This window comes from Polyodon spathula, chromosome 1, assembly GCF_017654505.1.
Source record: "Polyodon spathula isolate WHYD16114869_AA chromosome 1, ASM1765450v1, whole genome shotgun sequence".
Taxonomy (NCBI): domain Eukaryota; kingdom Metazoa; phylum Chordata; class Actinopteri; order Acipenseriformes; family Polyodontidae; genus Polyodon; species Polyodon spathula.
The window spans coordinates 43,775,107-43,919,285 of record NC_054534.1 but is presented as its reverse complement, the minus strand read 5'-3'; the positions used below and the strand labels follow the sequence as shown (position 1 = coordinate 43,919,285).

The 144,179-nt window shown below is 38.1% G+C and overlaps 3 protein-coding genes across 3 annotated transcripts; 2 read left to right on the top strand and 1 right to left on the bottom strand.

The window, feature by feature from the left end:
* The first annotated feature begins 12,244 nt into the window (after positions 1–12,244).
* Positions 12,245–40,958, top strand: tmc1 (transmembrane channel-like 1). The gene is made up of 17 exons (XM_041258557.1): positions 12,245–12,285; positions 13,191–13,281; positions 13,562–13,643; positions 14,068–14,174; positions 14,547–14,645; positions 15,524–15,666; positions 16,094–16,238; positions 18,719–18,913; positions 29,684–29,863; positions 34,809–34,961; positions 35,925–36,053; positions 36,793–36,860; positions 37,870–38,109; positions 38,825–38,950; positions 39,739–39,817; positions 40,587–40,692; positions 40,807–40,958. Exons 1-17 carry the CDS (start codon positions 12,260–12,262, stop codon positions 40,956–40,958), a joined length of 2,121 nt encoding a protein of 706 aa, XP_041114491.1. The 5' UTR covers positions 12,245–12,259.
* A 5,878-nt stretch (positions 40,959–46,836) lies between these two features.
* On the top strand, positions 46,837–75,603 carry LOC121319060 (transmembrane channel-like protein 2-A). Its single transcript, XM_041256281.1, has 20 exons — positions 46,837–46,998; positions 47,536–47,574; positions 48,458–48,848; positions 49,694–49,840; positions 51,680–51,770; positions 55,006–55,087; positions 65,303–65,409; positions 65,498–65,596; positions 65,985–66,127; positions 66,685–66,832; positions 66,938–67,126; positions 68,779–68,958; positions 69,285–69,434; positions 70,322–70,450; positions 70,772–70,839; positions 71,639–71,878; positions 72,177–72,302; positions 72,770–72,848; positions 74,130–74,244; positions 74,799–75,603. The coding sequence occupies exons 1-20, from the start codon at positions 46,953–46,955 to the stop codon at positions 75,059–75,061; spliced, it is 2,832 nt and encodes a 943-aa protein (XP_041112215.1). The 5' UTR covers positions 46,837–46,952; the 3' UTR covers positions 75,062–75,603.
* Positions 75,604–77,388: 1,785 nt separating this feature from the next.
* Positions 77,389–126,133, bottom strand: LOC121319050 (retinal dehydrogenase 1-like). Its single transcript, XM_041256275.1, has 13 exons — positions 125,997–126,133; positions 112,038–112,142; positions 103,853–103,993; positions 103,043–103,172; positions 102,800–102,861; positions 102,002–102,130; positions 101,269–101,382; positions 100,618–100,720; positions 89,795–89,979; positions 88,961–89,125; positions 87,429–87,586; positions 79,975–80,049; positions 77,389–79,643 (listed from the first exon to the last, which is right to left on the bottom strand). The coding sequence occupies exons 1-13, from the start codon at positions 126,099–126,101 to the stop codon at positions 79,571–79,573; spliced, it is 1,545 nt and encodes a 514-aa protein (XP_041112209.1). The 5' UTR covers positions 126,102–126,133; the 3' UTR covers positions 77,389–79,570.
* Positions 126,134–144,179: the final 18,046 nt, after the last annotated feature.

Genomic DNA, 144,179 nt, shown 5'->3' with positions numbered 1-144,179 from the left:
ATTGACTTATTGGTAATGACAGCAGTCATCCTATGACTAATCCTCTCTAAGAATGTTCACCTACAATCCAACATTTTCTAGAATTTTCTAGAATTAGATTCTGCATTATCATATTGAAATTTCTAGCACCTAGTAGACAAGACTACCATAGCATCAAAGGGTATGATTACTTTTGAATGATCATTTTTGCCAAAAAAAAAAAAAAATTGCTGAAACAAATATGTAGACATCTATTTCTTGTAACTTCCTTTCTTCATCCACAAAAGCAAAACTTTTGCTACAAAAGATTTTTCCTAAATTCTTTGTTTCTGAGACATTTCTAGAAATTATACATTTCCATTGGGTATGTAAACTTTGGACTACAACTGTATATTTTCCTTCTGTAATGAATTATAAAGTGCAACGCCAATCACATTGAATACTTTTTTTTTTTTAATGCATTTTTCAAATCTGCAAAACATAAAAGTGCCTAATTTTGTTTTTGAAACTGGAAAATTATTGGTTGCCATGCACAGTGGCACAGGCATGGTGGAAAACACTGTAAAATGACTGCATCTGTATTTGTCACCTTTTTTAAATTGTCTCTGCAAACTCAATATCCAAACGTATATTTAAGAAAAATAAAACTGCTCAGTTTTTCTCAATGGTGTGAAAGCGTGGGCTGGAAATGTTCGCTCCACACTCCCCTGCGTCATATACAATTGTCTCACCCTGCTCACTCTTGTTCCCAAGGCAGAGCTGGATTAACCAATATGCCAATAACACCATTCCTCATAATATGCATACAACCCCCAAAATATGGGTTACCGTAGGGCCCACACATCCTTTAATCCTGTCCTGAATATCAGTTAGACACACTGCACTTGTAAATGCCGTTTTTTATTTGGAAAATAAATAAATAAATAATAATAATAACAAAAAGCCTAATTCAGGAATGGTGGGTGGAAGTCAAGAAAAAAAAAAACGTTTTTGTTTTATTTTGTAAAGCATTTAAATAAATATACTACAACCAGGCTTTACATGAGCAGAAAGCAAACAAAACACAGTTGTTTAAATTAGCGTACCTACCTATTTATTTGCAATGTAGAAGAAAGCAAGTAAATCAACCATTTACGCAGGTCTTGCGTTTTAAAAGAATATCTTGTATGACATAAACTCTGTTTTAGCATTTTATAAATACACCCACCCCTCTTTATATCACCCCTTGCTACACTGCGGTTTCGGATATATTGCGGTCCTGGAGTTGGCTCCCCATTTTTACTGTGTAACTGCGTATGCCTCAGCTGCAATATACATAGGCACTTAGAATTACTGTTTGTTTTATTTCGTACTGCACCTCACAAACAACAATATACAAAATAATTAAAAACAAAGCATTAATGTTGTCCTGTTATCATATACACACGTATTGCACAATAACACAAAGCAAATTAAATATCTACTTGCTGAAGTGGTTTTTATTTTAGCGAATGAGGTGTTCACGTGTGGCAGCAATACATTAGCAAAAGTCATAAGGTAGTGACGTCAGCTCCTAACAACAAGCCTCCTATTAGGAATGGATTTCAATGCAGCGGTTTTGTGCATTTGAGAAAGGAGAGGAAGACAATTAATGAAATTAATTGGAGACTCAAGTTGATGAGAAGCAATTACTCTTTGCTGTACGAATTAAAATGGTGTGCTGCTGTTTATCTGAAAATTCCTTGCCAGCTTGGGTTCCAGATGTCGTGGAGTTCCTGCTGCGAGACCGGAGGATACTAGTACACATGGGTGAAGAAGTGAGCAGCTGGCGGATTCAGCAGAACGGTCTCCCACAAGGATCTGTTCTCGCACCCACTCTCTTCAATATGTATGTCTCGGACCTTCCTCGTACAAGATCCAGCAAGTTCATGTACGCGGACGACGTCTACTGTGCCAATCAAGCCCAAGCTTTTGAAGAACTCGAAGATCGTCTCAACATTGATATGGCAAACTTATCCGACTACTGCAAAAAGTGGAGACTCCAACCGCGTCACAAAAAATGTCTCAGCAGTTTTTCACCTGCACAATGCAAGTGCTTCACGGGAACTGAATGCAGTCCTAGATGATAAACGGCTTAAGCGTGATCACAGCCCAATTTACCTCAGTGTTACCCTCGATCGTTCACTGACATTCCACGACCACCTGATAAAGACAGCTGTGAAAGTCCGCGCACAAAACAACTTGCTGAGTATGTTGGCAGGCATATCATGGGGAGCACGAACACTGGTCCTCCGGTCCACAGCCCTTGCTCTCTGCTACTCAATAGCTGAGTACTGTGCCCCAGTCTGGTGTCGCAGTTCACATGCAAAGAAAATTGACACTGAACTCTGCAATGCGGACCATCTCCGGTACTTTCCACTCAACTCCGGTCCAGCTACCGGTGCTGAGCAACATCACACCTCCACACATTCGGCGCAAGGAAGCAGTGGTCAAAATTGTCAACAAGATCCAGGATAACCCGGCACTACCATTGCATGACTTTATCCTCCATCCACCAAAGGTGCATCTGGAATCTAGACACCCAGTCTGGCTGTCACTTTCTGACCCTGATTGGTCTTCAACAACCCAGTGGCAAGAGGAGTGGTTCCAGAGCGACACTCACAACCAATTCCTCATTGCCGACCCAATAGACCGCCCGCCCGGCTTTGACCTGCCATGCCAAGATTGGACTTTACTCAATCGCTATTGTACTGGTCACGGTCGGTGTGCAGCGTGTCTTTATGACTGGGGCCTCGAAGACAGCCCACTCTGCTCATGTGGGCAGAAACAGACAATGCTTCACATAGTGGAGGACTGCGCGGTGGACTCCATGCTCTACACACAGCTGTTGATTCAGCAGTTGCTTGGCTGCGCAAGAACAGCACACGCTAAGATGAAAAATGATAAAAAGCAGGTTGTGTAGAGGATTTTTACTGGGCCCTGATGCACCAGATAAAGCAAGGGAGTGGTTTTACAGTATGTGTTATTAGCCTGTTTGTTATTCTATAGGTCTCTCATCATATTGGGGATCTTGATGTATAGCGGATTTATATTGGACCCTGACACCCACGACATATTGAGTGGGTGGTGTATTAAAACAAACATACTCTTTATAAATATAATTGCACTTACAAATGAATCTGTATATACTTAGAAAAATACATGTTTAGAGGTAGTAAGGGCTTAAGCACTCTCAGAGTTGTTACTGCACCAAATACAGAGTGTATGAACCCGCTGAATTACACAGTATAGCGGTAAATCATCTCCTCCACTTACAACGCACGGCACTTACGACTCTTTTGCATTATTACCCTGGTTTGACTTTACGACATCGATACGGCATTTATGACACGGCGAGACCTGAGCCATGCGTCATGTGCGCATGCTCGGTGTCCGAACTGCAGTACCTGCCGTGGTCGCCCCGACTTAGTCTAACGTGTTTTTTTTTCATTTATTTGCCGTTAACAATGTCTGATAAGAGCAATTCAGTCAAAACAAAACCTAAGCTGTGAACTCTGTCACATGATGAGGGGCTTAACTTCAGGCGATCGTATTTCCTGCTAGGAGTAACCCCCACCCCACCCCACCCCACCCCCCCACAGATAGAGAGAGAGAGAGAGAGAGAGAGAGAGAGAGAGAGAGAGAGAGAGAGAGAGAGAGAGAGAGAGAGAGAGAATACGTCATTGGAAAGCCCATAGTCTGTACTTTTAAACAAGCCAGGTAGGTGTCTGACTAATATGCGCGTAACCACCGGGCTGAGTGTAAAGAGTTAAATACATTTTTGCATGACTACTCTATAACGGGGCATTTTTGTAAAACTATATTATTTGGCTGCAGAGTCAAGAACGTAACTCAAATTTATAACATTGTTCCTATGAGAAATTGTGCTTCGCGCTTTGACTTACAACGCGACTTTCCGAAACCAATTGTGTCGTAAGTGCGAAGACTGCCTGTAACAGCAAATAATGATCATGCTATAATTAACTTGTTGTGAATAACATCTATTGGAATCACCAGTATTCTAGAGTAAAATGAAAATGTTAAGATTTCTGTTTTCATTTTCAGTGTCACTTTATCTTTTCCAACATTTAAGAATTGAGAAGCGAAACACATTCTAAACGTAACTAGTAATTTAGATTGATAGCTGGAATTTTTTTACTTATTTTGCCTCTATGCATATGTACCAGACAAATGACACAGGCAACGTAAACAACTAATGGCCTAGTGCCTTTCACAGCTCCTAATTCCACCTAGTCCACGCTCCTGGTTTACCCCTATCTTTTTTGCACTACTGACCATTAGATAGCTGTCATTGAAATCTGATGTCCAAAACCCCTTGAATCACTTTCCTTCATCACTGCAATTGAGAACATAATGTAACGACAGGGGAAACTTTATCTCGACACAAAGCAAGAAACTTGCAACTTGTCACCTACTATACCTTCTGGACTGTTGCCAAAGCAGAGTCTCGGGTAACTTTTGCAAGTCTTCCATTTCCCCATTTTCCCATCTTGATACGCCTGTCAAGCCAAAAGGAAAAGCTGTCCTAATTGACTTTCTCATCTTTTTTTTTTCTTTTTTTAAAAGAACATTTATAGAGTTAGTAGCGGGGTTCTGAAAAATATAATGTTACACATCCCCCATGCGTTGCTACAAATAACATACCTGTAATAGTTATTTTCATTGTTAACATTCTGACAATTGTTTTACACATAACTTTAAAGTCTGTTTCAAAGCTCTTTTCAAAATGGCCACTGTAGTGCACTAATAGTCTAAGGGATATTGCCTACATTGTCAAACAAATAACACAGTAATAACGATCCATGGTGTGGTATGGAACAGAAAAGCCAGAGCACTTTTTTTTTTTTTTTTAATCGATATTCTTGCAGTGATTTAGAGAATAGATCTCAAACCCCTGTGCACTAGAGCTGACATTTTGAAAAAAGCTTTAAAACAAACTTTAAAGTTATAAGTGTAAAAAGTTGTTAGATTGTTAACAATGAAAAGAAAAATTACAGATATGTAACAGTTGTAGGAACACATAGGGATGTATACCACCAGTTAACACTCTACAAGCAATGAATTGAACAATTACAAAACTAGGCCGCAGAGATGGAAGACAGGTGCCAAAGAAACAACCTACAGCTGAAGAGTTAGTGTCTTTTTTGAGAGGCCGACAGATAGAAATAGAAAGTGCACAGATTGTATAACAGTAATGACTCTAATAGGAAACTGATATTTACCTGCTAAGATATAGTAACAGGCAACTGATACTGCAAGGGGCAAAAGTGGATTCCCTCATATGCCATGGGACAGATAGATTTCTTGGTTTTCCCTGACTACAACAACGCAATTGCTCAAAAGACGAGAATTTACAGCAATTGGGAAGCAGATGTTGGCGATAGGACTGTGACAGGATAGACGTGTGGTTGACGTCAGGCCAGAATGCAGGAAGAAACATAAGCACTGCAGATACGGAGCAAATGGCGCTTAATAAAATTAAATATTTAAACAGAAAACACTGCTCATAGAGCGAAAATAAAGATTGTAAATAAAACAAATTGCGAACGCAAAACAACCCTTAAGGTCTGGCTGGGCAGTAGCCTTCACGGATCCTTTTAAGCTTTAAGCTTTAAGTTTTTAGTTTCATTTTCTTTTCACCTCACTCCCTCTTGTGCAATCCTCCGAACTCCCACCTGAGTGCAGAGAACTACAGGTTTATATACCGTGGGTGAGGGTTTTAAGTAGCTAGTAATTATTCAATTTATAATTAATCTATTTGTAATTAACTACAGGCAGAGGCGAGCTGCCAACCTTGCCTCTGCCAGAACACATTCAAATAAACAAAACATACGGCTCTCGCCATCATATATAAATACAATAAATCATAACCAATAAACACAAAATAACACGGGCGGTGGGGGAGACCATGTTCTAAAAATAAACAAACAAATAATGTACAGGGCTCCTCGTCCTATTACAGGGACTGAGATCATTTGTCATCTATCTCGCTTCTCTCAGAGATGTGCAAAGTGGCCAACATTATCTTTTTAAGGGCTTGTGACAAAGTGGCTGAGTGGAAACTGGTGCAGGAGTGATGCAGTGCTGTAATTAAACAGATAGCCTTGTGATCCAGTTTGGAAAAGTGAAACTTTATTTTATATTTCAGGGCTGGTGACCTAAACATTAATCCACCGGAAATACACAACAAAGTGTACTGCACAGGATAAACAATAATGGGATTGCAGTCCCAACCATCGGTGTATAAAATGAATCTCTTAGTGAAATCAGGTGTGCTAAGGGTGGGGGCATGGCAAAGTTTACACTTAATAGTATCAAACGGCCCCTGACACTCAGCTGACCAGTTAATTAAATTTGGGGCACTCTTTCTGGTGAGGTCTACTAAAGGGTTAACCACTGTGGCATATGCGGGGATAAAGCGGCAATAATAACCCGCTAACCCCAGCAGTGACGTCATCTGAGTCTTGGTTTTGGGGATCGCCACATCGACCACTGGTCGCACCCTTCCATTTCCTTTAAAAATTCCAAATATTAAGTTTCTCTCTTGGCAAATGCACATTTTCTCAAGTTTTCTGTCAGCCGGATGTCTGTATCCCTAGCCAAATGCTCTCACCAGGTGGAGCTGTAAATCACCACATCATCAATGTACTCTGCTGCATATTCATGATGTGGGCGTAAAACCTGGTCCATCAGACTCTGAAAGGCAGCATGTTTTACGCTATGCAGCCGGTGTGAAAGCCTACATGCACAGTATTCTGAAAAAAAACAATGTTATGCTTACATGACACACTTGGTGTGAAAGGACCTTAAGCCTGAGCAATCACTGAATGATGATTCCGACAGCTTGAACAACACAAAAACATCAGCCAGGATTTTCAGTATCTGGACAAGAGCAAAGAAACCCCACAAGTATTAATTCTGTTGATTAACCTAACTGTTCGAGTAAACAGCTATAGCTGGAATACAAAGATAAATATAAATAGCTGTTTTTGAAAGGTTCTGTCGTGATGCAAATAAATTAAATACTGTCTATTCAAGATGTTACATTCCCATTTGAAAGCACCCCAAAACTTCAATAGAAGTCACTAGAAAAATGATTATTATATAGACCTTTTATGATGTGTAATCTAAAAGCAAAATCCTTTAAAAAAAGCTTAATCATAACATATTGTAGATGGCATTTAAAAATGATACATAATCAGTAGCTCTCGGTGAAAGTGGTAAAATCATCCACATACAGACACCAAATATATTAATAGCACCTTAAAAGAATACTTCCATACATTAAAAAATGATTCAGTACCATCAGCTTCCAGCTCTAGCGGGCTCTAATAGAGCTGGAACGTCTCAGCACCAACTGTGAATCAATCTGTGTATGTCGAGTTTTTTTTTTTTAAATTACATTCCTGCTTACAGCTAAACTTAATGGCTACCATCAGTGAAAAAGCCAATCTCACCAAAAAGTACACAAATTACAAGTACACTGTGTGAGAGCAAAGGCTGTTCAACTTCTAGCTGACTGGTCTGGAGACAAGAGAAATCATGTCTGTAACAGGACTGTAATGAAAGCTCAATTCGCAGCTATTGAACAGCTAATGTTCTGCAAAAACATAACAATTGTACAACAATACTATATTCGGCTCGGCTGGTATACCGCTAAACAGGACTCAAAACCAACCAATCAAACAGTGTGTTCCTGTCACTACACTCACAGTGATAGTGAGGTCCCTTTAACTGGGGACAATGAGCTCCTAATAACAGCCCATTCACACTCAATCATACACGTGCTGTTCAGTAATTGATCTGTTCATTTCTCAGGCATGTCCAGATTATAAATAAATAAAACCCTAACACATTATTAAAAAAAAAAAAAAAAATCGATTTACTAAATATAAACTAATTGTTTTTCTCTTTATATTTATATAATTCTTGTTTTTTATTTAAAAAATATTCAGGACTATTTTCTTAAAACATCTTTACTCAGCGGAAAGGTACCTGACGAATCACTACAAGTTCAAGGTAAATCTAGGTTTTAAGGTGTTGTTTTTTTTTTTTTTTAAAGAAAACAATGATAAAAATAATTTTGTAATCATGATAGTGCCCCCTTGATGAGGCTCTACTGTGTGATAGTTGACCTTGAATTTCGTTAGCGCCCTCACCTTCGGCTCAGGACACATAACTCCAGTCGCAAACAACTATCACATGGTAGAGCCATCATCGATGGCACTATCGGTTAATTATATCAATCAGAATTACAAGCAGGAACTCTAGATTATAATAATTTATTTTCCCAGATTGAATTACCAAAACTTAATGTAGAACAAAGAGATATTTTTTTACAAAAAATAACAGAAGGGGAGATTACAAAGGCAATAAAATCAACAGGGACAGTGCCAGGGGAAGACGGTCTGCCTAGTGAATTTTACAAGTGGCTCCGTGACATTCTTACCCCAGTCCTGTGTGAGATTTACAATGAAGCATGGGATAGAGGGATATTACCCACTAGCATGCATAGTGCAATAACATAATTTATACCAAAACCCGGAAGAGACATTATCTAATGTGGAAGTTACAAGCCAATTTCTCTACTGAATGTAGATTATAAAATGTTAACCAAGGTTATCATCATAAGACTAAATCAAATTATACGTACGTTGGTGTGACACAAATACAATGAATGTTGAACTGTGAGGGTGCTAAGCAGTGAAAACAGAGTTCTTTGGATGGGCTTGCCTGACAGTTCTTTCCCAGGGTTTGGAAGTCGGTCAGTCTGGAAGAAGGCGAGACTCCGTTGCAAGAACATATTGACCCAGAAGGGAAACAACATAGCAGCCGCAGATTGCAGAGTGGTTGCACTCATTTATCAAGGGGTCGTGCGTGACAGCATAAAAGGGGAAGGAGAATCGTAATCTGTTCCTTCACTTTTGGTTTTGTATTCTGAACCTAGAAGGACTGTGAGAGACCCCAGTGAAACTTAAATTGAATCGTGAGTGTTTTGTTTATTTTAGTGTTGTTAGTAATTGTCTTTTTTGAGAACCACCAGACGGCTAACACGTATCTGGAGCTGTTGCGTTGGGTCAGCACAAAGCCAGAACAACACTACACCACAGTCACAAAATAAACTGTTATCACCCACCATGAGCACTACTGCACGCACCCAGGTCTGGTACCCTGTTAGTATTATTGTGGGACGTATAATTTGTGTTTATTTTTTGGACTGCAACCCGTTATTGTTTCCTCCGTGCACTACACATTGTTGTGTATTGCCAGGGTTTATTATTTGTTCACCAGACCTGGATAAAAATAAAAACATCTTTTCCAAACCGGATTGCAGTCTCTGTCTGTTTCATTCCTGCACTGCATCACATCTGCACCTGTATTCACTCAGCTGCCTTATCACAGTTGGTTAAACCAGACCAATTATTATCTGTTGGCTCAGGGGTTGACTGTGTGAAGTGCAAAGTCTGACCTTGGATATGTATTACTGTTATAAAGTCATGACTTTAAAAGAGTTTTGAGTTTTTCCAAACCATGTGGGATTTCAATGTTGAAATCCATCTGCACTTTGTGTTTTGTATTAGTTGTTTTTTAATGTTTTGTGTTGCAGAGCTTGCACCTTTTGTGATATTCAGAATGGAACCATTTTATGTCAGAACCAGGTGCCTTGCTATAGTTAGCTTTTTAGAGTATCTTCATGGGGGAAAGGTCTCTTGCTGTCTCATTTCAGCCATCATAATGACAGATATTAATACTGGGTCCTGGAACGTGCTGTTATTGAATTATCCTATCAAACTTACAAAATGTCTTCACTTTTTGCATTGCAAATGAGTATTTATAGCATTTTTCCACTGAACACAGCTTAACTTTTGTGATGTCCACTGTTTTCAAAGTGTTTTTTTTTTTTTTTTTTTTTTATGATTGCAACCCATTTAAATTATAGCCCATGCTCTGTAATTTTATCCCATTCATGAAGTCTTGTGTGCTATTAGGTGGTATTTCAATTCCTCTGCTGCAAAATGCATAGTTCATAGTTCAATTTAATTCAAAATTAGTGGAAATTTTGCAATTTAATTCTGATTCCTCTGAGAATCCGCAGACGTGGTGGGAAGCTACTACATGTTTTTTGAGAGGTAACTGTATTTCCTTCTCCATATTTAAACTCCACTCGGAATAAACATATTAATGATCTAAAAAGGGCAAATATTAGAGTTGGAAAGGGCACCGCACTAAACAAAAGTATTATTTTCAGGGGGAGAGACCAAGTAGACTATTAACATTGAAGTTAAAGCACAATGGCTCCTTGGCCTCTATTAATGCGATCGAACCAGAGGAAGGTGTTGTGGTTACAAAGTTGAACGTTTTCACCCATGCACACTAGAATCACATTAAACACATTGTTTATATAATATATAATTTTTAAACTGAAACCAGACACCCTATAAAAGCCAATAACATACCGGTAACCTTAATGTAATGTAACAGTTTTTAAAACCTTTTTATTTGTAAGGGAAATACATCCAAGATAAAATTGTAAAATACAATCAACAAAACATATAAATGAAAAGATCACACATAATAATTCAGAACACATCAGATGTCAAGCATTAGCTCTAAGCACGTCAGTTATGCAATCCATTTTACAATTTACTTCATACTCTAAACTGGTTTTCTGAATTAATTTTTTTTTTTGTATTTTTAATGTTTAAGATGCTAAGAATGATTCAGAAGAAGAGGAGAAAAAGCCAAGCAAACAGATTGGAGGAAACCCAAGGAAAAGGGGTGGGAAGCAAGATTCAGAAGAGGACCAGGGAAAAGGGAGAAGCAGGAAGAGAAATATGGGAATAGGTGGGAATAGAAAACCTCAGAAAGATGAGGACAATGAACCTGAGGTAGAAATGCACAAAAATAAAAAGAACAGGAGGAACGAAAAATCCAGAAAAAAACAAGAATCTGAGGAGGAGGAAGAAGAGGAGGAGAAAGATTCAACGAAAAAGAAGAAAGCCCAAAACGGAAAGAAACAAGATGACAGTGATGACAAAAAAAACAAGAAAGGTGGAAAGAACGACAAAAATGGAAATGGGAAGAATGACAAAAATGATAATAAAAATAAGAAGAAAGCAGATTCAAGGTAACAGTTTGATCATATTAATTACCTTCCTGTTTTCACTGCTTTTAAATTGTATATCATAGCCCTGGTGTTCTGTGTTTTAGCCTTTGTTGCAGGTTGAAAAAAGAAAAAGTGTTACGAAAATTCCTACTCAATTAAGGAAATAAGCTTCAATAAACTAGAAACTAGAAAGTGTGTTTTTTTTCACATTGGGTATAAAATATATTGTGATTACTTTGGGGTCCACCAAGCCACCGAGTGTGACCCCTTGAAATGAGATTCTAGTCACACTTGGACTTTAAAGATTCTTACAATCTTTCCTAACAAAAGTTGAAAAAAAAGACAAAGTTTTCTAGGTTATAAATTTATATTAGGATAATAAATATACCCATACACAATAGTTATATATATATATATATATATATATATATATATATATATATATATATATATATATATATATATATATATATATATATATATATTTTAAAAAAAAAAAATTTCCAGTTAGGTTCAAGTTACTATGAGTACTCTTTGTTAACACACAATCCGGTGAAATTAGTAAACCTTTATCATTTGGTTCTATTGTTGTCATATTCACAACAGATCTCAGTAAAACTAAGTCCAATGTTTTGAAAATATGCCTCACTTTAAGCCTGTAATTGTACAACTGTGGCCAAATGTTTTGCATCAAATAGAATTTTAGGATTGAGATCGCAAGTTTTTCATTAAGTATATGGAAAACTGCAAAGAGGTATGTAATTCACCGTGTAAGCGTAACATTTTTGGATTTTATGAAGCAAAATATGGTAATTCTATATGGTGATGCAAACTAACTTTATGGTAACTTTATACTATAAACACTTTTTTTTTACTATATGTACTGATTACATAACACCCTCATTAACATCCCTAAATATGGAGAAAATACAGTGGAGTGAGGTCTATATTAAGATCAATATTAAGATGTCCTGTTGTCATTAAAAAGACTCTTGTGTCTCTTGTTTCAGTTCTGACTCAGGTGATTCCTCTGAGGAAGAAGAAGTCCTTACTGAAGAGGAAGTGGCTAAGCTAAAGGAAGCTGTTGAGGAGAAAAAGAAATTGATTGCTACCTTGAGAAACCAACCATGGCAAATGAAGCGCAAGCTGACAACTCTCAAGTATGGGATTCAAGTCTGTTGTGCAATGAGAATCTATCTATCTGCCTGTCAACACTGTCAAACCAAATGTTTAAGAACTAACATACATTTCATAGAACATATTATAAACAAATGTTTTTATTTTATACTTTAGATGCACAAAAAACCCAAAGAATCATCAAAATATATATTACAGTGTAATGTATTTAATACTTAATGCGTTTATAATCTGTGTCACTCAAAACCACAGACCATATGAATGGACCATATGAAAAAGTTATCTGACACATTTTAAAAGTGTTTCCTCCATTCTTCAATTAACTTAAAAATCATCTTAGTTTTACAAAATAAGAAATAGATACCTTGAGAGTGCTTAAGAGAACTTGGATTATATTACCTGTTTGGTTGTAGTTTTGTAAAGTTAATAGGTGTCTCATTGCTCATTGTATAAGAATTTAAATAAAATGTCTTTTCTTTCAGTTGCAATCTTCTCCTTTTTTTATTTTGCTGTTAATTGAGTTTCCCATACTTTATTAGACTTTATTTTTACTTTGACTTGGATGAAGTGCATTTGTTCTGCTGCAACACATTCAGTTTGTTTGTAGTGCACAATGTATTGTATAAGGACCTCAATTGGAGGGAGTGGCAGCATGCTGCCTTACCTGAGGCAAAGTAAAAAAAAAAAAAGTCTGAAATATACAGCCAGATACTAATAAGAGGTAAGAAAATGTTTACCACCTTAGTTATTACCCCTTTAACTACCTCTGTACAAAGACCATCTGATTATGAAGACCACTTTTATGGAATTTTTATGGACCAATTTTTGGAATGTTCTAAACTAGTCCTGAGTTTTGACTGTTCCGAAAAACAGTACAGTTATTGCACTGAGAATCTCATATACTTTCTCATCCTGACATTTTCTTTAGGGAAGCTCATGAATTTGTGGATAAATTTGAAGGTTCCCTTGGGAAGGGAAAAGGCAAAAAATTTTATGCATACAAAGTGATGATGCAAAAGGTAAGCTTTCTCAGATCTGATGGGGAGATAGTGGAGGGTTTGTAGCAATTACTGTATAGTCTGTCCTTAGCTCGCCATCTGGTGGGCAAACTATGAAACACAACAGCAATGTTTACTTTTGGGACTTTATCAGTACAATATTTTGACTACATTGTTTCCTTTTAATATATAATGTTTTAGCTCACCGATTAAATCATATTTTTAAATAAACAAATCTAAAACTGATAACTTTCACTGAGTCACTTGGTATTAATGGAAGAATGTTTTTTCTTTGTTTTAGAAATGGATGAAGTTTCAGCGTGATTTTGAGAACTTCAGAACAGCCTGCATACCATGGGAAATGAAAATAAAGGAGATAGAAAGTAAGAGAACAAAAAATCTAAATATTAATAGCAAGTTATTATCTGCATGAGCTGCATGCACAGTGCACAAGATTTTCCAATATTCTAAACAATTAAGTGAAGTAAATGTTGAAGTTATTAATGGAAGTACACGTTACCAAAAGTTAATAGGTATAGAAATTAAGTATCATGAGCCAAATTATCACCCCTTCCAATACAGAGAAAGAACCTGTTAATTTCTACTACAATAACAATGTCAGGAACCTTAAACATATTGTTCTTGGTTTCAAACAAATCTGCACTGAAAAGCAAGAGGCAAAGGACTTGCTTTTTTTATACCACCATGGGCTGTAGAAGAAAGTCAGGTGTATTCAACCTTTAGTCAAGCATTACCTAAAATATGCAGGTCTCCTTGTTGATTAATAGTGAACCGTATTTCTCTTAGGTCATTTTGGTTCCTCAGTTGCCTCCTATTTCATTTTCTTGAGGTGGATGTATGGAATCAATATGGTTTTGTTTGGTTTAACATTTGGCCTTGTCATGGTGCCTGAGGTAGGGAGATGTTTTTTTTTTTGTATTACTATTTTTATTATATTTAAGGGTTTGTTCAAACAAATATATACTTGATGATTTAATTGATTTAAACTAAATCAAGAGATTTTGGTGCCCGCAGTACACTATGCAACTGTATTAATTGCATAGTTATTTTCTTTGGTAACAATAAACATGTAATCTCCCCCCAGCATGACAAGGTTTGAGTCTGTTTTGCAGTTGTTTATTTGTGGGCCAGGTGGATGATAGTTAAATATTTACTTGTAAAAGAACCCTGTTCAGGAAAACTGATTTTAACCCCCCTCCTGCCCATTAAAAATACACCTTGTATGAACTTCCACTGCTTGCATGTTTCATGTTCTTCTATTGAAGGCACTGATGGGTAAACCGTATGGCAGTATGCCAAGAAAAACTGTCCCTAAAAGTGAAGAAGCCACAGCTATGGACTTTTCCATTTTATGGGATTTTGGGGTGAGTAACTGCTTATCCTTATATGGTGTGCTACAGTAGATTCAGTTTTATTGTCTTTAAACTTAAGAATAAAGACATCTGGGTGTATTATATTATTATTATTATTATTATTATTATTATTATTATTATTATTATTATTATTATTAAATGTGGACAATATGAGAAAAACTGCATCATGCGATCTGAACTAAAGCAAAATCAAATCTATGATACAATAATTTTAATATTCCTGTTTGAAGACATCCAGTACTTCTATAGTGATCAGAGCCCCTTTCACACTTGCATGTGGGTTGGCTAAGCAATTTCACACTGCTTTTTGAAGAAGCAATTGACCTGGGTGACAGAAGTAAATACACAATGAGCGTAGCAATGCCCTGGAAGCAGTTTGTTACGGACGCTTTCATCCAAACTTCTCTGGATTAAATTGTCTGCCCTAATGTTGATTAGAGCAAATGTTTCATCATCTCTGCTGCAGTCAAAACAAATATGATTAAACAGAATAAGAAATGTGTAACCTTCACTCAGTTGTGGCCATTTGTTACTTTGTCCACTTCATGCATTTTGTCTTGCTCGACCATTGTGAAAGCATGTCGACCCACATCCTGAGCTGGGTCACTGCCGACCCGGGTCAACCTGGGTACGTGGTTTCATGCTAGGCAGGATTATTACCTGGGCAGCTAGGAGTAAACGGGGCTTGTTAGAACTGATCAGTACTGGGATAGGCTTCTACTTTTATGCCTATTGCTGTATTTGAGTCCACAAAAATTGGGCAGGAATTCCAATTACTCTTGCAGGAAAGTGCACCAAAGAACATTTTTTTACTTAAATCATTGTTAGCAGCTAAATGATACAGAATGTGTATTTTTTTTGTCTTTAAGGGTTTTTCACAGTACTCTGTCCTGTTCTATGGCTATTACAACAACCAACGTGCTATTGGATGGCTTAAGTTTCGTATGCCTTTGTCCTACTTTATGACAGGAGTTGGAACAATTGCCTATAGCTTCATGGTGGTTATAAGAACGTAAGTATTTCTTACTGGATCTCACAAAAATGACAGAATAACAGACTCACTATAACAGGTGTGAGATGATTGCAAAGGAAAATGAAAGACTGAAATATTTTATTGTTAACAAAATAAACAGAAATCAATGTAAACAAATGTAAACAAAAGTGATCTGTTATAGGCTTTAACAAAAACAGCTCTAGGTTTCAGAGCCATTAAGTTTCTCTTTTTATACAGGTGGCCAGGTTGAAAAGGCAATTAATTATCCAGCTTAACCTGACCACACTCACACTTGCAGGACAGCCCTGTTCCTGCCAAACAGTGCCTGTCACATGACAGGGGACCATTCACTCTCACGCCAGTTTTTAACCTCTGAAGTTTAAGCACATTCTTAATTTTCTATTAGATAGAACAGACCTGTATTGTTTTTGTTTTTTGTTCACAGAATGGCAAATAATGCAAATGAAGAGGGTGGTGGAGATGACACAAGCTTTACCTTCAGCTGGAAAATGTTCACCAGCTGGGATTACTTAATTGGGAATCCTGAAACAGCTGACAACAAATTTGCTTCTATTACCACAAGTTTTAAGGTATCTGTCGAGTTAATGCATCTCCTAAGTGTGTGTTTAAATAGGAGAATGTTTAGCCTCCAAGAATTTTGATTGGCTTAAATCTTTATGGAGAATCAGCAATGTGGATTATTTAAATTTCAATTGAACAGACAAATTAATGATGATAATGAATTTGGCCGGAGACCTTGTCCGTGGGTGCTGACAGCTATTCGTAATATTGGCAGACTAGTGAATACACGATGACATCATGTAGTCTAGTGTCGGGATAGGAAGTGGCTCCTCTGAAAAGACAAAGCAGCCAAACCATGACTGGAAAATGAAAATGATGAATGGTTAATGCAACAACTGCAGTGGCGCAATGCCACCTACCCACAAAAAATAGGAAAACGATGAATGAAAAGTAAGCAGCTGAAACACGGCCCCCCCCCCCCCCCCCCCCCTCCACCCCCCCCATCGCATGAAATGCACTGAGGGAGAACCCGACCTCTTCAGCCTGCCACACACGCTGCAGAAACTAAATACAAACCACTTGGCACTCAGGTAAGTAAAAAAAGCCTGACTCGCTGGTAGGAGGAAACATTAGGGAATCCATGGCTGAGGGTAGCCCTTCCCTCAGGCTCTAAAGACTTGAATGCAAGCCACGCAGAGTTTTTATGGCGCTTGGATATGATGTTTTGACTAGTGGCTGGTTCCAGAAATACAACCAATTTTTCCAGGAACTTCATCTTACCATTCCATCAGTTATGCACTTTTAGATTTCAAGCATGTACAGTACTGTCTGGTGGTGCGAATACATATTAAAATTAACTACTGTTTAAGAAGGAGTGAATACAGTACCTGTATTAATTTGATATATGCCAGACTCTAGCTTAATTTGATTTAATGTTTTTAAAAATACCTTAGATATTATTATCAGGTCTTTAACCCAGCATGACTAAATGTGTTCTACTGCTTAATAAAATGTGTGTATGTGTAACTGTGTTAATACAAATCATAGTATTTTTGTAGGATTGTATTTGTTAGTATAATTTTAAAAGCAGGTACAGTAGACACTACAAAATATGTAACTTAGGAAGTACTAAATCAAAGTTAAAACCTGTTCAGTAACTGTGTTTCAGTGTTTACTGCTGATGAAAAGTTCAAAGTTACTTATACCTCGTTTCCATGGACAGCCAACTCGAGTGTGCTTGAATTGGTCTGAATTCTCCTAGAATTTGAGTTGATGGACAACTCGAGTTGGTGAAAAATGAGGCATTACCATGGTTTTCAGAGTTACCCGAGTTATTCTACGTGAGTTGGGCAAGAAATACTTGCATTTGCTGCAGACAGCATTATAGCCAAATTACCAGTGATTTAAAAGATACATCCATCTAGATATTCATTCACATTTTTACAAGGGTTTAATCCAAAATTGTTTATACCAGACTTGTTAGAAAGTTTGTATCAGAGTGGTTGATTGCTATTGTCGATACATTGTAGATATTACTAAAGACACCCACCATACAAGTATTGCAAAGTCCATAAACAAAACAAAATGTTAAAATGAATTAGTTCTGCACTTTATAAAACTCAGTTGATTTTACCAGTGGTTGCTAGTCTAACCGATTAGAAAGCCTTCTTTGTTGTTCTACAAGTTGCTGCAGTGACACTGAACATGCTAGTATAACGAGTTACTGTAAATGATATACTGTTTTAGCAGACAGATTTCATTAAGCAAACATTGATTTGAATGCAAAACTGCGCTGCATTTTTCTTTGTGAACGTGCTAAGTGAAAAGGGCCAGCTCAAGCATGTTCGCCAGTTCTGTGGTTCATAGAAACATGGTATAAAATATATTTTTCTTAGTATTAATTTATCACAGAAAATGGTAATCTAAAACTTACAGTGCTGCTGATTTCTAGTATGACAAGGTTATTACACTTTAAACTAGGATGTGCATGTGCTCAAATTTTTTAACATGTTTTAAGTTATTAGGTACTAATTGAAACTGAACAAAACTTCTTAAAAGTGTGTTGGTTAAAAACATGAAACAAAGCTTTCCCTTGTTTTCTCACATCTACACAATTACTAAGTACCAATGAATGACAATGATTTTCAAATTTAGGAACTTAAAAAATGTTTAATCTTTACAAATATGAATTGTCATTAAAACAAATGTTTTTATCGTTATATTAAATTGTCATATTATTTTCATAGTTGTAACGTAATTTGTATGTTTACATAAAATGTAATATGGAACTGTTTGGTAGGTCCATCCATATTCTTTTGGTAAATGTTTCAACATATTTGTAGGTTTAAACAAATTGCTTTGCAAACCGTCTACCACTCCTGCGTTTCTTTACAAAACAATAATCTCTACTTGTTTTGATGACAACTGTTGTGTAATTAACACGTTTCATTGTGTTTAAGACCTGCTTACAAAAAAAAAATAAAAAAAAACATGCTAAAGAGGAAGTCTGTAACCCCTAACCTTAATGTTGCTCATGTTCACCCGACAGGAATCTATTGTGGAAGAGCAGGAAAATCGGAAGGAAGAGAACATTCATTTGACCCGGTTCCTGCGGGTGCTTGCTAACTTCCTAGTACTCTGCTGCCTTGGTGGGAGTGGGTACCTCATCTATTTTGTAGTGCGAAGGTCTCAGAAGTTTGCTCAGGAGGGGTTGGATGACTATGGTTGGTGGGAGAGAAATGAAGTGAGTCTAAATCACCGACGACCCAACAATTTATTTTACTCAAAGTAAATGGATGTTTTACAATAGATTAGAGGGAAGACAAAGGCTCGTTGTAATATTTGTGCTTCAGCTTTCTTCAACTTCAAAATACACAATAACCTGTGAACAAATTGTCATTTTGTTATGCCTGTACTCCATAAAACTTGACACTCCCTGGAATCCACAAAACCATATTGAATGAACATTAGTTTGGATTTGCATTTTAAAGGTAAAACCAGGGCTGCTGAGAGCCTTCTTGAGTCCTGGGAAAGGATTGGTATGTGGGTCCCCCTCTCTCAACCAATTCCCCTTTCCATCCAAAACAATGAAAAAGGAAAACCTTCATACACAATACTACATCAATCCGACTGTAGTATTCTCATCAGCCAATTCGGGAAGAGCATTATGATGTGTGTATTGGGATCACTATCACTTGATCAAACGAAATGATAGCTCCAGTGATAAAGAACAATAGAGGGAATCATACAGTAAAGTGCCAGATTGCATTTTTTTCTTTACAATTACATATTGTCTTACAGTGTGTTTATAATGCTGTAGCTCAGCCGTGGTATCAGACACTATACAAACGGTGATTAAGTAGCCAAACTATGCCAACCTATTAGTTAGAGAAGAGATAACTCTATTTGATTTGTTTTATGTCTATAACTAGATTAAAGAACAGGTTTGTTTTATTTCAGGGAAGCAGCAATATAATTGAACAGCCACACAAAGGGAGTTCCACAAGTTGCCATCAATTATAAAACATTTATTATTCCAACAATTAAAATCAAATTTTAAAATGAGATTGCTAATTGATTCATACCACATTACTTGGTAAAATATAGAAAAAAGACAGAGGGTATATATAAATGGGAGTCCAGATAATAGGCAGTCTCTTTCCAGGGTTCAACAGTCTATAAAGTCCATCCATTCAAATAGTCCAATCCAGTGGAGTATGAGAAACAACTACAAGAGATGTTCGGAAGGGGGAGGGGGCAGGGCGAAAGCAGGAGACAATCTACATTGAACAAAAATATAAACGCAACATGAAACAATTTCAAAGATTTTACTGAGTTACAGTTCATATAAGGAAAGCAGTCAGTTGAAATGTTCGTTGTCTATAGCTTATGCCTGCCTATACTATAACCCCACTGCCACCATCGGGCACTCTGTTCACAACATTGACATCAGTAAACCGTTCGCCCACACGATGCCATACACACTGTCTGCCATCTGCCCGGTACAGTTGAAACCGGGATTCATCCGTGAAGAGCACACTTCTCCAGCGTGCCAGTGGCTATCGAAGTTAAGCATTTGCTCACTGAAGTTGGTTACGACGCCGAACTGCAGTCAGTCAAGACCCTGGTGAGGATGACGAGTGCACAGATGAGCTTCCCTGAGACGGTTACTGATAGTTTGTGCAGAAATTCTTCGGTTGTGCAAACCCAGTTTCATCAGCTGTCTGTATGGCTGGTCTCAGACAATCCTGCAGGTGAAGAAGCCGGATGTGAAGATCCTGGGCTGGCGAGGTTACATGTGGTCTACGGTTGTGAAGCTGGTTGGACGTACTGCCAAATTCTCTAAAACGACGTTGAAGATGGCTTATGGTAGAGAAATGAACATTCAATTCTCTGGCAACAGCTCTGGTGGACATTCCTGCAGTCAGCATGCCAATTGCATGCTCCCTCAAAACTTGAGACATCTGTGGCATTGTGTTGTGTTGACAAAACTGCACATTTTAGAGTGGCCTTTTATTGTCCCCAGCGCAAGGTGCACCTGTGTAATGATCATGCTGTTTAATCAGCTTCTTGATATGCCACACCTGTTAGGTCAATGGATTATCTTGGCAAAGGAGAAATGCTCACTAACAGGGATGTAAACAAATTTGTGCACAAAATTTGAGAGAAAATTGTGCATAATGAAAATTTCTGGGATCTTTTATTTCAGCTCATGAAACATGGGACCAACACTTTACATGTTGCGTTTATATTTTTGTTCAATGTAGTAATAAAAAAAAAAAAAACACCAAAAAATGCAGAATTAACGTGTACTTTCAGTGATTAAATAAATAAACTATTAAAGAAAAGAAAAACAAAACAAAATCCAAACTGAACAAAAAAATAAAAAGGCAACACTTAACTTTGAAGATGGAAGTAAACAAAACCATCTGCCCTATAGATAGCAAAAACTCTGAATCAGTCTCCTAGCCGCCAGCTCACTCAACCTCGCTCTGTGGTCCAGTTGATCAAGCTGCTCCACGGATCCACAGCATACACATATATAAAAAGTCATTAAACTCAATAATCATGTAATTAAATTGCAATACTCCATTAATCGTAATAATCATAATAAGTGCTCAACATCAAAACAATTAATCACACCTGTGACAATCTCCCTTGCTTTTCACTGGGCATGTCCTTGTGACCATTTTCTAAAAAACAGAACTTTTATACTCTATACCTAGTAGGCAACACTCCTAAAATTTGAATGCTGAGAACTCCGCACTGGGGGAACTGGAAGCTCTTGAGGGTATTCCGAACAGTAAAACCACCCAGACATAGATTGTTCAAAATTCTGGGCAACTTGTGGACCAATTTCCTTTAACTCAAATGTTTCTATAGTATCTAATAAACAGGGACACAACATATTTCTATGTAGGGTTTGAATGGGGCCATCTCATCTCTCAGGACACAGACAATATATTGGAAGTGTGGATTCTGCTTGGGAAACTACTAGCCAGGGATCCTTTTCCCAACGATCAGCTAGCTTACCTCTGCCTCACGACCTCTTACTTCTCACCAGTACACACTCTCCGGCCAACAAAGGGGCATCTTTGGCACGTTTATCAAACTTCTGTTTGTACTGGCTAGCTGTTTTCTTTGCCTTTTCCCTAGCTTTGTCATAAGCAAAGCTCATCTTCTCATGATGTCGCCTCACCCATTCTTTAGGACTCCAGAACTCTGCTTCTTGTCTCATAGCTCCCAGCACCATGTCTGCAGGCATTCTAACCTGCCTGCCAAACATCAAGAAAAAAGGGGCAAATCCTGTGAAATGGTGTACAGAATTATTGTAAGCATGCAACATCTCAGGCAGATAGTCTGGCCATCTAGCTTGTTTCTCCTCCTCTAGGGTACCCAGCATACTTAGTCTGATTGAATCTCACAGGTTCTATTGTCCAGTGGATGATAAGGTGTGGTCCTGCTCTTCTCAATCCTATAATATCGGCAGAATTCCCCTACAAGATGAGATTCAAAATTTGGGCCTTTATCCAAGTGGAATTGTTCCGGGCACCCAAAAGGCTGGATTATATACTGCCACAATACCCTGGCAGTTGTAGCTGCTGTTTGGTCCCGTGTCGGTACTGCCCAAACAAAAAGATCAGTCATCACTAAAATATTTTGATACAAGTCATTTGGCCTTCCCAACGTCAAAAAATCTGTGGTGATTTTTTCCATAGGGGCTTGTGCCTGCACCAATATTAACAGGTGCCTTAGGTTCGGATCTGGTTTCGTACAGTACACGGCGGGAACATTTCTTGTGCCACCCTTTGAAATCCTTTTCCATGTTTGGCCAGTAAAAACGCTTCCTAACTACAGACAAAGTTCTCTCTAGGCCCAAATGTCCAGTTTTTTCATGGCAAGTTCTCCAAATGAACTCTCACTTTATAGAGGGAACAAAAACTTATAAGCGTACCTCACTGGTGGTGGGGTCAGAGATCTGGCGACACAACACTCCTTCCTGGTACTCTAAGCGGGCTCACTGGCAGAAAGCTTGTTTTGCATCAGTAGCCAGTTCACAGCGTTGAGCCTTAGAGAGATGTCCTAGGGTCATAAAATACTTGAGCACATACCACAACATTGTTTTCTTGCAAGTCTCTCCAAAACATGGGGTTCCACCCCCACATTGAAGGCTCCTCTTGCTGTTCTTCTGTAGCTACCCCACAACATGCTTGCACAATGCTAGCAGTCACAGTTTGAAAGCCGGGTACCTCTATTGCATCCCTGGAACCTTCATCAATACCAACATCTCGGGGGGGTGTCCAGCAGATAGAAAGTACATCAGCATTAGTGTATTCCTTACCCTTGCCGATACTGGATGGTAAACTGATAATTAGCCAACTGTGCTGCCCAGCGTTGTTCAACAGCTTCAAGCGTAGCAGTCTGTAGGTGAGCAAGGGGGTTGCTATCAGTAAAAATAGTAAAATTAACTCCAAGTAATCTTTTAATTTGTCTACCACTGCCCATTTTAATGCCAACAGCTCCAATTTAAACTTAATTCTCATCGTTCTGCTCAGTTGGGTGCAAGCTCCTACTAGTACAAGCGATCGCTTTCTCCACACCGCCCTGTTTTTGGGCTAATACAGCTCCCAATCCCTTCTTGCTGACATCTGTATAGACAATAAATGGCAGTGTATAATCAGCAAAAGCAAGAAGTGGTGCTTCAAGTAAAGACCTCTTTAATTGTTCAAATGCCTGACTGCACTCTTCTGTCCAACTAATAGCCTCCTTCTGTCCCTTCTTCCAGTGGGACTTCCCCACCAACGGCACATGTAAGGGTCCAGCTAATGCAGCAAATCTGGGGACAAACCACCTATAGTACCCAACAAACCCAAAGAAAGAACGTACCTGGGTCACTGTATGTGGGCGGGGCCAGTCTGACAACAACAGTCTTCTCTGGGTTGGGGGGCCACGCCACCCTTGTTAACCACATGGCCCAAGTAAGATACTTCAGGTTTAAAGATGTGGCATTTATCTGGCTGCAATTTTAATCCATAGTGACTCAATTTCTCAAACACAAAATCTAAATGTTCCAAAGGAGATGAGAAGTGAGGGGAATAGACAATCACATCATCTAAATAGATTAGTAAAGTTTCAGATACTTGACCTCCGAGACAGCGTTGCATCAAACGTTGGGAAGCGGTCGGAGCATTACACAATCCAAATGGCATCCTTTCGAATTCGTAAAGACCAAATGATGTGGTAAATGCTGTCTTCTCCCAGTCTTTTGGATCCATGCTCACCTGCTAGTAACCACTTGCTAAATCCAAAGTGGAGAACCAATCTGCTTTATTCAGACTGGTCAGGGTCTCTTCAATCCGAGGCAGAGGAAAGGCACCCTTATGTGTCAGCATTTAGTTTTCTGTAGTCAACACAAAAATGGCAGCTACCGTCTTCTTCACTAATACAATGGGGGCAGCCCACAGACTGTTGCTTTCTCAAATAACCTGTGTGTCTAGCATCCCCTTTAGTAGGGCTTTAACTTCGATACAAAGTAGGCGGTAGGGGGCAGTACCTTTCTCTAATTGGAGCTGCATCGCCAGTAGGGATCTGGTGTTGTATGATATCTGTTCTACCCACCTCTTCCTCACTGGTGGCAAAGACATGGCTTCACTTTAACAGAAGGACTTCCAATTGCTGTTGCTGGTCCTCGGCAAGAGCAGCTCGGCTCTGGACACATTAAATAGTGTTCGGAGAGGTTGAACCTTGAATGGGCTTCTGTTGACACAAATTCACTTCAATTATACCAGGTTCTTTCTCTAACAATTGTAGGCCTTCCCCATCCTCATCACCAACAAAATAAACTTCAGCCAATTTTTGATATCGATGCAATAGGAGGGGCCAGGTGCTCAGATTACGCATTCTAACTGGTATTCTCCCATGGCGAGCCACCGCAATGGTCCTTGCGACCTCTATGGTGGCATCTCCTGGAGCTGGCTCAACTAAACAGTAATAAGGCTTCCCTTCTACTCCATTAGGCACTCTTCCCCAGATTATCTTCTCACAATGGGCTGGAATCTTAATGGGGGCCCGATAGGCTGGGCGCACCACCCCTATGCGGCCATCTCTCACTTGGAACTGTTCAGCTTTCTGGCACACATGAAAAGCCTGGGCCCAGACTTTCCGAAACTGAGTTTTTCTGAAACAAATATATTGTTATCTGTATGAAACAGTTTCCCAGCAAGCGGAGAGTACATTCATTCCCAGAATTGCCTGTCCTGATCCCAAACATTGGTCTCGAACAATCACAACTCCCCTATTTAATTCCATAGCCCCCACTTTGAAATCCAACTTTGTGTATCCTACACAGGGTATTTGCAGGCCATTTGCAGCCCTCAATGAAAGCCATGAAGTATCATGTCCCATGTCACCCCCAGGGGTCAGAAAATGCTTTTTATAAAGGCTTTCGGTCATTAGAGAAACCTGCGAGCCTGTATCTAGACAAAATGTTATTTTAATGTCATTAACTAAAAGTTCAATTATAGGGCAGTAATTTACCACTAAGGGTATCATATCATATCAGGGTTTGGGCCGCCTTCTTTACCCGTAGCTGGCCCATCAACCATGAGTTCTTCTAGTTTAAATCCTGATGGACCTGCAGGGGACAGCGGCACTCCTTATGTCCGGGTTCTTGGCAACGGCGACAGATTGGCCTACCTTGCAAGTCCCATTGACCCCTCAGAGCTTGATGTGGCTCTTGTCCTCTAGGGGGCACCAATCGATTCCCTGCATCAGGTTTCAGTGGGGGTTGTTGCAGTGGCCCGGATCTAAAATAAGATGAGGACAGGTATGGTGGTACAGTCCTAGAATAAGACATGGCTGGCTGCAAACTATGGCCCCAATATGGTATCTGTTCTTGGGCAAACAACTCCTCCCTAATCAAGACTGCCTTCTGTGTCCTCATCTCCTGGGTCAGCTCCTCCCTCAAGGTTTGCTTCCAATCAGCGGACTCCTGCAATATAGAAGAAACATGAATAGGCTCACCTATAACATGACCACGGGGTTCTCTGAAGAATTCAGGGTGATTTCCTTCCTCAAAAAACAGAGCCTCTTGTCTAATGTCTGCAAAAGTCATTGCTTCAGTGTGTTGAATCTAGGTGCGCAAATCTCGCTTCAAAGGTCTCATCCCTCAGTCCCATGACAGACTGATCCCTCCGCAAGACATCTTGATCGTCCAGGCCCCATGGATCTCTCTGCTATAGTGTACAAAATTGTTCACTCAGCGTAGACTAAGTTTTGACATTTTCTTTAAAATCTTGTCTACAGTTAAAAAATAAAGGTTGCAAGACAAAGGCTGGGGTTCGATCCCCATGTAATTGATCTAAGTAGTCAATCTAAGATGCAAACGTTCGTGTTCTGCCAAAACTGAAATCTCTCTTTTATCATCTCCCTCCAAAGAACCCAAGACAAAATACATTTTTTGTTCATCAGAGAAAGTTTGCATTCGAAACATTGCCTGTAACTGGGACTTCCATTCTATAAGTTTAACATCAGACCCTGTACCTTTAAATTTTGGACCCCAAGGGCTCCCCATAAAAAAATGGCATCATCATCTTTGCCCTCTGTGGTTGTCCAACTGCCTCTCCTTGCATGGCTATTCAAAATGCTGCTGAACCCAAAATCCTTCCGACTGTACGCCAAAATCGTGTCAGCTGTGGTATCAGACACTATACAAACGGTGACTAAGTAGCCAAACTATGCCATCCTCTTAGTTAGAGAAGAGATAACTATTTGATTTGTTTTATAGCTATAACTAGATAAAGAACAGGTTTGTTTTATTTCAGGGAAGCAGCAATATAATTGAACTACCACACAAAGGGAGGTCCACAAGTTGCCTTCAATTATAAAACATTTATTATTCCAACAGTTCAAATCAAATTTTAAAATGAATCAATTAGCAATCTCATACTACATTAATTGGTTAAAATATAAAAAAAAAAAAAGAGGTGAGAGTATATTGAAAGTATACCTGGTTTCAAGCAGGTGTACTCAAAACTTTTGGTACTATATATTATATATATATATATATATATATATATATATATATATATATATATATATATATATATATACACACACACACACAGTGCTGTGCAAAAGTTTTAGGCAGGTGTGAAATGCTGTAAAGTAAGAATGCTTTCAAAAATAGATGTTAATAGATTATATCTATCAATTAATAAATGTTAATAGATTATATTTATCAATTATCTAAATGCAAAGTGAGTGAACAGAAGAAAAATCTAAATCAAATCCATATTTGGTGTGACCACCCTTTGCCTTCAAAACAGCATCAATTCTTCTAGGTACACTTGCACAAAGTCAGGGATTTTGTAGGCATATAGTCAGGTGTATGATTAAACAATTATACCAAACAGGTGCTAATGATCATCAATTCAATATGTAGGTTGAAACACAATCATTAACTGAAACAGAAACAGCTGTGTAGGTGGAATAAAACTGGGTGAGGAACAGCCAAACTCAGCTAACAAGGTAATATATATATATATATATATATATATATATATACACACACACACACACACACACACACACACACACACTACCAGTCAAAAGTTTGAGTACACCTGCTTGAAACCAGGTTTTTCATGATTATCTATGCTTTTAACTGTATAAGCTTGTCTATAAACACTTAATATTTCATTACACAATACGTGTACTTATATAAGCTGATAATCATAAGTGAATTGAGTCCCTTTTTCCAGGGTTCTACAGTCTATGAAGTCGATCCTTTCAATAGTCCAATTCAGTGGAGTATATGAGAAACAACTACAACAGATGTTCAGAATGGGGAGGGGGCAGGGCGAAAGCAAGAGATCTAATAATAAAAAAAAAAAAAAAAAACACAACACAAAAAAAAAATGAAGAATCAACGTGTACTTTCAGTGATGAAATAAATATAAACTATTAAAGAAAAAAACAAAATTCAAACTTAAAAAAATAAAAAGGCAACACTTAACTTTGAAGAGGGGAGTAAACGAATCCCTCTCCCCCCTTACATAGCAAAAACTGTGACTCAGTCTCCTGGCAGCCAGCACACTCAGCCTCGCTCTGCGGTCCCATTGATCAAGCTGCTCAACGGATCTAGCTGTCCGCTTGTCTCTGCTTCGGTCAGTCTTTATAGTTTGAACCCAGAAAAACTCTGCCTGGAAAAGTCTCAAGCAACCACACATCCCAGCGTATTGGATATCTACAAAGTCACAAAAATAAATACATCTCATTTCATTTCATGTAATTCCTGAGTTCCCTGTCCTTTCTCTCCCCCCCGCCTCTGCTTTTGTCAGTCCCGTATTAAACATAACAATGCGATTTTAACCTGAGGCAGGTCATCCAATTATTCAATTGTATCAAACAGGTGCAAATTTAAACGAATATCAAATAACTTTACACAAAGAAACCACACACAGCGTATACATATATAAAAAGACATTAAACTCAATAATCGTGTAATTAAATGACAATACGCAATCGTAATAATAATAATAATAATAATAATAATAATAATAATAATAATAATAATAATAATAATAATAATAATAATGTGCTCAACATCATATATACCGGTGTCACAGGAAATTACTATACGTGAAAAAAGTAGATATCGCCTATACTGCTCATGCTCAAATTTCTGAATTTAAAGGGGTTTGTTGGAAATTCCATTTAGATTACAGTTAGATTACAGGACCGAAGCATTCGTTATTTTTCACATATAAATACAAAGGTACAGACTAATAATTATATATGCCAAATATATATTGACATACAAACATGTTTTTCTAAATAATTTGAGAACCGGAATCAGACTCAAAATACATGGTACCAATGACAGATACCCGGTTCGGACCCAATTCCAAAAATCTCCTCAAATGCACATCATTACTTGACAGGGCAGGGGGACGGGGCTGTATCTCTGTGTGGTCTTACTCTGATTCTGATTTTATGTTTTAGTGTGTCAGTTGGTCCTCTCTTATTTGACAAACCACTGTTTCTTTATGTTAAAAAAACAGCAGTGTTTTGATAAAACCCGCCTGGCATCATTCTCTCCCACAAGACAGGAATGAAAAAAGTTGGCAGCACTGTTTGTATTTGTTTTAGAGGATGTCATATTCTTATTCATTATTCTGCATGCAACCTGGCTAAAACCAGAAGTATTTTTAAAATGTCTTCCTGTCACAAATTTCAACCCTGAAAGTGCTATTGACAAAAAAAAAAGACAACTGAATTGCTGTGGCTAAATGAGCCACACTGGGAAATTCACAATTATTTAAAGCAATTTAAGATGGCACCTGTTTGCAGTAAACATGCTTCAGCAGCTGCAATTGTAATCATTTTGAAAAAACACTAATGGAAAATCATCTGTTGAGCTCCCCGATTTCTTTTCAGATATATTCCTTCTCCCGGCAAAAGACTGAGTTTGGAGGTTCTTTTAACTCTGCTGGTGATTTCCCAAAAAGATTTGCTATTTCCTTATGTTATGTATTTGGGTCCAGAAATAAGTGAGCCAAGACAAAGAGAACCGTACAAAATAAAACGTTTAATCAGTAACACATGGAACACAGATCTCCAAGATCAAGAAGTGCACATGCGCCTCTTCTTTATTCCTCTTCTTTTTTATTGCAGTCTAACATAGAAAAAATTGGTAAATTACAAAGTATCCTCATGTGTCCACTTGTCTGTAGCAATGCTTCCTATTCAGCAAAATGGAGAGTAAAATCAGGTTATTAGAAAATTAGCTGAACACACACAGGCATGTAGAAAAATGATCAACTGAATTGTTGAAAATAAGAGCAGTGGTCTATTTAACAACTCGACTGCCAATCAAAAATGTGAAACACGGTCAATTGTTATTGTCAATTTGAGTTGTCAAGAAAAAAAAATTGCTCATGTATCTCCATCCTTACAATAAACTATTGTGTTTATTTTATAAAAACTACTACATCTATTTAATATTTCCTAGGTAAACATGGTGATGTCCTTGTTGGGAATGTTCTGTCCGATGTTGTTCGATGTCATCAGTGCGTTGGAGAACTATCACCCTCGAATCGCTCTTCAGTGGCAGCTGGGCCGCATCTTTGCTCTGTTTCTGGGCAATCTGTACACATTCATCATTGCTCTCCTTGATGAAATAAATCTGAAGGTAAGAGTTAGCATACTGTATCGAAACTACAGGAAAGCTTTGAGTCAGCCTGCTTTACTGGCTTTATGTACAGTAGAACTTGCACTTAATAAAATTATTTTATACCTAACTTTTTCATAATATTTTTTCTGTTTATTATCCATATATATATATATATATATATATATATATATATATATATATATATATATATATATATAGGATATATGCCATGTGAATGAACATTAGTTTACCTACCATAAACCTGGTTCCCTGAAAGAGAAGATGGTCACCAAACATCGTTTATGGGATATGCGGCTGCCTATTGGCAGCTGACACTGAGCTCTTACTATCAAAGCTGCCGATAGGCTCCGCTTCCCTCGATGACCTCCTCAATCCCGCCTACCAAGGGAATAAAACCGTCATGCAGGGAAGGATTGACCTCTTTACGCGACGAAACCGTGATGACGACTGATGCGACATTGCGGTTGGTGGCCATTTTCTCTTTCAGGGAACCAGGTTCCCTTTCAATTCGAAGATGGCCACCAGACATTGTTTATGGGAAAATGAATACCAGAGCCGACGCGAGGGATGGAAGAACAGCAGCACACGAGGAATGTTTCAGCCCTTCCTGATCAAAGGTCAGTGGTGTGAGCGTGCAACCTCAAGGACCCTTGTGCCCATTGAAGACAATGAGGGATCTATCACATTAAGGCCATAGAACCTGGAAAAAGTATGCGGCATAGCCCAGCTAGCCATATTACAAATCTCAGCTATGGAGACACCTCTAAAGAGGGACCATGATGTAGCCACCCCTTCGTGGAATGTACGGCTACCCGCCCAGGTGGGGGTAAGCCAGCACCATCATACGCAGTCGAGACTGTGGCCGCAATCCAATGCAACAGTCGCTGCTTCGAAAGGGGCTGTCCCAGGGTTCGTGTCCATTGGCAGATAAAGAGCTGGTCAAAATGAAGCAATGCCCTCATCCTATCCACGTAGCATCTCAATGCCCGAACGGGGCAGAGGAGATTCAACTTCCTATCCTCCTCCAAGGTAAACGGTGGTGGATGAAAGGACTTCATTTCCACAGACTGATCAATGTGGAAAGCACACAGTCACACTCTGCTACCATCATCCCAAATACGCATGCAGGAGATATGCACACTAGCCCACTTTGCGGAGGTGATAGCCAAGAGGAAGGCAATCTTCATAGACAGATACTTCAACTCAATGGAGTATATAGGCTGAAATGGGGCCTGCGTGAGATCCTCCAGTACAACCCCAAGGCTCCATTCGGGGAGAGTAGCCCTCCTAGGAGGGTGCAACCGCCGAGCACCTAGGAGAAACCGGGTAGCCAGAAAATATGCACCCAGGGACATTGAGTCAATGGGGGCATGGCAAGCAGAAATAGCCGCTAAGTATACCTTCAGTGTGAAAGGTGATCTACCAGCCTCAAGCAGATCTTGTAGAAACTGCAAGATGACAGGCATGGAACAAGAGATTGGGTCATGACCTTTAGTCTGGCACCAATCCTGGAAATAGGCGTATAGCAACCTAATGGAATGCACCCTAGCATTCTGCAAAGTACACACAACTGCATGCGACAGCCCTACGGCTGACCAGCAGCCCCTTTCAGGGGCTAGACCCACAGCTGGAGCCTGTCTGGCTCCGGGTACCAAAGCGTGCCTCTCGCCTGACTGAGGAGATCAAAGCGAAGCGGGATCTCCCAGGGTGGGCCGTTCAATAGCTGGCACAGGGTAGAGAACTAGATTCTCCTGGGCCACCTGGGGGCCACTAGGAGAACTGACGCCTTCTCTGACCAGACCTTTTCGAGAAAGGCCGGGAGTAATGGCAGAGGCGGGAATGTGTAAAGGAGTGCTCTGGGCCATACGTGGGCTAGGGCATCGACAGCTAGTGAACTGCCAAAACGGTGCAGTGAGTACCCCAATGAGTATGTGATGAAGAAATCGACCTGCGCCTTCCTGAACCATTCCGAAATGCGCTCCACCACCTGAGGGCCACTTCGACGGATGTGGACCCTTCCTCGAGAGGAGGTCTGCCTCCCAATTGTCCATGCCCGGAACATGCATCACCCGAAGGGACAGCAAATTCCTTTGGGCTCAAGTCAAAAGCATGAAGGCGAGGCGATGCAACCTCGGGGACCAAAGGCCACCCTGATGGTTGACATACGCCACCACTGATGTGTTGTCCACGCGGATCAACACGTGCTTGTTGCGCACCACAGATAGGAAGCGCTGGAGAGCAAGGAGAACCGCCTGCAGCTCCAGCATATTGATATTGAGGGATGTCCAGCGGTCCGACCAGGACCCGCTGATTCCTCTGCCTTCGCAGACTGCACCCCAACCTATGTTGGAGGCGTCTGTCATCACTACCCGGATGTTGGAAACCACTCCCATTCGGACCCCCTAGTACAGGTGAGAGGTCATCCTCCACCAGCGTAGGGCCACCGAGCACACAAGACACACTCAGCTGATGGTGCTGTTGCACTTGGGATGCAGATGAAATGCAATGAACCTCCTCTGTTTCAAAAACCGGTTGAGGAACCGCAGGTCCAGAAAGTATCTCGAGTATAACCCCTCCCCGTGAGAGGTGGGGTCTATGAGACAAATGGCACCCTTGCACAGCAAGGCTGCCACTTCAGTCTGGAGGCCAGGAGCAGATCAGTCATGAACGTAGTCATGACGACGTGAAAGGGAGGAGGTTCCAAGTGAAACTGAAGTGCGTAACCGTCTTGTACAGTCATGAGCACCCAAGCATCTGAGGTGCAAGCACGCCAGTAGTGCAGCTGTTGTGCCGTGAACCTGGTCCGAGGCAGCAAGCCTTCAGTGGCCCTGCTGGAGCTGCTGAGGCTGAGAAGGGCTGACTGAGGCGGCTGCCTAGGGCGATTGCCCTGGAACCGCCTTCTACGGTGCGGCTGCGTGCACTGGCCACAGCCTGCGTGCCCTCCACGTTGTGGGAAAACCCTGCCTCTTGCCTGTGGTGAGGCCTGTAGGCGATGCCTAAGGTCACCCAACGGGGCTGTGGGGACGGGCACCGTCTTGGTGACACAATATGCCATCCATATATGCGACCAGCATACTGGATGTATTCGTCAGACGGGTACTCTGAGCCCCCGCTAAGTACACCTTACGGACATGTGTCTCCATAATCCTGCATTGCAGGTTCGGGCACATAGGGTCCTTGGGCAGACCTTCCACCGGTGAAGCCTTCAATAACAACAACAAAAACACTCAATCAATACTGCACAGGCAGTCAACTCACAGATGACAGACAGTAAAGACAAAGCAGCCTGCAACGTAAATGAACAGGTGCTGAAGGCAGTATAAGAAAGAATAAAAAGGGCTATGATTTAGGAGCTACTGATTCTGAAGTGCAAGGGAACTAGCAGCAAGCTCAACACAGTGCTTTTTAAGTAATAAAAAGGGCTCAGTGCAACACAGATGGTCTTACCAACTTGAGAAGTGAAAAGAGGTCGATTCTTCCCTGCGTGAAGGTTTTATTCCCTCGGTAAGTGGGACTGAGGAGGTCATCGAGGGAAGGGGTCCTATCAGCAGCTTTGATAGTAAGAGCTCAGTAACACCTACCAATAGGCAGGCGTATATCCCATAAACGATCTTTGGTGGCCCTCTTTGAATTATAAGGGAACTGAACATATCATATTTATTTTACCAGTTAGTCTTGGCCTCTTCACCTAAGTAGATGTCAGGCTAAAAAGTACAAATAAATTCAATATTTTCAGTTGGGCCATGGCTTATTATATTTATACAACGCTTCTATCGAGTAGCTATATGCATTTATTTTTGTATTCTTATTTTTTTGTTATTTCTTCAGTATAAATTGGGACTATGATGTGTCTTTCCACAGTCTGCAGTGATCTATTGGTACCTCGATGTCTTACTATTGGTTGTATTTCCATTTCATTGCCTCTTTGTTTCCCAGGGACGGGGGTTGTGGGAATGGCATATTTTTCAAGATCAGTTGAGCTGCAGCGGTTGAATAAAAAGGCATAATGTCTTGTATGAAGTGATGGATTTGCAGGTCCAAATTATAAATAAATAGATATTTCCATCTTTGTCTAGTTGCTCCGCCTCACTGTGTGCTGTCTGCTTTCTCAGCTGTATTGTTTACTGGTTCCTATTCCTCGTTCATTTGGTGTTATTCTCAAATTGACTCAATTACTCCTATTTTAATTTTGATGATTTCTGTTTGTATTGTAAGGGTCTCGATCGGGCTTAAAATGTTAGTTTTTTTTTTTTTTTTTTTTTTTAGGGCACTGTGGCAGGCTGGCGAGTGGAGAGAGGCCCAGAGACAGTCTGTAGTTCAAAAAATATATACTTTTATTATAAATAAATACAAAAATAAAGTGCACAAGGGCAAAATAAAGAGATTTAAACACAAATAAAGCAACACAAAAAACAAAACTTACAAAATAACAATTTCCAGGCTGGGCAATGCCTTCACTGGGTCCACAAACACCACAAACACCACAAACACCACAAACACCACAAACACCACAAACACCACAAACACCACAAACACCACAAACACCACAAACACCACAAACACCACAAACACCAACCTGCTTCCTCAGCTCTCTTCTCCCAAATGAGAAGCAGAGGCCTCCTTTTATGTCAGGTGACTGGGCGCTGATTGATCATTAATTAATCTAATCAACTAATCAACCCCAGCCACCTGAACATAATAAACCCAGGCAGGTAGGGGAAATTAACCCTGTCCCTGCCAATTTAAAAAGGGCAGAGCTTTGCTCTGCCACAAGCACATAACACATTATTTTTTTGCTATGGTGCGCATAACATATGTTATTTTTTGCTGAGCACAAATAAGATGGTTTGACAATGAAAATGTATTCTCACACGCGTTGTTTAAATCTCACAAAATCTATTCTGTAATTCATTGTGGATCTACCCTGTCTTATTCGTTGCAGTTGGAAGAGGAGGCGATAGTCAGGATCAATATGACAATATGGGAGGCCAGCCTTTACAATGGAACTGTGGCAGAAAATGCTACGGCTCCCCCACTAGAAGTGGACCCTGCTGTTGTGCCTAGAGGACCATGCTGGGAGACTATGGTTGGACAGGTAATAGTATATTGTTGTACTACAGATATGGTTTTGTCTAGTGTAACCAACTAAATCCAATTCATTTCGGTTCTTCAGTTGTTTTTTTGTATGTTAGTTCAGGGTATGCAATTGTAGGTCACATGATCTGATTGCTTGAAAACCATTTGAGTGAGTTTGAACTGCAATAGGTGAAGTGATTACAGTAGGTACCAGGAAGTTGCAGGAACATCTCTAGCATTGTCTGTGAAATAATTTGCAGATACCAAACAGAATTATAAAGTATAAACCAACTGAAGAAAAGGGCAACCATGATAACATTTCTAGAGTGACAAATGAATTTTAAAATGTTGTCTTTCACTCCTTTGACTTATACGCGCAGGCAAACTATACCAAATGTTTGGTACAGTATTTATAGGACCCCACTTGATGTAAGGGTTAATCATGCAGGAAGGAAAAAGGAGGGAAAATAAAAACCTTCCATTAACCTTACTGTGCAGGATAACAAACAATTAAGTAGAAAACAAAAGGCTAAGCAGCAAAAAAAAAAAAAAACTTGTGGTGACTTGTTGCTTATATTTGCTTCTGTTAATGTTGTCTGGAATTGATTTACTTAATTTATTTATATTTTAATGGATGTAGCCTAATATCAGAATGTTAAATATTAGGCTACACATTAAACATATGTCTATTCAATTGATCAAAATGGTGGCAGATCTTAATGCTGCCGGTGTTTGAATCAGTTGGTGATAACCATCTCTAACAGCGTGTCTGTTTTACTCTCGAAGGAAAATGACAGCTATTCAGATTGATTTTAAATGTATCTAAAAGTTGGTGGTATTTCGATCCACCACTGTATAGTTCAATTGTGTTACACTACCAACCATTGTTATACTAATAAATTCCAACCTTAATAAAACCAAACCTTCTGCTTCTTCTATTTTATTTTGTTGTCAGAATTCACCAATTTAATCATGTTCGCAGGAATTTGTGCGGCTAACTGTTTCTGATACAGTGACAACATATATAACACTGTTGGTTGGAGACTTCCTGCGGGCTGTATTTGTTCGATTTCTCAACTACTGCTGGTGCTGGGACTTGGAATATGGATTTGTAAGTATCTACTATAGTACCTATACTGTAAGTCCAGCAGCAGTACATGCCCAGGCAATCAGTCCAGTATAAAGTGAGCACACTACCAAAATTATCTGCATAAAATATGGAACAAAAGTTTAATGTTTAGGACAGTGGACTAACAATAACCACATTCAATGATTACTACAAGACAGCGCATTTCCTCGATACTTATTTAAATTTATTCAAGTTTAGAATAGCCCAAATAGTTTAAATAATTTAAATATTTTAAATAGTTATTTAAATGCCAATTTTAATTAGCAAATCAATGGCAAATAAATACTTTACAGCAATATTAAATTAGTTATTCCCAAATTTAAAAATCAATGTATTTACCAATTAATGAGAAATAACGGGAAGTATTTTACAGCAATATACAATTAATTATATCCAGTGTTTCAGAATAATCCTATGTGGCAGAGCACAGCTCTGCTCTTTAGAAATTGGCAGGGATGGGGTTAAATTCCCCTACCTGCCTTGGTTCATTGTGTTCAGTTGGCTGGGGTTGATTAGATGATTAGTTTAATTAATGATCAATCAACCCAACAATGTGGGCTCAAGGGACATACGAGAAAGGAGAAACAATTATTAGAAAAAAATCCATTTTAAAACAAACTCCAACCATTAAATAAGAAAAATATTATTATTATTATTATTATTATTATTATTATTATTATTATTATTATTATTATTATTATTATTATATTTTTTGTTTTAGCCATCCTATGCAGAATTCGATATCAGTGGAAATGTGCTGGGACTGATCTTCAACCAAGGAATGATTTGGTAGGAAGCATGTTTCACACACAAAATAAAATGGCTGAATGAAAAAACTGCTGAATGCCGAGAAAGTAACAGAAATTAATTACAAAACATACTATAAAAGAAAGAAAACAACTTGCAGTGTTAACTTCAAAAACTTTTTCTGTTATTTATTTATGTTGTTCAGTTATTTATGCTGTATCAGCTGTATTTATACAAAATACTGTAAACCATAAATATTTGCAACCAAAATATTTGGCAAATCACACCCATAAAACCTGTTTTGCTCCAGAAATGTTGGTGACCTATTGCACTGGTAGTAGCATATTACTTCATTATATGTACAGCACTAAGATATTTGTGCCAAAAATGTTTACGCATTTTTGCATACACAAAAAATTCATAATAAAAGGCTTGCAAATATGTATGGCTTTACAGTATATTAAGTCAGATTTACTATCCAACCTTGCCTCTGATTATTTTGACTGACTCATATATTAAATATGTATTGCAGACTCAGCTCATAGTGGAAAATTAAATGCCCCTAGGGAAGATTATTGTTATCTTCTGTGGCTTCGGGCATTATAGCCTCCTGTTGGTAACATTAGTCTAAATTTTATTTTTAAAATTTTTATTTATTAAACTGTAAGCTTGTGGATTGTGCATTGGATTTTAAAATCTCCTCTTAGTTTATTTGAATTAGCTTCACAAAAGGTTGAACCTTATCTAACATTAATTCTATTGCTGTAACTTGGTTCAATTAGGGTAGAAAAAATAGATCCTTCCTCCTAAATCCTATAACCTCCCAACTTTGAACAGGCAGCATTTATACACATGTCTCGGCCTTCAGATGAGATGTAAACCGAGATCCTACTGGATCTGCATAGTTGCATAGTTCACCCCCTAGTCTCTGTAAGTTGCTTTGGATAGAAGTATCTGCTAAATGACCAATTAATAACAGTAGACAGACCTACTGTATACAAAATGAATGCTGATTTGTTTTTGACTACCCGTTTTTTTCTTTATTCTTTAGGATGGGTGCCTTTTATGCTCCGTGCCTTCCAGCCATCAATGTCATTCGTCTTCATGTATCCATGTATCTGCAGTGCTGGGCAGTAATGTGCTGTAATGTTCCTCATGCGAGGGTGTTCAAGGCCTCTGGATCCAATAACTTCTATATAGCCATGCTGCTTGTTATTCTCTTTCTTTCAACATTACCTGCAGTGTATACCATTGTCTCGATACCACCCTCTTTTGACTGTGGCCCCTTTAGGTAACCTATTTTAAAGTATTTAATCCCAAATGCATGACTGTTTAATTACACAGCACTCAACACTCCCTGACACAGACTGAATCGTGAAAAAAAATGTTGTCTCTCACAGAAATAACAGTACTTACTGATAATATAAGTATATTTTTAAATGCATTTCTTTAACTATAGATGTAGAGATTATTTAATTGGTGGAAGACAGGCAAAACTTCAGGGCTCCAAACTTTTTAAGACTGCACAATAATTATCTGATACAGTGGATACATATCCCATGCATGGGATGCATATACGGACTAGAGGCCCACCTCTGTGAATTAGCCCACTGAGGACACACTTGCAATATGATATGTGTCCACTAGAGTGCAGTGTGTGTGAGACATATTGTAGTGGCATGGAATTCAAAACTGGAGATTAGCAAAACAAGTGTCTTGAGAGTTCCTTTTTTTATTCATTGTTTTACTTGGTAATTTTGTAGCACTGTAGTTTTATAGTAAAATCTATTTGAAGTGGAAAAGTGCAAATAATTCACTCATAGCAACATTAAAAATAAAATTGAGACTAATTGTAATTTCTGCATACTATTTTTACTGTATTTTCCTATTTATATGGTATTATTAGTAATGTGTTTAAAGAGCAGGGTGTTCTAAAACAACATAAAAAGGAACAGCTTTCACTTCAAAAAAAGAAAACACTGTGAAGTTGTTTTGTTTATTTTCAGTGGAAAACACAGGATGTTTGATGTCATCCAAGAGACACTGGATAATGACTTCCCTGCCTGGTTTGGAAAAGTGTTTGGCTATGCCTCCAATCCCGGACTAATTCTTTCTTTTATATTGCTCATGGTGTAAGTGCTACAAAGGTTCTTTGTGTGCTGAAATACCAGTCAGATAACTTTTTATTGCCTGCAAGTATGATTTTGTTCCTATAAATAAAGTACTGGTGACATTCCTACTACTTCTGTGAGGCAGCACTAACCGAATGTCGGCTACTGGCCTCTGGAGGACAATCGCCAGCCCTGCAAGACTCCATTCATGTCCTGTTTTTGTTTGTTACAACCATTTATTTTCTGTCTGTCTGTTCATTCATTAAATGCAGAGCAAAACCATTTGCTCAGCTCCACCAAACTCCACCTCTCTCTTTGTTTATTTTTCTGTTTCTGGTCAGATGTCCCCCACTCCGATCATCTTTGTGTCAGTCCGGTATAATAATTGGGCACTCTAAATTATTTTTGTGAGAAATGAATAATGAAAATGTGGCTCAACATGCAATTTGCAATATAGGTCAGCACTGCAATCTTGCACAAAGGCAGCAAGGTTAATTCAAGTGTCTAGTCACGAGAATATGGTTATGCTTTTGTGTACACATTCCTTTTGCTGTAATTTTTGGGTTGATCCACATTTTATCAGTCATAACTCAGGGTCTAATTGACCTGCACTCTTGAAAATTGCTGTTTGAGGTTTGTTGTAAAAACATGTTAACCATTATATTTTTTCAGACTTTTTTTTGCAACAGCTTATTCACAAATTGGTTTATGTTCAATTTGCTGTGTTCTGGAAGTGCATGTTGTATTTTATGCCTTGAACTGTAGTTACAGTTCTATTTATAAACCATGTTTCTTATTATATCTTATAGTTTAGCAATCTATTATCTGAATGCTACCTCCAAGTCATACAAGACTGCCAATCTTGAATTAAAGAAGAAACTGCAAAATGTAAGTTATACAATGCATTCAGTTCCTTTCTATTAAATACATATTGAAACAAAAAGCTCAAATTTCAATCCAAGTTAATATGACAAACTCAATAATGTGGTTTTTTTATATATTCATATAATATTGTAAGCATAATGAGTATACTGTTCTATTTTGAAATTGAATTGCATTGTTCTTTAAGAACCCAATATTCTCATTGTTTAGTAGTTTGAGTTTGATGTTAGTAGCTTCTACAGCAGACCTTCCAGGAAAAAGTACCTCTCTGTGAAGGTGGATGTGGACGATGTGCCAAGATATGTTGGAACAAATTAACACAATGTAAAAAACTAAATTAGCCCTGATAAAAACACTATACCCCTACTATATGCATATGAACAGAGGCCTTAGGATTTTTGCCAATGTGTCATTTCATGTGGCATGCTGGCAGTGAGTTTGCTTCTGTGAGCTGAGGCCGCCTCTGTGTATGAGGAAGCACAGATGACCATCCCACAGCTACTGATGGTTGTCTTATTTCAGAAACTCCAAGAATGTTCTGGTACTCTACCTTCTGAACATAAGGCATTATCCTAAAGGCAATGGCTGCCCTACTCCACACTGTCACCCAAGATTTGTATTATTTGTAGTGATTATTGCATATTAATGTCATTGCATACTTGGCATTCAGATTCCACAACACAATGCAATGATGCAGTTTATTATGAATATTATTAGCAGATAGCTACTCTACCATCTTCCTCAAAATTATTGTAATATTTTACCTTTTTCCTAGCAAAAAGAGGAGAGTAAAAAGAAGAACAAAAAGGTAGCGGAAAAGACTGCAGCTGATTTACAAGAAGCTAAGAGTAGTCTTCTCAAACAAGACAACAGCACAAAAGGTAGAAGTGATGATAGAACAAGGATTCAAACAGTATCTTTGTAATCTAATAAACATTCAATGCTTTCGCTATAACAAATGTATAGAATAATAATCAGAAATAATCCGTGTATAGAAAATACATCTGTAACCCCCTATCCATTCAAGCAGTTGGAAGAGCCGGGGGCAGAGAATCAGAGAGGAACCAGCCTGGGCAGAATGACGGACACCTGTACCCCCCCAGTGGGAGAGGAATGCGCCCGGGAGGCCCGCCTCCTCCCCGGATAGCTGTAACTCGCCCCCCTGGGCCGAGAGGACCCGGAATGCCTGGGTATCTACCTGGCAACCCACGTCACCCTGGACCAAGGATGCCAAGGGGTCCAAATCCTTATAGATAAACAACCTGTAAAGTATGTATGGACACGAAGCCAGGTTGTGGCATTTCACAAATTGGACAATGTCGAGATATGACCACAGAACAGTTCAGGGAATCATTGAAATTACTGAAAATTAAGTAATTTCCAGTACTTGATTCATCAGATGGAAATTACATTGTGCAGTACTGTATATCTGCCTTGAAGCACCAGCCTCACAGTGCATCTTTAGATAGTTGAATTTTGCTTATTTCTATAGATTTTCTTATTGGGTCAGTGTTTGCTTTTTACTGAACACATTTTTTAAATATTTGTTCTTGTTTTTGTTAGGAAACAAGCACAATGGATCAATCTTTGTTACATCTCAACAGCCAGTGTTACAATTCAAAATCTGTATGCATCCATGTGCATATGTAGGGTTCCTATCTACAGTGTAAAGAATTACATACATTTCTGAGCATGTAAAGTATTCCAAAGTATTTGAAACTGTTTTCAGCTAGTTTCCACTATTCCTCTGCAAACTGTCTCCAGTGTTTATTTGTAATTCAATCCAGTACTAAGCAGTCATGACAATCATCATTTTTGTGGATACTGTGCCATGAAGACTAAAACAAATGCAGTGAAGTTCCAGAATGATAATTGCATTCTAATTCCTTTAATTACTTCAGTCATACATTAGTTACATTGGGGTCCTTATCTTCAACAATATATACTTGTAATATAGCATTTTAAATCTCTTATATGTAGCACCTGTTAAAGTGATAATGTACAATGTCTTGTATAAATAAAGATTTATATATACATAAAAAAGAGTGGTCACTTTATTAAGGAGGATATTTTGTCTTTGATTTGACAGAAATTCATTACCTTCTATAACATTGGTATATAAGGACTAGTTCTAGTATGTGAACATTTTGTTTATGCACACACATTAAACAATATATCCCCAATAACATTTTATTTAGCTGTATTAGAACAATAAATACATATACTCATTGTTTAAAAAGTATGAGAAATTATTACTTTTTAAATGACGCACAGTTGAAGGACTTCCGGTTCCATTAGGGATGTGCTAGATGCGTGGTGTAGTAGCTCACACTTTGAAGTTATTTTTTACAGCAGAACCAGTATTTTTTTTTTTTTTTTTTTTTTTTACTAGCTACACATTTAGATTTTGTTTATAAAACGTACCTGACACGGGTCAGAATGTCTAAACTTAAGAAGAAAAAGCCTCAACAGTTGGAAGACGATGTATTTACTACAGCGAGGGCCAATCAGCCTGCAGCCTTGGATATTACCGCATTGCTCACTCTACAGATGCTGCGAGAAGAACTGGCAGCCTTTCGATTCTCATTTTGCCAGGATATCAAGACTGAAATGTCGACATTTCGATAAGAAATATCAACCAGATTTCAACATGAACATGCAAGTCATTGTCTGAAACCAAATTGGCTAAAATCTGCCCTAAGATAGATCCAGCTTGTGATCGATGCCACCAGGCTCTGTTTTGGACATGTACAAGATTACATGCTCTCTGGAGTTCTATTTTTCAAACCTTTACTGATATCCTACAACAAACCTTAAAACCTTCTCCCGAGATCTCTCTCTTTGGTATTTTACCTCAAGATGTGACCGTGTCCAAACTTCAATCTGAGACCCTTGCTTTTAGCACCCTGTTAGCCAGGTGACTTATTTTGTTTTTTTTGAACTGGAAGCAATCTGTCGCGCCCAGCCATGCTCACTGGATCAGGGATATGATGCAACATTTAAAACTAGAAAAGTTCAAGTGTACTGTTCATGGATATGGATATTCAAGTGTACTGTTCATATGGTATGGATAATTTTCATGCTGCTTGGCAAGGGCCCTGGAACTAGGGGTGCTTGGCTTTGCATGGCTTCCATCATATAGGGGTGTAATAGGACAAGCAGCCCTGTACAGTGTTTATTTTTAGAATAGGGTCTCCCCCTCTGTCCCTGTGTTGTGTTGTATTTGTTTTATGATTTATTTATTGTATTTGTTATTGTTATGACGGAGAAGCGCAGTGTTTTGTTGTTTGTTTGAGCGTGTTCTAGCAGAGGCAAGGTACCAGCTCATCCTCTGCCAGGAATAATTAATTAAAATTAAAAAACTTGTGCAGAAGGTGGCCATCTTCTGAGTTAATTAAGCGATTTAATTTATTGCTAATCTGGAGATGGTCACCTGTATAAAAACCTGCAGCTCTCTGAACTCGGGGTAGGTGTTTGAGAAGCGGAACGAGAGCGAGAGAGGAGAGAGTAATTTTAAATAATAATAAGGATCAGTGAAGGCAGTTGCCCAGCCTGACCTTAGTTTTAGTTATTATTTTGTGTTATTGATTTGTTTTATTTAAAACCTTTAATTTTATTCTGTGAGCAGTGTTTATTTTTGTTCAAATATTTTATTTATTTTTATGTTTAATAAACGGCGCGCCTTTTCACTGCGGTATTCTGGTTTGTTTTCTGTTCCTCCCCCTCCCACTTTAAAAGTTGTTCAGATGCCAAGGCCCTTTTGTGTCATACTTCAAAAATCTAAAATTGCAACCCCCACCGTAGCTGGACTGCTGTGTACTATCTAGGCATGTCTGTACTGTACTCCCAACAACAAACAATTTGTCAGGTATAGTATTTCGATTTATATAGTGCAGGATGTTGAGCACTGCTGGTTCAATTAATAGTAAATGAGCTATGTGAAATTTATGTATGGTACACATTAAGTATTTATTTTCCGTAATATGAGTCCCATGTAATTAATCAGGAACCATTTGTATCTTTGATGTGTTGGAAGGTCTTCTGTCTGTTTTGAAGACCGAATTGCTATTTTTAATGGTATTTAAATAGCAAGCGCAAGCAACTTATATATGAATTTTTATATGTATTTTTATTATTGTTTAAATGTGAGGTTATTTTCACTGAATAAATACTAAAGTTTACAGACTACCAGTATTGGGCATTTTTCCAAAGTATCTGTTTTCATTATACACTGAATGTATAAAACATTAGGAACACCTTGCTAATATTGAGTTGCACCTCCTTTTGGCCTCAGAACAGCCTCAATTCGTCGGGGCATGGACTCTACAAGGTGTCGAAAGCATTCCACAGGGATGCTGGCCTATGTTGACTTCAATGCTTCCCACAGTTGTGTCAGGTTGGCTGGTCGTGGATCACTACTCCGAATAGCTCGTTCCATCACATCCCACAGTTGCTCAATTGGATTGAGATCTGGTGACTGGGCAGGCCTGAATTCACTGTCATGTTCGTGGAACCATTCCTGGACAATCCTAACCTTGTGGCATGGGGCATCATCCTGCTGAAAAAATCCATTAGCAGATGGATACACTGCTGCCATAAAGGGATTCACCTGATTGGCAATGATGTTCAGCTATCCTGTGGCATTCAAACCTTACTCCACTTTTATCAAGGGGCCCAATGTGTGCCATGAAAACACCCCACACCATCACACCACCACCACCAGCCTGCAATGTTGACACGCGGCATGATGGATGCATGTACTCATGTGGTTTTCTCCATTCCCTAGTCCTCCCATCAGCGTGAAACAGCAGGACCCGGGATTCATCAGACCAGGCAATGGTTTTCCAATCCTTCAGCGTCCAATGTTTTCGTTCCTTAGCCCACTGCAACCACAGTTTCTTGTGTTTTGCTGAAAGAAGTGGAACTCTGCTAGGTCGTCGGTTGCCATAGCCCATTTGTGTCGAGTTGTGCATTCTTGTATTGGTCTTTCGTCACCAATGTTGTACTGGACTGTCAGTTGACTAACTGTAGCCCGTCTGTTGCTCTCCATTGGCCTCTTTCATCAATGAGACGTTTTCGACCACCGGCCTGCCATTGGCTGGATGTCCTTTGGGTGGTGGACCATCCTTGATACACACGGGAAACTGTTGAGCATGAAAAAACCAGCAGCATTGCAGTTCTTGACACATTCAAACCAGCACTCCTGGCACCTACTACCATACCCCATTCAAAGGCACTTAAATCTTTTGTCTTGCCCATTTACCCTCTGAATGGCACACATACACAATCCATGCCTCAATTGTGTCAAGGCTTAAAAATCCTTCTTTAACCTGTCTCCCCTTCATCTACACTGATAAGGGATTATAGCTTTCACCTGGATTAACCTCGTCAGTCTATTTCATGGAAAGAGCAGGTGTTCCTAATGTTTTGTACACTCAGTGTAAGCAACCCAGAGTTTTGAGTTGGAATTCAAGGTAACAATTAAAATATTGCATCAAAGTTTAAATGCAATGCCTTTTAAATACCAGGAAACAAGAACAATACAGCTGTTGATATGAATGCTGGCAAGATGTATTCCTTTCTCTTATTCAATGTTGTGACCTAGGCCAACCAACACGTAATGGTGTCATGATATTGTCACCTGTCTCAGTATATGATAACTATGGCAATCGATTTTAAACAAGGATCACCTTTGGGTGAATTTAATAAATTTTAGGAAGATACATAAGCTTAGTCTATATTTGGTCTTAAACAGGCTAGCTGTTATACAAAAGGTAACTTAAATCCTCAATTTCTTAAATTCTTACTCAATGGTAAATTTGATGTAAAGTCATCAAACCATTATTTAAAACAGAGAAGTGTCAAGATCAATGTAAAGATAGTCATTTTCCCCTGAAATATTTTGGTATGGTTAAATTAGCCTTGTGGTATCTTTTTGTTGCTGCACTTTGCATGAAATCAATTATGATGGATCTTTTAAACAGTGTTATTAGGGGTATGTCAACACCCAGACAGCATGCCAATGTCTTGTGGCAGAAGAGTCAGCAACAAGTTTATTTTTCAGGGGGGCATGTTATAACACCCTGGGAATGAGACCGGGTTTTATGGGCTTTCACTTCTATTTTTGACCCAGATGATTGCACATACAAGAGGCTGTGTGGTCTAGTGGTTAAACAAACAGGTTTACCATCAGGAGGTTACAGGTTCAAATCCCACCTCAGCCACTGACTCACTGTGTGACCTCAACCAAGTCACTTAACGTTCTTGTGCTCTGCCTTTTGGGTGAGACGTTGTTGTAAGCGACTCTGCAACTGATGCACAGTTCACACACCCTAGTTTCTTTTGTTGTAAAGTGCTTTGTCTTTGTCCACTATGAAAGGTGCAATTTAAAAATTATTACTATTAATATTAACCACATGCTTATGTTGACTGTTGTATTTCAGTTTAAGTGGATTCTCTGTGTATTAAAATAAGTCGAGTGAACACAGATTTGTCCATTTAAACTGATCTTTGAGAGTCTGCATGCAGCATTTTCAGTTATTACATTAAAAAAAAATCATGATTAAAATGACAACAAAGAAGCATTGAAAAAAGCTGCAGCATCTTATAAAGAGCAGTGATGTTTTTTTTGTATTCTTTTCACTTGGAATGCAATTATAAAAATAAAGTGACAGAAGGAAGTTTTGCTAAAAAAAACATTGTTGATTAACCTAATTTTGAAACAATGGTCCTTGGAACTAAAAACAACAATTTGTGGGAGTCACAAAGGTTCTGAAAATTAACTTGATATTCCAAACCACTGAAAAAAATCCTGGTGATTGTGAAGTACCTGAAGATAACTAAGTAGACTGACAACAAACTAGATGCATAGTGACTGGCATGTAAAAAACATGTATTTAGATTTATTTGGATTGTGTATTATGTATTGTTTTTAGTCGTGAACTTCACCCTCTTAGGACGTCACCTGTTGTGGAATATCATTTGCAGTTGTCATGGAGACAGATGGACTGCAACAGTAACACGGCAGATCGTACAACAGACTCTTTTGTCTGTACCAAAGGTGGTTATTTGCCAGTGCTTGAAAGCCATAGTGAATAGAAACCAAAACAAACTGACTTTTCTATCCCAAAGTTGATCAAATATGACAAGACACAACAAAACTCAGATAAAAATCAAAATGGAAGATGGTAAGTACAGTCAATTATTTACTTTACACAAGGATACAAGGGTACATGCATCCAAACCAGCGTCTACTCATTAAAAAAATGCATCATTTTTATTGTTGTAATGATGAGTAATTTTTTACCATAAATATATAAAAATTATTCTAAGTTGTATACTTATATTTTAAAAAAAGACCACATTTGACATGTTGCTAAATGTTAAATGTATTTTATTAACACATACAAAATGTATTGTTTTGGTATTTATCATTTTAAAAATAAGGTAGGATAATTCCTAATAGGAAATGTCCTTGGGTGTAGCTTGTGTTTATTTTACATATGAAACGTAACATTTTTAAATAGGTTAATTGTTTACATAGTTAGCACAATATTATTTTCTTTTCAGTTACCTCTGAAATGTATTTGCTAGGGGCATTATCTAATTTAATTGCAAGTTTAAAATCCAAAGCAAACATTGTTTAATAATTTGCTACATTAAAACATAATTGAAAACATCAGTAAGATAACCTATTTTTTTAAGTAACTGGTTTTTCTTTACAGTGGGAGTTGAGTTTGATGGGCAGGAGATCGACAGTGATGGTAAATAAAATGCAAAGCTTTTTGAGGGTGATTATTAATTAAATATGTAAAACTGTATCAACATGCTGTACAATTGTGTGTTATTTCCATTCTAAAACATTCATAATTACATGTAGTTTAACATGCTTTTCTACATTTTCCTTCCAAATTAAAGATATACATCAGTTATATGAAAAATATCAAGTATCAAGAACAGTATATTATTTTACAGGTTATTTCCTTTCAACACATGACTGATCTCATTTGCAACTTACTATATATATATATATATATATATATATATATATATATATATATATATATATATATATATATATATATGAGTAAGTTGCAAATGAGATCAGTCATGTGTTGAAAGGAAATAACCTGTAAAATAATACACTGTTCTTGATACTTGATAAAAAACAATCTAAGTGTCAACTAAAATTAAGTAAATAATCAAAATAATGTTGAATTATACTACAGGTGCATGAACTACTAAACCTGCCATTGGCTTATAAAGGTATTCCATGTCGAAAGCAGTTTTTCCCACAGTTGTCTAATTTGTTTGGCTTGCAGTAACACTTCATCAGTTTCCAGCCTTTCTCCTTTAAAGGCATTCTTTATATCATCTTTACTTTCCCATTGTTTAATTTCTTACCTCTTATATCCTATTATGAGTGTTCTGTACGACTCTCAATTCGTGGTTTCTGCTTCGATAGTTCCAGAAAACATGCTTCTGAAAAGGCTCATCAAGCCTGATTCTAGGGAAGTATATCAGTGTTGCATTGTTGCACAACGTTTCAGTGTTTTAGCCAGTGAATATAGTAATTATATAACCTTTACCCAGTATTTATTTAGTCTATATGCTTTCCTTTATTTCCTTGGTATTATTCCTACACAGATGATGCAGGGAGACGTGGAAAAATAAACAGACAACAAAACAATAAACCCTCCCCTGCCAGTGCCAGGAATAACAGAAATAACAACAGGTCCCAACCTCAGGCTCGAAATGGTAGAAGGACTGCAGTTGAAAGTGACAGTGAGGAGGAAGAAGAGGATGAAGCCCCTAAACCGAGACGAGGGAACAGGAAAAAGCCGGCTAAAGCACAAGACAGTGATGAAGAGAGCGAGGACGAGCAGCCAAAGAGGAAGACCAACAAAAAGGGTGGAAACCAAAAGCAGAAAGCAGTGCCGAATAATAAAGAGAAACAAGCTGATAAGAAGGATAAAAGGAAGGATAAAGATAAAGATGACAGCAAGGATAAAAAGAAGAAACAAAAGAAAGACAGTAGGTATGTATTATGAGAGACATGCCTCCATTGAAAGTCCTTGTAAGGGTTTGGAGTTGGATCTTTTTGGTTTTGAAAACACAACTGTGGGCAAACTAATAACTTATATACCAGCATGTGGCAGAGCGTTGTATGTAGTGTGTTAATGTTGGCTTTTATGTATAAAATACACAGGATATGAATATGGGTTATGAGCACGAGTGTTATAAAGTGTAATTTGTATTTAGGCACGAGGATTGCACAGCAATTGCACAGTAAAATGCAATAATATGTGAGCACGGTGAATTGCACTTCATTAATTCACGTGCAGTTGTACCGAGACTCCAATTAAATGATTGATTAGCAATTGAGTCTCAGTACAGCTGCATAAAAGCAGCATGCTTTCACTCACTCAGTGTTGTGTGTTCGGGAAGTGGAGAACCGGTGAGAGACAGAGGAGAGTTTATTTAAAATAATTACAATTGCTACAGCGTGCTGGAAGTGCCAACGCAGTACTTGTTTAGGGTTCGTCCACGTCTGTTTTGTCTGCCTGTCTGTTTGGCCAGTGCGCCCTTTATTTTCAGTGTTGTGTGTTTTGTTTAAATCTTTTGTTATTATTTAATAAATAAACTGAGCACCACAGCTCAGTTTTCACCTGCCAGCAAAAGCATGTTTTGGTTTCTGTTCCTGGTTCTGACATCACCCCTGTAAAGGCACCCTTTCACATAACCTATTATCCCATTTTTTTGTGAAGTTTGTCACTGAGGCATTTAAATTGATGATGGTATGGATAATACAACAACCACGATTGCTTTTCCTTAATTGTCTAAAGGTTTAGTTACCTGGCTGTTTTATCTCCTTGGTTACAGTTCCTCCACTTCCTCCTCCTCAGATGAAGACTCTATGTCTGAGGAAGAATTGACCAAGCTAATGGAGGAGGTCGAAGAGAAGAAGAAACTTGTGTCCAACATAAGGAATAAGCCCTGGCGCATGAAGAGGCGGCTGGTGGCACTAAAGTAATATAGTCAGAATGTCTGGGGAATTGCATCTATGCATTTACAGGAAACCACTGTTTGACTGTAACACACTATTGCTTGTGGTTGGCCTAGTAATTTTAAAAAAAACTACAATTTATAAACCATATAAAAGTGATAATTATATACTTGTGATGTATGAATGGAAATACATGTTCATTCAATTTATCACAATCTACTGTTAGAATACAAAGTAATTTTCACTTCCAAAGAGATAATTAATATTCCACTGTAGAGATGGGCCTTTCAGTGAAAATGTACCGATTTGTTACATTAGATACAAAATCAGACTGCTGACAAGCCACAGGTTTCTTGGGGATCAAATGTTCTGTTTTATGATTATTGACTGGTCAAATCACAAAAACCAGCTTGGCCGAAATCAAATTAAAAGTCACACCGGCCGAAAGTCAAATTGAATAAATGACTGCAGTAATCATCTGTTTTAAAACAATTGGAAACAATTGGAAACAACTGGAAACATCTGCTGTATTGTACAATCATTTCACTGTCAAACCGCATTAAAAATATGGGGTTTAATTCTGATTGCACTGCGGCCAACTTTATTAATAACGTTATTCCAACTTATTCTGCCCTTGGGTGAGTTGGGTGTAGAGCCCCGTGAAATTATTTTTATTTTTTATAATCTTTTGGGTTTTTTTCTCACAAAATTAGGTTTATTTAGATTTATCCAGTAAATATTGTTTTATTTTGTTTTTATTACAGATACACATTAATAAAATAACTCAAATATATAAATAAAACAAAGTATTCATTATGTTTTAACTATATACATATTTTTTATTAAACATTATATGCTTTTTAAAACATATTTTGACATAAACTGACATAGCACAGAAAAATAATTTAGTTACCATAATTTCTCATTCACGGCAGTAACTGTAACGTACAGTTCCCCACTCTTTTTAATTAACTGCCTATTTACAGTAAATATTCATACTGCTCTACTATTGTGGGGCTGTCATAATAATTACACATACAGCAATGTACCCATTAAAAAATCAACAGGAATTGTATTTCAATCCCATTGCACTGAAGCAGGGCTCCAGTATACAGCAAGCTTGCGGTTTCTCAGTGTTTAAACACTAAGCATAGCAGATTCATTCATTCATTCATTCATTCATTCATTCATTCAAATTAATTAAAAACCAAAATAGCATTTGCTCCACTGCAAAGTTTGCACCACTTGATGCTTTCATAATGCAAAATACAAGCAAACCATATTTTCCCAAACAGAATAAACAGATAATGCTTAACAATGGTATCTTTCGACTGTGTCATACATCTTCTCATACTCAAATTCTCTGCAGCGTTGTTTTATTGTTTTGTATGGTTTAGGCATTTTAGAAACAAATGTCTCTTCCATCACAATTTTAATTCGCTCCAAATTATACATTTGCGCAAGTGCTAGACAGAGCTTCCGTTTTTCTTTAGACCGTGTCTATGGTAACGGCTGAGCCTTGACAACTACGATTGCAAATATTTATTTTTCGTAAAAACATCCCAATTTAAAAATGTTATTCTATGTTTGCTTTATAATGATTTTTATGTTGCATTTTATTTTATTTCGTGTTATTTCATATTTTTGCGAAAAGCACAGGGGTCTACTTTGGTGCAACCTGGTTTTTGGACGATTTGACTGAACAAAAATGGACACCTCAGACCTGGCTTATTTGTTGGTTGCTCGTGTTCAGGAGGTTGTGTGTGTAGTAAGTGGTCTAGTATATATTGTAAGTACAAATTGTGTTCTGTTCACTGGTTCCTTTATTGAAGATTCATTTCTCTACACAATCTTCCCTTTAGAGAAGCTCAAGGTTTTGTGGAAAAGTTTGAAGGAGCTTTGGGCAAAGGAAAAGGAAGAAGACTGTATGCCTATAAAATAATGATGACGAAGGCAAGTCATTTCTGATCATGTCACATTTCTTATTAAGCAATAGAACCCAAAGAAGAGGGCTTTACTATCTGGTAAGGCCTGTCTTGTGCCATTAAATGTCACAAGCTGAAGTTTTTCTGTTTCTTTGTGTTGTGATTTTATGCAGCACTAATTTTTGTTGTTAATGAATACACACATTTTCCTCAATATTCCAAGAGAAAGAACTTTCACACCTTGTTCACTTGAATACATTTTTTTCAGGTTTGCATCAGTTTGTTTCATACCAGAAAAATTCAAGCAAATATTTTTTAAAGTGAATTCAAATTCGTTAAGTTACATTGATTTCACATTGCATTTTTCCAAACGCACATTGGCTCTCTTGCTGATTACTAGATCGGAAGTTCTCTCTGGAAAAATGTTTTCCATCATGGCCAACATGGAGAATATTTTACGTTATGTGGTTGTGCTGTTATCCGTGTTCTTTTGGTTCATTTGGTGCGTACAGCATCAAATCATTGCCTAAGAAATGGAACATGCCGAAAGAGTATCACATATTTGTTGGAAAAACACTGCTCTTTAGAGGAAATGTGTGAGCGACATCTGGTGTTTTTAAAAGACATTTCAAGCAAAGTCAAGTATTGATAATAACTAATAATAATAATAATAATAATAATAATAATAAATAGTAGCTTGTTGTGATTGCTGTACGTGTGACACAAATACAAGAGCTGCAGAGCAGCATAAATGCAACACTTTGTCTTGGCACCATGTTTTCCCTGCAAGTGTACAGTGGCTCTCAAAAGTATTCACGCCTTGGACTTTTCCACATTTTATTATGTTACAACATGGAATCAAAATTGATTTAATTTGGAGTTTTTGCCACTGATCAACGCAATAAAAGTCCATAATGTCAAAGAGAAAAATAAATTCTACAAATTGTTCTAAATTAATTACACTTTCACCCCCTTGAGTCAATATTTGCTAGAGGCAGCAATTACAGCCATGAGTTTATTTGGATAAGTCTCTACCAGCTTTGCACATCTGGACGCTACAATTTTTGCCCATTCTTCTTTGCAAAATTGCTCAAGCTCCATCAAATTGGATGGGGACCTTTGGTGAACTGCAATTTTCAACTCTTTTCACATATTTTCAATTGGATTGAGGTCCGGGCTTTGACTTGTTTTTAAGCAGCTCCAGTGTGGCTTTGGCTGTAAATTTGGGGTCATTGTTGAAGTAACTTACAAAAATAGATGGTGAGTAAGTAGATTCAAGAAAATGCACAGAGTCCTTTTCTTCAATCAGTTGCCAGGTTTATTGAAATATGCAGGGAGTCTGGTCCCAGGTACAGGACAAACAATACTCAACATTACAATGTTTGCATGACATTAAATACCCTTCTGTATAGATGGTCCACCTCCCCTTTCTCTGACACTTAACCAATGGTCAAGGTAATTTAATTTATTGTGTGAGTGTTAATGTGTGTGTGTCTGTGTGTGTAGACTAGTGTGACAACCTCTGAACTCAGTGCATTCTTCACACTCCTGGAGACAAACGGTCCATACATCTGCCTTTTGTTATCTCCTTGCGACCCCCGTTGATGCCAGTGGGATTATCTCTTTTGATCTCTCTGAAGTCTTTAGAGCCTGTTCCCTTCTAGTCCACAGCATTGTTATCTCGTTAGCTTGCAGTCATTGTTGGGCAAGAGTTTGTAGACGCATCGTCTCTATCAATGGTTACAGTACATGCAATTTGAACCAAACAGTCTGCTATCTGCAATATTAGTCTCTTTTCAGAAAAGAACACCAGTATAGCTCTACCAGTCCACATGCGTAGCAAACCCCTAATCAATTCTCGATCCATGTTTTCCAACAATTGTCCTGGTGGAAGATGAATCTGCTCCCAAGTCCCAGGTCTCTTGTAGACTTCAGCAGGTTTTCCTTTAGGATTTCTCTGTACTTTGCTGCATCCATTGTGCCCTCTATCTCTATGAGCTTTCCAGGCCCTGACACAGAGAAGCATCCCCATAGCATGATACTGCCACCACCATGCTTCACGGTAGGGATGGTGTTCTCAGGATGATGTGCGGTGTTAGGCTTGCACCAAACATACCGCTTAGCATTGAGGCCAATAAGCTCTATTTTGGTCTCATCAGACCATAGAATCTTCTTCTACTTGGTCCCAGAGTCTCCCACATGCCTTCTGGCAAACTCTAGATGAGATTTAATGTGAGTTTTTTTTTCAACAATGGCTTTCTTTTTGTCACTCTCCCATAGGCCAGTTTTGTGAAGCACCCGGCTATTGTTGCCATATGCGCAGGGTCTCCCAGCTCATCCGTGGAAGACTATAACTCCTTTAGAGTTGCCATAGGCCTCTTGTTGGCCTCCCTGACTAGTGCCTGACTGTGATTCCATGTTGTAACACAATAAAATGTGGAAAAGTCCAAGGGTGGCAAATACTTTTGAGAGCCACTGTATATGGTGCAATTACAAATATATCGTAATCTACATGTGTTCATGTGTTCATTCCTGTCTTTGTTTGTTTAGAAGAGAGCACCTATTGTGTTGTTACTGTGATATGCTGAAGTAATGTTGCATCCAGTTGTTTGATTTCTTTAACTTGTCATTCAAACCAGAGACTAGTTGCTATTGGTTACTATATATCCCGCTGACAGCAAACACTATTTTCAATTATTATTATTTTTTTTACTTTGCTTTACCAAATTTAGATAGATACATTGAATGTATAGGACAAAAGTTACATACATAAATACTGTATTCAGGAGGCTGTGTGGTCCAGTGGTTAAAGAAACAAGCTTGTAACCAGGGGGTACCTAGTTCAAATTCTAGCTCAGCCACTGACTCACTGTGTGACCCCAAGCAAGTCACTTAATCTCCTTGTGCTCTGTCTTTCAGGTGAGATGTTCTTGGAAGTGACTTTGCAGCTGATGTATAGTTCACACACCCTAGTCTCATATGTATAGTTCATTTCGTGAACATTACCACCAGGTCATACTTTCGACGATATATTTCTATTAAAGATTATTATTATTATTATTTACTTGTTTTCTGGATTGATTTGGAACAGAAATTAAACAGTTTCAACGACAACATTCAAGGTCTTTTTATCAGAAATTAAGGCCCTATTTACCAATCTGGTTAAAGGAAATCTCCACTCCATTTTCTAATATACAATATAGTTAAGACTCATTCTATAATAACACTGTTATGCTACAATTCTTCTTCTTTTCTTTTAATAGAAATTGATCAAGTTTCAAAGAGATTTTGACAATTTTAAGACTGCCTGTATCCCTTGGGAGAGGAAGATAAAGGAAGTTGAAAGTAAGTAGGATATTAGTTTGCTAATATTAAAACACCTTCCTAAAAAACAACACTCTCATAGGGAGAATATGTCTGTACATGTATGTATGCAAAGTGAGGTTAAAGCACTTTTTATTCCCTGTTCTCACTGTTTTACCATTGCATTAGTTTGTAGATAAAGATCTTTTTTCAGTGGACAAACTGATAACATGTCTTTGATTTACCGTCTATAGACTACATTGTAGGAGAAATTCATAGTAGTAATTGAATTACTTTCTAAAATGACATTTTAAATCTTGAAAACTAGGTTGTGTACTGATGAGACTAAAGATGCTGTTAATTAAATGTGTCTCTCAATATTCCGCCAGAGCATTCCTGTTGACCTACTTCAAAGGACTAGATATTAGTAGCACAGGGTCGTAAAGATTTTAATTGCGGAATAGTTCAGATCAGTGGTTCGCAAACTGTGGGTTGCAACCCCAAATGGAGTTGCAAGTGCCTTTTACTGGGATTGTAAATACCTGCACAATTTTAAAAACTATTTTAGTTTAAGAAACAGGTACTTTATTATTATTATTATTATTATTATTATTATTATATTATTATTATTATTATTATTATTGACACTTTTTACTCAAAATTTTATTTCCAATGACTCCTTCGCTCTACTTGCCTTTGTCTGAATGTTCTAAACTGGTTACCTAGCAACCAACTTGCATGTCAGCCAATCAGCAGAATGCACTTCTGTAGTGTTTAGACAGGCCTCTGTGATTTTTGTTGTGAAGTGAGTTCCAAAAGTTTGTTTCTAGAAATTGACAGTTTTCTGAAGAAAAGTGTTGGAAACAGGACTAAAGCAAGACTATCGAGTACCGACAACAAGAACCCGATCAGCAGTAAAGAATAAAAACCTAAAAGCTTGTAGATGCTAAATGGCTTGCTTTGCTAGCTTACCTGGCAGGTTTTACTACATCCTGTAACTCTAAGTGTTCCGAAGAAGACCAACTGCATTCCAATTTTGTTTTTCAACATCGATCACATCTCCAGAACAAGTATTACGCTTCAAAGGCTTTAAGATTAAAGTAAAATATAATTTGTTTATATAAGAAATATCTACATGCATACCAGAAGTAATACGCTTAATGCTAAGACTGAAAATACAAATAATTCTACTTTGATGAGCAACTGAAACAAGATAAGTCTTTAACTTTAATATTGTCTGCATTTGAAAACAACTGTGAATATCAGAGCTATTAAACATTGATTGGGTTTATCTACAATTTTGAAGTAACTCTGGATTAAAACATAAAACTAAATGCAATTGAAACTGCTTCAGAACTGAACTTGTTAAAACAAAAATGAAGTCTTAATTCCAACACAACAGACGCTGCTTATCCAAATCCTGCGTTCACATGTGCGTAACCATACGAAAGCCTGCTTGCTTATAATAATGTTTGTTTAAATGTTTTATTCCTACTTGTGTCTATACTTTTAATTCTGGTACCATGATTTCTAGCTTTTATATTCTTCTTACTTTTGTGAGCCTTAATAAATTTATTCATTTGTATATGTTTAGTTTTCATTTGCATATGTTTAGTTTTCATTTGTATATGTTTAGTTTTCATTTGCATATGTTTAGTTTCTTTTTGCCTGTTGTGAGTACTAAAGTAAGCATTTGTGATTGATTTATAAGCCTATCTATCTACAATGGCTCTCAAAAGTATTCACTCCCCCCCGGACTTTTTCACATTTTATTGCCACCACCATGCTTCACGGTAGGGATGGTGTTCTCAGGATGATGTTTGGTGTTATGCTTGCACCAAACATAGCACTTAGCGTTGAGGCCAAAATGCTCTACTCAGCAGACCATAGAATCTACTTCCACTTAGTCACAGAGTCTCCCACATGCCTTCTGGCAAACTCTAGCTGATATTTAATGTGTTTTTTTCAACAATGGCTTTCTTTTTGCCACTCTCCCATAAAGGCCGGTTTTGTGAACCACTCGGGCTATTGTTGCCGTATGCGCAGTGTCTCCCAGCTCAGCCGTGAAAGACTGTAACTCCTTTGGAGTTGCCATAGGCCTCTTGTTGGCCTCCCTGACTAGTGCCCTTCTCCCCCAGGTACTCAGTTTTTGAGGACGGCCTGTTCTAGACAGATTCACATTTGTGCCATATTTTCTCCATTTCTTAATAATGGACTTTTCTGTGCTCTGGGGGATATTCAATGCCTCAGAAACGTTCTTATTTCCTACCCCTGATTGGTACTTTTGAAGAACCTTATTCCGGATTTGCTTTGAATGTTCCTTCCTCTTCATGGTGTAGTTTTTGTTAGGAAATGTACTAACCAAGTGTGGGACCTCCCAGAGACAGATGTATTTAACCTGAAATCATGTGAAACACCTTAATTGCACACAGGTGGACTCTGTTCAACTAATTATGTGACTTCTAAAGACAATTGGTTGCACCAGAGCTTAATTAGGTGTGTCATAGCAAAGGGGGTGAATACTTATGCAATCAATTATTTTCTGTTTTATAGTTGTAATTAATTTAGAAAAATTTGTAGATTTTATTTTTCACTTTGACATTGTGGACTTTTTTGTGTTGATCAGTGGCAAAAACTCCTAATTAAATCCACTTTGATTCCATGTTGTAGCACAGTAAAATGTGAAAAAGTCAATATATATATGTGTGTGTGTGTGTGTGTGTGTGTGTGTGTGTGTGTGTGTGTGTGGTTTTTCTCTTTATTTATTAAGTTATACTGTTATTAAATTGGATTGAGAGTTGGGTTCTATAAACTGATGGCCGTTATAACCAAACCAGGGGGAGGGAGGGGTTCAAGTGACAATTTTGGAAATTTAACAAGAAGGCACGGCATTAAAATCATTATTGATGCTATAGTACTTGTGCAAAAATGTGTTCTTGAACTCAGAAAAGTAGTTGGGTGTGGAAACATCAAGTCGGCTTCAAGGATGAATAAAGCTGTAGTGGTTTTCCTCAGTAATGAGGAATTAGTTCAAAAGGTAGTGCAGCAGGGATTAGTAATTAGTGGGTTTTCTTTTCTGTTTTGCCTCTTGTGGTCCCTGCTAAAAAAAGTTACTATTTCTAATGTCCCCCCTTATTTAAAAAATGATCTGATATTAAAAGAACTAAGCCGGCACAGACAGATAATGTCAGGAATGTCCATGATTTCTTTGGGCTGTGAAGAACCTGAATTAAAACATGTTATGTCTATAAGGAGACAGGTCTATATACTTCTAAATAATACTAACGATGAATTAAATGTAGCTTTCAGGTTTTGTGTTGATGGTGCCGATTACGTAATCTTTGCCTCAGCAGAATTATCTAAATGTTTCACTTATGGGCTTGAGGGACTGTGACAGAAATGCAATGAATTCTGGCTGTAAATCTCCCTCCCGACCTGTGAAGGTACTAAGTAGCAAAAAGAGAAGTCTGTGGATGGGCTGGCCTGACAGTTCATTTCCTGGGTCAGCAGTGAGACTCTTGTCTTTATAAATGTTTTATGCTCCAAATGATGGGAGAGGGAAAGTGTTATCTGAGTCTGGTTCTTAGAAGGTCAGGTTCAGGTTCCTGAAGAGGAGAAGGATCAGTTAGAGAGAGTTGACTTTCCAGGAGTTTTCTGATACTCTTGTGGGACTGAACAATGGTAAAGTACCAGGGATTGATGGTATACCTGTGGAAATCTATAAGATTTTCTGGTCTACATTCGGAAAAGACCTGATTGAAGTCGTACTTGAGAGTATTGTTGGAAAGGAACTGCCTTTGAGCTGTCGGCACACAGTATTGACTTTTCTACCAAAGAATGGAGACTTATATATAATATAAATAACTGCTGTCCAATAAGTCTCCTTTGTACAGATTACAAAATTTTATCAAAACCTTTGGCGAACAAGTTGGGTAAGTGATGAATTGTGTGGTGAATTTTGATCAAACATACGGTGTTCCTGGCAGATCAGTGTTTGATAATGTCTTTCTGATTCGTGAACTAATACGCCTCCTAGCTTTGGGGTTTTAAAGCTGGTCTCATTTCTTTAGATCAGGAGAAAGCTTTTGATCATGTAGATCATAAGTATTTATTTAATGTAGTTAAGACTTTTGGTTTTGGTCCCAGTTTTTGGGCAAAATTAGTTACTCTACAGTAATGTTTTAGTACACTTAAAATCAGTGGTGTGTCTAGCTCTCCTATTCAGTTGCAGAGGGAAATTCTCCAGGGTTGTTCCATGTCTGGGGTGTTAAATTCGCTTTCAATTGAACCATTACTCCACAAATTAAGACGTTTGTTATCTGGCTTGTCCATTCCAAATGTACCGATGGAGCCTATAAAAGTGATAGCCTATGCTGATGATGTTATAGTCTTTGTTTGGGAAAAAAAGAGGTACATATATTAAATGATTGCTTGACATTGTTTGGAGACGTGTCCTCTACGAAGACAAACTGGTCAAAAAACAATGTGTTTTTATTAGGTGATTGGGAAGGTAGTAGGCCTACAGATCTCTCCCCAGGGTTACAGTGGAGTCAATCAGCTTTTAGTTACCTGGGAGTCTTCTTGGGAGGGGAAGGGGTGGCTAAAGAGAACCTTGATAATGTCAAAAGTAAAATGCAGAGCTGACGATGGCTCCTGACTAAACTATCCTATAAAGGTAGAGTTTTAGTGATTAACAACTTAGTAACATGCATGTTATGGCACAGAGTAAGATGTGTAGACCCCCCAGTGTTGTTATTAAAGAGATCCAAAGAGGGATAGTAGATTTCTAGGATGGATTACACTGGATAAAGCAGAGTGTGCTGTTGTTGCCTGTTGAGTAGGGTGGGAACCTTTAGACTGTTTTCTCTACAGAGATTGCTGTATGCTCCTGAATCTATCCCCTGGAGAGCTGTGACTTTTTTTCCCTCCAACAGGTGGGGAAGTTGGGTTTAGACAGACAGGTGTTTTTTTGCCTGGATGCTATTCAGAGTACAATAAGATTTTAGGTGTGTGGGGTTATATTAGCTCTTAGAAAAGCTGTTGGTATATAATCCTAATTTGAAATGCCCAATTTTAGAGTCAAATAGTTTTAAGTGTTTACTAGCTACTAAAGGATTGATAAAAATTGTGCAGTTAGTGGATCTTAAAGAGCGAGCTTGGAAAAGCCATGAGGTCCTAGCATCTGAGTTGGGAGTGAGACCTGTGAGAATGATAAAGGGTTTTTTAATACAGCTGTGGGCAGCCTTGTCTAGTGAGGGCATGAAGGTTATGAGTCAGTTTCTCAAAGGGGAAAGTTCTCAGGGTTTAGAGCCAGATGTTTTTAAGCTTCGATCAGATTGCTGACTCCCCAAGTCACCTTTTACAGTTACGAGCATTCTACAGCCTGCAATTTGGAGCAATTGAAAAGAAAGCATTGTACAGGCTGTGTGTTAAGAATAGGAACTTTAAAAATTTAAAAGATGTCCCAGATACGCACTGGAGGGAGAGATTGGTTGTTGAAGTTTCTGTTAAACCTGCCTGGAATAACCTGTATAAACCAACAATCCAGAAAAGAGTAGGTGATCTCCAGTGGAGAGTTCTGCACACCATTGTTGCTGTGAACTCGTTTCTCAGTATTATCCAATCAGAGGCAGATAAGTGTGTTTTTTGTCAGCAGAGAGAAACTGTTTTTCATTGCTTTTGTTCTGTTCAAGGCTGCAGTCTCTGATAAATTTACTAGATGAGTTGTTTAATCATTTAGGAAAGAATTTCTCTCATGTTGTTTTCATATAATTTTTCTAATGAGAATAAGTATAGAGTTAAATTGGCTAATTTTCTTATTGGTCAAGCTAAATTAGCCATTTTAAAAAGCAGAAAAAACAAACTGAGCTATGTACTGACAGCTGATGTAATATCTGTGTTTAAAGTGCTGGTGGCTTGCAGAGTGTGAATTGATTTTATGTATTATAAATTAGTACATCAATTTCTGAGTTGTCCTCAACAAGCAGTCAGACCCGACACCACTTCATGATAATGTAACACACATTACCTGAAGACCTGACTTTTAATATAGAGGTACCACACCAACAAATATATATATTTTTTAAGTAAATTATATTATTTAATATATATATATAAATATATTATATATATATAGATCATTGTGTTTGTTTTATATATATATGACAAAACATGACAAAATGTATTGTTTAAAAATGTTTATTACATAATAACTATTATTTCTATATGATTATGATCTATATACTATTATATTCTATATATAATATATATCTATATAATATCTATATATCTAATATATATCTATATATGTATATATATATATATATATATATATATATATATATATATATATGTGGTATATATCTATATATATATATATATATTATATAATAAATATATAATATATATATAGTATAATTATATATTGTGGCAAGGTGGGAGAATGGAGAAGTGTGAACAGGATGGCTGCAGGAATGATGTCAGAACAGAAACAGAAACCACAACAAGGGATGGCAGGGCTCAGCTTTTTATTAAATAATGAAACAAAAGATTTAAACAAAACAAAACACAACTAGACAAACAAAAGGGCACGCTGGCCAAATAAACAAACAATAAATTGTCACAAGTAGATGCTGGTTGCAAAACCAGCATACGTAACAATTGTTATTGTATTTCTTTCTGCCTCTTTCTCTGCCCGTTCTCCACTCACGAACACACTCTTCACTGTGCAGCCAAACTGCAGGTCTTTTTATATTTGTGACTGAGGGACTAACTAGCTGTCAATTATTATATTATCCCTTGGTCATATCCCGTACAGATTTACTAGGGATGCGTGACTGTCAGCTAGTTATATATTATGTATCTGATCAGTCACGCATTCCCATGAGGTATTTAAAACGTAAACAAATAATGGCGACGGTGTCTTGCTCATCTGATCAAACAGTACACAAATCATAATAATACAATAACAAATCATACATAGGGGCGGGGCTCCCTGTCAAATATGCCTCCCCCCCACCCCCCAGCTCCCTCTTAAAAACCCAACAGTCTCTTACAAAGTCTTGGGCAAAGAATGGAGGCTTCAAAGGGCCCACTGGTGGCAATCTGGGCAGTGGCAAACTCGCAACTCTGGGCAGTATCAGGCGACCCCATGCGAAGGTGTCAGACAACCATAAACGACACCGAGGACGTGACCCCAGGCGAAGCAGACTCAGTAGCCCTTAACGGCGCAGGACAGGGTAGAAGCATTTCCTCGGGAGTCAACGGTTGGAGTGGACCCTCAGGAGGCAACGGCTCTAAACCCCCTAGCAGTGATGGTTTTGGACCCCCAGACAGGGGTGGCTCTGGACCCCCAGGCAGAGACAACTCTGGGTCCTCCTGAAATACAGAAGGGAGAGACAGCGACAGCTCCGGACAATTGGACAACGACAGCTCTGGACCTTCCAGAGGTGAATTTAGGAGGGGAGCCACTGGCCAAGATGATGCCAGCGGGAGCTTCACTTCTCACTCTTGCTCTGTAGCTGGCGGCTCCGGAACACCACCCTGGGTGATGACATGCAGGCATCCCCAGGTGATGGCGAACAGGCTTCTCCAGACGATGGTGAACAGGTATCCCCAGGCGATGGTGAACTGGCTCCCCCAGGCGGTGCAGGCTTGACAGTCCCAGGTGGGAGCAGCGGGTAGACTTCTGGTGGTGAAGATGGGAGCAGCAGGTAGTCCTCTCCTTTGCTCTCAAGGATCTGGTGCTGCTGTCCTTCTTGCACTGGAGCTTCTCTCTCCTGTGCTGGAGACAGCGACGAGGCTTCTCCCTCTCATGCTGCAAACCAGTGCTCCTCCTTCTCCTCCTCTTCCTGGAGGATGGGGAAATGGACCACAAAGTGGCCCCACTCACCGCAGGCAGTGCACCTGTTCAAGCTGAGATAGGCCTCCCAGCTGCCCTCCAGTCATCCCTTCTCTTCCTCTCCTGTGTGGGGGCAGTTAGTGACACAGTGCCCCCCCTCCCCACAGGAAGGGCACCAACTCGAGGCCTCGACCAGATGAAAGTAGTCCCTTGTAATGCTTTATTGGGTACCGACTAATTGAATTATTGATAGTTTTACCCACCTGTGTATGGTGAATTTGCCTGCATGCATGGAGGACTGAGACTTTTTGACTTTTAACTTTTTGGGAGCGACAGCTAATAAAAAAGAGTGGTTTTAATCTCTATTAAAACCAGCCCTGGTGTCCTGCCTTTTCTGCACCACCTCTGGAAACCCAGAACACAGTCGCTACATTGTTGTCAGAAGTAGAGGTGAGGCAGGTACCCTAGCAAGCACTTGGAAGCTGACAGGGGAGAGTGTAGAAATGCAAAACTAGACTTGCCCAAATAATTGGAATAGGCAAAACTAGATTGGCCCAGCATCCATGTTTTAGTATTGGGCGAAACTAAACTCACCAAAATTATTGGCATGGGTGAACCAGATTCACCCAGCATCGATTTTGAAGCGTTTGAACTTGGTTGTTGATTTTTTTGCTCTAATGTGGGAAGGGCCTTAGATGACTGCCTCAGCGACTGCAGCTTTTTAAACTTGGCTCTTTGACAACATAATTCTGACTGCTTTTATACCTTTAAGATTTCTACAATAATGTACAGTTTGTCCTTAAATGAAACTGTCGATCGTTTAAAGCTGGCCATGATAATACTGCATAAAATACAGTAATAGAAAGCAAGGTCAAATTCAAATAGCAAGCAAAAGGCCTACGAGCCTGCAATATGCACAGTGCAGACCACTGCGTGCCATCGCGGTGTGCGCGTAATAACAGGAAGTATGCACTATCAGAGTAGTTAAAGGAGAATTTAAACAGGATTCAATACGATTTTATTTGGTTCCATCATACTGGTTCTTTATATCAGTGTTTATGTTATATCCCAGTTACGTTGTAAATGGGTTTGAAGGTGTGTGTGTGTGTGTGACATTCTGGTATAGAAAGCAAACTTGTTAAATTTGCAGATGATACAAAAATAGGAGGGGTAGTAAACACCGTTGCAGCTGCAAAGGTCATTCAAAATGATCTAGACAGAACTGGGCATACACATGGCAAATTATATTTAATAGAGAAAAGTGTAAGGCACACAGGCAATACAAATGCCCGTTATAAATACCATATGGGAGACAGTGAAATTGAAGAAGGAATCTATGAAAAATGTCTTCATATAGACAATGCGGTGAAGCTATAAAAAAAGGCCAACAAAATACGCTGCTATATACTGAACAATTGTTGAATTTAAATCAAGGAAAGTAATGTTAAATCTTTACAATGCATTAGTAAGACCCCATCTAGAATATTTTGCTCAGTTCTGTCACCTCTCTACAAAAAGGATATTGCTGCTCTAGAAAGAGGGCAAAGAAGAGTGGCCGGAATTATTCTGGGTTTAAAATGACCAAGGGTCACAAATGGAGATTAGATAAAGGTGCATTCAAAACGGATAATAGGAGGCACTTTTTTATACAGCATTGTGGATGTCTGGAACCAACTCCCCAATAATGTTGCTGAAGCTGACACCCTGGTATCCTTCAAGAGGCTGCTTGATGAGATTCTGGGATCAATAAGCTATTAATAACCAAACGAGAAAGATGGCTCCTCTTGTTTGTAACCTTTCTTGTGGTCTTATGTTAGTATATTGACTCTTAATTATTTGAGTGGTTAACCTGTCGTGATATTGAAACTGAAAAGCATATTTTTTACAACTTCGTATTTATTTTCTATTTAGTTCACAGTTCTTTTGCTATATTTGAAAATTTTAAATAATGAAAGTGTGAATATAATTTGTGAAGGATACAACACTATTTTTATATTTAAATATTAATCATATAATGGAGGCGTCATCTTGTATTGTATTGTATTGAAATTAATCTTAACTTATATGTTTGTATATTACCAACATAGTGGGGGTGTGGCCTAGAATATTGAGGTATTAATATTACATATTATATATTCATAAATATGCACTACAGCATTCAGGTATATCAGAAAAAATAAGTTGTGTTTTTTTGTTTTTTTTACCTGACACAAGGTACAGTACTAGTAGTAACACATACACTATTTATATAATATATTTCTCTGAGTAGCCATGACAAATCTATTGCAAAATCAATATTAGTATTGGCTGCTGCTATAGAACCATGACCAAGTAATACCCAAGCAGCCTATACTCTGTCCTAATATGCTTTTGAGAGGGTTTGTGAAGCAGTTATATACTTTTTATTTTATCCACAGGTCACTTTGGATCCTCTGTAGCCTCTTATTTCATATTTCTCAGATGGATGTATGGAATGAATTTGGTTCTTTTTGGCTTCACATTTGGGCTGGTTGTAATACCCGAGGTACAGTTAGAGTAATTTAGCAAATGTAATACAGTAATTATAATACAGATTTGGTTTAACTCATGTACAACTTTGTTTTTAATTCCAGCTTCTAATGGGGCTCCCTTATGGAAGTATTCCCCGCAAAACTGTCCCAAGAGCTGAACAGGCTAAAGCTATGGATTTCTCAACACTTTGGGACTTTGATGTAAGTAAGTTCAGCTATAGAAAAGCTAATGAAATTTGGAGATAACTGAAGCAATTAGAACCTTCATGTTTTCTTAGTTTGGATTTGTATTTTAGTAAATAAAAGATTTGTAACTTCAATTGGTGTTTTTCTCCTTTTATTTAAAATGGTGCTAACCACACTTTGGAGTAAATGGCTTTGTGTATTTCCTCCCAACCAACAAATTCTCAGCATATAAGCATATTATTACACATGAATTGCATGGCAAGTTATGTAATGTCATGCAGGTGCCATTGCCGTTTATACTGATTGCACAGGTTGCTAGATTTTTCTTCAGTTTTACTTATATTAGGATTGAGGGTTTAAGTTGTCTATATATATATATATATATATACTTGTTTTTCCACAGGGTTATTGTAAGTACTCAGTCCTCTTTTATGGCTATTACAATGATCAACGGACAATTGGCTTACTGAAATTCAGATTACCTTTGGCATACCTGATGGTCGGGATTGGCACTTTTGGGTACAGCCTGATGGTTGTTATACGAACGTGAGTGATGTTTTTAAGAGTTACTTTTCTCTCAAACGGAGCATTACCATAATTATACCTGAATATTGGATACAATATAATTTACAGGGGATGACTGGGAAATGACTTGACCTCAGATCCGCAATAAAACAACAATTGATTGATTGAGTGTATTATAAGGGAACTTTTGCAAGCTTGAGCCGTAAGCCCCAAATTGAACCATGTATCACCACATTCTAATGACAGCATTGATTTTTAAGTAATATATCCCTGATTACAGGACATTAGTTAGCAGACCATGTGGTGAATGTTTTAAATAGCTGAGCCACAGGGTCAAATACCAAGATAATGCCTAATAATCAGGGTTTTATTGCATTTAGAAATGAGTGAACATGGCCTTTATTGTTATATTTTTAAAAAAATGTATATTCCAGATTTATTTAAATTTTCAATGTTTTATTTTCCTTTCATTTTGAGTTGAATGTTCTGTAGTAACTTTTGTGTGGTAGTGACTTGGAATGTACTTCTTGAGGTTTATAATGCATACTGTTTCCACAGTCTGTTGTTCTGTTTTTCAGAATGGCTGCAAACGCCAATGAAAATGGAGGAGATGGTGAAGACTCCGACTTCAATTTCAGTTGGAAAATGTTTACAAGTTGGGATTACCTGATTGGTAATTCAGAAACAGCTGACAACAAATTTGCCTCCATTACTACCAGCTTTAAGGTAATAATCTCAAGTGGTTGTTTCTTATAAATCTGCTAAAATGTTTGGATTTTCATGTCTGGAAACCCTATTTAAACCATTTTGATAATGAACTTAATTTGGTAGGAATCTATTGTGGATGAAGAGGAAAACCAGAAGGATGAAAACATCCATTTAAGAAGATTCCTTCGTGTCTTGGCAAATGTCCTTATTATATGCAGTTTAGGCGGAAGTGGTTATCTTATTTACTTTGTAGTAAAACGGTCACAGAACTTTGCTACTAGGGATAATCTGGGATGGTATGAGAAAAATGAGGTAAGATGTTTTTTCTTGTCACACAAATCTTCTAATTTCATTTTATTTTAGTAGTCTTTTACTGACATTTTTATAAAGTAAAAAGGATAAAGGGAATGGGAGAGAGTGGTCAACTGTTAAATATATTTTACCAGTAGACCAGGGGAAAAGCCAGGGGCTGGTTGCATATTAAGTTTATGGATACATTTACCTTTATCTTGCTTTCTGCAAAACCCTTAAGCTCAAGAAACACTTATGCCCCATTTCTACTGCATAGCGTTCCTGACTACAACTACCCAAGCGGCTGAGCGTGACTATCTTGTCAGGATTTGTATGATACTCAATGTAGCCAAGCTGACTACAAAGGAGGTGCATCATCACGTTGCCAGGAGGTGTTTAAGCTCTTTGTTTACAGCCTTGATGAAACATGTGGAACTTGTTATTTAAAAAGTCCACAAAATTAGCCCCCCCCCCCCCCCCCCCCCCCCAGTAGCTGCATAGGTTATTAAGGTATTTCTTGATGGTGTATTATTGTTTTACATTTAGCAGTGTGAAGCCTTCATTTTTATAAGAGAACACACAAACTGAAAGCTAAAAGGAAAAATGAAATCATTGTCGCTATCTGTAGATAATCAGGTTCAATCAGAATAATCAGATTCACTTTCCATCTGTCTTCATTTGGAAACTGTGATGGGGTACACCCCACCCGTTTATGTATTATATTATTTGTTGAATTATTATTTAAAATGTATTGTTTGTGTGTTAACACATGCCGTTTTATTGTTATTGTTTAAAGCCTTGTTGGGGTTAAAATTCCCCATCCAGATAAATTTGTGAGAATGCATGGTCAACAGCAAGTGCTTATTGATAAACTGGCTGGTGACCAAGGAGATGATAAAACCCATGTCGAATGTGTTAGAGGGATACACTAGGTAATTGATATCCAGTTAATCCCTCGGCCACAATATAAAAACAAACAGCTTTGGCTGAACAGGGCTAGTGTGTTCAGAGGCTGAATGATAGTCGGGAGGTGAAGTTAAAGAGTTCCAGTAAATCATAATAATTACTACATGTGCTGGTTTTACACAAGCACGATACTTGTTTGTTCCACGTCCGTTTGTTAGTCTGTTTGTTTTGGCCACTATGCTATTTTGTTTTGTATTAGTGTTCTGTTTTGTTCAAACCTTTTGTTTTGTTTATTTATTATTAGACATGCGCAAGCAATGCTTTCATACCCTGCAGTACTGACTGTCTGTGTCCATTCTCCTCTGGGTTGCCACCAGCCAGCTTTTTCACAGAAGCTTCGTTCAATTGAATCTATAAAAGGCTGTCCAAAATTGTATATAATGAAAATAGCAATGAACGTTCTTTCTATTTGAGCTTCCATTGCTCAGGCTGCTTTGTTATAAACGCAGTGTTACCATTGATTTTTAAAAATCTAAACACAATCCCACAATCCCCCAGTGACCTTTGACACATGGCAAGAATTGTACAGGTTGGCCAGGTTTGAAACCCCCCCCAATCTTCATCTAAATATCCACATGGTTTACATTAAAACAAATTAATGTTGAAAAACATACCAACTGGGAAGAAAAAGCTCAAGGGAGAAGTATTTGTTCTGTTCTCTTGGATTACCTGCTGCTTTACTTGTTTGTTGATGTGCTGCCCTCTAGGTTGAGATTGTGATGTCCTTGCTAGGACTGGTCTGCCCTCCACTCTTTGAGAGCATTGCTCAACTAGAGGAATACCACCCACGTATCGCACTAAAGTGGCAGCTGGGGAGAATTTTTGCCTTGTTCCTCGGAAACTTATATACGTTCCTTTTTGCACTGTTTGATGAGGTGAATCAAAAGGTAAAGTGGAAATTGTCTTTGTCTTGTCTCACGGAAGTAAAGAAACAATGTATTTGGTAGAAAAAACTGCCAACATTTTTTCCACTCATCCTGAAATATACGGTATGCCTAGGTAGAATTAAAGTACTTTGAAAGTTACATTTTGTAGATGAAATACTCATTTCAAATTACGAAAAATTTTGGATTAAGTTTTTACTACTGTAAGAAACGACAATTAATGTCTGCCATTAGATAGATTAGTTGGCCTCTTCAAAATTACATTCATATACACATATTGTCTTACAGATAATTACTTTTTTGTGGCTTGTTTGTTTGTTTTCTTTCAGCTTGCAGTGGAAGAGTCTATAAAGAATGCCACAATATGGGCAACAAATATGTACTACGCCAATTTCACAGGGAACACATCTGCCACCCCACCACCCATAGACCCTGCAGATGTAATCAGAGGACCATGCTGGGAAACCACTGTTGGAATTGTAATTCTGCACTTGTTATTGTTATATACATTGCCTTTTTCTCCAATGTGTCATTAGTAATGCTGCCAAGGTTACATTGTTTGTTTTTTTATTAACATGTAAACTACCTGCAGGAAACTGAATGGCACCATTTAAACAATGGGTGGAAAACCTCAAGGATAATTAACATAAAGCATGATCTTAAGCAAACTCCAACTGCCAGTTAAGTTTCACTTTTAACAAACATTCTTCAAATCTAGAGGTAACTTACACAGCCAACTTAGAATAAAAAATAATGTGAAAAGATGTACTTTTAGGGAAAGTTGAATCCTGTCAGGTTAATTGGGGGCTCTGCAGTTTCTAATTAAGTGCTTGTATACCAAATAATAATAATAATAATAATAATAATAATAATAAATAATAATAATAATAATGCATGGGACTTTTTAAAGTCCCCCCCCCCCCCCCACTGCTCCTCAAGGAGTTTCTTTCTTTCTGAAGACTTGTCCTCGGCTTTTCAAACTCTGTCCTGGGGACCCCCTTTGGCTGCTGGTTTTCGTTCCAACTGAGCTTTCAATGACTTAACTAGACCCTTAATTGAACCGATAATTTGCTTAATTAGACCTGTTTACTTGTTTTCAGCTCTTGAAAAATTGCATATTTCACGTTAGCTATAACATTTAATAAGTAACTTGAACTGCAACTGCATCTAGTTCAGGGAACCAGGGTTATGATAGTAACTTAATGTTTTCTGTGTCCTGCGATCATCAATATATTGAAATACCGATGACAACTACATAACTAAATTTCAGATTTTACTACTTCTTAAAACTAAACAACTTCTAAAAAGTAAATCATTGTAATATTAATACAGTTTTTAAATTTCATTTTATGTTATTGTTTTGCAGGAGTTTGTGAAGCTTACTGTTTCTGACATACAAGTTACATATATTACTATTTTGGTTGGAGATTTCCTTCGAGCTGTGATTGTGCGATTTCTTAATTATTGCTGGTGTTGGGACCTGGAATCTGGATTTGTAAGAATACCTATGTTTTTAAAACTCTGATGTGTGTTATTCATATCTTAAAGCATTCACATAAACTCCAACACTATGAAAAGATGCAACAAGTGAAGTAGAAAAACAAATTACTTTAAGCCTACACCTAAACTTTTAGATTTAAAAGATCTTGCATTTTTGTGAAAATAAACTATTAAACAGTATGTAATCAATATGATTAGCCATTATTCAGTAGCTGCCATTGTTGTACCAGAGAACTGCAATGTCAACTCAACTTTAACTGCCGCATTAGCACTAATCATTATATGCATATATTTTTTTTTTTTTTATTATGCACAGCCATCTTATGCAGAGTTTGATATAAGTGGTAATGTGCTGGGACTTGTCTTCAATCAAGGAGTGATCTGGTATGAATTGTTGTGTCCTATCATAGAAAACTTAATTTAAAAATAAAAAGAGCAATTGATGCACAATTAATAGCAGAATAAACAAAAAACAGTAATGTATAAGAACTCTAAACTTGGTTACTTTTCTGCAAGGAGAATCCGCCTCTTACCAACAATCAGCAAGCGCATAATGGTTCTGTGTGTTATTCTCCCATGCCACTTTTGTTTTGGCCTCTCAGTCACACGCTGGGAGGCCAAAACGGGCCAAAACTCAGCCACGGATTCCCTGAGTCTCCCCCTACATCAAAAATTAAAAATATGCAAGTAGGGGGGTTTTCCTTACCTGAGAGCTGAGTGGTTCGTATTTAGTTCTGCCGGGTACGTGGTCGGGCTGGATAGGCTGGGCTCTTTCCATGACTGCTCTGGATGACAGGCCGTGTCTCAGCTGCTCATTTTTATTAATTGTTCAATATTTTGGAGGATAGGTGGCAGTGCGCCACTGTGGGGTGTGTTAAATAGGTCAGAAAGGGTGTCCTCAACTCACCGCGCACCAGCGACCCCAATAGACTGACCAGGGTGCCTGCAGGCAACTGCATGGCAGGCCTATAGAGTGAAAAGAAGTGGATGGCTGATGGCACATGTTTTGGAGGACGCGTGTGCTCGTCTTCATCTCATCTGGGGGTTGCAGTGGTGAGCAGGCTTAAAATTGGTCATTTCAAATTGGGGAGAAAATGGAGTAAATAAACAATTGGCAATTCTATATATTTTCTTTTTAAAAAAGATAAGTACTTGATTCCTAATTTTAATCTCTGCATTTTAGGATGGGTGCCTTCTATGCTCCAGGACTAGTTGGAATTAATGTCCTGCGTCTGCTGACTTCCATGTACTACCAGTCCTGGGCTGTAATGAGTTCTAATGTTCCTCATGAACGCATTTTCAAAGCATCCAGGTCCAATAATTTTTACATGGGGCTCCTGTTGCTGATCTTGTTCCTAAGTTTGTTACCGGTAGTCTACACCATCATGACCTTACCACCTTCATTTGACTGTGGACCCTTCAGGTAAGGATATTACCATAAATGTTCTGTACCACATGAGGCATGCAGATTACCACCTATAGAGTATTCACACTCCAAGAATTTCTGGGGTATATAAATATTTATTTTCAGATTTGAAATGCTGCAAACACTTACCAATAACCCACACCTGTATCATTTAATATAGTATTATACATGTTCTACATGGGTAATGTAAAATTGGGCATTAATGGGATAAGAAATTAATTTTTAAGTTTGGCTACCCTAATTCAATATGGAACTCTGAACACTAATGCTAACTAATTGGTTCCTTTGTAAACAGTGGGAAATCAAAAATGTTTGATATCATTAAGGAGACAATTGAATTAGATTTTCCAGCCTTTGTTGGAAATATCTTCAGCTACGTAGCCAACCCAGGACTGATTATCCCTGCTATTCTGCTGATGGTGTAAGTATTGGAAATAACTTAAAAAATTGTGTAAATAGTCATTATTGCTTACTTTTTAGCCCTATATGTACAATATTAACATACAGTATGCATAGGGTATAATTCTTACAGTAGAACCTAAAAATGTTCACAAATTTAAAATGTCTGGACTCTGAAACGCTAAGTTTTAGAACTAAACATATATCCTGTGATACAGATTTAAAAACATGTTTGTCTTCAATTGTTTTATACTATAATTTAGATGCACAAAAAATACACAATGAACATTATAGTAAAAAATATATAAACACTAAAATGTGTTTAGAATCTGTAGTACAAGATTTGTGTTTAATTCTTAAATGCCGTTCTGTATTAATTCATTGGCTTTATAAATTCAATCTTTCCAAACTTATAGAAATTGGAGATCTTTCCTACTATTCAAGAGGGGCTTTGTTAAACTAAAATGACATCTTCTATCTAATCCACAGGTTGGCGATTTACTATTTAAATGCTGTTTCCAAAGCATATGAAAAATCAAATCTGGAACTTAAGAAAAAGATGCAAATGGTATGTGTAGTAGGTTGGTACAGTCCAATGCAGATACCATGCAAAATGATTGTATTGTTTAATATAAAAGTCTCCCATGGTAAAAGTGTAATAAAGCATAGTGAAAATATGGTAAAGCAAAGGCAAGCATTGTAAAGCTCAAAGAGGTATGATAAAGTATATTAAAAAACATGGGAAACCATGGTAACCTACGGTAAACACATAGTATAACCATGGGAAAAGCATGCAACAACTGCTAAATTACAGTGCAGATTTACTGTGGCAAACATTTATAATGGTTTACCAGACACTGCTACAGCTTTTCAGTGCAGTACATTGTGCCACTATCTGTATTTGGTAAAATGTGTCCAGTCAACATAAAAAGGGGTTGAAGTTTTCCATTATTGCTTCAGTCAAGAGATGCTAATACCTGCCTCATTAACTGGCTAGTAAATAGATCATACTGGAAGAGATCGTTACCCCTCCGCTTCGCACCCTCCAATGGCTACCTATGCTCACATTCATTTCAATACCCTTGTTCTTGTCTACCACTGTCTTAACCACACTGCCCCTCCTACCTCCAATCCCTTGTGTCTCCCCACACCCCCTTTCTCTGCTCCTCTACAGGCTGATTGGTTATGCCTCCCCTCCACTCTTCTAACTTCCATGCCTGCTTCTTCTCCCCTCTGGTGGAACCAGTTACCAGAGAACCTCAGGTTTTCTCTGGTAGAATCAGCTCCATCTCTCACTGCCTTAGGCCACCTTCTCAAGACGCACCTGTTTAGACTGCACTTGTAGATCTCTCGATCTCCCAATAATTCTACTATGCCTTGGACTTGCCTGACCTAATCACCACGCTACTGGATCCTCAGCTAATGCACCATCCTTGCACTATTGCACTACTAATGTCTTTGCAGATATAACTTGCTGTAATCTTTACTTGTTGCATCCTAGTTCCTATTGCATTTTAGTAGTATTATTTGCCTTTGCTGTAAACTATACTGCATTTAAATTGTAATACTGTACTGCCTTGTAACACATGTAAGTTGCTTTGGATAAAAGTGCCAAATAAATAATAATAACACCAGCAGTAAAGTGTCCATTTAAAGTACTACTGATTCCATTCCACCCATTTAATACCAGTTACCCATAAATGAATAACCCTAAACCTTCTGTGCAATATCACAGGTCTAGCATTTGGCATTACTTTTTACCTTTGATCTCATGGTTTATTTTCATATATTTGTATAAATGCCACTAACATGCAAACTGTTAAAATGCAAAAATATGTTCTTTCAACAGCAACGAGACGAAGAGAAGAACCGAAGGAACAACCAAGACAGCACAAATTCAATAATGAAAGATTTAGAAGACCTGCTGCCCATCAAGTCTGAGGGTGGTAATAGTACTGCACCAGGTAAATGGGATTCTTTGGATGTACCCTTTGCAAGTGAGTCACTGAGATGTTTGAACTGAGAAGTGTGTGAGTGTCGAACTGGAGTATAATGTACTGAATGACTGCTTTATCCAAAGTGCTGGGATAACAGAGACAGCTGGACTCTTTGAGGTATGCTGAATTTTTTTTTTTTTTTTTTTTTTTTTTTTTTTTTTTTTTGTGATGTTAAACCACTGGTCTATAAGTTGAGATCACCAAACTAACTTAATTTGTAACTTACAGTAATTGATTTCTAATCCCAGGCTTGCAGAGGTGAAACCACAGTTTACTTCTCATCAATCTATCAATGGAGAAAGGCTGCATCTTGCCAGAACCCCCTTGAAATATATATTTCAAACATTTTTGGTTAATATAAATATCTTTGATGCACTGGTAAACTTTTTCAGGGTTTTTTTATGTGTTTGCAATCAGTGTTAAACTCTGTACTTGCAATTTAGGAGAGAAGTCTTCTGCATAGATTTGCAAACCGTCATTGGATTCTAAATTGCCATCTACTGTTTTTTTTTTCCTTTAAGCTAAGAAGGCAAGCATCGACAAGAATGACCCACCAAAAACCGCAAAAGGAGCTGGCAAACAAGAAGAGGTATCTCACAATGGAAGCAGTGTGAACCCTGAGAAGGAGGTGTCACTGGCAGCACAGAACCCCCGCATTGCAGTGACAAGGCCACCGGGACCCAGACCGCCCGGGCCCTTACCTGGAAACCCACAGCTGACGGTCCCTGGCCAGCGTGGACGAGGCCAACCCCAGAGAATAGTAAGAGGTCAGCCCAGGCGCTAACACTCTGACTTTTACTCACTGTCTTTACTCAGTCAGTGTGGATTCAGGTTGTTTCAGCATTCAATGCTCTTTGCAGACCAGTTGTCTGTTTCCTGTACAGAAAATATCCACCAAATCCACATCATCTAAATATGTTCGGTACCGATTAGGAGTAACTGTACATTCTGATTGAGGATAAATATGCATTTCCTAAACTAATGATTGTTTTTACTTTTACTGCAAAATTATTAACTGGTAATTAATACCATTGTAATTGATTGTACAATAAATACACTGTCATTCCTTTACCAAAATGTTGTTATATATTTTAGAATATGTACTGCATATGTGTATTTTCAGGTAGGTCTAGTTACAACCAGGTGTGAAGCTTTATTACTTCTATGTAAAAACATAAATATTAGTTTTGTATTATAATTTACTGGAAAAACTGGAATATTATCTACTATACTCCAGAAAAAATATGATCTATTTGTGTAACTGTAAACTGTATTGGACATAGTTACAGTTATTAAAATTGAATCGACAAATATATACAGTATAGGACTGGGTTTGATGTATTTTTAATAAACATGCTGCTCATAAAAATGCCTAAAAAGCTATTTTTTTGACATAATAATAATAATAATAAAAAATAAATAATAATAATAATAATAATAATAATAATAATAATAATAATAATATACACCCAATTGTGCATAATAAGCCTATAATACTAGTGTAACTGATATTTCCCTATAAAATTCTGTGCTTAATTATCCGATTACAGGCTACTACTGACGTCAGTAGTAGCCAGCAATCACTGTTATGACAACAGTACTAACCTGGTATTTCTGATTACAGACGCGATCTGACGTCAGTGGAATGAGCATTTTCAGTTTATTTATTTATTTTTTTAAATATCTGCTGGTTTCAAAGTGCTTTGAAGGTCTCAAGTAGGCAATGCATTGAAAGCTTATTTGTTAAAAAAAAGAGTCCCCTCAATGTATCGTTCCGTCAGAGGCTGAAAGGCAGAACTTCAGAACTCTGAAATTCTGGGCAATACTTTATTTAATACCTCCAATCTGCAAGACCATGGTAAATGAAATGACGCTATGGAAGAGAGAGAGAGAAAACAACAACAGCACAGTCTGCGCTGCAGCACCACCTAAAGACCATTCACAGCAAACACTAAGTTACAGCCTCCAGAGCATTTTTGGGCATAGCTGTATTATTAAGAACTCTAAAGTCAGCGTTCATTTTGTGAATGCTCTGATGTTAATAAAAAGAAAAAAGCCAAGACAAATTATAGTTGATTCTGAGAGCAACTAATTATTATTTAAAAGGTTTTTTTTTTTTTTTTTTTTATTTGTGATTTTTGTAAAGAAAAGTTTAGTTTACTTTTATTTGCATGTGTTTCTTCCACCTGTGGCCTCATCTTTTGGTATGTCACGGAACTCCTTGGTGGCTTTTAACAATCTAATTATGTCCAGTAGGTTGTACTTTATTCTCTATGTAATTCTAGTAAGAGTTTCAGGTGACATTTATCAATGTCACGAGGAACTTGAGTAAGCTAGTTGTTAATCAACTAAAATAGTAATAAGAAATCACAGTACAGTGCAACTGATAGTGTCGGTCACTAAAAATATACTGTAACCTTTATCTACTATACATGTACTTAACAATACCAGTTACATGTATAAATATTTATGTCCAACCTCTGAAGGTTAAACACTAGACTTCTATAAAATTGCTGTAGTGTTTTTTCATGGAATGCTCACGGTGGGTGAAAATCCTGGTAATTAATGGGAATAATGCAGAACAGATAAGCAAACTTTAAAACCAGGCTGGCTTTTTTATATGCCGGTATTTGTCTTAAAGAGTATGTAGCCGGGTTCCGAAAAATATAGTGTTACATTTCCCCAGGTGTTGCTGTAACTGTTTAAATAGCATACATCTAACTGTTTTCTGACAGTTTGCTACACTTTAACTTTAAAGTCTGTTTTAAAAAGTTGTAAGGATGTTAATAATGAAAAGAGAAATTACAGGTACATTATTTAAATACTTGTAGCAACTTGAGAGGCCATGTAACACTATATATTTCAGAACCCCGCTACTTACTCTTTAAGATGAGCAGACTTGGTTTTAATCTGAACACATTTAAATGTTACACTGTGTAAGTTAATTCTCAAATCATTTTAGAATTGCATTTGAGAGAATGAAGCTTACCCTTTGGTCACTACCATTTCAAGCCCACATGCCCGAACCATTTATTAAAATGAACATTACAACACTGTCTCCAGGTGTCAGAAAACATTTCTCCATCATGTATCATTGCTATCTGTTTTTCTGAATACATTACGTATGCACCAAAAACAGTTTCAAATGTGCATATTTTTATTTCAGATTAAATACTTAACACATTTATAAATCAATATTACATTCTTCAGCCAATTAAACAGTTGATTCACAGACAATTCCAATACATTTTATCTAATGCATGAAAATAACTAACAAATTAAATTAAATGATTTAAACTGCACCATTTAAATGGAATGAAACTTAAGTTTTACCCAAGATGATTATAAAGATGTGTTCATATGTAGTCTTTTTGCTCAGACTGACTTGATTATATTAAAAGTAGTTTTCTTTTTATCTTAAGTATACATTTTACGAAGGTGCACCATGTTTCTTTTTATAAGTTATATAACAATGGTGATGAAAAATGAAAAGAACATCAAGAATACAACCAATGGTTCTCTAAAGTTGAAAGTCAGTCCTGCATCATTTCACAATCATGATGTGCTATGGTGTAAATAATTGGTTGGCAGTTCATATCTAAGTTTTAAAGGCTTATACAATTGTGGATATGGCGTAACAATGCTATTTGATCTGTTTGTAATCTTTAGCATGTGTTTTAGTAAATATTTTCTCATTTCACATGAAACTGCAGAGTACTCAAAAAGGACTTTAGAAAAATGCTATATTTTAAATCAGTTGTTGAAAAGCTACTGCAATATACATAGTTGATAACATCTTTAAAAACATTGCTCAAAATGGATCACTTTGCTAAAACACACAGTAACATCTATGTGTTATAGGGTCATATTCACAAAGGATAACTCATTACGAGATACAACGTTTTTAAAGTCTTTTGATGGTTTAAGCATGTTTTGAATGGATGAAACTTGACTATCTAAGAAAAATATCAAACTATTTAAGCCATCAAAACAGACAATTAAAGCTTTCTGAATGGGGCCTATTCACATTACATGTACCAATATGTCCTCTGAAAAAACGACAGACACGTTATGATGGAAAACAAAGAGAATTCATGAAAAGTCATTACTATTTCAAAAATGATATAAAAACACCCATCAAACTGTGCTCATCGAAAAACAGCCAACAGCAAAAAAGGGTGACCTTATAAAAATAAGGAATTAAAAAGCAGTGGCACACATTAGTTGTCTTGCCACTTGCCACATGCACATTAAGTATATGCAGTCAAATCAGCAGGATTCCTTACACAGAACAAAAAACACAACCCCCGGTTTCTAATTCCGTATACTTTCAAGATAAAGTTAACAAACGATTCTTTGTTTGCTGGAATTCATCAGCCAGTACATTTATATTGTGCAGCCAAGAACCATTCCATGTGTTTCAGTATCTACACTGTCTGCAGTATGTTTAGTTCCTTTTTTTAACAGCTTGTCTTGCTGTTCTTTGTTCAATAATTGCATGTTTCTTCAAAACATACTGTACAGAAATACTTGTAGAGTAAAAAGAAATGCAAGAATATGCTGTATGTAGCAAAGAATATACTTTACCGATACGTTCTGCAAGGTTTTTGGTAGCAGTATAGTACATCATTTATTTGAAGTCCAAATTCAGTAATTAAACTAATCCTATAATCTTTGTTATTCCCTCTTAAACTGTATACATACTTTGTTACATGCAAGTGTGGATATGTGCGTGCAGTTTCTGTTAAGCCTGCTTGTGAAGGTTTGAGATACTGTCATTACAAAAGCTTTCAACACACCCAAGCAACTACCAAACAATAGCATTTAAATATCTAGTCAAAAGAAAAATTCCTTCACAAACAAAATGTATTTAGTGTGAAATTCTTCAACGTTTGTGTTATACTGTAACATTTTCTTGGGCCCTGTGCTCTAATAAATATTACAGATTGCACATTTAAGTCTCAACCAGTACTTTCAATCGTGCACCCTCTCCCCTAAATGTTTTCCCTGAAGACAACCTGCACAACTCCCTGTAACTTTTTTTTTTTTTAAATGACCATTAAATAAAAAATGCCAGTGTTTAAGACCACAAACATTACAGAAATACAACACCATCCTAAAACCCCACTGGAATTGTATTAAAGCCAAGTATTTCTGGTGTTCTATATGGGGTTTCTTCAGCAGAAGGGCCTCAAATAAAAATTCACATTTATTGTACTACTGAAATGACCAAAAAAAGCCACTGGTGTGATATATTCGCATGCTTTATTGTCTTCTTGGAAAAGTATGTAACTTAAGAATTCTTCTGAGGGATTTTGATTGTAACAGTCTTTATCTCTGTGTACTCTTGCAGGCCGTATTCACCCCTGAGGAAAAAAAGCTTCAGTAATTAATAAATATCAGCTGTCTTCTGAAATGGTGACATCATATGTCAACACAAAATATATGAACATGCTTATACAGTATTTTCAGGGCACCTGCAATTGGGCTAATTAAGAATTGTGATTGAAATAATTAAAGTAGTGGGTTTTGTTGTATTTTACCTGTCTCAGGTGGAGCAATTATAATAACCTATTCACTCACCTAAATAATGCATTGAAAATACCAGAATCTTGTAGACTTTATACAAAATCAGGATTTCAGCTTGGTGAAGTAAAAAATAAATAAAAAAGCTAGTATACTAATTAGGTTACTCACATTTCCCTTCCATTCCCAGACATTTTAAACCCTCCAAAAGGACACTGGGAACTCATGGCATTGTAGCAGTTAACCCTATGGACAGAAAAAAAAAAAGTTTATTTACTGTTACAAAAAAAGCATTGGTATTAAAAGGTCAAATCAAGGTATGTCTACTCATTGTAGCTGGTTAATATATTATAGTAAGCCATATAATACATAATAACAAGATGCTCTGTAAAACACACTAACCCTTTGCAGTCCTATGTTATGCTTTTCTCTTTCCGGTCCGATGTCGGACCCTGTCCGACATCATCAAAAAGACATAAAGCACAGTTCTCTAGTTTTTTTTTTTTCTTTAGAAAAAGCTGAGAACCTTTCAATGGCCGAGTGAGACCAATAGGAGCCAGAAAAAAAAGGGGTGGATCTGAGCAATACACATAGCCCCTGCACCACAGAGATAACATGGCCATAAACAAAGAAGATAGATGCTTCCACATCCAGCACTCAAATAATATCACGGACATTTGCAGAGCTTTATGAGATGTTCTAGTAATAAAATAATGAATTAGATCGCATTATTGAGGAGTTTGGTAATAAAATGAGTGATCAGGAGATGATTTATCAGTATGCACAACTATGAAGAGGTATGTGATAAATACAACGAACAAGGGGTGGGGCTTGGCTGGAGATGCAGTACTGAGTGCCCTGTTGAAATGCAGTGCCTTTTAAACCAGTTTGACTGGTAAAATAAATACTTTTAAACTGGACCTGACGCGCTTGACAGGCGCTGAATAAATGGACCACTATGGGTTAAAGAGTAACTTAGTATTGATGTGAAATAACTAATGATGAAATTATTGTTGTTTAGATTAACTTTTTATCATTTTCTATTTCAGTCGTCATATTTTTTGGTTCGCAGCGTCACATCAGAATCATGCTCTCATAGCTCTCAGCATCGTCTTACCCCCAAGTACACATGGTACCCATAGTGTAATCATTAACCTAATTGATCTAAGAAAAGCATTAGTAAGAAAGCCACATACTGTAGAACAAATGTACACTTAACAAAAATATAAACACAACATGTAAAGTGTTGGTCCCATGTTTCATGAGCTGAAACAAAAGATCCCAGAAATTTTCCATACGCACAAAAAGCTTATTTCTCTCAAATTTTGTGCACAAATTTGTTTACATCCCTGTTAGTGAGCATTTCTCCTTTGCCAAGATAATCCATCCACCAGGTGTGGCATATCAAGAAGCTGATTAAACAGCATGATCATTACACAGGTGCACCTTGTGCTGGGGACAATAAAAGGCCACTCTAAAATGTGCAGTTTTGTCACACAACACAATGCCACAGATGTCTTAAGTTTTGAGGGAGCATGCAATTGGCATGCTGACTGCAGGAATGTCCACCAGAGCTGTTGCCAGAGAATTGAATGTTCATTTTCTCTACCATAAGCTGCCTCCAACATCGTTTTAGAGAATTTGGCAGTATGTCCAACCAGCCTCACAACCGCAGACCACGTGTAACCACGCCAGTCCAGGACCTTCACATCCGGCTTCTTCACCTGCAGGATTGCCTGAGACCAGCCACTCGGACAGCTGATGAAACTCTGGGTTTGGAAGAATTTCTGCACAAACTGTCAGAAACCGTCTCAGGGAAGCTCATCCGCATGCTCGTCGTCCTCACCCACGTCTTGACCTGACTGCAGTTCGGCGTCGTAACTGACTTCAGTGGGAAAATACCTCACCTTCGATGGCCACTGGCACGCTGGAGAAGTGTGTTCTTCACGGATGAATAGTATATATTCTTTTTCATACCCCTGTCTCACTGGGGTATAAAAATGAGGTAACAAGCATGTAAAATCTGTCATCCATCACCATGGGGAAAGGCAAAGAACTCACAAATGAGAAGAGACAAATGGTTGTTGACCTTCACAAATCAGGCAATGGCTACAAAAAAATAGCTAAACTAAATATACCAATTACCACTATTAGGGCAATAATTAAGAAGTTCAAAACCAGTGGAACAGTGGTAAATCTGCCTGGCAGATGATGCAAGTGCATCTTGCCCCAGGCACAGCAAGGAAGATGGTTTTGGAGGCAAAGAAGAATCCAAGGGCCACAGTTGAAGAATTACAGAACCTGGTTGCATCTTGGGGTCACCAAGTTTCCAAATCTACAATTAGACGCCACCTCCATGCCAATAGCCTATTTGGAAGGGTTGCCAGAAAAAAAAGCCTTTATTGAGAGCAACCAACAAATGTAAGTGCCTGGAGTTTGCTAAATGGCATTGGCACTTGGATTGGAACCAGGTGTTATGCTCAGATGAGATGAAAATAGAGCTCTTTGGCCATGCACACTAGTGGTGGGTTTGGCGTCGAAAGAAGGATGCATATGCACAAAAGAACCTCATACCTACTGTAAAATATTGTGGTGGATCTTTGATGTTCTGGGGCTGTTTTGCTTCCACTGGTCCTTGTTAAGGTCAACGGCATCATGAACTCTACCAAGTCCCAGGACATTTTAGCCATAAACCTGGTTGCCTCTGCCAGGAGGCTGAAACTGTGGATCTTCCAGCAAGACAATGACCCCAAGCACACATCAAAATCCACAACGAAATGGTTATTTGACCACAAAATCAACATTTTGTATTGGCCATCGCAGTCTCTGAAGTTGAATCCAATTGAAAACCTGTGGTTTGAATTGAAGAGGGCAGTCCATAAGTGCAGACCGAAGGATATCAAGGATCTGGAAAGATTCTGTATGGGGGAATGGTCCCTTCCAATGTGTTCTTCAATCTCATGAAAAATTTTAGAAAAAGGCTTAGTGCCATTATCCTTGCAAGGGGAGGGTGCACAAAGTACTGAAAACAAGGGTGCCAATAATTGTGACACTTAATTTTTTTGAAAATAAATTTATAATTTGAGAAATATGTACTCTTGGTTGATTCCCTTGAATCATTAATAAAGTACAACATATTCCACATTTTGGAAAATTACAATATAGCTCATTACCTGTGTTGTTTATTTTATACAGCCTTTTCTGCTCATCTTTATCAAGGGTGCCAATAATTTTGGAGGTACTTACTACGTAATATATATATACAAAAGCAGGGTCATCCAACTGGCAGGGTAGTCAAAACGGTCCTAAGTCATACACAAAGCACCTTTTCTCTTTCAATTTCCCACAACACAACTCCACAATACCAACCTTTTTTTCCTCCTGTGTCACCATTTTGTTGTGAACCAGCCCCTTTTATCTGGGCCAGCCACCCCCTGTGCAGGTGTGTTGACCACAACCTGTGTGCTTATCTTGGGTTCTGGTAATTGTAGTCTTTTTGGGCAGACATTTCAAGAGAGGACACAACCCTGTTAAAACCTCTGCCCTTACGTACATCCCATTGATCACCCTTCTCTTTGGTGACATGGAAAATACAAATCCTCACAAGGCGACAATTAAGATATGTATACACAAACACAATTTTGCAAAAACAGGTATAATTTTTTACTATTTTTTTCAACTTACATTATCTTCTTTTTCAGATGTTGTTTAACAGAAACTATTTCTTTGATGGTCTCATAGAACTTTCTGATTGCACAGTTCGTAGTGTCAAACTCTGTGTATCTAATGCACATTGATAAATATTAGGCACACATAAAAAAAATAAAAAAAAAACCTCCAAAAACTAGATACTCTTGTAACAAAAAGGTAACTATTACAAACTGAGTTTGTAATTTTTAAGTCTTTCAAGACTGTACATAAATAGAAGCTTGTCGATACTGACTAGATATGGGACGAGAAACTAAAAAAGAAACCGCTACATTTTGACTTTTGGTTTTATACAATATGTTTTGGTTATTAAGCCCTTCTAGTTATAACTGTCGTGGAAACCATGAGTATTCAAAACTGATCTAAGTGCACGCTGTTGAACGCACTTACCAATAAAAGCAGTGTTATGTGGGATTTGTAGTTTTTAGAGCCTTGCTAGCAATAGAAATAATGATACAATCCCAGGTACACCATCTTAAAAACACAAGTGTGAGTTCGAACCTATCCAGAAAAATGTTAATTTCTAATCAGCTTTTAAGGTTGTGAACGCATTGGACATTACAAACCTTAATGTCTGATACTCAATAAGGCTGCCTGTGGTGTGCAACTAGAACTGAGGGATTAGCATCAATGTGTATGATGATGTGAAGATGACATTCTAGTTCACCCCACAGTTCACATTCAGATTTGGGGAATGTGTTGGCCAATGAAGGTATAAGAAGACTGCACCATGCACCACAAACCATTTATGCACAATTCTGGCTCAATGTTCATCTAGGGGAATGAATATAGCATTATTGTGTAAGCTTGATCTGACACATATGCACAGACATCAACACAACCATCCACATGAATTGTCAAAACCCATGCCTCAGCCCTAACTCTGCCAGTGTACTATATAGAATCTAAATGCAGTGCATGTTGACCGATCAGTAGTTATCTTTTCGCTGTTCTTAATTTCTAGGTAGCAGTTGGCTGTAAGGTAGCTGTACAGAAATGTAACTTTGCTTCTTAAGAACATAAGAAAGTTTACAAATGAGAGGAGGCCATTCAGCCCATCTTGCTTGTTTGGTTATTAGCAACTTATTGATCCCAGAATCTTATCAAGCAGCTTCTTGAAGGATCCCAGGGTGCCAGCTTCAACAACATTACTGGGGAGTTGGTTCCAGACTCCCACAATTCTCTGTGTATAAAAGTGCCTCCTATTTTCTGTTCTGAATGCCCCTTTATCTAATCTCCATTTGTGACCCCTGGTCCTTGTTTCTTTTTTCAGGTCGAAAAAGTCCCTTGAGTCGACATTGTCAATACCTTTTAGAATTTGGAATGATTGAATCAGATCACTGTGTCATCTTCTTTGTTCATGACTGAATAGATTCAATTATTTTAGCCTGTCTGCATATGACATGCCTTTTAAAACCAGAATAATTTTGGTTGCTTTTTGCACTCTTTCTTGAGCGGCAATATCCTTTTTGTAGCGAGGTGACCAGAACTGAACACAATATTCTATATAGGGTCTTACTAATGCATTGTAAAGTTTTAACATTACTTCCCTTGATTTAAATTCAGCGCTCTTCACTATATATCCAAGCATTTTGTTGGGCTTTTTTATAGCTTCCCCACATTGTCTAGATGAAGACATTTCTGAACCAACATAAACTCCTAAATCTTTTTCATAGATTCCTTCTATAATTTCAGTATCTCCCATATGGTATTTATAATGCACATTTGTATTGCCTGCGTGCAGTACCTTATACTTTTCTATATTAAATGTCATTTGCTTTGTATCTGCGCAATTCTGAATGCTGTCTAGATCATTTTAATGGCCTTTGCGCTGCAATGGTGTTTGGCACACCTCCTACTTTTGTGTCGTCTACAAATGTAACAAGTTTGTGACTTATGGTCTGTAGTTACCTGGTTCGGTTTTGTCTCCCTTTTTGTGGAACGGTATTATGTTTGCAATTCTCCAGTCTATCAGTACAACCCCTGTCTCATAAGACTGTTGCATGATCTTGGTTAGCGGTTTGTAAATAACTTCTTTCAATTCTTTGAGTACTGTTGGGAGGATCTCATGTGGCAGGGGGTTTGTTAATTTTAACCCTTTGCGGTCCTGTCAGACCAGGTCTGACATTACAATTTTCTGTTTCCAGTCCGATGTCGGACCCTGTCCGACATCATCAAAAAGACATAAAGCAAAAGTCTCTAGTTGTTGTATCTGATAGCCCCATGCATCAGAGAGATAAAATGGACACAAACAAAGGAGATAGCTGCTTCCGCATCCAGCACTCAAAGAATATCACAGACATTTGCAGAGCTTTTTGAGATGTTATAGTAATAAAATAATGACTTGGATTGCATTATTGAGGAGTTTGGTGATAAAAATATTTATTAGGAGGATTTATCAGTATGCACGTCTATAAAGAGGTATGTGAAAAATACAGCGAACAAGGGGTGGGGCTAGTCTGGAGATGCAGTACTGATGTCCTTTTGCCATACACTGCCTTTTAAACCTGTTTTACTCTGAAAATAAATTGGACCTGACATGCCTGACAAGTGCTAAATAAATGGGCCGCTAAGAGTTAAGACCTCCTAGTCTCTTTAACACTTCTGCCTCAGTTATGCTAAAGTTATTTAAAACTGTATAGGAACAAGTTGATATGTGGGGCATGTTGTCCGTATCCTCCTTTGTAAAAAAACTTGTGAAAAGTAATCATTTAATATATTAGATTTTTTTTTTTCTTCACCTATCATTTTTCCATTTGTATCTCTTAGATATTTTACTTCTTCCTTGAATGTTCTTTTGCTGTTATAATATTAGAAAACTTTGTTCTCAAAGAACATAATTAATTGGAAAAGCCACATATCTGTGGAACAAAATATTATTAGTTTAATGTATTTGGGGTGGTGTTAAGTTTTCCAGATATGAATGAAACAGATAATCATGGTACCAGTAATAAGAAAGCTATACTTCAAAGAAGGTAACTGAAGCTGGGGATCAACAGTGTCAAATGCTCTGGATGACTCATGCTGCAGTCTAATATTACAGCACGCCTGTATTCAATTGCATGTAAAATATAATTATGAAGTGTCAGTAGGGCAGTCTCAGTGCAGTGGTGCGTATTACATTGGTAGCAAGAAGTAATGTCTTTAGGATCCCTGAGGGATGAACCGAGCTATGAGACAAGTGTTTCCTTCCAGCACTGCTAACACGTTACAAATCAATTATCCATGGTGGTTAGCTGAGGATGTTTTTAACAGCATAACAGTGGTTGATCAGATCCCCCCACTAACACTCTGTTGCTTTCATTTTAATATCTACTATGTTTCTATTAGAGGTACATATAAAAACTGTAAAATAAGGAATTGTATTACAAATAAAAGTCAGCTTTGTTCTATGTAGCCATTTTCTTTTTCAGACAAGTTTCAACTAATCAATAATAAGGTGCTTACAGTTAACTCACATTTATTATTTCTTGATTGGTTCACAAAATAAATTGCAGCTGATCAGAAGTAGTAACCACATTATTGCATTAGGTCCTTTAATTCATTACAGGTTAGGTTTTGACTGATTTTAAAGTTCTGTTTCTTGCTTAATTTGAGTAAATTTACTCCTCATGTCCCTGGTCGCAGCAAAAGCTAATCTTTGGTTATTCCCCAGTTGTGGTTCCAACGTTTTTAGCTGCTATGCTCCACAGATTTGGAGTTTTCGTCCCAGCATAATTAAGAGAACAGTCAGTTGATACTGAAGGCGGAAGAGTTATCTTTTTGATAAGGCTTTTGTTTAAATGTAGTTCTGTAAAAGATACCTGGATTTGTAAAGCATGAGGACTCTATAAAGAAGTTGTAATGTTAGAAGGTATTGTTTACCCTTTCTTCAATTTCCTTTTAGTAGTTATTTTACTGTGAAGAAGTTCACTTACCACACAGTACCGGCTTGGAGGGATGATGCAATGGTGAGTGCTTTATTGATGTCCTGAGTGAAAACTCCTGCAACCAAACCATAGTGTGTGCTGTTTGCTCTCTTAATGACTTCATCAATAGTTTTAAACTTCATAATCTGTTGGACTGGTCCAAATATCTAAAAAAAAGAAAAAAGATAAAGATGGCATAACACAAATAACCGCACCAAAACTTGGACAGCTTTGCACAATCTTTTTTTTCATTTAAGTGAATTTATATTAAATAACTTCAAGGAAGACCCAATCTTCTTGTTCATTTGATGCACCCTCTAGTTATCAGAAAGCTCTAGTTAGGCTTCCAGGCCTATGCCTATTGTTATTGCTGGAATAATAATTCTTCTTCTTCTTCTTCTTCTTCTTCTTCTTCTTCTTCTTCTTCTTCTTCTTCTTCTTCTTCTTCTTCTTCTTCGCGCCAAAAGTTGCTCGAAAACTGACGGAATTTGGTAGGATGGTAGATGCTTATGGGAAGTTGGTAAATGTTAATTGAACATATGTTGTAGGTCACATGGTTTGGCTGCCATATTGGATTGAAAAACATTTTTTTGCCTAAATGTAAAAATTTGTCTTTCGAAAACCACTTATTGCAGAGTTCTGAAAGTTGGTATACTTGTTGAGGGATAGTCCAAGATTAACTGGTGTTCGTAAGAAGCTGATAGGTTGTGTGGTATGGCAGCCATGCTGCATGTCGTCATGCAGTACAGATGTCATAATCACAAACTATAAACCGCTAGTCCGATTAAACCAAAAAGTAGCACCCATGATCCTAGTATAGTTGTCTTTAAGATTTGGTCAAGGGAAGTTCCTACAATAAAAAACATGTCGACCACGTTGGATGACATCATCAACATACAAAACTGCCTTATAACTCCTTCTAGTGGGTCATGGTTACTAAAGAACACATATCGCAACCCATGTATGCGCTATAAAAAAATATATTACTGCCTGTGACTTCTGACCTTTCCTAAAGATCAAATGTAAAACTGGATTATAACTCCTTGTAGAGTGCATATAGGGTCATGGTTGCTATGTAATAATGGCATTCTGCACTATTCGCTAAAGTGTTAGGTACTGGTATTGGAAGCCGTAAAGTTGCTGGCAACTCTAGTTATTATTCTTCTTCTTTCTGCCACAAGTTGCTCGAAAACTGATGAAATTCGGTAGGATGGTAGATGCTTATGGAAACACACATAGTAACCCATGTGTGCATTCTGCACTACTGGCTAAAGTGTTTGGTACTGGTACCGGTACTGTTACTGGAAGCCATAAAGTTGTCGGCAACACTAGTCATTTTTATTATTTGAACAAAGTGAAGACTCTGAAAGCCAGAAAATCTTTATGAAACATTCACAGATTTAATTAGAAAAAAAAAAAAAAAAAACACTGAGGAATCTCAAACAACTCATTAGAATGCATACATTTTTTGTGAATTGACATTTTTTAATGCTCCATTTATTTGCTTTATAAACTTGCGTCATAAATTTGGCACATCTTACCTCTTCTTTGGCAATACGCATTTCATCTGTAACATCTGAGAATACTGTAGGTTGAACGAAGAGGCCTTTGTCTCCCCACTGTGATCCTCCACATTCCAACTTGGCTCCCTCCTTCCTCCCACTCTCAATCAATTCCAGGATTTTATCAAACTGCTTTTTGTCAATCTGTTAGCACAACAGTGAGATGATTGCAATGTTATACTAAAATGTAGCATGTTAACCCTTCCTACACTGACCACAAATGTATGTTTTCATTATACTTTTAACAGTCTTTGCAGCCCATGGCTTTGTTAAAATAACTACAGAACATTTCCATGTGTACAACAGCACAAGAAAATGTTCTTATTATAAACTACCACTGTGCAAGGGCTACGGATAAAGTTACCTCTAAAAGAACAAAGGCAGAATTGTTTATAGTGTGCTGCAGGGCACATACTGTTTTAATACATTTTCTTCTAGTTATTTTCCATTATTAAATAGTTCAATTAAAAAAAAAAAAAAACCTGCCCCCTTCTCATACAGTACTACAATATTACAAATAAACATCACAGTAATATGGCAATAATTCAGCACGATTGGGATGTATTTCAAAATGTGTTCAGGTCAAATGTGTTCAAATTCAAATGTGTTCAGGTCACTGGTAACAGTAGTTTTTAGTGGTAATGTTCTGAAAATATGCAGATTATTTTTTAGAGTACTAGGATGGAGACTTTTAAAAGTAGACTGGACTGATAAGATTTTATGGGACACTTCTAGATACATAATATGATTTTGTTTTTTAGCAGCCCCTTTAGAGAAGGCATATAAAACTAAAGCAATCCAGCAATACAGTACCTGTGGACCCTGATCCACTCCAGGGATGAAAGGGTTTCCTAAAACACGCTGCTTGGCTCGCTCCACACTCCTGCGTACAAATTCTTCATAAATGGTCTCCTCCACAAATATCCTGGATCCTGCCAGGCAGCACTGGCCTTGATTGAAAAACAGTCCGTGGTGTGCCTGTTCCACTGCATGGTCCACTGCATCAATGGAAAATAAAAATAAAATTAAAAAATTAACACTAACTCAATTTGTAAAAACCCTACCCTTTAATTGAAATTTGATTTAGGAATTCTAACCTGGGAAATATTGTGTTACTGTATATGAAATACCACTTATATTAGTTGATTTGCTTTATTATGTATTTCTTTTCTAGAAAAACAACAGGATAGTAACATTTATATTTAGATTTTCATTCTTTCAAGATATAATATGGTGGAGAATAGCACACATTGCCTTTATTTATGTTGTTGAGAACAGGATTTTAGACCTAAGGATCTTGAAAACAGGCTGGGTTTGTACTGTACCTTTTACATTTTGTTCTTTGCACTGAAATAGATACATGACATTTAATTAAAGCAGTAGTTTTCCTTTATTAAAGGCTAATATTAAAACACATTTTTGAGAAGGAACATGGTATTCCAAAAAATCTCATTTGCTTTTGTGCTGGCCTCTGGCTACAGCTCTGCAACGTGTTAGCTGTCTAATAATAACAAGCAACAATTATACAAAACAAACAAACACTCACAATACATATATTCACAATACAGGTCCTTCTAGGTTCTTTTGCCAATAACCAAAACCAATATACTGTCACTCATGACCCCTTGGTAAACGATTGCAGCCGCTCCTCCAATCTGCGGCTACCACATCATTTCCCTTCCGGGTCGATGAGTTAGTGTACCGAAGCTCCGCCCATTTTATAAGTGACCGACTTCCTTTTAACCTTCGGAACGAAGTGTCCGGCCAAGTAGTCCTGGGTACTCTGTTCCCATTACTTAGCACCCTCACAGGTCAGGGGGGGGGGGTTACCACCAAGAATCATTGTCTTTCTGTCACAGGCCTATATCAGCTCTTTCACTTATGGGTTTTAAGAGACCAGTGCCCTTCAACAACTTAACATAAACACTATTGTATTGTACTGGTAAAATATTCTTTACCTATTACTGATAGTTTAAACAGTAGGCTACAAATAATTTTTTTAACAGTTGGACTATGAAAATATAATGGCTAAATTCCAATTAAGGCACTTACATTCTGGTCTACTTAAATTTCCTCCTGTAAGTCAAATGGCTAAGCAATTCCTCACTTCTCCCACTTTAACTGCTGTGTCAGTGTACTGGCAAAGTAAATAGCTACGGTGTGTAAAGAGCTTTGGTATCCTATGGGATGAAAGGTGCCGTATAAATCCAAGGTATTATCTTTAATTTAAATAAAGAGCTTTTTAAAACTAGTGGTACGGTAATTTAGGGAGTTAAAAGTGTTTGAAGACCTTGGGTCAATCACCCTCAAAAGGGTGAGAAAGAGCAGTCTGTTTGGTATGGTAAAGGGGTTCTAAACCACCCAGGGTCTTGCAATGTGGTATGCTGGCAGCATGAGCAGCTCCCTAATTGCTCCTGGAGTTTCAGAACCCTTCATTTGTGTGAAAAAATGGACATTCCCTTACTTATCAGTGCCCACTTTGGGATGCTGGTAGAGGGCACGTTCTTATCTCAAACTCAGCTGTGGGTAAACACAAAATGCAAGTCAGGTTGTTTATAATTGGGCTTGCTACTCTCTACCTGCCTTTAAAGCTGTAATTAACATTGTTAAACCAACTCAATTTCTTATTACATCACGCATATCTGACAATGATGAAACGAGCTGAAACATGTTTCTTGCTATACATTCCTTGAACAAATCTGACTGCTTTACACCAGTGTTTCTCAATATTTTTTTACTAATTATTGCCGATTAACAATGCAGTTTAATTAACATCAATTATTAATTACATTTAATTCCACTAGTTCTGAGAATTAGAGAAACAATTCATTAAAAAAAAAAAAAATTAAACCCCAGTCACTGGTATAATCAACATGTAATACATACATAAAATGTTTACTATTATGGAATATTGCCGACATATCATCTTTGCTTGCACCATGGTGTGGAGAGGATGTCCTAACAAAGGTAACAAGAAATTCTCCTGTCAGGACACCGCACTCTGATTATTGTTAATAATCCTCTCCCTACATTGAAACCCTGACCTTAAGGTCAGTATCCTATACTGCAGTCATTACAAATCTAAAGTAGTTCATGTTTAGCAATGAGGAAGCGTTTTTGTTACTTAAAAAAAAAAAAAAAATGACCAGAGGTGCTGACCTCCTCTGTTGTCCTGACAGGAACATTTCCCTGTACCTTTGTTTGCAAGCACTGCTGTGGAATGCAATACAGATGAAAACCGGTTCCTTTGAAATCGGGTACCCGGTTTTTGCTTTGGAACTGACAAACCAGATACAAATATCAGGAATCTGGTTGCAGTGAGTACTATTATGTTTTTAGTAAAAATGATTATTAAAACATTAATTTATATCAAAAATACATTTGATAACTATAATTGACATGTTCACACTTAGAAAAAAAGGTCTGCAAAATATTCATGACAGCAATAATGGGGGTTTTAAAGGTTATTTATTTATTTATTAATTATATGTATTTCCCTGGAGAATAATTCCTCCTCACTTTTTCATGAAATGATAAAAACGCTTTGGGTAAAGTGAATGTTCTGTACCTCGAGGGGATCATTCACAAGCAAACTGGAGGAATTCTGCTTGCTCCGGCAGCAACGGCTGAACAGGAGACATCGCTCACGTTCTGTGACGTCACTACGTCAGAGAGGGTGGAGCTTTGTGTCTGAAAGGCTGGGAGGGAGGAGTGTCTAGACAGAATGCTGAGTGGCAGGAGCCTGATTCATGGAGGAAGGAGCCGTCGCTGTACTCGGAGAGGGAGGAGCGACTGTCGATAAAGGACAACAAACTATGACGCCCTTAACAGCCACAATGAACACTGCCAAAGACAGTAATGTCACAGCCGGTGTACTGCGTGGTGTTTATTGTTATAGACATATAATATAATATATAGTCAATATTATGAATAATTGTGTTGCGCTAACGTTGGAGCCTGGTGTCTGGTGGAATGGTATGGAGGTTGTGGCTGGCTCCAATGTTCCCTCCTGCCCACCCTTATGATTTTTGTTTTTGACGAATGGACGCCTATGGGTTTCATTCTGAGCAGGAGGATATGTGGCAGGGCGGAAGCCCTGCATATGGGAAGTATGGAGTTTTCTGTATATTTTTGGGTTAATTGTTGTAAATACATTGATTTAATTAATTGTTTAGCTGCTGTGGCACTCCGCCGGAGACAATTACCTGTCTGCATGTTTTTACAGTCTTGTACCATCCTCTGTGTCCTACCATTACTGGTAGTGTTACATGACCTTTTTCTTTTTTTCTTTTTAGTTTTATGAGTTAATAAATACAGACCGCCATGCTGGCGTGCTTCAGTGCATTTCTGTGTCTCTGTGCCTCCATTCCGGCTCTCGCCTGACTGTCTGCCTCTTTCAGTGTGGGAAATACACACAAGAATGCCACAGTAGTTAATCAAAATTTTGAAATTAAAGTTTCCTTAATTTTAAATAAGAAAACACAACAGCCTCTTGGATGTAACCCCCCCACTTTGGCTTCAGAAAGCCCCTTGGGGGGCGGTACTGCCCCCGTCGAGAAACACTGCTTTATACTCACTGTAAGGAAGTTATAGTCACTACACTACACACCGCTTGTTTCATAAAATACATATATTTTGCCCGGAGAAGCACATAATAAATGCAGAATTAGCAAGAAACAATAGGGTGGATTCATTCAATGTTTGAATTCAAAAGGGTGCAATATAAATCTGGTGATGTGGAGCAATGAACCTGCTAGCAGGGGCCTCCAATCCTGGTCGTGGAGGGCCGGTGTCCCTCCTGGTTTTTGTTCCAACTGTACCCTAAATTATTTAATTAAGTAACAGACGCATGCAGATAATGAATCTAGCTCATTTCCTCCCCATGCAGCACCATCTCTTAGACGCACTGAAATGCAGTATTGCAGTACACCATTATGAGCAAGTACAACTGGGATGTGTGAACAGGCTAGGAGTCTGCAAAGAGCTACAGAGTCTTAGACGGACAAAAATGCACTCTTGCACTATACTTGTAAATAGCAGCTTTTTTATGCTTTTCAGCAACAGAAAGGGTAAGAACTCTATTTAAATGGATATGGCATCAGACAGGTAGTCTCTAACTGGTTCCAGTGTTTCTGCAAAGACTGATTTATAAGAAAAAAAAAGATTCACAAACATAATTGTACATTACATGCACAAACAGGCATGTAAAACTGGGTGTCAAACAGGCAGTGAATGTGCTAGGTTGCTACAGAGTCCCTGCAGTACATGCAGATAATGAATCCTGTGCATTTTTGGTTCCGATGCAGTACCTGTCTTTAGGTAGTTTAAACCACCATATCACCTGTAATTTCAAAAAAGCAGTTTTTTCTGCAATCTTTAGAAGTACAGTATAAATAATAACGGAAAATATAATTATTAATAATAATACTCATACTTTTACGTTTTTTTGTTTTATTTATTAGGCGTGGTTGCATTTTAATAACAGCAATAGCAGCGGGTTGAATTTGTTTTCAGTGTTTGATGAAATGGATGCATTACTTGCAAAATAAAGGAAGAAAACAAGTGTCTACAGAGTGCAAAGCAACAAAAGGTTATACTGAATCCCTTTGGATATATTTTATGTTGGCTTTAATAAAAAATGTTTAACATTGTTAGTAGTTATTATAATTTTGTCTTGAGGTAAACATTTAAAATGGCACACAATTGCAGAGATTGGAAAGTAATGTTAACGTAAAAAAAAAATAATAATTACACTGCACGCTATTTTGTATTATTTATATAACTGTTTCCAAAGAAATTACCAAATACTTATCTTTTTAATTCTATGTATCCAAATAAGTTTTAAGAATTAAGGCTACTGTTTGTTATTCATTCCTAAACCAGCAGTTTGTCGCCCAAACTGTTATGACATTAAATTATGTATTAAATAATTGAAAAGTGTTCACATTATTCTTACGAAGTCAGTCACATCAGTCACATGAAATCCAGAGACAGGAAGCAAATCACATTTCGCAGGATATCAGCACCCCTGTCATAGATGTGAGGAGGACTTGCATGGATAAAACTAGTGATGAACCTAATGATTCTGGTGAACCCGTTCAGATGAACCAGCGTAAGAGAGAAAAGATCTCTGTTTTGTGTTGGAAAGGTTAAGAGGAACTGTTGAAAAGAAGCTGGATAAATTTGGGGACATCATCTACGCATATGGAAGCGAGAGGTTTGAAATTGAAAAAAGGAAGGAAGAAGTACAAACTATTCTTTTAAAGTCTAGATGGCAGCAAGAGATTGAACACTTGGTTAGAGAAAGGAGACAGCTGAGGAAGCAATGGAGAAGAGCAGAACAAAGTCAGAAGGAGGCACTCAATCTGTTACAAAGGGTTATAAAAGATAAGTCTGCAACATTGTGCAGAGCTGAGCATCTACGGAAACGCTGCAAAAAGGAGCATGTGACAACTAACTTTTATAAAGACCCATTCAAATTTGCAAAGAAGTTATTCACCAGTGAGAAAAATAGAGGTGGCAGGGAGTGCCAGTCACCAACAGAGCTCCAGCGCGCGTTGCCGAATACGGGACATTTTTCTTTTATTGTTATTATTGTCTATTTCTGGGATTTTGTTAAATGCGTCTTGCATTTATTTGTTAAATATTTGATTAACGGTAATAGAAATAGTTAAAGAAAGAGAGACAATCTAACTAACTAGCTTTTTTTTTGCATATAAAATGTTGTGACCTGTATTTTGTGTGTGCATGCTTAACTTTTAAGATAACAATTTTGAAGGTAGTTTACAATCAAAGTATTAAATTATTGTGGGTTTAAGTTGCTGAATTTGAGACTGACCTGGTTTCTCTAAGTAATTGCACTAATACATATCTTAATTGGTTGTTTTGCATTACTTAGAGTGGGGGCTCGATACTTGCTTTTATTACTTAAATTATATTGTTTATGGGATTAACATTAGGAGGATTAGCGGACTTCAAAAAAAAAAAAAAGTTCCACATTAATGGTGAGGCACTACCAACAGTGTCTGAGAAGCCAGTGAAAAGTCTTGGGAGATGGTATGACGGGGACCTAAAGGACACAGCTTGTGTGGGAGAAGTGAGACAACAAGCAGTGGAAGGGTTAAAGAGCATAGACAGCTTTACTGGGCAAACTGGTGCTTTCTGTTTGGTCTACTGCCAAGGCTGCTGTGGCTACTGACTGTGTACGAGGTTTCATTGACAACAGTACAGAAGCTGGAAGCTTTAATCAGTACACACGTCATGAAATGGTTGGGAGTTCCACGCTGCCTCAGCAGAGTGGGACTTTATGGCAAAGAAATACTGCGGCTACCAGTCTCCGCTCTAACAGAGGAGTTTAAGTGTGCCAAGGTCCAACTGGAATTTACATTAGTAGAGTCACACGATAAATGCGTAAGGGAGGCAGCACCTGTGTTGAAATCTGGAAGTAATTGGGCAGCAAAGGAAGCCGTGGATGATGTAAAGACTGCCCTTTGAATTGGTGATATCATGAGGCAGGTTCAGCATGGAAGTTCAGCTGCTCTTCCATGGCACAAGGCAGCCCCAGCTCAACGGTGAAAGCTGGTAGTCAACAGGATGCAAAAGCAGTAGGAGGAGGTATGTAAAGGCAGTTTCCCAGGCCATGAAGGGAGAATGGATGAGATGGGAGAGTGTGGAACAACACAAGATTGGCTGGCGAGACCTATGGACAACGGAACAGAGCAAGATCTCTTTCCTCATCAGGTCAACATATGTTCTCCCATCACCACAGAACCTAAACCTTTGGGTAGGAGAGGATCTGTCATATCCTTTGTGCTCATCACCAGCAAAATTAAGGCACATTTTGACAGGATGTTAGGTGGGTCTTAGCCAAGGATGGTTTACTTGGCATCATGACCAGGTGCTGCGTTGTTTGGCCTTAGCATTGGAAAACAAGCATAACATGACCAATAAGTTGCCACCAGTTCCATTAAAACATTACACACAAAGGCAGTGTGGTCCAGTGGTTAAAGTCCAGGTATTGTAACCAGAAGGTCACCGGTTCAAATCCCACCTCTGTCACTGACTGACTCACTGTGTGACTCTGAGCAAGTCACTTAACCTCCTTGTGCTCCATCCTGCGGATGAGATGTTAAATCAATGTCCTATTGTAAGTGACTCTGCATATAATGCACAGTTCACAGCCTACCTCTGTAAAGTGCTTTGTGATGGTGGTCCACTATGAAAGGTGCTATATAAGAATAAAGATTATATAAAGGACAGCATTAGATAAAGGATAGCATTCCTCTGTCCAGGGGAGCAACCACAAGAAAAGGTATTAAAAACAAGCCTCATCTAGGACAACTGGAAGCTGCTAGAACTGGCAGATGTTGGTCAACATCTTATTTTTCCACCTGAGATTGACACCACTAACCTTCGACCAGATATTGTCTTGAGTTCTGGATCAGCATGCCTTGTTCACCTGGTAGAGTTAACAGTGCCGTGGGAGGATGCTGTAGATGAGGCTTATGAGAGGAATAAACTCAGTATGCTCAACTAGCTGCTGAAGTGGAACAGCGAGGATGGAGAGTCTGGGTTTACCCAGTGGAGGTGGGTTGTCGAAGATTTGTGCCACACTCTACAGCCCGGTTCCTCAGAGATGTCGTATTCAGTGGTCAAGAGTTGCGAAGCAGAGTGAAGAACTTATCTGAAGCAGCAGAAAGGAGCAGCAACTGGCTGTGGTTGAGATGGAAAGATTTCAAGCACAATAGAAAGAAAGCAATGTTGATGCACAGGTACAGTAAGTAAGCTGGGCTGAGCTGAGTGGGGGACGGAGGGGGTGATTCTGGGATGCCAGAGTCACTGTAGAGCCCCCTTGAGGTGTAGCGGGCTAGTCGACGAAACACCAAGGATGGAAGGTGTCCACTTGAAGACCCGAGAGAAGTACCCTACTCAGCTCAGTCCAGATGGTTGTCATGCTGATGCACTAGGGAGGCCACACTGTTGTTGATCCCTGGAACCAGCATTGCAGCTGTAGTGTGTGCTGATATGCCAGGGAAGCAAAATAAGCTGATCCCTGGAGCAAGCATTACACTTTAGCCATCAACGCCAGACAGAAGGATAGCTACGTCTTAGTTGGTGCTTATCTTGGCGAGAGCCAAGTCTAAAATCGGCAAGAAGTTTTAACATCTACTCTCATGTAACGGAAATCATGACAGTGTTATTATATTTACATTTTTCCAAAACGCACGTTGACAGTTTTTATATTCATTTTCAGTTTTTTAATTTTGCTTTATATATATATATATATATATATATATATATATATATATATATATATACACACACACACACACACACACACAGTGCCTTGCAAAAGTATTCAGACTCCTCCCTGACCAATTCTCTCATATTACTGAATTACAAATGGTATATTTAAATTTTGTTCTGTTCATTATTTTATTTTAAAACACTCAAACTCAAAATCAATTATTGTAAGGATACATTGGTTTTATGTTGGAAAATATTTTAAAGAAAAATAAAAAACTGAAATATCTTGCTTGCATAAGTATTCGACCCCCACACATTAATATTTGGTAGAGCCACCTTTCGCTGCAACAGCTTTAAGTCTTTTGGGGTAAGTATGTACCAGCTTTGCACACTGTGTCGGAGTGATTTTGGCCCATTCTTCTTGGCAGATTTGCTCCAGGTTGTTCAGGTTGGTTGGACGACACTTGTGGACCACAATTTTCAAATAGTGCCACAGATTCTCAATGGGATTGAGATCAGGACTTTGACTGGGCCACTGTAGGACATTCACCTTTTTGTTCTTGTGCTTGGAATTATTGCCTTGCTGAAAGGTGAATTTCCTCCCAAGCTTCAGTTTTTTAGCGGACTGAAGCAGATTCTCTTGCAGTATTTTCCTGTATTTTGCTCCATCCATTCTTCCTTCAATTGTAACAAGATGCCCAGTCCCTGCTGATGAGAAGCATCCCCACAGCATGATGCTGCCACCACCATACTTCACTGTAGGGATGGTGTGTCTTGAGGCATAGGCAGTGTTAGGTTTGCGCCACACATAGAGCTTTGAGTTTTGGCCATAAAGCTCTATCTTGGTCTCATCTGACCACAAAACCTTTTCCCACATCGCAGCTGGGTCACTCTCGTGCTTTTTGGCAAACTCCAGACATGCTTTCAGATGGTACTTTTAGAGTAACGGCTTCTTTCTTGCCACCCTCCCATACAGGCCAGTGTTATGTAGAGCTCTTTATATGGTTGACTGGTGCACCATTACTCCACTCCCACTGAACTCTGTAGCTCCTTCAAAGTGATTGTTGGCCTCTCTGTGGCTTCTCTCACAAGTCTCCTTCTTGTTTGAGCGTTGAGTTTTGAGGGTCGGCCTTTTCTTGGCAGTGTCTGGGTGGTGTGATGCAGCTTCCACTTCCTGATTATTGATCCAACTGTGCTCACTGGGATATCCAAACACTTGGATATTATTTTGTACCCTTTCTCTAATCTATGCATTTGTATTACTTTATCTCTAACTTCTGTAGAATGCTGTTTGGTCTTCATTTTCCTTCAGATTCACAGCCTTACCAATGATCCTTCAACAGTGGGGTTTTTATCCAGAAAATGTGACAGCAACTTTAATGGTTCACAGGTGGAGGCCAATGGTAAGGTAATTGTGTCCTCGTTAGGGCAATTTCTTTCATCGGTGCAAACTGGGAGCTTCCACAGCACAGGGGTTGAATACTCATGCAAGCAAGATATTTCAGTTTTTTAATTTTCTTAAAAACATTTCCCAACAGGAAACCAATGTCACCTTACAATAATTGATTCTGAGTTTCAGTGTTTAAAAATAAAATATCAAACAGAACGAAATTTCAATGTACCATTTGTAATTCAATAATATGAGAGAATTAGTCAGGGGTCTGAATACTTTTGCAAGGCACTGTGTGTGTGTGTGTGTGTGTGTATATATATATATATATATATATATATATATATATATATATATATATATATTATGTGTGTGTGTGTGTGTGTGTGTGTGTGTGTGTGTGTGTGTGTGTGTGTGTGTGTGAAAACATTGTTATGATGACAAACAGCACAGCTGCAATTTTAAATGAGCATGTGTTAATTGTAGCTCCTGTGCAAGGTGTGGGTCACACATTCGGTTCTGAAGCCTGCTTCACCACCAATATTATCAGACCACAGGACTCATTATAGATTCAAGTCTAATTTTACCTATATTTCAGTAAATTCTTATTTGATAATTCTGCCTTTTAAGTACAAAAGACTGCTTTATGTAGGAGCACTACTGGACTGGCTTAAAATAAAACACAATTACCTTTTAAAAGTGAATATTTATTTTTCCCTTTTTTTACTCCTTGTCCTAAAGATTGAGAAAGCTTAACAATGTATGAGTGAATGTTTGAGACTGGACCAACAGAGCAGGTTAATTAAAAAGGGCCAAAGTTTTCAGATTGTTTGAGTGATAAATTATTCCACTTGTTTATTATATGAACTCATTATTCTCCTCCTAGCTAAGAAAAAGTGACCAGGAATGCACTAAACCAGGGGTAGGCAACCTTGGCAGTCCATTTTATTGCACTAAAAACAAACAAAGATAAGGAACAACGACAGAGTGAATAACTTACAATCAGCATCAGCAAATACAATATTGGGGTTCTTGCCTCCCAGCTCCAGTGTCACTCTTTTAAGGTTGCTTTTTCCTGCAGCTTCTTTTATCAGTTTGCCAACCTATAAGACAAGCATTCTATTTAGTCAAGATCTAACTTGCACATTGAGGTCTGCCATATGCATTTTACTCAGCTAAAGAAAATTGATGACTGCTGTTTTTTTTAAATCTGAGTTTACTAGTATAGATGCTGCATAAAGTAGGTTTGTATATGTTTTTTGTTACATTGTCAGTTCAGAAATCTCTACCATTTGCCGTTAAATAACACTGGGTTTCAAAATAACTTGTTATGCTCTGTTCATGACAAAGGTAGATTTGTTCAAAATCAGTGCTTATGTAATTCTTTGCATTATTAATTAAATGGCAATATTACTGGCTCAGTGTTGAATTCACTGTTCTTGTTTTATTGTATTTCTAAATCATATTGCCTTATATTTTATGGGCCAGGACAGATGGAATAATGCATATGTTGTCTGATTTTGAAGACTATAATAAATCTAAATATGTCCTGAATTTAGTCACCATATATTTACTAAGTTCTTACAGTAAGTACAATGAAAGTGTTTGGTAAACTTGTAATATGCATAGTGAAAGACTGAATTTATGATACCTCAGTTGAGCCAGTGAAGGCCACTTTGTCTATGTACATGTGACTGGCAATCGCTGCCCCTGCTGTGGAACCATAGCCTGGAACAACATTGACCACCCCAGGAGGAAAACCAGCCTGCATTAAAATTAGTAATACACAAATGAAGAAATAAGAATGTCACAAATGTTACCCACCCCACTAAATAATTACAAAAAGGAGCATATTATATCGTCCATATTTTACTAATGTTTCTTTTGTTTAGTTTCTCACTTGTTTAGTTTCTGTTTATGCATATTCTGCACTGTTTGCATTTTGTTGTTTCTAATTGGATCATTATTTTCCATGCTCATTGTTTCATCAAAAATGGTTCTCAAAAGGCTGATTGTGAGGAAGCAAAGTCTTAATTAACATTAACCAAAACCAAATGGGCTTTTGATTGGTCAGACATATACTTTTTATGTTGTATTTTGTGTATTTGTTGGAGAAGCCAATACAATTTAACACTTTATATACTTGTGAATACGTTGAGGCACCATTGAAACATGACTTCAGTAAAAAATACAGCTTAGACTAAACATTTAGAAACTTCATAATGTCATCTGCTACTATAAACCAATGCATTTATGGTATCATATCTTAATTATTTAAAAAAAATCTGGACCTCTGTACTGCTATGGTAATGAAAGCTGGCCTCTTAATAATTGCTATGGTACATTCTTCAGACAATAAATGAACCTTGATCCTTCCCCCTTACCTCTTTCACTAAAGCTGCCATGTGGAGTGCAGTGAGTGGAGTTTGCTCAGCAGGTTTGATAACCACTGTATTACCACAACAGAGGGCAGGAGCAATTTTCCAGATAAACATCAACAATGGGAAGTTCCACTGCAATAAAAGCACAAACTTTTCACGTGAGACTCATTTTACAGCCTTGTGTAACACACCATTGACTCTGCAAAGTCTGAGAAATAAACACCGTATACATTTTTTTTATTGCTTGGATGCAGTAAATTTCTGGATACCTAAAATTGAGGTATATATATATCACATATTCGACCCTAGGGCAGTATGTATAAAAGTTTATACATAATATATGCTAATAAAGGTGTCTGCTACCGAAACAAGACAGGTTTATACATCGCAGGCAATTTAAAAACTAAATAACAGTATTGACATTTCATCCCCAAACTCCATGATCGAATGGCCTTTATTCATACTGCCCAAAAACAATAACAAAAAGTCTTGATTTGTAATTGCTGCCAACATTTAAATATTAAATTAGGACCAAACCTACCATTTTACGTTTAATGATAGAATATACAATAAATAATTTCCCTTATTTTAATCTTTTAAACAATGGTTGTAATTAGCTATCATTTAGATCAGTTGAGTAGACCCTTTTATTTTTTTGGCATATTTATCTATTCTCTTTGTCACATTTCCTTTCACCATCTAGTACCTTTTTATTGCTTTGAGGATAGTGAAGGGGGCATAATTAACAATGAATCATCAAGGAATATAAGAATATCTTAACTCAATTAACTTGTTACTTACTGGTATGATTTGTCCACATACACCAACTGGTTCATGTCTTGTGAATGTAAAATACTCTCCATCTATAAACAAACAAATCAAAGTGTGCTTGAAACTATCTGAATAACATATGCCAGAGTAAAAACTAAAAATACGTTTAATTGTTTTCATGATTAAACAAGGGCTTGTTACTTATGAAATGCTAATATAAAGATGTTTTTGTGCCATTTAACAAACAAAACAAAAGGCATTAATAATACTCACCTACAGGGATTGTCCGGCCTTGGATTTTGTCAGACCAGCCACCATAGTATCGCAATGTTTTTACTGCAGCCATTAAATCAACAAAGTATGCAATGAGGAACAGTTTTCCAGAGTCAATAGTTTCCATAGTCTATGGACAAAAAAACACAGTTTCAATATTACCATGAGCACATTAACGTTATGGTACCATACATGTTGCTGCACCTACTCCTGTCAATCTGACAATTTCCAGTGGTGCTGATGAAATAAGTAGTAAGTTACACTTCTGCAAGAAACAGCTGTTACATTACATGTTCTCCAACTAACAACCTTAAATCCAGTACAGAGTTGTAACTACAAGAGACAAGTTAAACATAATTATAAAACTAAGCATCGCCATGCTTAAAGAGCGGGGTTCTAAAAAATATAGTGTTATATGTCCCCCTGTGTTGCTACAACTTTAAAGTCTGTTTCAAAGCTAGTACACTGGGGTTTGAGATCTGGTCTCTAAGTCACTGCAGGAAGAGCTATTTAAAAACAAAAACAACAAAAAAAAAACTACCAAGTGCTCTGGCTTCTCTGTTCTGTACCACGTCATGGATTGTTATTGCTGTGTTACCTGTTTGACAATGTGGGCAATAATCCTTACACTGTCAGTGCACTAGAACATATATTTTGAAAAGGGCTTTGAAACAGACTTTAAAGTTACAGGATGTTAGCAAGAACATGCTACATTTTTTGGAACCCTGCTACTTATCCCAGTCATTCTCAAATTTTCTAGTTGTGTAGCTTATTTTGGAGTAGTGTTGTCCTTAAATAGTCTTTGCTTACAGTTAAAATCAGTTGATCCCTCTCAACCAAGTCAGCCAGCTTGTTCAAGAGCCTTCCTCTGTCTGAAGCATCCATTCTGCGCCAAACTGACCCTAGCTGAAATGCTTCTTTAGCAGCTTTGACAGCCTTGTCAACATCTTCCTAGATTAGAAAAAAATAGTATTTACAAGTTGTTGTTTTTTTCTGATGTATTTTTTCATATTTATTTGAAATAATTTCCTATACAAAATGCCAAAAAATAAGTAAATAAATGCTGTAAACAGTTTTGAAAAGTATCCTTTTTTACTTTTTTACTGGTACAGTAAGCATACAATTGTCCTTTGGTTCACAATATGCTGCCTAATACTCATTACTCATCGCAGATTAGAGTGCTTCAATTGCTTCCTAATAGAAAATGGAGCAGAGATTTCCTTTAACCTGATTGGTCTATATGAGGTCCCTAATCTCTAATAAAAGACCCGAAATGTTATCGCTTAATACTAGAACCTCCGCGGTTATACTAACACCTAAAACTGCCACCGGCAGTCATTAAGACAGTTACATTTTAAACAACATCAATATTAAAATTAAATGCAAACTATCGGATACAATTCAAGGATATCTATCAAACATCTGCACAGCCGAAATGTCGTATTTAAATGAACAATTAAACATAAAAGGGTTCGTTTTCTAACTTGCCACATATAAAACATTACTTCAAATCATTAACAACTATAATTAAATAAACATTTCAAAAGAAACTAGTTTGTAAACAGGTATAAACAGGTATATGTACATACAAAACTGAAAACAAGTCTGTAGCATGGCGGTAGGAAAGCCCTGCTGTTTATTCGTATTGTTTGTTTATTTTTAGAATGGGGTCTCCCCCTCCGCCCCTGTGTTGTTGTTATTTTGTATTTGTTTATTGTTTTATATTTGTGTTTATAGATGACGGCGAACCACTGTGTTGTTTGTTTATTTATTGTATGACAGCATAGCTGTGCTTTTAGTTTTGTTATTCATTTGCAGCGTGGATGGGAAGCCCCATCCACATTGTAAAACTCGTGCAGAAGGTGGCCATCTCCCGAATTAGTTAAGTGACAAATTTTTTGCTAATCGGGAGATAGTCACCTGTATAAATACCTGCAGCTCTCTGCACTCGGGGTGGGTGTTCACAGGAGGAGCAAGAGCAACAAAATTTAAAAGAATATAAGGATCCGTGAAGGCTGCTGCCCAGTCAAACCTTAATTCATCATTTGTGTTCGAGATTTATTTTGTTTAATTGTTTTATTTGTGTAAGTGTTTATTTTTGTTCAAATATTTTATTTCTTTTTTGTTTGCTTTAAATAAAACGGCGCAAGTGCCACTGCACTGTACCTTTTGTTTTTGTATTGCTTGCTTCTGGTCTGGGTCACCGCAACGCCATTTCCTGCCACACGTGGTGTCCAGAGTGGGATCAGAAGAGGTACTGCAGAGGGGTACTGACGTATTTTTTTTTTTTTAATTAATCGTTGTAATTATTATTATTTTTTTTGGACTGAAGAGGAAGAAAGGATGGGCGGAAAGAGGAGCTGCAAGAAGCAACAGAAGACGCAACTGCAGCAGAAGGGGTGGGGGACCCGGGTTCCAACTCGGATTGGACCTCTGGACTGGGCACCTGAGCAGGAAGAATGGAGGGCTGAAGGGGCCCCCATGTGCGGACCCTGTGGTGAGTTTGGGCACATTCGGGAGGACTGCCCTTATGGCGATCCCCAATATGAGGAGGCCTGGAACCAGGGCCTGGTTGGGGATGCGGCAGAGTGGTTCTGCGCGAGAGACCACGCCCAAGTGGGAGGATCCGAACAGCCACAGCCCAAACCTGCCCCAGCAGAGGAAGAGGGCCTACTGGTCCCACCACAGCCACAGGAGGAGGATGGCTGGGAAGCCCTCCCCCTCAGCATGGGTGTACAGTATGGTTGCTGCATCTGTGGGGAGTGGGGCCATTTCCCAGCTAACTGCCCCCTCCCATCAGAAGAATGCCTGCTGCCTATGGATCCACCACTGCCACCAGCAGAGGGAGAGAGCCTTCTGGTTCCCTTTCAGCCAGAAGAGGGAGCATGCCTGCTGGTCCCCCCGATGCCGCCAGAAGGGGAGGAGCCCCTGCCACCTTCGCCACCAGAAGGGGAGGAGCCCCTGCCACCTTCACCATCAAGAGGAGAGGAACAGAAGCTGCCTCTGGCTCCACCACCACCAGCAGCAGAGCAGCTTCTGGCTCCACCACCACCAGAAGCGGAGCTGCCTCTGGCTCCACCACCACCAGGAGCGGCGCTGGTGCCCTGCCTTGCACCGCCCAGGGATGCCTGCCTCGCACCGCCCAGGGATGCCACATCTGCACCGCCTGGGGCTGCCTGTTGCTCTGCATCGCCTGGGGCTGCCTCTCTCTCTCTTTTATCCCCTAGGGTCGCCGAGGGTCCTGCTTCACTTAGGGCTGCTTGTCTCTCCTCTGCTTCGCCTGGGGTCGCCGAGGGTCCCGCTTTGTCTGGGGTTGCCTGTCTCTCCTCTGCTTCGCCTGGGGTTGCTTGTCTCTCCTCTGCTTCGCTTGGGGCCACTGTCTGGCTTGCGCCGCCTGGAGCCCGTACTAGTCCTGCAGGACCGCAGGAAGTACCGGGGCCGGCACCTCAGAAAAGGGGGCGGCCGGCTACAAAGAAGGGGGGGAGGTCAGGAGACCAGCTCCCCCAGCCACACTTTCGCGGCAGGATGTACGGTGGTCCGAGCCCCACAAAGCGGAGCTGCTGGCCATGAAGAAGTGGGGGGAGGGACTTTTGCGGCAGGAGGAACAGTGGCTTAAGCTCCGGAAGAGGAGGCTACCAGCCAGGAAGACATGGGGGGAGGAGGACCTCCCACCATGGCCTCCCCCATGGATTACTCCAGACCCGTCTTCTGGGACATTGAGACTGAGGGGGGAGGTGGCCGTTTGGGCCATGTGTGCTTCGCACAAGAAGGGGGATATGTAGAAGGGCGGTAGGAAAGCCCTGCTGTTTATTGATATTGTTTGTTTATTTTTAGAAGGGGTCTCCCCCTCCGCCCCTGTGTTGTTATTTTGTATTTGTTTATTGTTTTATATTTGTGTTTATAGATGACGTTGATCCACCGTGTGGTTTGTTTGTTTATTATTTTGTATGACAGCGTAGCTGTGCTTTTAGTTTTGTTATTGTTTTCCAACGTGGATGGGAAGCCCCATCCACATTATAAAACTCGTGCAGAAGGTGGCCATCTCCTGAATTAGTTAAGTGACTAATTTGTTGCTAATCGGGAGATAGTCACTTGTATAAATACCTGCAGCTCTGTGCATTCGGGGTGGGTGCTCAGAGGAGGAACGAGAGCGAGCGAGAAGTGAGAGAGAGGAGAAACTAAATTTAAAAGAATATAAGCTACTGCCCAGCCAGACCTTAATTCATTATTTGTGTTCGAGATTTATTTTGTTTAATTGTTTTATTTCTGCTCTGCGAGCAAGTGTTTATTTTTGTTTAAATATTTTATTTATTTTTTGTTTGCTTTAAATAAAACGGCACACGCGCTACTGCTCTGTACCTTTTGTTTTTGTTGTGCTTGCTTCTGGTCTGGGTCACCGCAACGCCATTTCTTGCCACAGAGTCATTTTTAATTGATAACAAAAGTAACATGTTTTCTCTTGCGTGTGTCACTGAGGGCTGCACAGAATGTTGAGCTGCTGTGGCCTGCTGCTTTGCAGTTTTCTGATAGAAGTGTTTCTGCCAAAGCGCTGTGGCTAGCTTCAAGATGAACTCTCTCCTAATAGGACTGATATTTTCCCCAGTGCATTCTTTGTACAAAATGAAGGAATTGATGACTGACAGGTCTAGGTGGTTCTAGGTGGGTGGGATTATAACTTCCTTATTTTCGTAATCCTGCCTTTCAAATGCTGCAGGGGTATTTAATATATGTATTTTGGAAAAGTCATGAACGGACAAGTGCATAACTTTTAGACATGCAGCGTAATTTAAATTTGAAAACCTCAAACCGTCATAATGACTGTCATGGTGGTTCTAGGGTTAAACTATGTTTAATCTCTGTTCCAAATCAATGCCCTGGAAAATACGTAAATATAGTAATGTAATGGGGCCAGCCTCCCATTAACATGCCAGTTGGCAGCAGAAGACCTGGGAGTGGGGATATTGTAAGGTGAAAATTGTCTTGTTATATTTTGTATTGATTATTGTAAGTGCCTCTATTATTTACTTGATATACCCTGTAATTGCTGAACCCTTCCTTTGTTGTTTGGTTGTTGTATGAATGTCACCTTGAGACAGCAGGTCAGGCTTGCCGCTCCAAACTCTCCAAGCCTAGAACAGGCTTTGTCCCACACTGAAAGGGTTGAGGCCATGCTCGAGGAGGGCAAGCAAGACTGGACCCCAAAATCTGCATGGCCAGAGAAGAGAAGTACAGCGACGGAGACGAGGATGCCGCTGTTGTCAGGTAGACTATACCTGCAAGACACTGCTGGAACCGAGGAAGCCATGGTCACCTGCAAGCACAATGCCGCCGCCGCCCAGTACCATTGGAAACAGACCATTCACAGCCGGCGGGAAATGAAAGCGGAGCAGCATAGGCGGGGGACTGCCAACTTCCTTCCCTCACTCTTGGAGACTAAGACCGATGCAGTGGCGATGGTGGGCTGTGTTGGCCAAGGTAACAGCCTGTACTCACCCTGTCTCCTCAATGGAGTCCAGTGCAAAGCCCTGGTCAATACTAGCTCCATGATTTTCATTCTGACATTCATGCGGCCTGGGGTCCTCCAAAAAAGAATGTGACGGACAGCTGGGAGGCTGGATGCCAACCAAAGCCCAACTCCGCATTGTTACCGGCTGGGTTGCTTCCATGCTGGGGAAATAGTGCCTAGCGGTCCAACTCAGGGAATGCAAGACCCAGCACGAGTTCTGGCTGGCGGAGATACAAGATTGCTGCATCCTTGGCCAGAGTGGGAGCCACCATCAACTTGGCCGGGGGAACCCTGCTTGTTGGCTGGAACCAACTGTGCCTGACCCTGGATCGGGAGAAGGAAGGGGGGAAACGCCACACGGAGATCACCATGCGGCATCCCCGAAAGAGGAGGGCTCGCCAGACACAGACCTAGCCCTTCCTAGAAGCAGATGATGGTAAATAAAAAAGACAGGTCACTGACGGTAAATAAGAAAGACTGGTCACTGCGGTTCTGCATGGATTATAGTAAGCTGAACAGTGACCCACAAGGACTTGTATCCCCTCCCGAGAATCGACGATGCCCTGGACGGCATCACAGGCTTTCACTGGTTCAGCTCCCTCGACCTGTGCAGCAAAGACTGGTAGGTCGAGCTGCCCCCTGGGGCACAGGCGAAGATCACATTGTCCATTGGCCAAGGTCTGTGGCAGTTTGCAGTAATGCTCTTTGGACTGTGTCGTGTATCCTAACCTATTGGTGCACGCCGCTACCTTCCCAGAGGCCCTGCAGAACTTGTGGACTGTGTTTGAGTGCATCCGGGGAGGGGAAACTTGACCTGGGAACCCTGCTAAAGTGGTTGCAGTAAAGGACTAGCTGGTCCCCAGGTCTGCGATGCAGGTGCATAGCTTTCTGCACCATCTGACCAAAAAAGGGGGCCGGTTTGCCTGAGACATTGACTGCACAGCTGCCTTTGGGGAACTGCGGGAGGACCTTGTGAAGGCCCTGGTCTTGGCATTCCCTGATCCCCAAAAACTATTCATCCTGGACATAGATGCAAGTAACATGGGGATCAGGGCGGTACTGGCCCAGGAGGGCCTGAATGGCAAGCCAAGCTCTTAGTAAAACTGTGGAACTATTGTGTGTCTCGCTGGGAACTGTTGGCTGTAGTACGGGCCGTGCACCACTTCCACCACTACTTCTACAGCGGAAATTCCATCTGTGCATGGACCATGCATCCCTGCGGTGGCTGCTCAACTGCTGCGAGCCGAAAGTAATCTGTGAGTACTAAACAAAAGCTCATCGCTTGGAAATGAATATTAGTTTAGTTAGTTAGATAGGGAGTTAATCTTGTGGGAATCCTGATGCATACAATTGTTTGTATTGCAACTGATGTTATTTTCTGAGCATTCGTTTAAGTATAAAGGGAAGGGTAGTGGGTAGGAATAATTAAAACTTCATACTATACTGTATGTATAAGTTAAAGGAAAAACCTGGTTGTCAGGTGATTTTGCCCAAGTCAATCTAGTTTCGCTAAGGGCTTCTGGGCAAATCCTAAAGTTTTTTCTGCATTCATCTGCGTCTAAATTATTGGCATGGGCGAACCAGATTCACCCAGCCTTGATTTTGAAGCATTGGACGAAACTAGACTTGTTGGGCTAGCCCCGAAATTCAGTGAAAACTGTTGAAAAAATGGATTTCGCTCAGTCATCTTTTCAAGTTCTGAGCCAATCAAGATTCACCCGTTTGGATGCGGAGAGTGTCGAAAAAAATGGTAACTTCGGGATCTGCCCAGAAGCCCTTGGTGAAACTAGACTCGCCAGACCACCAGGTTTAGCCCTTAACATATGTAATTCCTAGTGAGCTATTTCACAGGGTGCAGCTGGTGCTTGTCAGGTGGAGGCACTGTGCTATATCTATTTTTATTACACAAACTACAGCGGTTCACTTTTTTTTTTTTTTTTTAATTTAATCAGCATTCACAACATTATAGTGTTATGATGATTGGAGTCACAATAAATTCCATTGCAATTGCGTACAGTCCTTAAACACCACTATCTTTTAATATATAAGATTAAATGACAGCCAAAAGAACCCAGGTCCCATATCTCTCATTTGGTACCGTGAGGTGTCTAGACGAAGTACTCAGTGGAGAAGTGGGGTCACATTATTATTTAGTCTATTTAGACTAAATTACTTTACAGACAGCACACAACACATTTAGAAAAAAAAATACAGAGACAATACATAAGAACTCAATGTTAATATTGTAAAGGCCTCAAAATGTACTATTTCTACTGGGATATTGAAGCATGAAGGCTACCAGATGACACATAGAATTCTAAGCAAAACGCATTACTCATGGAATAAAACGTTTGTATTCACTAGCAACAAAAACTAGTGGTGCATAAAATCATAAAAAAAAAAAAAAAAAAAAAAACAGCTTTAAATGTCATTTTTATTAACACAGCCATACCGGTGCTTTACAGCCTGGTAAAGCCTGCCTTGTGCTGCTAAGTGCTTTCAGGTAGAGCATTTAATGGCACAAGGAGGGCCTACCAGACTGTAAAACTCTCTTCTGCAGGTTCTATTGCTTAATTAAAAATACTAAAGTAGGTTGTGTATTCAATCTAATGATGTATTGCAGTAGCGATAGAACACCTGTGCCAGAGTAAAAATAAAGCCTGTGAAACAAAAACATCAACAGTAAAACAAGTATGCCAGTAACTAAACACTAATCTTATTACTTAAAAAGACTGGAAGGGGAGTACATGTGTATTTGTACGTTACTAACACTGTATTCTGAATCCAATTTTTGGCTAGTATTGAGTTTGTTGCCATTTTTACGGCAGTAAAATGGAAGTGTCCAAACTGAGCAACGCATTGTCGCCAGGTTGTCAGCAACATGCCGACCAGCGTGGTCCCACAAGGCAAAACAAGTTTCCCTCGTGGTGCCGTCAGCAAAAATTGCTTGTGTGACCAGGCCTTCAAGGATGTTAAGAGCAGAATTTATTCTGACATTTTTTTTGTTTGTTTTTAAGATTTACCACGATGTGAACTTGGATATAATATGCCACTGGTAAGAAAAAAGGCACTAAAGCAATTAAGAGGGTTGAAGCTAGGTGCAATGTCTCAAGCCTGTTCATTGCAGGTGTGCAGTCACTCAAAACATCTGCATTGAAGTGACTGGAAGATTGAAACCCAGGACGGTTTTCAGGGTCACTTGTATCCTACTTCACAGTTATCATGGGCACTGGGAAGACAACTTGTTCTTGTGCATTCACATATTGAGTTATTACATTTTTCTTTGAAGAATCCTAAATACCTGGCACTGAACAGCCTTCCTAATTCCATGAAGAGAAATATCGACATGTGACTTTTCAACTGTACTATTTTGGAGGGGCCAGCATTTACCATGGAAGTTAAATAAAGATGTCAAAATAGAAACCATATTTTCCTTCTTTATCCAATGAAAATTGATTTTTATTAAGGGGAAAGGTGAAAGGAACTTACTTCATCTCCTTCTTCCACCTCACAGATCTTTTCTCCTGTTGCAGGGTTGTAGACAGGGATTTTCCTGCCACAGCTGGAGTCATGCCATTCATTGTTTATAAATATCTGTAATAAATTAAAACAAAAGGGAAAAAAGAATTGCCAATATATTAAAATAATGTTTCCAAAGACTTCAGCTTTCTTTAATGTTTCTTACAAATCAAAGAATTCTGGTATTATTCTGGTATTATATATATATATATATATATATATATATATATATATATATATATATATATATATATATATATATATATATATATATATATATATATATATATATATATATATATATATATATATATATATATATATATATATATATATATATATATATACACACACACACACATGTCTGATTATTTCATTTTGGCCCGTTCCACCCCTTGTCCATTTTTTTCAGGAAACACAAAAAAGATACACTGTTAAATACATTGCTGAAGGAACTGTGTTTCAAAATAAATAGGCTTTCATTTAGATATACTGTAGTTGGTTACAGTACTATACTTTCAACAGAAGTATTTGAATTCAGAACGATATGATTCTGAAAATATCACTTGCCAAAAGAGACAACTGTTGACACATAGACTGTACAATACATTTGTTTTAATTCTGTATGTATTAATTTGTAGCAGTGTGTAAAATTCAAAATTTCCAATAGCCAAATTAAATTAAAATGTTACCCATGCACAACATTACGTAAAACGTAAAAGGCATTGCAGGGATTAGGGATGCACCGAATCCAGGCAATGAGATTTGTCCGAATACCGAATCTACAAAAACTGTCAAGAAAAATGAAGGAAACTGATGATTGAAAAACAGACTGGCAGCTACTAACAAGGGACTTGCACAATCTATTGTTTTGAGCATTTTAGTTCTTAGTATTTTTATTACCAAATGGAAATACAGTATCCCTGAATAAGATTTCAGTTTGAAACTTACAGAATTTACCGCAAGCCCCCTCCCCCCACAACAAAAATATCAAACTACAGAACCATTTACTTTACCTTTACAACAAAGGAAAGCTGCATCTTTGCCATTACACACTACCTGATCTGAGAGTAGGGTTGCCAACAGGCTACAGAATCTTGGAGCTCACTTAGAGAAGTGAGTTTAAAAACCTGACCTGCCTTAAAGTGTCCTGAGATTCTGGAGCCTGCTGACAACCCTATCAGAGCTATGAGGAAAAAATTACCATGATAACTGACCTGAAACTCCCTGCAAGTGGTACAGTCCAATAGTAATGGTGCCAAAAAAGGATGGCTCCACTCGGTTATGTGTGGACTTTAGAAAGGTCAATGCCATCTCGAAGTTTGGAGACTCGGAGCTCGCAAGAAAAGACTCTCTACTCCAGGTGGCTTGTTCCATTTCCTGACCATGCCCTGTGGGTTTCATGGAGTGCCGACCACCTTTCAGAGACTGAGGTACCAGGTCCTGGCACCCCATCATCAGTATGGAGCCGCATACATTGATGATCTGGTGATTTTTAGTCTCTGAGGGAGGCAGGGCTAATGGCTAATCTGGTTAATTGTGCATTTGGCAATCAAGAGACCCAATGTCTTGGCTACATTATGGGTAATGGGCAGGTAAAGCGGATCACTTCCAAAGTCCAGTCTTTGGTAGAGACGCCGATCCCAAAAACCAAGTCTTAGGTGAGAGCACTACTGGAGTTAGCCGGATATTATCACCGTTTTATCCCAGAGTTAAACCCCTGGTGGATCTCACGAAAAAGACTGCTCCAAAATGAGTTAAGTGGACAGGGAAATGTCAGGGGGACTTTGATATGATTAAGAGGAGATTATGCCAAGCCCCAGCTTGTTTAATTTCACCAGATTTCAATAAAAGTTCATCCTCCAGACTGATGCCTCCCAAATTGGTCCTGTCTCAACAAGTTGACGGAGTGGAAGACCAAATTATTTATATGAGCAAGAAAATGACTCAGAGAGGTTAACTACTCTGTCATTGAGAAAGACTGTTTGGCTATCAAATGGGCCACTCACATTCTTCGCTATTGTTGGGGTGTTCCTTCTCTCTTGTCATGGACCATACCCCTTTAAGGTGGTTCCACACGATGAAGTACTATAATGCCGCTGGCGCTGCAACTCTTTCACTACACAGTGAAGCATCTTGCAGGTAAGGAACACCAAAAATGCTGATTTTTTTCACAGGAGGGGTGTCCATTAGGGGACTTAGAGTTGGCCAAGTGTTCCTTGGCTGCAGTATATCTGCACATACACGGAACAAAGTCTGGTAGTACAAGGGGCCGAGAGACCCAAGTACAGACCTTGTGCTGGAGACGAATTAAGCCGGAGCGCATTGTTTGTTGTTATGAACTGTATTGATTGTCTCAGGAGTAAAGCCAGAATAGGTTCTAGAAATACTTGCAATAATATATGTAAAGTGTGTAAATACATGGCCAAAAGTAAAAATATAATTAAACATAAGAACAACACATATCCACTAAAAACTAATACCTACTGTAAAAATAGCAATGTTTTTTATGGAACAGCCTGTGAAAAATGTGATGAAATAAAATATGTTGGAGAGACTGGAATTACTTTTTATATAAAATAATTCAGAACCACCTTTCATTAATTAGAAATTTAAAAAATGAATGAACCAATAGTACAGCACTTCGCCAGTCAAGGACATGACATAAATGATGTAAAGTTTGTAGTATTAGAACAGCTAAGATTAGACAATATGATTTACAGAAGAATAAAAGAAAGTAAATTAATAAATAGACTGAACATGATTATGCCTACGGGACTCAGAAAAGAATGAACTAAGTAACTCCAATAAATATGTAACATTTAAATAAATTAATTCAAAAGTTGTGCATACTGATGCACTGGGGAAACCAAATCAAAGCTAACATTATAATCTACAACTAATTTGATAACATAAAAATCTACTTAAACATACTTTCTATTGCTGGTCTTCAGACAAGCGAAATCATGTCTGTGACAGTACATCATAATGAGGCTCAAGTCGCAGCTATTGGACAGCAAATAAACAGGAAAGGGGTTGGTCCAAACAACCCTCTCTCAAAACCAACCAGTCACACTGCCAACCTTGTTTCAGTTCTTTCTGCACCAGCCAATCCAACTTGAATGACGCCGCGCCTCCAACAAGTTTCGAATCAGACTCAATACTACACAGACTATTCAATAATTGTACATGTCCAGATAAATTATCTAAGAGTAAGACCCCAATAAATTAAAATGTTAGCCAAATAATAATAATTTTAATAATAAAAATAAAAACGTTTTCTCTCTGTTTATGTCGTTTTTATATTCAAATTATTTTAGGGACTATTTTCCTCAGCAGAAGGTTACCCGGTGAAACATCAGACATTCAAGGTAAATATAGGTTTTAATGTTTTTTTGTGGGCTCTACCATGTGGTAGATGACCTTGATTTTCATTAGCGCCCTTGCCTACAGCTCACCTCCAGTCACGGTCATCAACGGTCTCTATCGCTTAATTACAATTACCAGATTTAAAGACAGAAGAAAAAATTATGTCACAATATATAGAACACCATTACATCATTCTGACAGAAATATAATGAGTTCTGGTTGGAAATCTCCTTCCTGACATGTGCGGACGCTAAGTAACAAAAGGGGAAGTCTTTGGACAGGCTGGCCTGACAGTTTATTTCCTGGGTCGGGAAGTCAGTCAGCCTGGAAGAGACTCTGTTGCAAGAATGTATTGACCCGAAAGGTAAACGAGGTAGCAGCTGCAGGCAATAGATTTATCTGCAATCGATTACCAAGGGGTCATGTGTGATAGTATAAAGGGGCCGAATAATCGTAAATCTTTTCCTTCACTTGGTTTATATTAAGAAACTGGAAGAATTGTGTGAGATGCAGAGAAAGTGTTGCAAAAGTATTTTGTGAGTGTTTGTTTTCGGTGTTGTTAGTAACTGTCTTATTTGTTAAATCACCAGACTGCAAAACACGAATCCAGAGCTGTCGCCACGGGCCAGCACAAAACCGGATCAACACTGCACTACAGTCATGGTTAACATTGTTATCACCAGTTGTTCACAAACAGAGCACATATTATATTGTACTTCTGGCAAAAACCAAACACTGCATTCCACAATAAGAACCTCTTACCAACGGTCAAGCATGTTGGTAGTAGTGTCTAATCAAAGTGCAGACCTAAACCCCATTGAAATGTTGTGGCAGGACCTGAAAAGAGCAGTTATGCTAGAAAAACCCACAAATTTCATTGAGTTGTGAGAGACTATTCAATAACTACAGGAAGCGTTAGGTTGCAGTTATTGCTGCTAAATGTGGCGTAACCAGTTATTGAGTCTAAGGGGGCAATTACTTTTTCACATGGGGGCATTGGGTGTTGCATAACTTTCTTTAACAAATAAATGAAATAAGTATTAAAATTTTGTGTTATTTGTTCGCTCAGGGTCCCTTCTATCTAATATTAGATTGTGGTTGAAGATCTGATAACATTCAGTGTCAAAAATATGCAAAAATGCAGAAAATCAGATGGGGGCAAATAAATATATATATAAGAAGTTGCCAAAGGTACCCATTGAGTTTTAAATTATCTGACCCAACCCAGGTCTCTTTTTACTACCCGGGTATCGATTATTAATTTGAGAATTTACAGAAAATGTAGAAAATATGACAATGTAGTTGTAAGCATGGGTCTCTGGGTGGTATAATAAAGACAGTGTTAAAAGAAGCTTTGCATTCAGCCTTTTCTTAACTGACAGTATGTCAAGGTTTTACAGAAAACAATAACACACAGCGGCAAGTACAACTCAGTAATAATAACTGCAGTGACTATTCTTCTCAGGAACTAAATCGTAAAGAACATAGTAACATCCTGTTGGGTTTATGGCATTGATAACTCTGATCCATTAATAACATGTGGCTTTCCATACGGAATGCTTAATATTTCCTTGGCAGAGTTTGCAAATTCTGTTTTCAGAAAGAAGACATCCACTTAGTGGTAAAAATAAAAGTTTATTGGTTGTGAAAGATATGCCTGATGGCACATGAACAATTGGCAAACAGTTATGCCCGACATGAACATGATAACCGACAGATACTCAAAACATTCACCTTACAATTTGGCCCATGGCCTTATCCATTGGAGCTCGATAGCTGACCCAATGCTGGCCGAGCTGAGATGAATGCAATACAGTGATTAAGAATGGCTCAATCAGCGGGCCGGACAAGTGGCACTTGGGGCCACCTTCCCCCTAGACAAGGCAGGCTGCAGGGTGGAGGAGGACCAAACAAAGAAACGACAGGGGTTTGTGGGCAGAGAGACCTATTTAACTGGTCAAACTGGTAAGATATGAGATTGATGGGTGGAGCCTCCTTTTGGAAAGACAACAAGTTTCCAATTCTCCTGATTCCACACAATGCTTGGATGCCATACTTTAAAACAACAATAACAGCGGGATTTGGCCAATAGATGTTTGCAGTACTTAAAAAGGTTACAAGTCAACATATCTGCAGCGACTAAATGTATGTGTACTACATTTCTCTCTCTCTCTCTCTCTCTCTCTCTCTCTCTCTCTCTCTCTCTCTCTATATCTATATATATATATATATATATATATATATATATATATATATATATATATAATGCATATATATTTGCAACCTGAGACATTACCAAAATAAGGCATAATACCACAGTAGTGATGTCAAAAAGTGATGATTTCTCTAGAGGAAAATCTACTTTGACCCATTCGACTCCTCGAAACCATCACTTTAAATTCAAACACAAAATGTCTTGTTTTCAATCACTCGACTAATACCCACAGTACAGAAATGTTCATTAATCATCAACAAAATGAGATATATATATATATATATATATATATATATATATATATATACATATTATTATATATATATATATATATATATATATATATATATATATATATATATATATATATATATATATATGTAAAGCTTGTACATTTGTATCTCAGAGAAACTGGAGAAATGGATAACAACATAGAACGTCTGTACAGCACTGAAACACTACGTTTTAAAAAACCGAACTAATAATAATAGCTGAAACCGAAATAATTGATGGTGCCTCTTCAGTGAGTTACAGGAAAACATCTCCATCTCAGGTTTCTGTGACAGTTTATAAATTACTCGACCTTTGTTCTCATAATTTATGACGTCACAGAAACCCTAGATGAAATTATTTTCCTGTAACTCACTGAAGCTATATATATATATATGTGTGTGTGTGTGTGTGTGTGTGTGTGTGTGTGTGTGTGTGTGTGTGTGTGTGTGGTGTATATATCTATAATATTATATATATATATATAGATATATATATATATATATAGATATAGAGGTACCAAGTTGGGGATCTTCCTCTCCATGGTTCATTGCCCCTTTTTTAATTGACCCAGGACACAACACTTGAGTTTTAAATGCGATGACGTGCTATTTTTTTAACAATACAGAGTAGAAATAAACTAAAACAAACACCTAGCTCTACTCAAGCAATAACTAAACCAAGGGAACATAAACTATAAAATAGGGCAGCTAAGCTATTTGCCTGTTAAATAAAACAAACAAAAACACAGTTAGGCTACCCTTCTACTTCTAGAGCTACACCCACACCCACCCACACACAGCAGCCCCGACTGCTTTCTTTCTTTATATACCCTGCAGCTGGCTCTAATGTACAGTGGTAGCCAGGTACAGGTGATAATAAACTAATAAAACAATCAACAAATGTAATTAAAAAATAAACAAATATGTTTCTGGCAGGGAGGATTTTAACCCCCTCCCTGCCTTATCACGATATATGACCGCGACTGGAGTTATGCATCCCCGAGCCGAAGGCGCTAACGAAAGTCAAGGTCATCTACCACACGATAGAGCCCGCATCGAGAGGGCTCTATCGCTATTAGAAAACGATTTATTTATCTTCTCTTTTAAAAAACCTTAAAACTTATATTTACCTTAAACTTCTGATATTTCGCCAGTTAACATTCTACTGAGGAAAATAGTAACATACCTAGACATAATTAGAATAGAAAAACGACACACATAGAGAAAACATTATTATTATTATTATTATTTTATTATTATTATTATTATTATTATTTATTATTATTATTATTTTTTTATTATTATTATTATTATTATTATTATTATTATTATTATTTGTTAACATATTTATTTATTGGGGTCTTACTGTTTCTTTTTATAATTTATCTGGACATGTAAAATTGTTGAATAGTCCGTCCAGTATTGAGTCAGACTCGAAACTTCTTGTTGGAGGCGGGGCGTCATTCAAACAGGCAGGGAGTGGATTGGCTGGTGCGGAAAGAACTGAAACAGGGTTGGGAGTTTGATTGGCTATTTTCGATGGCGGGTGTTGTTTAGATCCAGCTGATCGGGTCTTCCCTGTTGATTTGCTGTCCAGTAGCAAATTAAGCCTTCATTACAGTGTTCTGTCACAGACATGATTCCCTTTGTCTAGACCAGCGTGAGAAAGTATGTTTAAGTAGTTTTTTATGTTATCAGTTTAGTTGTAGATTAGAATGTTAAGGGGCAAAAAGCCGGTATTCATGGGTGGATTGATTTTAAAATATAATTCAGTTAAGCACTTCAACGTTCCAGCCGGTATCTATACAAAATAGAAGCCTGCTAGATCTGAAAGCTGATTGGCTGTTCGCACTTAATCGTTTTCTAATCCCTGATATATGCCTTTAGAATCTTTGTAACCGCATCACAAATACAAATCAATCAAGATCACTCCATCAGTTGTTAACAATATGTCATTTTAAAGCCAATTTCAACCTTTTTAATAAGATGTCAATTGAGGAATGGCTAAATCAGAACACTCCAGAAAATACGAGCAGCTCTGAGATGTCTACAGTCGCTGTGAATAGTACAGAGAGAAGTACTGTCAGACAAACTGAACAGCTTTCTTCAAGCTCATACTGCTTCTGCTGTCCAAGTACTAAGCAACTTTCCTAGAAGCATTTGTAATAACTGCTCGATATCTGGAAATATTCAAATTACCAAGGAAAATACACATTTTATAGAGAAGATCGTTGTTATGGAGGATATGTTTATAAAACTTTCATTTTAGAGGGTTATGTGGAGGGACACATGGAAAAAGAAAAAAAAAATGTTAGGTTATTACCATAATCCTGGTTCCCTGAAAGTGAATGACAACCATTACCGAATGGGAAAGAGCCTCTCTGACGTCAATATCTGAGCAAATATACAAAAGCTGCCCTATCAGGGCCCTGCTGTGAGGGGGAAGTCCCGCCCATCACCTGCTGAAGAGGGACGTCCTCACAGTAGCCCATCACCATTTTCTTTCAAAATCAGAGGTTAGCTGGGAACACGACCTCAAAGGGTAATGGTTGTCATTCTCTTTCAGGAAACCAGGGTTATGGTAATAACCTAACGTTCCCTTTCAATTCGAATGACAACCATTACCGAAAGGGAAAGCTGTACCAAAGCTGTCGTGGCTCCAGATTACCGACAGTACAGCCCCACGGCGATAGAAACAGAGCCCACATGACGCCTAAGGGCATGCCGCCTGCAAAACTCTAGAGCCCAGAAAGGGTCTCGTTCAGTTTGTCACATGAAGGCGGTAAAAACACACAAATGTCTGACTACCTGTCCATGTAGCAGCATTGCATAACTCATCTAAGGAGGCACCATGAAGGAAAGCCCACGATATTGCCTGGCCACTGGTATAATGGGCCGTAATGTTCCCCGGTAATGGGGATTCCATCTGTTCATATGCCAAGCGTATCACATCTGTCACTCAGTGCGCTAGACATTGCTCTTATAGGGCCTGACCTCTAGAGTGGGACCCATAGCAGACAAACAGCTGGTTGGACTGTCTCCAGGACGCCGTCCTATCCAAATAACAGTGCAGAGCCTGAACTGGACATAGCATGTGTTGTCTACGGTCCTCCTCTGACTCGTGCAGGTGAGGTCTGAAAGTTTTCAAAACCACTGATTGTTTAATATAGAATGAGGATACCAACTTTGACAAAAAGGATGGATTTGTTCTTAATGTTACCCGCGAGTCACTTCTAGTGAAATCCACACGTGTCATCAATAAGGGCCCGCAGTACCAGTTGTATTTGTACCAGTTGTAGATCACACTTGGGAACCATACTTTTCATGTGAGGACGAAGCCTCCGAGCCCCTTTAAGAAACTGCACTATCAGGAAGTGTGCCCCAGGGGACACCGAGTCAGTTTTGTCATGGCACACTGATATCACAGTATAAAAAATGTTTTATTTTTTTTGTTCCTGGGTAGTAAGTGTTAGTTCCTAATTGCTTATGCCTCAGAAGTATAGAAAATGGCTATTATTCCCCACAAACTTTGCTTTTGTGACCAGGACAGGTAAATTTCAAAATATCACTATTTCCAATTAGAAAACGGGCGAATTTGTGTCTTTTCGTTCACATAAAGTCAGAAAAAAACAACATATGAATCCAAATTAACATGTATTTATACTAAAGTAATACAAAAATGACTACAAAAGATTTAGAAGTGAGTAGTGTTTCGAGATTTACAATTATACTGTAAATTTACAGTATAATCGTAAATCTCCAAATTCGGACGCAAACGCCACAGCAATTCACGACCTGTCTCAGAGATATGAGAGAGAAAATGGCAATGGGCTACTGTGAGGACGTCCCTCTTCAGCAGGAGGTGGGCGGGACTTCCCCCTCACAGCAGAGCCCTGATAGGGCAGCTTTTGTATACTTACTCAGAGATTGACGGTCAGAGAGGCTCTTTCCCATTCGGTAATGGCTGTCATTCGAATTGAAAGGGAACTAAAAATTCAGTTAAAATCAATAAAAAATTATACTTAATTGTGTTGTAAAATTACCAGGCATTATACGACTGTCTGGTTGTAATAGCGCCTCGACTTCGTCTCGGACCCATTACGGGTCGTATAATACCTGGTAATGCCCTTTGTGTCGGGTATTATTGTTTGCACATACAGTGAAACTGCCTTGGGACCGTAAAAACAGTATGTTATAACCGAGATATGTAATAACCAGGCACATGCACATACCCACCAAAAATCAAAACATAGTACAGTACTTATTAGTGTACATATACAATGTATGTAGTATAAAGGTTTATTACAGAAGAAACCATATAATGTAACAATGTAACTTGTACTGTACATTACTAATAACAAAACATGTAATTAATGTAATGAATAATACTGTACTGTAATTAGTAAAATAAATTAATTAAGTACATACAGTACAGTACAGTAATAATAAATTATAGAAATAATAAAACTGATGATAATAAACATTAAAAATAACATACAAATCAATAAACATTATCATCCAAACTGTCAGTTCAGGTGCAGTAATCAATGCCTGTACGGTACTGTAAGAAGTCATTTAGGTCCTGGCCACATTAACGTTTTTAGAACCGAGTTAAGGTTTAAAAATCTGTTTAAAAGTGCTTAAAGCGATTTGCATCCACACTAAACACTCATTACTGAGTTCAACAACTGAGTTTAAAACCTCCTAAGAGGTAATCTCGGACTACCTCTTTTATGCTCTTTTAGTCCAGGAGCTGTGATAAAACTTTGACTACCAACCTAGGAGCTCCTCATTTTGGAATGTCTTTATCAGTGAGATGGTGTTGTGAGATGAGATGCTGTTGCAATAGTGACAGTAAAAATTAGGCTCTGCCTTATATATATATATATATATATATATATATATATATATATATATATATATATATATATATATATATATATATATATATATAATTTTTTTGTTTATAAATATCTCCAGACAGGTGCAGCCATTTCCAGAGATAATAATAAAAAAAATAATAATAATAAAATAACAAATTGAAGAAGTTTGTTTTATTCCTGCACACAAACCTACATCGATAAATGCCATGGGTCACAGTGACCCAGAACATCTTATTTGCACACATAACCTGTTCTAAAAAAAATAAACATCTCAAAGGTTCTGTTTTCTGTGAATAAGTTCATGACCCCAACTTAGGAAAGGTCATAAAATATTATACAGAAAATGAAAAGAAAAATAGCATTTAAGCTAATTGGAAGCTAGAGTTGGGTCAAATAGACCCGAAACCTAGTAGGGGAGTTAAAGGTATTAATTTTGACTTTTAATTAAATTAAAGAACTCTTATCCATCCCAGATTTTCTCTTTGTGCAAATAAAAGGAGATTTTAAACAGGATTTAAAACGATTTTATTTTTATTCGTGGACCATGATACTGGCTCTTTATTTCAGTGTGTACATTATATCCCAGGTATGTTGTAAATGGGTTTGACTCTGTGTGTGTATATATATATATATATATATATATATATATATATATATATATATTATTATAATATATATATATATATTAAGATACATTCTTGTCATATTCAATGATCAATTGATCGATTAATCATCTTCCCTTAATTAACTGATTAATCACACCTGTTAGCTGTTTGAAAGTGATATGAAATTGTATTGAAAGACAATTACAAGTAGTACAAATTTTTAACATAATGCTATTTACTGCAAATGTTTCATAATGCCAGCTAATGTTTAGTATACATATATTTACTTACATGTAATTTGATAATTTAAAATATTTGCTTACATGTAATTGGAAGTTTTCTAAAGTGAGTCATTTAAAACATTTACTTAATTTTTAATTGTTGTTTGTGGTGTTCTTAAGTTTTAACACTCCAAGCAGCAAACACTAACTATATGCATTATAGCTAAATCACTAAGCAAGACAGTTTTTCAATGTACATTTTCTGATACCGTTTGAAACAAATACATTGAATAAAAAGAAAAATGAACTGCAGAGAAATGAAAGCACCAATGAGCAAATGTTGCAAGTTGCAACCATTTCTTCATTCTGAGATATTGGGTATACCAGCCAATCTGATTGGAATTAATCAATTCAATGGGGTGTTGTCAAGCAAAATCATCCCATAGGAATGGGCCAGTAGGTACCTGCTAGCCTCCAAACCCATTAATCTACCCTCTACCCCTAAACCCAATGTCTACCACTAATATAATCTCTATCCCTAAACCTAACTGTATTAGTGTTAAACTGTTACTATTATTTCAACACTTTCAACGTCCATAAAGCGCTTGATATGGTCCTACTATACCTGTTAGAAGGCTTGTAGGTATTCTTGCATGGCAATGTTATATATATGGTCATATATATATAGTATATCCATAGATATATATATATTATATATATATATTATATTATATATATATATACTATAAAATTTTCAAAAAGAGCGATAACAATATGCTGTCCTTGAATGTTTATGACCTTTACTACTGGTACGGTTTTTATTGATGTAGCTATTGAATTTTAATCTAAAAACACCTTCTGCCGGTGATTGGTCTATTTAAAAAAAAAAAAGATACTGAATTCTACTATACAGTCTTTCAAGAAGTGGAGTTAAGTCCATAACTGAAACAAATATATAATTAAAATAACCAGGAGCCATGATTAGTTTAACACTCGATATATCCACGACACACTCGGACAATATGATACTATAATGCTTTATAATTATAAACTGGGTTTGCTTTTCCTTTCTGATTAACCATTTGTTTAAAAATACACTACAGTTGACAGGCAGGAGATTGAGGAGGAGGTTGTAGTTGACACGCCCCGCAAGCCTTCAGGTTTTACCTACAACAACATGGATGTCCCGCTCACACACCTCGAATGCTGGCGTGGGATCCCCTGACCCTGGTTACACACAGAGCTCACTGTTTCTGCTTCTTTACGCTCCGATCCTGGTTCACACTCGCAGTGATTGGAGGGTTTCAGCTAGTGATGGGAATGAAGCTTCAGCTTGTTTGACCCTACATGAACCAAATGATGCAAAGTGTCTTGAAGCAAAGACGCATTACAAGTGACCCGGTGTTCACAGTGTGCTGTTCCAGGCAAGCCGAAATTGGAAACTTGTTGTCTTTCCGAAAAGAGACTCCACCCATCAATTTCATACGTTACCAGTTTGACCAGTTAAGTAGGTCTCTCTGCCCACAAACCCCTGTCGTTTCTTTGTTTGGTCCCCCCTGCAGCGTGCCTTGTCTAGGGGGACGGTGGCCCCAACTTGTCCGGCCCACTGATTGAGCCATTCTTAATCACTGTATTGCATTCATCTCAGCTCGGCCAGCATAGGGGTGGCTATCGAGCTCCAATGGAAAAGGCCATGGGTCAATTTGTAATGTCAGGCATATCTGTTTGCCAATTGTTCATGTTGTGCCATCAGGCATATCTTTGGCAACCAATAAACTGTTATTTTTACTACTAAGTGGATGTCTTCTTTCTGAAAGAACAATTTTCTGCAATATTTTTATACACAAAATTATAAAGCCAGTCTGAAATTGCCCCCCTCGCAATTAATATTAACCTGATGTGTTCTCCTACTAGGAAACATTGTTTCAGTTAGCGGAGAGGTAAATTGTAACCTGCTTTAGAGATAGCACCGCTGTTAAGTGAACAAATAGGGTTAAATTTCCTGCTGGTATGGACAAATATTTTTGTAAGTTCGCACAGTTTAATATTTTACACATTTTATTTTACACAGTATTCTTATATATATCATGATTTTTCTAAGGCATGTAAAATAAATACTTAATGTGCCATGTAATCTTGTTCCTTTGATCATTTTAAATGGACTACTCATAATCACCCATGGTGTAATAGGCAGTTGTAAACTGGCAATCCTGTCAACACTGTTAAAAGCAAAGGGAATGAACTTTGAAAATACAATTTAGTGTTATCTTTTTTTTTCTTTAGCTCTTCAAAATAGAGACATTTTAGGAATAATTAATGCATAAATCACAAATACCTTAAGATTTGATGGATATTACAACTGACCTTTGTGTACTTGACTTCCAGATCACTGACAGGTATGGGTAATCCAGAAGGAACTGCAGAAGGATTGGGATCATGGTTTTGGTTATCTCCAGGTGTTGTGGTCATGTTGTGCTTATTTCCTGAAACACACAGTAAGCTTAAAGTGTTAGATGTACTGTAACCGTAGCAGAGCAGCACTGGACATTACATTCAGGTAGGTGGACCGGCTGCAAAGGTTCATTTGCATAAGAAAACCTCATTGGACAAGAGTGCAAACACATTAGAACTTTGCCCTTATTGTATCTTAATAACTACAGTGTGACACAAAACTTATTAGGAGTGGAAAGCTCATAAAAGTTTTTTTTTAAGACAGAGTTGTTGTATGCAGGATCTTTGTTGAGAAATACTGTAGCTAACTTATTTGATGTTGCTGGACATTTCACAATGTGAAGACAGATTGAAAAAAGGGTTACATGCAGTACAATGTTTTTTTTTTTTTTTTTTTTTTTTTAAATATAGAATAATTTCCGTTTCTACTGATAAAAACACCTGTAACTTTTTTTTTTTTTCAAGCCTCAGCTGTGTAAGTAAATTGTGCCAAGGCTCAAGGGAAACCAGTTTCTAAAAGCTGTGAAAGCTTTTTACCCCAGACGGTACATTTCTTAAAAAAAAAACAAAAAAAAAACACTTTTACAAAAAAGAAATAAACACAATTCAATTAGTATGTAAGATCATTTAGTACAGTAAGGTTGTTTTCTTGGAATCAATAAGAAATTAAGTAGGCACAACATAAAACAGAGATGTCACGTGGGCTATCTATATAAGGCTTGGAACAGTTCTAGATCAGTTAGTTTGCCATAAAATGTCTATATGCAAATATATATTGGTATTTAAAAGAGATATGATGACTGGTTAATGACTGGTCTGGGTATCTGTATTACAAAACGATCAAAGGATGGTGTATTGATAGGAGTAGAATGCATTACCTTGGCAATAACCAAAACACTGAATGCAGGCAGTGAGCAATATGTTTTACATTAGATCAGATCAAGACTACTTGTGATCACAGACCTGGAATTGCACTAACTAAACCATACAGTAAACCTGATTTATTTTGAGCCTTCTGAAATACAGTAAATCCAATTGATTAAAACCTAATTCCACTATGGAAGCTTTTACTTCTGTAGCAATACCTTCATAGGATTCAAAACCACTTTTCAGTGGTGCACAGAATAGTGTGTTAATATGGGAAAAATAACAAATCTGAAAAAGATAAACCACAGTATCCTAAAGGTGAATTTATCTCCTACTTTTTAGTCCGATGCATCACAAATTGATTTTCTAGAGTACTGTAGTTAAATATTTGATTTAAGTATTTGGGAAAAGAAATAAATATCCCCTAATCTGAAACTAAGGGATATACTTAATGCATTGCACTATATTAGTAACAGATAATGTCAGCTTTCATTGACGATATATGCACGTTATTTTAATCCCTTAATGTAGAAAGACAGCCAGGAAAAGATGTTTATCTGCCACCCACCAGTCTGAGAGTGTCTCTCTTGATGACTTAATTATCTCTTAATGTTCAGTAAAAAAAGGTTTAGATATCACATTTACAGGGCATATTTTAGTTTAAGCATTTCTCACAATGTTTGAAGCAACTTTTTATAGGTAATAATTTAAAGCTATTGTCCCCAAATTGCTCAGTATGTTTTGCCTGTGTTGCTTATACTTTGCTTACTACCATATAATAATAAAATGCAATTTTTTTTTCTGAACTAGAAGATAAAAACAAAAAATGTTAACATACCTAGATGGTAATTATTATGTTCTGAAACATTTTCTTTCAACAGCTTTAGTTCTATTTAGCAACTCTGAGGTCAACAAGTGCCCTCCATACCAGTCTGGCTACACTTCAAACTAAGATCTTCAAATTGTCCTGATAAGTCATGGGATCATCTTATAAAAGGCACCGAAATCTGAGGTAGGTTTCTACGTCAACTTTGCTAACCGCTGATAGAATAATCTTCAGGGGACTGGGGACTATGGAGAATGTAACAAGGTACTACTGGTTTTGTACACTATCCAGTGTTATAGATTATCAACATGACAAATTCATTTACATTGGAGTTTGTTACCCTATACAATAATTAACTGGCTGCTGAAAGGCACAGCAACTACTCCGGTTTTTTAATTGACTTTAATTTTTTGTTTTGTTTTGTTTTGTTTTTTTAAAGGAGAAATTCAATGTTAATGTGTACATACTGAGAAGAAAAAAAAACAACTAAAACACAATGGATTATATTACGTAGATCTTTGTTTCTCGTAAAATTATAGCTAAAGACTATTAAGAATTGTAGAACTGTAGTAATTGCTTTGGAAATACATCTCATTATTATTTTAAACACAAACACATTTTCACACATGGTCTCATGGATTGCAATTAAAATTCTTTTAATTTTAAACCGTACACTTTATACTCTATCGTTTCCAAAATTTTGGTTATAAATAGATAGATTCTTGTCACCGTTCTTAGATTTTTAATCATTAAGCCGTGTAGTTGATAATTGTTGTTACTATCAGCATTTCTATTTGTATTGAATCAAAGCCAGCTTTTAATTTAATAGTATAACTTGCCATGCCTTTGTAACGCAGAGAAATGTAATGTTAGTATTATTATCGATAAAAAATTGAGAGATAACAAGCTTTAGAGAAACACTACAGTACTGAGTCAGATTTACAAAGAACCCTTACAGAGAGCTTGTTATTCACTGTTAATGTGCTACTTTATATCCTTGACCATTATCCAGTGCAACAGAACAACTTGTTGCTCACTGAACAGCAGTTCAAATGCATGTTCCAAAAGCATAACTCCTCATTGTTTAGAACAGAACTGGACAACCTTCTTGGCTAAAAGAGCTGTGCCAGCCAGACAGAAAACCACAAGCAAAAATAAAATGAAAGAATTTCACTCTGCCAGCGTAAATGCATTTAGTTTACCACATCAGGCTTTAACAGATTTAGCTAAGCCTCTGCTTTAGTATTTTTGAGTGTTTTGTTGCATTTTAACTGTACCTTCTACCAAAGACAACCTTATGTCCTTGGGTTCTGTATTTATAGCCTTACAGTAGATGGTATACATCTAAATAAAAAAGAGCCATCATTTTACAACAAGCCATATTTGGCTCTAGACCCATCAGTTGTTCCCTCCACAGAAAGTAAAAATATGTATTTTTATATGCATAGCTTTATATTGCATATTTTTTAATTGTGTAAATAAATACATTATTAAGCCCTGTAGTTGATAATTGTTTTTTCTATGAGCATTTATGTTTTTATTGTATTCAAGCCAAGCTTTAATTTAATAGTATAACGTGTCATGTCTTTGTAACATTGTAGCGAAACCTGAGAAAGATAATGTTAATATTGTTAACGATAAAGAACTGAGAGATAAAAAGCTTGAGCAGTACATTACTGTACAAAGAACCCTTACAGAGCACTTGTTATTCATTGTAAATGTGCTACTTCATACCCTTGACCATTAAACAGTGTGACAGCACAACTTGCTGCTCACATATTGCAGTTCAAATGCATGTTCTCAAAGCATAATTGTAGTTGTTTCCCCCCCACAGAAAGAAACATTATGTTCCTGGTTAATGATTATAGTTTTTCTCTTTAGGCAACACTATTCAAAATCAGCCTACCACCTTTCTAACCATTTGTCACACAGATCACATCTGTAACAGTTGCATGTACCAACATGTATGCACAATTTTGCTATCTCCAGAGATTTTTAATACAATGAACACTCATTGTAGATTAACTACAGTCAAATGCTTCAATTTGAAACTTGTTTAACTGTTTAAATAAAAAAAGGTAAACTTGCAAGTACAAAAATATATGTTCATACCTGCATATGAAATAGCTTTAAGTGAAATTCAAATTGTAGAATAATATGAAATTAAAAATGTTACTTATAACGCAGGCATTAAATAAACATTTACAAGAACAACAGAAGGAAACCATGCTTCTAATAAAAGTAAAACACAAGAACAGAGATGTGTCTCTTACCTTTACAGGCAGAAGATGTTTCCCCGACTCTGTTTTGTTCAACTTCGATAGCTGACATCTCTCTAATGTCTGTGTGCCGACACTAAAAACATATGTCTGTGTAAAACCTCTATATATACACTTGCTGCTGCAACTTGTAGAGTCCACTTCTTACTTCAAGCCAACATTATCAAGTGGTCTTACTCATAGGCGCAGATGCTTCAAGCAAACACTTAATCTGCATTGAATTGGAACCAATTCACATGATTCACTTGAAAAAGAAGCTTATTGTACATAGCTAATGAAAATACCCGCAGCTATTGCACGTACCATTTATTCCTCTGACCATGTAATGTGTATTGTCATTTTGACGTGTGGGCCACTTCTCTTCTTCCATCACCTCTACATCAATCCAATCCACTTATTTTTGCCAAAAGGGAAATTTATAAGGGAAGGTTTTTACACTAAACCAGAATTTGCACGCCAGTTTGAAGACAGTGAAACGAATAATTGGGAAGATGTTAACTTTGATAAGGGAGCCCCACTGGCTTGCTGTCTCCCTAAAACAATAAGATCACATAGTTGTGTCTGGCACTTTCCTATTTTGGATTCTTCTTGGCAAAACTTTGTGAGCTCTTTTCAAAATGATTCACAGGCTTGGGCAAAATAACCTTCCTAATTAACCCTAGTTAAAATAATGAAATGCACCTCTGTGTCATAATGTTTTGGAATTTGATGATCTTTAAACAAAACAAGGGCCAATTTGTTAGGATAGTTTTCCTTGAATTTTCTTTTGTGAGAGTATGAAGTATCGATTTATTTGAGGTAAAGTATTTGTTTTCAATTATGTGGTGCCTTTTATGTTTTTATCTGAGGTAGCAGTCAAATATGTTTTTTGTTAAAACTTAATATGAGACACTAAGGAAATACTAGAGTTAAGTATTTACTCTTTGAAAAGGAACATCTCACCACATGCACTTCCATTTTCTGTGTCTTACTCTATATCTTTATTAAAAGTTTACCACATCAAATTAACAATGAGGAGAAATGTTACATATTTGTTAAAATTACATTATCACTAATATGCATCACACATGTATATTGTTAAAACGCAAAAAAAAAAAAGGAAAAAAAGAGATGCAGTGTGTAGTCTGCAGTGTAAATGGTTATACTGCTAAAACATTTGATGCAATTAGAAAGCGTCAAACACAAAAGGTTCCCCCCAGGCAGTAACGTTCTCTGAATTCAGGCACGGACATCAATTATGCCTTCATTACTGTAATAAAAAGCAACACAAAAATCTCAAGTGAATATCTTTCCTGATGTCGCTGCATCTCTTATGTTATCTCTAATGTGTTGAATCTTATGGCATCACTAATGACATTGGGAAGCAATCTCTGTCTCCAGTCCTTATGGAAATCAAATGAAGCGATGGGCTGAAGCAGGTCAGAGGAGGCGTTGAGTCTTGACAGATGAAGGTGTTGGCTGATTGAATCTGAATCAAGCAGACATTTCTTTGGAAGGAAAAAGAGGCAAATGGATCAGCTGGCTTTAAATTTATTGTAAAACATAAAAAAAAAAGTATTTGGTTATATATAGCACAAGATTTACTAGGTATAAATAACTCATGAGAGTCACTAAGCACATCGAAAGAATGAAAAAAAAACCCTAAAAAAACAGACTTTTTTTGTAAATGTGGTGAGATGTAATAGCAAAGGCACATTTTCCAAAAGGAAAGGTTTTGATGGTATAAAACCAGCAAGAAAGCCATTCAAAGCAATGAGTGTCTTGTCTGTATTTTGTCATTGAAAATTAGAAAATTTCGCACTTACCGGGAATCCTGGAGTGGCTCACCCTCTGCCTCTTGCTCTCTTTCGACAGGTGTCCCCCAAGGCTCAGTCGTGGGACCGCTCCTGTTTTCTCTCTTCACCCACTCCCTGGGTCCCCTCATCTCCCTTGGCTTCTTGTGTCTATACTGATGATGCCCAGATCTTCCTCTCCTTTCTCCCCTCTGACCCTGACATTTCCTCCTGTATTTCTACCTGCCTTTTGGTCATTTCCTTCTGGATGCACTTGTATCATCTCAAACTCAACTTCTCCAAATCAGACTTTATAACTGCTCTTATCTGAAATGTGATATTCTGTAATGTGCAATTTTATAATGTGGTACTTTATAACAATTGTAAGTCGCGATAAGGGCATCTGCTAAAAAATAAATAAATAAATAAATAAATAAATAAATAAATAATAATAATAATAATTTACCTTTGCTTTTGCAGCTGCTTCAGATAGGATCCATGACAACTTTAAAACTACAATTTAAAACCTATTTGTACACTCTGGAATCTAAACTTTTTATTCATTTAAAAGCCTATTTTCTAGTGAAACAAGGTAGAGAAAAAAAAAACTAAAGAACAGGCTTGGTTCCCTACTCTTTTCTAGCAGGTCGCATAGTGGAGCTCCTCCAAACCGTTTCATAATAATGTGCACTACTGGTCAGAACATACTTTTCAGCAACCAGCCTCTTTAGTCACAAGTATTTATGGATTTAACAAGAAGTCATTATTCAGAACTGCATAAATAAATGAAAAATAAAGCTAAAGCTGCATTGTGTGAATATCATATAACCAGTGTTTCAGAAATACAGTATTTCTCTGCCCCCAAAACATCTTTATGCCCAGAGGTTTCTTCCCACTAAAGAGATTACCTTGGTCTATGTTATGCTTAAGGTCATTTGCTTTGAGTGGTTCTGATATTCTGTTTTTTTTTTTAATAAATTGTGGTAAACCTGTGAGCTGAGACTCATTTCAGTTTTCAATTGGTAACTGTATAAAAAGCAAAATTTTATCATATTTCCTTTTACAGAAGATACTTCTGATTGCAAGATAAGTGCAGTACATGATGCTGATACACAATTAGGCAGAATGATTCAACAAAGGCCAACTCTGATGTTGCAGCAAAACATATGAAGGCACATAGCGTGATCAAAGAGTTTTGTGAAGGACATAGTTTGAACATTGAAAAAACACTGAAGAGAAACATATCAAGAGTGTCCTAGCAATATCTACCTAATGATTTATATTCTGTTGGAATATATACTGTATGTTAGGGAAACTGAATCATTGTAAAAACTTTTTTGACTAATCAGTGTGCTATTTGTATGAGAAGAAAATATATCTGTGGAAGGCAAGTGCTTTGTTTTTCAAACCTTCAGTTTAAGTCACCATAATGGTTTTATGCTTCAATTTCCTTTGTTGAAAATTGATGAAAGTTACAATGTGCCTGACACCATTTCAGATATCATAAGCACTTGTGTGCTGTGTTGTTTAACACTACATTGACAGTTCTTATTCCTTCAAAGGGGTGCGGTTCATCCCAAAGCATCTTTCAAACCTTGCCAACAATCCGAGACTTCATTTGGTATTGAATCTGCTGTAAAGGAGTACTAAAACACATTTGATTTCCTGCGCTGTAATCATTTACAACATTTTTTTTTTTTTTTAAATGATACATCAATAATGTGGTAAGCCATCTAAGGCAATAGGTTAACATTTAATCTGAAAGTACAACAATTTATGTTTTTGAATAAATATTAACATCCTGTAGGAATTAGAGGACACATGAGTTAGGACAATCCTACTAGATTATCTCAATGAGGTATCTAAGCAAACTGAAGGGTGTAGAGACATTCTGGTGTGAGCCCTGTAACTATTAAAGGACTGACAAGGTTGCAGAGACCAGCATCTTATATCCATGCTGAGGTGGGAGTGGAAAGAAAAATGCCTCCTCAAGTTACATTAACAATAAACCTGTGTATTTATGAGATTTAACCATATGCAAAATTTCCATTAAAAAATAATGTGTTTATAAACTGTGGCTTGGTTTACATGCACTTGAAAATCGACTGTATAAAACATGTATTGTAAAAGGCGGTTCTAGTGTTAATTAAACTTTTAGATGTTCCACAAACACACAAATATAAATTCTAAGTAGTAAAACTTGTAGAAATTATATTGTATATGGGTGTAAGTGTGTATGTGTGTGTGTGTGTGTGTGTGTGTGTGTGTGTGTTGGAAAGGTAACCAGACAAACAAGTAGCTAATGCGCAGCGTAATTCAGAATGTGTGCGACAACACGTGAATTAATTTCTCTTGTGAAATGTTTTTATCATCATGGCAACGCGTGAAGCTCTCCTCACGATATTCTTTAACTACTTAGTAAGCAGACATGGACATTTAAATATCCCCTCCCCTAAATGACTATGAATTGAGTAATCTGCATTGTCATGACTTGTGCATGTAAACGCCGCAAGTGAAAGGTGAGTGAGAAGGTTCTTAGATTCCTAATGTTAGGCAATGGATACTACAAAAGATGCTCACATTCTCTTTTTCTTCTCCAATATGTAAAAAGATGATGTACGCGCTGTATTTTTCTTTTTTTTTTTTTTTTTTTGCATTGCTGCTGAAATTTGTCATGCCATTGTTCCTTTGGAATTATTTACTTCTGTAAAACTAATTATTAAATATTTGTATTTTTTTGTTTTAACTTGTAATACAGTATCTCTCTGCGTAACAATGTTTCTAGACTTTTATGTACATGAAATTAAGACATAATTACTTTAACTTTATTTAGTTTGTTGCATTATTCTGAAATAATTACAACACATTCCACAGACAGCTTATGAAGGGCGTACACACCATTTATGGGTAATCATCTAGCATCCATAGACTCAATTTTTGCCTGCTACATACCAATGCTGCCAGGTTTCTCTGTGACCTAAGGTTGCAGTGATGCAATATTTTCACATCATGATATAAGCAAAACAGAAAAATAAAAGATAAAAGATTATCTAGTCATATGATTTATTTTATTCTTTTATATTTTTTTTTTAAAGGAACAGTAGTACCAATATCCACATAGCAGTCTAGAATAAAATGTCAAACAATGATCTACGAAATAAATTTCAATGAAATGTATTCTATAAAAGCAGTAATTTAATGTTGAATTGAAAAGCAAAAATAAATATATAAATACACAGGTCACTCCTTGGATATTTGAAAGAAAATGTTTGTCCATCACATACTGTATGTAACATAAACAATTAATTTTATAATTGTATTTAAATACAAACTCACTAGTTACAAAGTTACTAATACTAAGACCAATGAACCAAGGAACACTGAACACTGCATGCTACACAGGCTTACACATCATAAAAGATACTATTATATTACTGCTATACCAAAGAGGCATTGATTTGTGTCATAATTTGTCTAGACTGTAGACTGTTTCAGTAGTATTACAAGGTATGATTAGTTTTACAAATCGCTTTGCTTATTACAGGAAGGGGCCATTCATAATTTTCCCTTAAGGGGTAAAATGATTGGCATTATGCATTAAACAACAGAGCAAAGCAGTATACTGAAAAAAAAAAGCAACAGCAAAAAAGTGGTTGTTTGATGGTGCCAATGTTCAAACATGTTGTTGTTGAAACTGCTATTGCTTGCAACTGTGTGAAATAACTTTGGCAACTTTGTTAATGAGCTGATGTGACCAAAAATTATATGATACAAATGAAAAATAAAGCTAAAGCTGCATTGTGTGAATATCATATAACCAGTGTTTCACTGCAACCCTCAGTCTCATTCTTTGATTTAACCAAAACAAATGAGCCCTCCATCCTGCATCCTAAGCCCCTTTCACACTGGCACTCCTACTTGGATCCGGACCCAGGTTTTGGCTACCAGGGTCAAGGCCTGGTATAGTGTGAAACCATGTACCTGGGTCCCATCTCAGGATCTGGGTTGACATGCTTTGACCTGGGTTGAGCGAGTCAAAATGCATGATGACCATTTGTGATCTGATGCAATAACAAACAGCCACACAGCCATTTCCACAAGGAACATTTCTGTTTGTTCAGTTTAGCCATATTTTTGTTGATTGAGACACAGCATGAGCCAGATTGCAGCAGGGATGAACAAACTTTTGCCCTAATCAACATTTGGGCCGATGGTTCAATCCAGAGAAGCCTGGATGGAAGCATCAGTAAACAATTGCTTCCGGGGCATTGATACACGCATTGTGTTCTTGCGTCTGTCACCCAGGCCAACCCTGCTTTATTAAAAGTAATGTGAAATCATGTTCCCGACTCGCATGACACCAGGTCCTGACCTGGGTGAGGTTCTAACCCAGGTAGAGCATGTCAGCATGAAAAGGGTTGTAGATGACTTACTGACCATACTCCTAAGGAGTTGTTAGCTACACCGGAGAAATGGTTAAGTATGAGTTTTGTTTTCAATCTAATTCGTACCAAACTTTAGGAAAATATTATACAAACTGCTTTTTCTAAAGACACAACTTACTAACAGTTTGCATTGGAACACACCATTTCCATTTCAGCCTTAGACTGCCTTCAGTGTAGTGCAAACAAGAACTCCACAGCAAGCAATCAAGTTTGTCATGAATATCTGGAAACATTTTGCTATATACAGTACCACAATTTATTAAAAAAAAAATGTTATGCTGTTTCCTTTTTTATAATTTGTAAGAAAAACGCCAGAGGGTGCTATAGACTTAGCAAGACATAGCATAACAAGACTCACACAGACACCTCCCAGCAAAAAAAGGGGAAAGTCTCAAATAACACTAGTGTATACAGCAGTTTCTAATTTGTGTATATTTTATATGCTTTAAAGGATTTGCTGAATATACTAACTTGCATGTGTATGTGTTAGAGGATTTGGAGGATTTGCAGAGTATACTTACCTGAATACCTTCTGACATTAATTTAAACACAAACAATGGATACATTTCACTGAAACGAAAGCCATGCGTGAAGCTGAACGTATAATCAGCCTACTCTATGAAGCACAAAGGCAACATTTCTATTATACTGCATGATAAAACAAATGTATTTTTTTTTTTTTTTACTTTATGCCTTGTATTCAAATTGATGTGACACCCTTAATTTATTTTTAACATCTTACTATATCTTCAACACATAGAAGCAAAATAGCAATACTCTGGAGAGAGGTCTCATCGAGAGCTCTCTCCTCTTTATAAGGCTGCCACATCGTTTCCCTTCCGGGTTAATGCGTTATTGCAACTGAGTCTCTCCCCCTTCCAGGCTGGCTGTCTTCCCTTGAACCCTGGAGATAAACTGTCAGACCAGCCAGTCCACGGAACTCTGTTCTCACTGCTTGGTGAGCTCACAGGTCGGGAGGGAGATTTACAACCAATAATCACTGTATTTCTGTCACAACCACCCATAAATTAGTGTACACCACAACAATATCCCAACTTTACTCTAGTTATATTGCTTTTATAATGACATCAAAAGGCTTTACCTATTGTGGTGTTCAGAATTGGTCTAGGTGATTTTGTAATGATGTTTCTACGAAAGCTTCCCTCAGTGGGGCCAGGAATGTACTTTCCACCTGCTTTAGAGAGTCTGTGGAGTAACAAACATTACCAGTTACAAAACTGATTCACAACCTGCAGTACATATACGATATATGTAAGGTATAAAAAACAATGGACTGTGCGGTTCCCATGATATATACCACGCCTGGGGTTGTGATAACCACCCCAGAAGCAGTACATCGGAACCGCACAGCCCGAAGCGTTTTATACCACTTATAACACCGTTACCTGTTATTTGTGGGAAGAAAAATAATTAAAATAATGAACACACATTTTAAATTAAGAAAAAAACAGAAACTGTTATTATGTATACATCCGCAGCGCAATATAGTCCCAAATGTAATTTAATTTAATTTCATATATTGTTCACTTATTAAAAATAAATTGCACGTCAGTTTATTCTGAATTTCCGCATTGAAAGTGGCATCTCACTAGAAACTAGAGGACTAATCACTAGCTGATGATGAGCAGAGTTTCCATTTACACTGAAGAAGGCAGGAGCAACTGTGCTGAAGCCAGATTTTGAGGAGAGTTTGTGTTCTCTTTATACATAAGTGTCACAAAGACAGCTGTAGTGGGTGACATCAGACCAGAACAAGGAACCAACAAATAAACAACAGAGAAGTGGAATTTAGTGAAGCTGAGCGATTAGTTTCGCTCAACATGTGCTCAACACTAATGAAACAGAAAATAAAAGGTTGTAAAGACAAAACACACAGGACACAGCACTTTTACCAAAATAAAGAGACGAACAAAATAGACTACACAGACAAAACACGATGAGCTTGTATTTTAACTATTACTATGATTATTACCTCCATCTCCAATCCTGTTCTCCACTCACCAAACACACAACCCCGAGTGAGTGAAAACATGTTGCTTTTATGGAGCTGTACCGAGACTCGATTGCTAATCAATCATCAATTGGAGTCACGGTAAAACTGCACGTGAATTAATAAAGTACAATTCCCCGTGCTCACATATTATTACATATTAGCTGCATGTGTAGTGATGTGCAATCCTCGTGCCTAAATACAAATATACATTTTAAAACAACTCTTGTTTCACAGACCCATTTATATCCCGTGTACCAATGACTATACACCAACATTAACACATAACACGCAACATATAACACTAAAATACACACAGGGGCGGGCGACATTGCCACATATCCCCCCCTTGTGCGTAGCACACATGGCCTTAATGGTCACCTCCCCCCCCTTAAAATCCCCAAAGTCTTGCTCAAAGTCTCGGGCCAAGAACGGGGACTTTAAGGGGTTCATAAGCGGCAATGTTGCCAGTAGTCAGGTTGATACTGGCCACGCTGTCAGCAAACGTGCTGAAAGTGAGGCGAGTCTCTTTTCCCGCTGTACCACTGGCAGTGGAAATGCTACCAATGGCAAGGCTGTCAGCAGGCTAACTCCTTCAGCCAGGGCAATTCCAGCAGCGGAAGGCTGGTCTCCTGATCTTTCCCCTCTTCTCAGCCAGCAGCTTCCTCCTGTGGGACTCCAGCCACAAGAACTCCTGCAGCGAAATTGCTGCGGGGGGAAGGTGGTCTCCTGACCCCCCCCCCCCCCCCCCTTTATAGCTGGCAGCTCTCTCTGGTGGGGTTCCGGCCACACTGACCCCTGCAGCCAAGCAGAGCAGACGGCGACCCCTGGCAAAGCACAGCTGGCAACCTCAGGCGATGCCAGGCAGGCATCCTTGGGCAAAGCGAGGCAGGCATCCTTGGGCGCTGCTTTACTATGAACACACATTCAAAAGCAGACACAAGGAATGGTTACTCAAATAGTAGTAGTAGTAGTAGTATAGTAGTAAGTATACAAATAATAAACAGAAATCAGGAAAGTCATAAAGCAAATCTCTTAGTCTCTAAGCACAAACACAATTCAAAACTCTCACTGCCTTAACTTGACTAGCAGGCAATTGAAATATGACACCGCCTTTCTCCTCACACACTAGCAATCAAGCAAGCAGGCTGTTTTGTAGTAGCTTGCTCACACACACACACACACACACACACACACACACACACACCTAGCACACAGCCTCAACTAAGATGATGCAGACAGTCTTAGAATACATCACATTAAGCTTATTAATGGTATATAGATTAAGTATATGGCAAGTTTACTTTTAAAGAAATTATTCATACAACAATAAGAGTCAGATTACTTACAGTTACTTCATCAAGTTTCACTAAAAGTTATTTCACACGCAAAGTGTGCAAACTAAATAATTAACAATTCAATTCTATGTGAATTAGTTAAAATTACTTAATTTAGTTCCATGAAAGGAAAATGCAACTGGAATTATACCTAATGGTTTCTTGAAACTTAGACTTTTGGTCTGCTGGCTTGGAAACTCAATCTGTTGAAGTGTCCAGTACAAAAACTCTCCTCTCAGTAACAAAGTCTTCAATCCCACGTTGGATCACAACAGCGCCCGTCCGCTCTGTTCTCATCATTGAATCTTTTAGCTATGCAGGTAGCAGGGCACAGTTTCTTTTGGATACTGTGGTTTTCGGTGTACAGCAGACCTAGTCTAGTTTATCTGATAAGTCTCTGTAAGTTTTACGGCAGCCCTGCAGCCGGGCCTCAGTCTAGTTGCTTGTGGTAGTTGACTCGCTTGCAGCTTGCTTCCTGGTCTTGGGTCCGTTCTCAGGCAGAAACCTGTCTTGGTTCCGTTTTTAGGCTCCAGGAGTTGCAGCTTTGCTCAGCAGAGTGACATCACCTTGTTTAGCATTCCATGTGGAGCGCAAAATGTTCAGTTTCACTTAGATATGTATCAGATATTATTAGATATTTCTTTTTCATTCTGCTGAGTAGCTATTTTCATGAGGTCATTTGTGTATTTTGCCTCTTTAAACTCCCAGTCCTTTGCTGTTTTAATATCCTTTTCCACTGGGACATTGCTAGTTTATGTCTTTCTTGTGTCAAAGTGTCATAATTCAACTAGCTGCTCAGCCTAATCCAGTTCAGGCGCCGGTTCTCTAATCAGTAGGTCACATAGTTCAGTCTGTCTGCAAACCAGAGGCCCCCTTCTCAAGACACAGCAGTTTGCCCTGTTTATCAAGACAGACAGTTTAATTAGTGAATCCATTTACATTTCTAATACACGTTCATGTATTATCATATTCAGGGAATATGTCCTACAGCACCAATCCGACTGTGGTATCAGGGGACAGTGCCTTAGTTTCCTACAGACGCTTCAAATCCAGGTCTGTAATTTGAGTGGTGGTGTCTGACCTTGTCTTTACCAGCTTTTCTAAATGTTTTCATGACTAACAGGAATATATTCTTGTTGGTTTTAAACTCGCTGACAGCAGAGATGTTAAAACTTCTACTTTTAAAATATCTATTTACTTCAGCTCAACGTTATAAAACTGGAGACTGAATACTGGTTTCAGCTGAACTTCTTGCACTGGCATAAAATTCCCTTAATATTGTTGAGATTTGTTGGACTTATTTCCATAAAATGACCATCCATATTTTTTTTTTTCTTTAAGTATATTAGCCAGTCCATGCTGTAGTTTGTTTTTGTGTGTTTTTTTTTATAAATCTTTGTTTTCTTCTGTTTCGTTTATCTGTTCCTCATCTAGTTATGTGTCTACTCTTGCTGGTACACTTTTTTTTCAGATGGATAGCTGCCTTCACTTAGAAAGTTAACATAAATAGGTGAAAAGGCACTCATTTTCGGCAGTGGTTTTGTAACTAATAACAAATAAAATGTCAGTTTGTCATGGAATTTAGAATGCAGTGTGGCAGCTGGTGGAGGTGGGAGTGACAAGCAGTCCTCCCATGGTGATGGAGGTGGAACCAGCAGGCATTCTCCCTCTGCTGGTGGAGGTGGAAGTGACAAAACCATCCAGATGCACAGAACACAGTCCCCATAGAGTAGGCCTTCCAGAAGCAGGGGTCTTCGTATGGGCAGTCCTCTCGATCATGCCCAAACTCCCTGCACATGACGCACATGGGGGCCCCTTCAGCCCTCCACTGCTCCTGCTCATCCTCCCAGTATGGGGGTCCCAATCGGGTGGGATCCCAAGACACCCGTCTCCTCTCACCTGTCTTCTGTAGCTGCTGAGGCTTCTTCCTCGCTCCAAAAAAAATTATAATAATAAAAAAAAGAAAACTGAAGTACCCTTCTGCAGTATCTCTTCTGGCCTGAGTGATCCCACCACTGCTACCACGTGTGTCAGGAAATGGCATTGTGGTGATGTCAGGCCAGAAGGCGGAACAAAAACAGATAGGCAGGTACTGCAGTTCAAAGGTGCGGTGTGCACCGTTTATTAAATAACACAAAAATAAATAAAATATTTAAACAAAAATAAACAAAAATAAATCACAAACACACAGGTCAGGCTGGGCAAATCGCCTCACTGTTCCTGTATAGTTTTATATATACTCTGTTGCTCTCTCCTTCCTCCATCCCTCCCTCCTCCTCTCATACTCTCCTCCGTACACCCACCCTGAACATGGAGAGCTGCAGGCTTTTTATACAGGTGACCATCTCCCGATTTAGCAACAAATTAATCACTTAATTCGGGAGATGGCCACCTTCTGCACAAGGTTTTAAATCATTCCTGGCAGAGGATGAGCTTACTAACCTCGCCTCTGGCAGAACACGTTTCAACAAATTAAAAAAAAAAAAAAAACACACACCTTATATATATATATATATATAACATATATATATATATATATATATATATATATATATATATATATATATATATATATATATATATATATATGTATGGAAATTCTTATGCCTTGGAAATGCTCTTATATTCTACCCAACAGTCAAGTCTATTATTAAGAAATGGAGAGAATATGGAACAACTGTGAATCTGTCTAACAGGCCGTCCTCAAAAACTGAGTATCCCGGTGAGAAGGTCACTAGTCAGGAAGGCCACCAAGAGGCCTGTGGCAACTCTGAAGGAGTTACAGTCTTCCACGGCTGAGCTGGTAGAAACTGTGCATACGGCCACAATAGCCCGGGTGCTTCACAAAACTGACCTTTATGGAAGAGTGGCATAAAGAAAGCCATTGTTAAAAACAACTCAGCTAGTTTGCCAGAACGCATGTGGGAGACTCTAAGAAGATTATATGGTCTGATGAGCCCAAAATAGACCTTTGTGGCATCAACTCTAAGAGCTATGTTTGGCGCAAGCCTAACACCGCACATCATCCTGAGAACTCCATCACTACCGTGAGACGTGGTGGCAGCATCATGCTATTGGGATGCTTCTCTGCGTCAGGGCCTGGAAAGCTTGTGAAGATAAAGGGCAAAATGGATGCAGCAAAGTACAGAGAAATCCTGGAGGAAAACCTGCTGAAGTCTACAAGAGACCTGGGACTTGGGAGGAGATTCATCTTCCAGCAGAACAATGACCCCAAACATACAGCCAAAGCCGCACTGGAGTGGCTTAAAAACAAAAAGGTCAATGTCCTGGAGTGGCCAGGTCAAAGCCCGGACCTCAATACAATTGAGAATATGTGGAAAGAATTGAAAATTGCTGTTCACCAAAGGTCCCCATCCAACTTGACGGAGCTTGAACAATTTTTGAAAAGAAGAATGGGCAAAAAGTGCATTCCAGATGTGCAAAGCTGGTAGAGACATATCCATATAGACTCATGGCTGTAATTGCTGCCAAAGGTGTCTCTACCAAATATTGACTCAAGGGGGTTAATACTTATGCAATCAATTATTTTCTATTTTGTATATGTGATTAATTTAGAACAATTTGTAGATTTTATTTTTCACTTTGACATTATGGACTTTTTTGTGTTGATCAGTGGCAAAAACTAATTAAATCCATTTTGATTCCATGTTGTAACACAATAAAATGTAGAAAAGTCCAAGGGGGTTGAATACTTTTGAGAGCCACTGTAAATAAAAATAAACATCAGAAAACCTTGCTGCTCAGTGTGACTGCTGCTCAGTGTGAGGATGCTGCTGCTCAGTGTGAGGGTGCTGCTGCTCAGTGTGAGGGTGCTGCTGCTCAGTGTGAGGGTGCTGCTGCTCAGTGTGAGGGTGCTGCTGCTCAGTGTGAGGGTGCTGCTGCTCAGTGTGAGGGTGCTGCTGCTCAGTGTGAGGGTGCTGCTGCTCAGTGAGAGGGTGCTGCTGCTCAGTGTGAGGGTGCTGCTGCTGCTCAGTGTGAGGGTGCTGCTGCTCAGTGTGAGGGTGCTGCTGCTCAGTGTGAGGGTGCTGCTGCTCAGTGTGAGGGTGCTGCTGCTCAGTGTGAGGGTGCTGCTGCTCAGTGTGAGGGTGCTGCTGCTCAGTGTGAGGGGTGCTGCTGCTCAGTGTGAGGGTGCTGCTGCTCAGTGTGAGGGTGCTGCTGCTCAGTGTGAGGGTGCTGCTGCTCAGTGTGAGGGTGCTGCTGCTCAGTGTGAGGGTGCTGCTGCTCAGTGTGAGGGTGCTGCTGCTCAGTGTGAGGGTGCTGCTGCTCAGTGTGAGGGTGCTGCTGCTCAGTGTGAGGGTGCTGCTGCTCAGTGTGAGGGTGCTGCTGCTCAGTGTGAGGGTGCTGCTGCTCAGTGTGAGGGTGCTGCTGCTCAGTGTGAGGGTGCTGCTGCTCAGTGTGAGGGTGCTGCTGCTCAGTGTGAGGGTGCTGCTGCTCAGTGTGAGGGTGCTGCTGCTCAGTGTGAGGGTGCTGCTGCTCAGTGTGAGGGTGCTGCTGCTCAGTGAGAGGGTGCTGCTGCTCAGTGTGAGGGTGCTGCTGCT

What these genes read in the sequence shown, in the direction of transcription:
- LOC121319060 (XM_041256281.1), top strand. Translation starts at nt 46,953, where the DNA reads ATGACAAGACACAACAAAACTCAGATAAAAATCAAAATGGAAGATG. An exon ending in CCATTACTACCAGCTTTAAG is followed by an intron (nt 66,833 to 66,937) that starts GTAATAATCTCA and finishes TTAATTTGGTAG; the next exon opens with GAATCTATTGTGGATGAAGA. An exon ending in GGGAAACCACTGTTGGAATT is followed by an intron (nt 69,435 to 70,321) that starts GTAATTCTGCAC and finishes ATTGTTTTGCAG; the next exon opens with GAGTTTGTGAAGCTTACTGT.
- tmc1 (XM_041258557.1), top strand. Translation starts at nt 12,260, where the DNA reads ATGAAGCGCAAGCTGACAACTCTCAA. An exon ending in TTCAACCAAGGAATGATTTG is followed by an intron (nt 36,861 to 37,869) that starts GTAGGAAGCATG and finishes TTTATTCTTTAG; the next exon opens with GATGGGTGCCTTTTATGCTC. An exon ending in TAAAGAAGAAACTGCAAAAT is followed by an intron (nt 39,818 to 40,586) that starts GTAAGTTATACA and finishes CCTTTTTCCTAG; the next exon opens with CAAAAAGAGGAGAGTAAAAA.
- LOC121319050 (XM_041256275.1), bottom strand. Translation starts at nt 126,101, where the DNA reads ATGACCACAACACCTGGAGATAACCAAAACCATGATCCCAATCCTTCT. An exon ending in TGGAAGTCAAGTACACAAAG is followed by an intron (nt 112,143 to 125,996) that starts GTCAGTTGTAAT and finishes AATTTATTACAG; the next exon opens with ATATTTATAAACAATGAATG. An exon ending in CCTTCACTGGCTCAACTGAG is followed by an intron (nt 100,721 to 101,268) that starts GTATCATAAATT and finishes CTTGTCTTATAG; the next exon opens with GTTGGCAAACTGATAAAAGA.